At 41.2% G+C, this 141,669-nt stretch overlaps 10 protein-coding genes across 16 annotated transcripts; 3 read left to right on the top strand and 7 right to left on the bottom strand.

Moving 5' to 3' along the window:
* Positions 1-1,163: 1,163 nt before the first annotated feature.
* Positions 1,164-19,702, top strand: LOC113135158 (myosin-binding protein C, fast-type-like). Of its 2 annotated transcripts, XM_026314858.2 has the most exons (28): positions 1,245-1,309; positions 6,720-6,740; positions 11,856-11,924; positions 12,039-12,187; positions 12,286-12,403; positions 12,514-12,562; positions 12,771-12,827; positions 12,951-13,117; positions 13,333-13,465; positions 14,007-14,131; positions 14,277-14,382; positions 14,727-14,896; positions 15,254-15,419; positions 15,506-15,612; positions 15,715-15,744; positions 15,841-15,983; positions 16,169-16,328; positions 16,427-16,531; positions 16,639-16,827; positions 16,943-17,077; positions 17,209-17,376; positions 17,515-17,603; positions 17,720-17,915; positions 18,056-18,195; positions 18,492-18,651; positions 18,798-18,934; positions 19,055-19,241; positions 19,561-19,702. In XM_026314858.2, the coding sequence occupies exons 1-28, from the start codon at positions 1,288-1,290 to the stop codon at positions 19,578-19,580; spliced, it is 3,318 nt and encodes a 1,105-aa protein (XP_026170643.1). In that variant the 5' UTR covers positions 1,245-1,287; the 3' UTR covers positions 19,581-19,702. The 2 variants fall into 2 exon arrangements, with proteins under 2 accessions (XP_026170644.1, XP_026170643.1); XM_026314859.1 differs by lacking the exon at positions 6,720-6,740 and having other exon boundaries at positions 1,164-1,309.
* A 145-nt stretch (positions 19,703-19,847) lies between these two features.
* LOC113135159 (testicular acid phosphatase homolog) lies at positions 19,848-27,177 on the bottom strand. Its single transcript, XM_026314860.1, has 12 exons — positions 27,150-27,177; positions 26,716-26,850; positions 25,037-25,132; positions 24,403-24,489; positions 23,197-23,352; positions 22,828-22,926; positions 21,879-21,974; positions 21,312-21,444; positions 20,945-21,027; positions 20,708-20,814; positions 20,245-20,426; positions 19,848-20,010 (listed from the first exon to the last, which is right to left on the bottom strand). The coding sequence occupies exons 2-12, from the start codon at positions 26,803-26,805 to the stop codon at positions 19,901-19,903; spliced, it is 1,239 nt and encodes a 412-aa protein (XP_026170645.1). The 5' UTR covers positions 26,806-26,850; positions 27,150-27,177; the 3' UTR covers positions 19,848-19,900.
* A 9,589-nt stretch (positions 27,178-36,766) lies between these two features.
* On the bottom strand, positions 36,767-45,500 carry lrrc4bb (leucine rich repeat containing 4Bb). Of its 2 annotated transcripts, none has more exons than XM_026316301.1 (3): positions 45,118-45,500; positions 40,605-41,204; positions 36,767-40,489 (listed from the first exon to the last, which is right to left on the bottom strand). In XM_026316301.1, exons 2-3 carry the CDS (start codon positions 40,845-40,847, stop codon positions 38,492-38,494), a joined length of 2,241 nt encoding a protein of 746 aa, XP_026172086.1. In that variant the 5' UTR covers positions 40,848-41,204; positions 45,118-45,500; the 3' UTR covers positions 36,767-38,491. The 2 variants fall into 2 exon arrangements, with proteins under 2 accessions (XP_026172086.1, XP_026172087.1); XM_026316302.1 differs by lacking the exon at positions 45,118-45,500 and adding an exon at positions 42,659-42,776.
* Positions 45,501-53,950: 8,450 nt separating this feature from the next.
* Positions 53,951-58,064, top strand: LOC113135946 (heparan sulfate glucosamine 3-O-sulfotransferase 2-like). Its single transcript, XM_026316332.1, has 2 exons — positions 53,951-54,555; positions 57,446-58,064. The coding sequence occupies exons 1-2, from the start codon at positions 54,059-54,061 to the stop codon at positions 58,062-58,064; spliced, it is 1,116 nt and encodes a 371-aa protein (XP_026172117.1). The 5' UTR covers positions 53,951-54,058.
* Positions 58,065-70,887: 12,823 nt separating this feature from the next.
* On the bottom strand, positions 70,888-80,017 carry LOC113135930 (ubiquitin carboxyl-terminal hydrolase 31-like). Its single transcript, XM_026316294.1, has 16 exons — positions 79,468-80,017; positions 76,633-76,770; positions 76,339-76,427; positions 76,039-76,131; positions 75,636-75,771; positions 75,206-75,356; positions 74,843-75,023; positions 74,628-74,739; positions 74,439-74,533; positions 74,035-74,112; positions 73,790-73,919; positions 73,335-73,454; positions 72,996-73,221; positions 72,750-72,908; positions 72,483-72,635; positions 70,888-72,392 (listed from the first exon to the last, which is right to left on the bottom strand). The coding sequence occupies exons 1-16, from the start codon at positions 80,002-80,004 to the stop codon at positions 70,888-70,890; spliced, it is 3,903 nt and encodes a 1,300-aa protein (XP_026172079.1). The 5' UTR covers positions 80,005-80,017.
* Positions 80,018-82,192: 2,175 nt separating this feature from the next.
* Positions 82,193-88,291, bottom strand: cog7 (component of oligomeric golgi complex 7). The gene is made up of 17 exons (XM_026316300.2): positions 87,818-88,291; positions 87,417-87,565; positions 86,909-87,025; positions 86,514-86,682; positions 86,309-86,391; positions 86,074-86,196; positions 85,674-85,872; positions 85,441-85,568; positions 85,106-85,260; positions 84,823-84,939; positions 84,663-84,728; positions 84,387-84,573; positions 84,117-84,257; positions 83,861-83,944; positions 83,504-83,618; positions 83,035-83,178; positions 82,193-82,936 (listed from the first exon to the last, which is right to left on the bottom strand). Exons 1-17 carry the CDS (start codon positions 87,981-87,983, stop codon positions 82,770-82,772), a joined length of 2,310 nt encoding a protein of 769 aa, XP_026172085.1. The 5' UTR covers positions 87,984-88,291; the 3' UTR covers positions 82,193-82,769.
* A 1,267-nt stretch (positions 88,292-89,558) lies between these two features.
* LOC113135948 (myeloid-associated differentiation marker-like protein 2) lies at positions 89,559-90,407 on the top strand. Its single transcript, XM_026316334.2, has one exon. It carries the CDS (start codon positions 89,559-89,561, stop codon positions 90,405-90,407), a length of 849 nt encoding a protein of 282 aa, XP_026172119.1.
* LOC113135945 (putative protein MSS51 homolog, mitochondrial) lies at positions 89,800-93,485 on the bottom strand. 2 transcript variants are annotated; one of them, XM_026316331.2, is made up of 7 exons: positions 93,353-93,485; positions 92,695-92,844; positions 92,469-92,593; positions 91,773-92,336; positions 91,533-91,626; positions 91,079-91,285; positions 89,800-89,934 (listed from the first exon to the last, which is right to left on the bottom strand). In XM_026316331.2, exons 1-6 carry the CDS (start codon positions 93,367-93,369, stop codon positions 91,081-91,083), a joined length of 1,155 nt encoding a protein of 384 aa, XP_026172116.1. In that variant the 5' UTR covers positions 93,370-93,485; the 3' UTR covers positions 89,800-89,934; positions 91,079-91,080. The 2 variants fall into 2 exon arrangements, with proteins under 2 accessions (XP_026172116.1, XP_026172115.1); XM_026316330.1 differs by lacking the exon at positions 89,800-89,934 and having other exon boundaries at positions 90,456-91,285.
* A 1,708-nt stretch (positions 93,486-95,193) lies between these two features.
* mss51 (MSS51 mitochondrial translational activator) lies at positions 95,194-104,809 on the bottom strand. 2 transcript variants are annotated; one of them, XM_026316329.1, is made up of 7 exons: positions 104,407-104,809; positions 102,532-102,723; positions 102,289-102,438; positions 99,422-99,546; positions 98,637-99,200; positions 95,951-96,044; positions 95,194-95,440 (listed from the first exon to the last, which is right to left on the bottom strand). In XM_026316329.1, exons 2-7 carry the CDS (start codon positions 102,687-102,689, stop codon positions 95,233-95,235), a joined length of 1,299 nt encoding a protein of 432 aa, XP_026172114.1. In that variant the 5' UTR covers positions 102,690-102,723; positions 104,407-104,809; the 3' UTR covers positions 95,194-95,232. The 2 variants fall into 2 exon arrangements, with proteins under 2 accessions (XP_026172114.1, XP_026172113.1); XM_026316328.2 differs by having other exon boundaries at positions 102,532-102,706; positions 104,407-104,808.
* Positions 104,810-105,701: 892 nt separating this feature from the next.
* Positions 105,702-141,299, bottom strand: capn15 (calpain 15). 3 transcript variants are annotated; one of them, XM_026316295.1, is made up of 12 exons: positions 136,838-137,016; positions 125,423-127,076; positions 119,516-119,724; positions 117,618-117,801; positions 116,955-117,178; positions 116,135-116,260; positions 114,561-114,713; positions 112,301-112,462; positions 111,961-112,196; positions 111,686-111,855; positions 110,165-110,343; positions 105,702-108,839 (listed from the first exon to the last, which is right to left on the bottom strand). In XM_026316295.1, the coding sequence occupies exons 1-12, from the start codon at positions 137,014-137,016 to the stop codon at positions 108,662-108,664; spliced, it is 3,654 nt and encodes a 1,217-aa protein (XP_026172080.1). In that variant the 3' UTR covers positions 105,702-108,661. The 3 variants fall into 3 exon arrangements, with proteins under 3 accessions (XP_026172080.1, XP_026172081.1, XP_026172082.1); XM_026316296.1 differs by lacking the exon at positions 136,838-137,016 and adding an exon at positions 140,967-141,299 and having other exon boundaries at positions 108,662-108,839; XM_026316297.1 differs by lacking the exon at positions 136,838-137,016 and adding an exon at positions 130,149-130,226 and having other exon boundaries at positions 108,662-108,839.
* Between the last annotated feature and the right edge of the window lie 370 nt (positions 141,300-141,669).

Raw genomic sequence — 141,669 nt, 5'->3', positions numbered from 1 at the left:
CATGAGTGGATCCTTGCTTTGCTGTTAACGCTCTGCTCCATACCATACTATTAGTTAGCAAACCTTGGGGAAGTCATCTAACCCTGACCCTAACCTTAAACCAAGTTTCCACCCTAAAACCCAACATTAGGACACAAGAATGGAGTCCCCACAATGCCAGTTTTTAAACTGGTCCCCACAATGTTGACAAGAACACACACACACACACACACAGACACACACACTCGCTCTCTCATTTTCATGCTCTAAAATGATCTAATACATTTTTTTTTTTATTAAAAACTTTGGTGTTGATAATAACATGGACTATTTTTGAGAAATACAGTATTTGCTTCTTTCAGAGAGGGAACTCAGAAGACACCAATTTAGGTCTCTATGCTAAATATTAAGATAAGCCTAGTTACTCCATACTGTGTCTAATATGATGTGGTCTAGTTTAATGTGCATTATATTTGACATTTTTATTGTGTTTTTCTATGTAAATTATTAAGTTATAAAAGGGGAAAGACAGTCCAACACTGTCAACTAGTATTTTATACATTTGAATGATTTGAAAAACAATAAATAAAAAATGTGATTTTTTTAAATAGTTCGGGACATCATATTGTAAAATTAACAATATTTAGAATTTGAAAAAAGCATATTTTGGTCCTTCAGTTTAGTAAAAGAATAGAAACAAATAATCTGCCGAATGTCTGATATGATAATACAGTTTAAGGCCAAGCATCAATAACAGGATGCCATAAATAAACTTTCAAATACTTAGTTGTCTGTGTCCACATTTTTTGGGATATACTTTTACTGCCAAATTGGCACATTCAATATAGTATCAAATGAAACCACAAATAATATTTGCAATTAGTTGTTGATCCTGGTGTTAATGTGGATTTAAGGTGATGAGTGAATGGTTAGTTTGACAACACAAAGTGTTAGAAACAGTATCAAAAATGGATCATGTCCTGCTCATCTTAGCATATTCTGTATTTCTCCAGTAAACATTAGAGCTCAAAAGGTTTAGTCAGTCTATTATCTCATCATAAATGTGTAAGACCCCTTTCAACACCACCTCACCATCTTGTCTCTCCACCTTATCAGGCTCTCACTCTGACTGCTTCTCTAAATCCTTAAGGGTGCCGTCAGTCTCTCCTGCGCTCCCTCGCTCACTGGAGGGTGTGGGTGACTTGAGTGCCAGGAGAGCTTTGAATAACAGAGACGGGGGGAGAAATAAAAGGAATAAGCACCACAAGTCCTCAGTCTTCTAGCAGCAAAGAGAAGACAGGAATAACCATGCCTGAGCCAGTCCCTGCAGGTATGCAGATAGTTTTTTCATGAAAGCATTATTTATTGTAATTAACCTGGAGACTGATTATGCTTGAATTTGAATAGCCTGGTTTGGTTGGAGATATATTTGCTTGCAATATTAATAATACTAAATATGCAAGAAAATTTATTGCATTTTTGTATTTAAGATCCATCATTATATTCTGTAGTGCATGATGGCAAATAATGATGATCATGTTTAATAATTTCAAAATAATTTGGTTTTGAAGACAAAATATGAGTACTACTCATAAAGTAATAACTAGTAAAGTTTTATCTTATCTAGTGTATAGTTGGTGAATGTTATTGTTTAGTATGTTAATGCATAAGATCCAAGCAGATCACAAAATCATAAAGGGGCTTAGTTTAAAGCTCAGTGTACCATTCTTGGGAGCAGTGCTGAGCCTCAGGGGGATCAGACTTACAAGTTAAACCCTATGTGACCTGCAGCAGGTGTTTAGCGCAAAGGCAGCAGAAAACAAAAAATATCTGATGACTTCATTGCTCACTGTAAATGAAATGCACATGTTGAGCACTCACTGGCTGTTTCATCCAGTTCTTCCTCATTTGGTAGTTATATTTGTAGTTACAGCATGGCAGAACAAAAGGTTGTGATGTAGAAGATTAAAATTTTCATGGTTAAGATGAAGTTAAAAAATTACAAGAAATATATATATCAGGTTTTAATTGATACCATTGCTGTTTACGTGTTTCACTTGCTGTCGATGATTGACTCCTCATATTTAAAATAAACTTGCTATACAGAATAGATTTTGGAAGATTAATTGATTAATTCACTTGGCCTGCTGCCATGACTTCATTAGGCTGAGTATGTTAATGACATCAGTCCAGACAGTGCCGTCTTGTTGATGACACTGGAAACTTATAGAAACTGTTGTGAAAAAGTGCAGAGGTAGAGGTAAAAAGTGTGGAGGTGTAGAGGTAAATACTGCTACAGCTAATGTGTAAGGAAGACATAGTTTATAGGCTAGCAGGCTAACTTGTATGTACTTTACAGTAGTTAAAAAAGATCAATGTAGTCAATACTATAGTTACAGCAGAAATCAGTAGAAATCTTTTTAGGAAAAGCTGCCATCAGTAGTCTGATGTGAACAATGACATTAACCCTGAGCCTGAAACCAGTATTCTTATTGTGAAAAGAGTACATAATAATAGTGTATGACTATTCAAATCGCATCTTGATTTTTATATTTGTGCAAAATTAAAGTTGTTTGTAACTTTCCTTTTAGGGTAAATATATACACAGCTAGGTGCTGTTTTAAACCTTCACACTTGGCACCTGTGGATGAATGCTACTTTCCTATAATAGTTGTTTGCCACCTGTTCACCTCTTTGATCCAGTGTGGCCCTAAATCATTGAACTGGAGTCTCAGATAAGAGACATACAGTAGCAGATGAGTGTGTTACAGGAGTTTTACATGTGGCAAATACTGTGGCAAAGCCTTTCAAACTCATCTAATTTCTACTTCGACCGTGCTTGTCAGTATACTGTGCACTCTACCTTGTGCTATTTGATTCTTTTTCTCTACATCTGTCCCTGAGCGAATGCGTTTAAAGTTCTAAGCTTGGCCTTTTTATTTTTATCCCAGGAACACAACCAGGCACTACTTTTATTCACCATATACAGTCACAGTGCTTATCCGTGTAATATGGATACGATTCCACTTTCTGCTTACTGTCTACACCACCCACTGCTCTGTCATTCCAGGCCAAATTCAACTGCAAAGCTTTGGGTATGAGGCTCAGGTAACCAGGCCATATTCAGTTTATAACTCCACTTGATGCTTCTTAGAAATACTCACTGTGAAATTTGAAGGCAATAGCTCACTGTAACTTACTACAATTTTGTGAAGAACTACTGTACAAATATTTATGCCCTTTAATTTATAGTCAAGTGCTTTCCTTAATATGAGTTGTTTCTGTATTTACACACAAGAGGAGGGTCATTTTCTGTTCTACTTCACTTAGCAGGCAGATTCTCACTTCAGCTAACAGCCAAAAATACACCCCAATAACCCCTGACCTTTTCTACTTTGATTTTTTATCCCTCATAGTTCACTGAGTTTCACACACCCAAGAGTATCAGGTTTAGTCCCATCTGAGATAAATCATCATGTAATCTGTCACTTTCATATAGAGCGTTCCCTCATGCTCAGCAGGCTTGACACTCCCTCCTCAATGTGGTGCTGTTCCAGTGTAGTCAATCAAGCACAGACATTTTTTTTACTGAGCGGTTGGGAGCGAACGCATGATTCATGGTTGCAACTCTGTTCATTGCTGTGACCCGATGAAACGTTATGCGGGCAAGTTGAATCAGAAGTGCTCTGTGAAGTTTCAGAAGTCCCCCCAATCCTGTCGAACCCAAAAACCATCTTGTGAAATGATACTTTAATTAGTCGTCTCTGGGATAATAAAGCATGATTTTTATTTCAATAAAAAAAGTAAAAAATGTGATATGAAATCTATACAAGAAAGCACCATCATCAAACACAGGTTAGGATCTGCTTAACTTGAATGCATAAATATGGATAGGTGCGTTAAAATGGTTAAAAATGTATCGACAGAGAAATGTGAAAGTTTCTAAGATATATCGTGTATATTTGCTCACAAAGATATATCGTGTATATTTGCTCACAGCACATTCAAAACAACAGACTTTAAGTTATACGTCAGTGAGATATGTTGATGCATGCTCTGTAGAGATACTTACAGGGTTCATAAGATCAGGCCCCACTCATACCTATAATGTTTTTATGTCTGAGTCTGAATTTTTATGTCTACACACTCAGGAGATTATGCTGTGGTAAGCATGGAGGTAAATAAACAGTGAGGTGCACAGCTGAAGTATCTAAACTGACCACAAAAACAATTTAACTCATTCTTCTAGAATTAATCTGAAGTAACTCAGGAGAAAGATGTAAAATATAAGGTACAATGCGAAGCTTGTTCACCTATATTGTTACTAACTAAAATAAGTAACAAAACAGAAAAAATTAATTTCCCCTAAGGAAACAAAAAAACTTCTAAAGAAGTGTCTTTTTTATTCACACAATTATAAACAACAAGCACATATTGCAAAACCATGCTAATCTAGTAACAAGATGCTGATAATGCAGATGAAACCGCAGACAGTCTCCGTAGGAAACGGCGAGACTGTGAGGAGCAGCTGTTCAGAAGTTCATTACCCCACTTTATCCCAAACTTGTTGAAGGTGACTAAGATTCTCAGCCCAAGTGGGGCTGTGTGTCAATCAGCAGATGCTAATGCAGACTGACACCTGTCACATGGTGTATAAAGTATTAATCCTAAAGACTTTATGAAGTGAGCATCAGTCCGGTTTGTATATAGCAAACTTTCTTCTTTACTAAGAAAGTAGGAAGATACTGCTTGTTACTCTCAGCTTCGGTTGTTTGGGGACCAGAGAACAATTTCACCTGTAATGTAAGAAGCCATATGGAATTGATGGACAACATGTAGCTACACCAACGTAGCATTAAATACAATGCATGTAAGATATAACCTGTAACAGTAACATAAGGGTCCGATCCACTCCAGGTTGTCTGTGCAGAGTTAAAGTATAACGAAGTCAAACACATTTTGAGCACACAGGGCAATTTTAAAAACAGAATTTCGATCATTATATTTTTTGGTAACAACCAAGTGAATGCATTTTAATTATAATTGGCACTTACTGTATTTTAACCAGAAATCTTTAAAGCAAGCAAGGTGGTCTGACTATTCAAGGAAACTAGGTTCAACTTAAGGGAATGTGGCATGACTTCAGGGAGGTCATAAGACACCAACCCTGGCCTTTATGAGCTATTGCAGTGACCCTTTTGGAGACACTCAGGGAGCTGGGTATTTTATATGTCTCTATTTCAGTTCAGAATTTCCTTTTAGCAGTCTTAGGTCTCAGCAAATATACCCACACTACTTGACACTCAGAGCAAATTGACAGCCTTCCTCTGAAGCTCCAGTTTGGACATAGAAAAATGTTTTGTCAATCATTAAACATTGCCTTGTAAATTTACAAAATAAGAATGTGGCTAAATAATTCTGAAGTGACTGCAATATAGGCCAAGATATCAGTTTCAGGGATTTGAGCCAGAGGTTACACAGGCCAACTGAAATTTTATATGTGGCTATTTTAGACTCCATCCTGTTAATATTTAGGATTCATGAGCCAAAATGACCAGTTTCACTGTGAAACCAAATATAATTTAAACATGCCTGACATAATAATTTATATGAATGAATCACTTTCAAATACGCATGTAGTTACATGTCATAAATTAATTGTAATTATTAAGATGAATGCTAATATGTTGTTAACATTGTCTAATTCGACATTAATACCTGCATGTGATGCATGGATCTAACTTGCTGTTCTGCTTATATTGCTTAGCTAAACCGGAGGGGGAGGGGAAGTCAGCTGCTCCACAGCATTTGCCTACTGACCTTTGGTCACACAGTGACTTGATTATAGCTCTCACGTTTTCACTTTTCACTCACATATCCTGTCAACTGCCTATGTCAAGCAGGCTTTGACCTCTGAGTGTTTAATGAGCATGTTTATCATAATGAGCATCAACTGTCTTTACTTAACTAATGTAGCAACATAGATGAATGAAAACGGTTTGGTTTTCACGAGTGTGGTCATATGATACTGCCTGGATTTTATGAATTACACAGTGATCAAATCTATTTGCTCAGCTGTTGGTCTTTTTTTCTGTATTTGGTGTGCCAAAGAAAAATCCATTAATTTTAGTCCTAGACCGGCCAGCTGAAGAGGTTGAAGGACAATTATTATTAATTTTTAAAAATTTCGTGACTTTGAGTGATCTAGTGCACTCACACAGTGTTACAATGTGACATGAAGTGGGTTTGAATTGAACCTCATTGTTGAAAAATGCATTTGAACTAATCAGTCAGGGTAATTATCTGAATAATACAGAACAAGTGGTTTTGCTATAGATAATAAGTTGAGCAATTACCGAGTCAAGAAGATAGGCATACGTGCCAATCACATCATATGCGACAACATCAAGCTGCTGAAGGGGATAATGCAATTATTATGCCACTTTGAGCGTTTGCACTTTCAGCTTGCCTACAGCATGAAATTACATCTACACTGTCTGCTACTGTAAAAGACCGTTTCTTTATTACACCGTAATGGTCCAGTGGCATGTATGCATTGTATGCCACAGCATCATTATGTTTCTGTTTCGCTGTGTGTTAATGTAATAATGTTATTAGAGCTAAAGGAACAAGCAGTTGATTTATTTTAGCACAAAAACGTTATGATGACTGTGACTGAACATAGTGAATAATTACAATATATATTGAGATGCAAGGTAATTTTCATTCATTTTCCTCAGACGCACCCCCTGAAGATGGAGGTAAGGCAGGTTCAGGTCCATTGAATGCTCTGATTTAAAGAACTCATCTATTGCCTGTACTCTTTCTAATGTATTCACATTAGAAATCAGCGTGTATACATTTGCAACATTGTGCGTGTCGGAACAACTCCACCCGCATGACTCATCTGTTTTAGTTTTAAACATCTTTGAGGTTGGGCTCACGATGACCTGCATAATGTTTATGTTCTGTATTTCTATAAACCCCCAAAATAAAAGAAGTATATGCAAAATAAATGCATTTTATTCATAATAAAATGCTGTTACGACGTGGAATTTATTATGAGTGTCTTTTCATCACTGGACTAATGTAAACATATAGGTGTATGTATATATATATATATATATATATAAGTTTGAACTTTTGCTTGGTTTTATAGTATGTGCAACATATAATACAGTAGCTGAAACTTTCATTTTCAAATACTGTAATATGAAAATATACTGTATGCAACCCTGTGGTTTCTGTGTGTTTCCGCTTTAAGTGTTAAGTGTATTTTCATGTAGTCTGCATGCAGCAGCCCTATATGTAAAACATTTCAACTTTTAAATGCAAAGTAGATTGGATTTTGGTCTTTTTTATCAAATGTTATTGTGCATTATGCTTCTGTGTGCTTGTTTATTTGTCTCTGCAACTGTATGTGTTCTTGTGCAAGCCTTTGTGTCCTAGCAGCTTTTTTTCAGTCTTGTTTGCTTCCTTGTCTACAGCAGAGTCAGAAGCTGATGGGGATGGTAAGAGAAAAGCGACATCTATATTTACTTCTTCCCCTCTAAAATATGATTTGAGTGTAAATATGCATTCATTTGTGTATAATAGTGGTATTATGTGCTGGTCAAGATGTCACATAATATGTGAAGTGTTAAGTGGGCTTGGGTATACTTATTATTTAAATACATGTTGACTACATCGATTTTGGACTGATTTTCTACAGTTTTTAAAATTGGATTTCAGCTTTGGTTGCTTAGAGACCAAGTCTTTCTTGGCTAGACACTCTTTTGTGACCTCACTGCCACCAAAGATTAAGTAATACTCATTACATAATATCTCAAAAGTACTCATCAGGCTGATCAAATAGTTTTAAACATCTATCTGTGTTCTATCAAAACCCCACTGAGCTGCTATCAAGCTTTAACAGGATCAAGATTTTACAGGATGTATTCAGGGCTTGGTGCAGCACTAATAGCTTACTGATCCCCCCCAAGGCTTGCAGCCTCTTGTAACTTGGTAATAGCAACCTAAATGATAAGCTTCACCTCAGGCCTAGAACAAAGACCTCACTGGAGTGCTTTTGTTGGTAGGTTAGATCTATCATTATGCTATTCTTGTCTTATTCACTTGTTCTCTTCTCTGTTGCTGATAGATGCTGATGCTGCCAGACATCTTACGTACAGCTCATGCTGTTTATTGTCTTTCAGCAATTCAGAAGTTGTTTCTCTATGTGAATAGTCCCCTATTCTCCATCTGTGACCTGTGGTACCGGCTCTCTTTTGCTTCCATCCCTCTGGCATTTTAAAAAGTGAGAGCGGAAAAACAGCAGTGTTTCATGTGGAACAACGGCAGCTGTTACTAACGTTCGAAGTTCGATCTGATGCGATGACATTTTTATAGTTACATCTGAACATGCACTAGGAAAACCCAGGGAGGGGTCAAGCAGTGAAGCCATCCAAGTAATGTCAGCACATTAAACTTAGTGCCTTCAAATGTCCAAAGGTCTGTAGATGGTCTACTAACTAAACCTGCGTTGTGTATTACAGCCATCAGTATGATATACAAGCCAACACTACAGCTCAGGTTTTAGAAGTTAGTAGTTATTCATGTTACAACACTGCCCCTGTCTGCCATGGTCTTTTAGGGGCAAAGCTCCCAGTGAGAGGAGCTGGATGTCTTCTCTATTTGGGCTGCCTAGCAGTAGATTAGATGGAGAATGTTGTCACACTGTTCAATGGCTATTATCAGTCATTATGATGCCCATAAATATTGAGGAGGCGCCGCCTGCACATCTCAGTATCGACAGATGTGGTAATTAGGTGACCTCAAGTGGCTGCAGTAATTATGACAAAAGCAAAGGAGGAAATGAGGTGGTGTAGTAAATAGAGCGAGAAAGTCCACTTTAGAATGAGGCTGGGGTGGGTAGATGGGTCATAAAACATCTCTCACAGGAAAAAGGTGTTTGACTTCACTGTGCAACACTGTGGTTTTTATTGATGGATGTTTTAACCAAAGACACAATGTTTTTCTGATACTACGTTTTAATTCCTAAGCCTAACCACATAGCTTTTCTGCATCAAATAATAGTCTCTGTGTTTTTTACTATAACCAATACAATAAAGGTTTATAGCATAATAACTGGACGTCCTGGTAAGTGGAGTAGGGACCCGAGTCCTAACTAAGGTCTAATAACAAGCAATAACATTGAAGGGCCACTGAATGTTGTAACCCTTACAGAACTGCCAAGACTTCAAGGAGATGAAGGTTGCTATTTTCTGGAAGTTCCCTTTAAATTAATGAGAACTATGCTGTACCTACTGTTACTGAGTAGGAACACAGTAGTTAAGAAACTTTTCATTATCCCACTTTACACCAGAGTGAGGTTTTCCTCAGCTCTGTACATTAGATTTTTATGGCAACCTCTACGTTTGCTTCCAGTTTAGGCTATTCGGCTGGTGTGCTGAGACACATGGATGATGGACTTTGGGTGTCCAAAGGTGGCATGGCTGTTTTGTGTTCTCATAACAAGATTACTGTGTTGGGGAAGTTGGTTGCTGAGCCAGGAGGAAGGGGGGTAGGGTTCAAGCAGCTGGGGTAAGGTCATTAAATGTTAAATTTGGTAACTGCCCTTTGTGTCACCTCCATAAATTCTTTGACAGATCCTAGAGCAGTTTCCTTCTTTCTGTTTATCTCTCAGCATTTAGTGCACATTGTGTGTCACACACACTCATCCCTGAAATTGGAATTTAACAATCTCCTCCTCCTGTGGCATCAGTTACAGAGGGAGGGAAGGTATAGGCCTACTGTGCTGCACATATAGAATAGAAGACAATCATGGTGGAGGAGCATGACTAGGGGAAAACTGCATGGAGCAAAGACAAAAGGAGGGTACAAGCTCTGTACAACAAAAACAACTTGGTTGTAACTTACAGCAATGTGCCTCCCACAGTGTAGGCAGCATTTCTCTTTAGTATCCACCTGTTCTATCCACAAGCTATTTTTAGTAAAACTACTAAGTGATTTGAGTCAACAGTTTTGCTGGTTGGCAAGTAGTGCTAGCAAGCCAGGCTTAATCCACACACAGCAACTGAAGAAAACACAGAGGAGTACTTTGCTTTTAAATATGCATTTGACACCTGGCAATGCATCAAATAAAACATATTTTGGACCTGATGAAGATTCAGGGTTATCATTTTAATTACAAAATTACATATGGGGGAATTTTGATCTTATACTCAGAAGCCATTGGTTTTGTTTTTTTTTATGTGTACAATTTGTTCAATCTCCAGAGTGTGTATTTCACCCAATTGAGTTTCCCATCAGTGTGTCAATTAGAGTGGGAAGTACTAAGGCTGTTTAAAGTCATGCCTATGGCAGTTTAATGTCTATGGGGATTATGATCATTTGGCCTACTAAAGCTTGGCATTTGCACCAGTATTCCTTATGAATACCTGCAGGGCTGTTACTGCCAATATCTTAAAAAAAAATTGAAACCTATTGAATGTCATTAGAGCAATGTGTACAGATTGCCTGATGAATTAGTCTTTGGGTATATTGAGAAAGAAATGAAACAAACTTCATCCAAATTAACTTCATCCAAACACATCAACACTCCAAACAAAAAGTAATGTCTTCAGTCACACTTCAGTGGTTTGTGGCCTGGGGTGCACATGCTCTGTGTGTGTATGTGTCTAACTTTGCAAGAAGCAGCCTTCCCAAATCAGTCCAAAAGATGTAATCAAGGTAATTTAAAATAATAATATCTCATTTATCCAGAATGTAGTGATTAAAAGTGCTGTAATCAACATATTTGATTACATTCCATTTTGATTGATAACAGTCTGACCTTCATGAGTAAAATTCTGTTTTGATTGCATTTCACTGTGTGGTGTATTAATATAATAATGCTTCAGAATATTCATTCTGTAATTGCTATTCACTTGCCTTGTTTTACCTCATGAGTTTAGACTAACTTATGGTGCAGTATAACAGCAAATTGTTATACTTCCATAAGTTAAATGGGGGTATTTGTTTGTCCCAGCTCGGGCAAAGCCTGCAGAGGAGGGTAATGGAGAGCTGGGACTGTGGCCATCCACTGCATGCAAATGCGAAGCTATGAAATGCAGATGTATGCGTCCTCTGTGCTGATATTCAAATATCACGATCGATGAATATGTCTTGTGGCGTGGTTGGTGTACAGCTGATTAAAAATGGATTTGTCAGGGTCATGTATAAACTATGGGATCTGTAATGCTAAGCAGTACAACATGACTTAATTTAAATGCTAATGCAAAGTGTGCATTGTTGACAGATATTACCTTGAAGGCTAAATCTTTGATACGGTTTAGAAAGTGCTGATGTATGAAGGTCAACAGGTGCTCTTGATAAAAGTTTTATACTTAGAAGAGTCAACGTTCAGTAACACGGTCTGGGCCATCCAGTTGGGAATGATACTCTGCTCTCTGTTTTGAGCTGGTGACATGTACTGTTCAACCTGTCAGTGACAGTGTTCCCTTAAGCATCTTGTGTTTTATGACTGTTGATACCGCAAAGAGCTCAGTTCATATCTTGTAAAAAAAAAAAGACTTATCTGTGCAAGACATGTAGTGCAAGACACTACTGCATGTAACATGTAACTGCTTATGATAACTTAGCATAAGCAGTTACATGCAATAGGCAGACTAGTCAAGCTACCTAGTGTGTCTTTCGGTGATTTTAACCAAATGCTGTTGGTTTATCATTTAATGGGACCACAGTTTCACATGTACTGTATGTGCCCTTCACAGATGTGGTGAATTTCTTGTTTTTTCAGTGCTGCATGTATTCACCCAAAAAAAAAAAAAAAAATTGAAACAATACCTGAGCTGTTTTTGTCTCCTTCTTTCCAGAGCCTCAGACGACTGAGCTCACTGGGCTCTTCGTCGAGAGACCTCCAGATCATGTAGACGCGGTTACAGGTTAGTAGCACGAATGCATGGATGAATAACTGTCGGGACAAGAAACACCACCAATCCATCCAATGTGTAACCTGGTTATGTAATGTAATTTGAGTTTTTATCTGTAAATGGCAGGTAAGGATGTCACTGTTATAGCCAAAGTTGACTCCAGCACTCTGGCTAGAAAACCCACCATGAAATGGCTGAAGGGCAAGTGGCTGGATCTTGGCAGCAAGGCTGGGAAACATGTGCAGTTCAAAGAATCTTATGACAGAGATACCAAGGTGTGTGATATACTGATATACTGTGTGGTCTAATCCCCTTCTTTCTAAAATGATTAAGTAACTTTGAAATAATACTAGACTAACATCTTCTCCACAAGATCTACACCTATGAAATGAAGATCATCAAAGTGGTCCCTGGAGATGCTGGGGGCTACAGGTGTGAGGTGACAGCAAAAGACAAATGTGACAGCTCCACCTTTGAGGTCTCTGTTGAGGGTGAGTGAAATTGGACTCCTGCACCCCACCCCTTTTCAGACAAATTCCTGTTTTGATCTGATCCAGTTCCCAGCTCTAATTTGCGTTCCCTGCAACTTCTCTCGTTACAGCTTCGCAACAAGAGGGGAAGGAGGATATCTTGTCTGCCTTCAAGAGAGCGTAAGTACATTGGGTTTTGTGTTTCAGACATTAGCCTATGCCTGTGTGCAAATACACAACAGGAAAAATGCATACATGGACAATTTATAATATTTTCCGTTGTGTGTGTGCATTTCAGCACATTCTCTATACAGTATGTCAGGAGATATGCCTGCTCTTGGTTACAATGTACAGTTTGCATAATGTTCATCTGTTTCCATACACACAGAGATGCTGGAGAGGATGAGGGAGAGCTGGATTTCAGTGCTCTGCTGAAAGCTGCTAAGTGAGAAGCTGAACATTATTTGGTTTGCAAATCTGTTAAGCACACAGTATAATTGATTCCTTTAAAAATAGTTTTGCTTCTCCAGTCCAATTGGCAAACATACCCCTTTTCTTTGACTGATAGGAAGAAGAAACCTGAAAAAGAGGAACCTGAGGTAGATGTGTGGGAACTGCTTAAGAACGCCCATCCGAGCGAGTACGAGAAAATCGCCTTTAAGTATGGCATCACTGACCTGAGGGGCATGCTGAAACGTCTGAAAAAGATGAAGGTCGAGCCCAAGTATAGCGAGGGTAAATCGGGTCAGATCTGGGGTTTAAGGGAGGGGATGAAGCTGAAAAGCATTTGAAGTGTGGAGGAAATGAACACACCTCAGGGGAGGTGGGGGGTGGAGGTAGAGCAAGAGAAAGGGCACCACAGACATGAACTCAGGAAAAATTGAAGGAAGGTTTGAATAAACTGATGAATTCCTAATTCTTATTTTTTCTCTTTCTGTCTGCAACACCAGCTTTTCTGAAGAGGCTTGACTCTTGCTACTCGGTGGAAAAGGGCAAGAGGATTGTCCTGAAATGTGAGGTGGTTGATCCCGATATCCAGGTCACATGGATGAAGAATGGCCAGGAGATCAAACCCTCAGCCAAGTACATGCTTAATAAATATGCAAACACATAAAGACATTAATAACTGTTCAATCTTTTCAGTGGTACCACTAAAGCTCAGGCAATACATTTGCCTGACCAGTAGTAGTGTTATGCCATATTAGACTAATCAGCAAGTTTAGAAGGACTTGATGGGCAGTGTTTTAAAAATATCAATGTAAAATTATCTGTACCACCAAGTCATATTCTGAAATGATGCTGCAACCAACATGTTTATTTTTAGGTGGTAATAAGAAGCCTCCAATGGGGTTAAGGACGCTGCACTGCCAAGACATCTTATCCCCCATCTAGCCTAATGCAGTTTCACCCTAGGACAAAGACCTTTACGTCTTCATGTAAAGAATTTAATATAAAAATAAAATTTGTCCCAGATCAAAACTTACTTACAAACATTGGGCGTGTCTTTTAAAAATGATTGTCCTATGACCTAAAGTTAAACTTGACTTGTTAGATGTATCGAGAGATTATCTTGAAGACATTAGCCCTTTCACTATTGTTTACATTCAATCTGTCGCTCTCCAAGGTACGTTATGGAGTCAAATGGGAATATCAGAACACTTACCATCAATAAGACAACCCTGGCTGATGATGCTGCATATGAGTGTGTTGTTGGAGAGGACAAGTGTGACACAGAGGTGTATGTCAAAGGTACCCCATTTCCTTTTTTGACAGTTAATGCACAATAAAAAGCTGAGATTACACCCTAGACTATTGCTATATGTAAACATTACAGCACCGGCACTGAGTTTCTGCCAAATTCATTCATTTCAATGTCTCCCACTGCTCTACCCAGAACCCCCTGTGACCATCACCAAGCTGATGGATGACTACCACGTGGTCGTGGGAGAGAGAGTGGAGTTTGAGATCGAGGTGTCAGAGGAGGGTGCCCACGTCATGTGGTCAGTAAATATCCTGACGTTTTGCATCATAGGTTTAACATAGCTTATAATTACAGTATAATACACATTTCACTTCCAACTATGTATTGTTGGGTCTTTGGTTTTGGTCATTTCAAAAATGGCCACATTTGAGGTTTTAAGTGTGCACCTGTTAATAGTGATCAAAGCAAAGCAAAGGAAGTGCAAGGTAGTAGTGCAAAACTGATTCATTTTGTCCAAGGCACTTTTAGCACTTATTACAGTGTGACCGGTAAATCTGCATCAGACATAAGCTTACTGTCATTATTTTACTTTAAGTAGTGACATATTTTAAAGGAATATATTACTTTTCCATTTTATTCCAGGTTCTTTGAAGATATAGAACTTACTAAAGACAAAGATAGCACAAAATATCGCTTCAAAAAGGATGGAAGGAAGCACATACTTATCATCCAGGAGGCTACGCTGGACGACATTGGAATGTACCATGCTTGGACAAATGGGGGCCATACCAAAGGAGAGCTGGAAGTGGAAGGTACCACCAGAAAATATATTACTCTCATTCTTTTTTTTCACTTTTGAGTTAATATTAATTTAACAAAACATTTGAAACTGAAAACCAATAATATTAACGATTAGATTAATTTGAACTACATCTGTGTTTAGACTGTAGTTTATGTAGATTTACTATTTCTAGTTTGGGTTTTTAAAAAATAAATATTTGCTGAGGATGCAGCTGAATTGCCTGGTGGCCCAAAGGCTTAACAGCCCTCTTTATAAACAAACTAACAGCTCATGACAGTGGCTGTCACAGTGTTATCATCGTGAACCTTATCCTTCCTCTTCCTTCACAAACTGTCTGTTCTCTTGTGGTTTTCAATGTCTTATTCAGAAAAACAACTGGAGGTGTTGCAGGACATTGCTGATCTGACAGTCAAGGCAACAGAGCAGGCCGTATTCAAATGTGAGGTATCTGACGAGAAGGTCACAGGAAAGTGGTTCAAAGATGGAGTCGAGGTCAAGCCAAGTGAACGCATCAAAATGACTCACACTGGAAGGTACAAAGATGACAGTAACTACATGCACGCTATAGAAAAGCCAGATGTTCAACATATCAAGATATATTCTTTGCTGCTTGTTTCAGGTTTCACCGTCTGGTTATTGATGATGTGAAGCCAGAGGATGCTGGAGACTACACTTTCATTCCTGATGGATACGCTCTGTCACTTTCAGCCAAACTTAACTTCTTGGGTGAGAATGACAGCAGGATTACAAAGGTGCTGTTGTTGCATTAATCATCATCAGCCTGTATAATATCATCAAGAGCTCTTTTTTTTTTCTTCTTCAAAACAGAAATTAAGATCGACTACGTGCCTAAACAAGGTAGGGCCCTTAAATTACCTCATTTTAAGAATAATAAGAACTTTTTAATCTTGTTTAGTTTGTATCCTAAGACAACCCATGTTGTATGTTAACCAGAGCCTCCAAAGATTCATCTGGACACCACTGGAAACATGGTCTCTCAAAACACTATCATTGTGGTGGCGGGCAACAAGCTCCGACTGGATGTGGAGATCACAGGAGAGCCAGCACCCACTGTTGTTTGGTCAAAAGGCGATACCGTAAGGATGTGACAGCATATCACATAGTACTCAATAAATACATTCGTTTCACATTTGTTTCTGCAGCTCTTCATTACCCATCGATTCAGGAATATTTGAACCAAATACCTGTATTACAACAACTCACATCACCTGTTCAAAGTAACATGTCATAGTAATAAGCCACTATAATTTCATTTTGTTAGCCAATCACTGGAACTGAAGGACGCGTAAGGGTGGAGGCCAAGAAAGACTTGAGCTCCTTCATCATAGAGGGTGCAGAGAGGGAGGATGAGGCCAACTACACCATCTGTGTTACCAACCCTGTTGGCGAGGACAAGGCTATGCTGTTTGTGAAGATTGTGGGTAGGTAAAACATTAGCAGGTTAACTTTGCAGTGACTGACAGGTGATTTACAATCCACCGGTTTTCAACAATTTTTTCTAACTTAAATCTTATTTTAGATGTTCCTGACCCCCCTGAGCATGTCAAATGCACATCAGTGGGAGAGGACACTGCCACCATTATATGGGATGTTCCTAAATTTGATGGTGGTGCACCAATCAAAGGTAAATAATTACCCCCCCATCTCCTTTTTTATCTAAATTTAGGAGGTTTGTTATGAATTATTATTCTGTCAGTCTCTATACTGTGCACTGTGTTTTTACTTCATCAGGTTATCTCATGGAGAGGAAGAAAAAAGGTTCTTCCAGATGGACAAAGCTCAACTTTGACGTATATCCATCAACTACATATGAGGCTAAGAGGATGATTGAAGGTGTTCTTTATGAGATGAGGGTGTTTGCGGTCAACAGCATTGGCTTGTCCCAGCCAAGTCTCACCTCCAAACCCTTCATGCCTATTGGTAGGTTTCATAGCCAACTTTGCTTGCTTATTCTGAGCTACAACCTTTGTGCAACATCCATCTGCAGCCAATCCTGCCAGTGATTTTCTTGAGTCTATCTTTCTGCCAACCTCAGCCCCAACTAGCGAGCCAACACGTCTGTCAGTCAATGATGTAACAGACAGCACGTGCAGCCTGAAGTGGCTCGCTCCAGAGAAGATTGGAGCCGGCGGCCTGGATGGCTACATCATTGAATACTGCAAGGAAGGAGGTAAGAAGACTATGCATTAGGGTTAAAATACAATAATCTGATGAACAATTTAAAAAAACAGATATATTGATATTATAAATAACAGCTTCAAAGCCTACTCACAATGCTTTATTGTAATTCTTTTGTTTCAGATACTGAGTGGGTGCAAGCAAACCAGGAGCCTTGTGAGAGGCAGGGATATGTGGTGCGTGGCCTCCCTGTAGGAGAGAAGATCAACTTCAGGGTGGTGGCAGTAAACATTGCTGGACGCAGTCCCCCTGCTATAATGACACAGCCCGTCACCATCCGTGAGATTGTGGGTGAGTCAGTCAGGTTGAATCAAAGGGTATTTCTGTCCTTGATCATGGCCAGTTACAGCATTTTACTATTTTATGTTGAGTTAATAACTGTTATGGTTTTTTTGGACAGATGCTTTTAATTTTAATGTTCTGCTTTAGAACATCCTAAGATCCGCCTGCCTCGTGAGCTCAGAACAAAGTACCTCAAGAGAGTAGGGGAAAAGATCAACCTGACTATCCCATTCCAGGTAGGAAACACACCTGAGTTGAGCTAATGTAGGTGTGTCCCTTGAAGAATAAATATCACAACAATAAAAAGAGGTAATATGTTTTATCCTGAACACAATTTGTTTCTGTCATACAGGGTAAGCCACGCCCTGTTGTAACCTGGTCCAAGGATGGGAAACCCATTGACCCCAAAGTGGTCAACATCCGCACCTCCAACATAGACACCATCCTCTTCATCCGCTCAGCAGAGAGAGAGCACTCTGGAAAATATGATCTGGTTCTCCAGATTGAGAACATGGAGGACAGAGCCACCATTGAAATCAGGGTTGTTGGTAGGGTTGCCTTATTTCAGTAAATCTTTTCATTTAAAAAAATTATTCTTTGATAGAATTAAACCCCATAGATTGAAATTCCTCACAGTTATGGAAACCAAATGGGATACACTAAAAAACATGACGTTTAATCCAAACAGAAAAACCTGGGCCTCCATTGAATTTACGCGTGACAGACGTATGGGGTTTCAATGCAGCGCTGGAGTGGGAACCCCCGAGGGACGATGGCAACTGTGAAATTACTGGATACACCATCCAGAAGGCAGATATGAAGACCAAGGTGGGAAAGAGAAAGAAGGAGTGGTGTTTCACACTTTAATCCCAGCTAGAATAACCTACTAACGTCTCTAGTTCTCCTTAATCAAAAAGCAGTTTTGTGATTGGGCGTTTCACACATCATTGAAAATGGGTTTTCTTGAGTCCTCTCTCCTTGTAGTTTCTTCTAGCATCTTGTCCTTGCATCTTACGTGGGTGGGACTAAGACACAAGCCAAAGACACAAATAAGAGAAACATGGATGCAATTAGTAGAATTGAAATTTAACGTTTAATGTGAGAATATTTATCCTCTCTCCCAGGAATGGTTCACCGTTTATGAACATAACAGACGGCCAAACTGCACAGTTTCTGATCTGATCATGGGCAATGAATTCATGTTCCGCGTCTACAGTGAAAACATCTGCGGCCTGAGCGAGGAGCCGCGCCAAAGCAAGAACACGGCTGTCATTGCTAAGACAGGTGTGCACATGTATTGCGTGTGTGTGTGTGTGTGTGTGTGTGTGTGTTTATAGTCTCAATAGGAGAGTTCATGTGAAGTGCACCACCTTTTTGCCCTGATTTACTGGGGTGACTAAGTTTCTTTACCCTCCCACACTTCTCTACAGGCCTGGTGCACAAGCCAATTCCCTACAAAGAGAAAGACATGTGCTGTGTGCCTAAGTTTACTCAGCCCCTGGTTGATAGATCTGTAGTGGCAGGATACAGCACTGCCATCAGTTGTTCTGTCAAAGGCTACCCCAAGGTAAATGGATGGATATAAAAATGACACAAAAAGGAAAAAAAGAATTCCCCCTTATTATATATAAGCAGATTTTTATTATCATCATTATTATTATTATAATTTGACTTTTCTGTTTCTCAGCCAAAGATTATCTGGATGAAGAACAAAATGATTATTGGTGAAGATCCCAAGTACTTGATGCAGAACAACCAAGGAGTACTGACCCTTAACATTCGTAAGCCAAGCACCTTTGATGGCGGCAAATACTCCTGCATGGCCGTTAATGAGCTGGGTCAGGATGAAGTGGTGTGCAAGTTGGATGTCCGAGGTATGAACAAAGGAGAGCAGAGGAGTCAGAGGGTGATGGGAAGGAAGGCATAAAAATGGACGAAAAGTCTAAGTCCAAGTCGAGTCCCTGGTTGTTGCTTGTTTTTATTGGCTGATGTTAATTACAGTAGAATAGAAAGACACTCAAAGTTAAAAGTGACTGACTGTATGTACAATGACAAAAATGAACAATTTGAATGTGGATATGAACAACAGGTAGCCCAATCCCTTACATACATAATACATGTATCAACCTGTTATTATGTTTAGGTTTCTTTAAACAAAACCTGACTTTAACTCTTGATTGTGTCTCCCCACAGCGAGAGAACAGCAGAAGTAAGAAAACTCAACAGCAAAGAATGGGAAATGATATGAACCAAAGTAAATGAACAGTGAATGTCAGTATGTTGATTACACACTGTCAAGAATGAATCAAATAAAATTTAGCAGTGCCTGGTACAACTATGTGTTTGTTAACTTACTTTTCATAACTATTCATGTACATGATGTATATTCAAACATACAAACATATTCCACAGCAGTAATAAGCTCACAAATCTTTCCACACAGACACAGAATCTGAAACTAAAGTATTAAAATACTTTAAAATAGCTGAGAAGCACCTTTGTGTATTTTTGGCACTTGAGGCAGTCATCTACACTACACCTCCCTGGAATAGTGTGCTCTCCTCCTGTGGATTGCCACTACTATGCTGAACAGCAGCGCCACTGCCAGGAGACCCACAGCCACTGCAAGAGCTGTTATGATACCTGTGGGAGAAGATGATGATGCTGTTTAGGTACACGTGAATATGAAACATTTGGAAGATTTTCAAAAGCCTTGATAATTTTAAACCAGACCGACTGTGCTGAAAAGTCCCACCCAAATTGAATACAGGAATAAACACATTGCAATGAAGCATTAAACTCTGCCAAATACATACGCTGAAATAGAAGCAAATCAAAGTCAGTGCAAGCATGAGAATATTAAAACTGCTCATTCACCTATGCTTGACCACCTTGTTCTAAACCCACACTCAAACTCCCAGTCCTCTGCAACAACGTCCCGCAGCAGCTCAGTGAACAAGGACAAAGGGCAGCGGTTCAAACCGTTGCATCCTGGCACAGGATTAGGATAAGGGTCACGCCAGGAGTCATTGCGGTAATACAGCTCCACAGAATAGGATCTGGGGAAATATTCAGATGAATATAATAAGATGACACATTATTATGCTAAGTGTTATGTAAATGGGTTTGTATCGTGTTATATTTTGACCCTTGCTGGAGTCTTGGGACTTTGCTAGATTTCCAAAAAGGAAAAGAGAAATGTGCTTAATTGGTTTGGTGTAAGTAAAAAGTAGCATGCGGATATTTAAAATGTGGTATGCTTTGGAAATCTGACCTAGATAGTGTAGTTAAATATGCAAAGAGTCGAGTGCATGTAGTGATGTTGGAAGGCAGTCATTACCCATCATACTCTTGGTAGAACTCAAAGAGTTGACAGGCAGCGTAAGGAGGAAGAAGGCTGTTGTAGACATCCAGAGCTGCCTGCAGGGTGATGAGTGTAGAGTCATGCTGGAATGACAAACAAACATCACAGAAATAAGGAGGTATAGAGATACAATGTGAATCAGCAGCTGGCACAACAGATTATAAATCTGTATATATAAAGTAATATAAATATAGTATATAATACTGAACTTACAGCTGAGTACATAATGAATTTTAGAGGGCTCCCCTGCTCTACAGCTCTGGAGAAATTCCTCAGGATGGCATTCAGAAGAACTCCTGGTGAATTCACAGTGTCAACAGTGAAAATGAAAATTTTCCCAGACACCAACACAGTCCTTTTGACCTTACTGAGCATCTTGTCTTAGCACTGTAATCATCTTTGTCCCATTAGCTCATATGTGCTAATATCCTCTTGGGAAACCTGACCCAGCACTTTACACTTCATAAACACAGCCAGCAGCCAGCAGCCACAGTATTAGACAGAGATTTTTTTTTTACTCTAATAACATTTTTGTCACAACAGTGCCTTAAATTAATTGCCTCTAATGTGAATCCCCTACCTCCCGAGAGTGTGGCCTTCTCTTTTCGTTTATGACTGAGGATGCTGTACATGACCTCAAATGACGCGATTCTTTTCAGGGTGTCCAGTACGTCTTGGGTGGCCCAGCGTGGGAGAGTTAAGTTATGGATCCTCTGCAATAGAAAATAACATTCATTACCCTACATCACTCTGCTAATCACATTACACAACACATGATTCACAACAAAGGGTGTTTAAATGGGTTGTATTCCATCATTTCTATTATCCCAGTTATTTTTAGAGCTGGTCTGAAGATAGCAGATGCTTGTTTTACGGGTCTGAATGAGTGTATTCAACCTAGCCTAGAATCCACCCATCTCTTAAAGCTTTAATTATCATTTCAATATGATGTCCTATTCATGTCTTACTGTATCTATAAAAAATTATGTTCCCACACTTCACTTCCCCTCCACCACCTCCCCGCCTCTCTACAGACCTCTCTGTGGTGAAGGAAGCAGATTCCTCTCTTTTCCCTTGTTCTGTTTGCAGCTAGTGTTGGTATCACGCTTCATTTGTGTAGGGTTTTGGGCCTTTTGTGAAAATTTACCTGACAGGTAAGAGTGTCGTAGACTCTCCATATTTTTTTGCCAACCAGTTTGGACACGGGGTAGCCTGTGTGGTTCGACAGCCCCTCCACAAAGTACTGCAAGGTGCAGAAAAGTGTATGAACAACCCCTTCAGCTGTGATAAGATAAAGCTCCAAGTATGTACACTCATTAAACAAAATCCTCCTTTTTTATGTTTTTAAACTTTAAAATAGCATAAATTAGCTGCCTCATCTTATGAGGATTTACTGCTGCAGGCTAGTGTTGTAAGTTCACTCCTCAGGTGAGTGTGAAAAATGGCACCATTTTGGTTCGTGCATGTAACTTGCAGGTACTGTGCCTCCAGTAGAGGGTGTTAAAATTCACTGCAGGAGGTCCTGTCCTGATCTCAAACACCTTAATAGACAGCACATGGGACTCAGTTTAATTAAAACCTCTTCATTGTAATTCTTAATCTAATTCAATCCAACTGTTAATTAGCGTCTCTGAGAATGTGAGAGAAATTGCACTGTGCAGTTTTTTGTAGGCACTGCACTCACCGTGCCTGAGAAAATCACTGAGAGGACATGATGTCTACGGCATAACTAACACGTCCACTGGAGGTGCTGATAACATTGGCACAGACAACCGTGAAGTATATATTTCACTGTTTTACAGAAATGTGCATTTCACAGTGTTTGCTAATTTACAAATCAAGGCATCAATAGGCAGAAAAGATATAGCTGAGGTGAAGAAAAGTCTCATTCCCAATAACTTTTATTATATAACTGATGATGCAAAAACAAACTTACAAACAAGATTTCTGTGGTTAACAGGCACATGACTCATGGTAAAGTGATGTTTAACAAACTGTGCTGTGAGCAGAATGTTCACGTCACAGAACAGATGCTGAGGGTGAGTTGCAGTACAGTATATTCAGAAGACTATCATCTTTAATGAGGTTTGTCTTACCTGGTGAGCCCTGAGGAACCTCTGGTAGGGCTCACTCTCAAACGTCTCCGTCATCAGCGCTCTGAACCTTGGACAGTCTTTGCCTGGAGACTTCAACAGCTTGAGAAATTGAAAACAACAGCACAACGTCAGCGGAAGAAATGCACACTTACTGCAGGCACTGTCAGTCTTCAGGGCACAATTATGCGTTCATTTCACACTTTAAAACAGTGGGGAATTTCAGGGCATGAAGCTCACAGCTGTAGGTGAACACAGCCAGCAACACGAAGAGACAGAGAGAGGGAGACTCCATTGAACTTGCACAAGTGTCTGTTCAGCTGTGTATGGCTGCGGTGTGAAAGGAAATATTTATGTGGCTCAGCAACCCACCTTGTCATGGGCCCTGGGGACGGTGTGCACTGGAATAGGTCGCCACAGTAACTGGGGCATGATGGGAGGCGGGCGTCTGGTTGGGGAGAACATCCCAGCGAGGCAGGCTTGGGCGCTCATCAGCGTGCGGTCATAGTCAGTGCTCCTCACATATAACTGTTGGATTGTAGGGGGAACATGGCATTAATATGTTGGTAATAGACTTGACATACACTTGATACCACTGCTTACTCAGTTCTTTCAAATGGGACACTCAGACCAAGTTTTTTCTAGAAAAAGGTAATGCACTTTGAAACTCTAAGGACTGCATCTGAATTTGCAAAGTGGAAATCCGAATAATTCACTTTCTATTTTTCTTTAATAAAGCTGCAGTAAAGCAGTAATTCATCAACAGAGTAATTTGACTGAGGTATTCCCTTAACACAGAAAGGAGGGGAGAGACCCAAGCAGATGAAAGAAGTAGAGGGGGGAAAAGATCCGTCTTGCTGTGATCTCTTCTGACATCAGCCTTTGCGCGTCTATATCCCTCTGTCACCCTGTGTCAGGTTTTTGCACACACTAAATCACGCTGATAAGGTTGGATGTTCCTGTGATGCGGAGAGGGCTTATTTTTCCCCTCCTTTTGTCAAATTAAAACAGACATGGCAGCACAGAGAAAGGTACGGTACAAGTTGACTGAGACTTGGGCGACAAATCATCAATGACAGGTACTGAAAAGAATTGTTATTTTTGTGGTAATTGTGAGTTATTTAAGAGAGGGAGAGGGAGAAGAGGACTGAATGCAAGGACAGAAGCGGGTAAGAGAGAGCACTGAAAAAAGGAAGACAGTCATTATAAAAAAAAAGGGCGGGGGGGGGGGGACAGCAGAAATAATATCTCCATAATGACAGTATGCTGAGCATGCAGTCCAGGGGCACACTGAACCAACATTCATGCTGCCAACTGTACATGGAGCCCAGAGGCAAGATTAGCCCACACTTTACAGCAAAATACAAGGCCATGGCAGTGATATCACCAATATGAATCATGCTAATTAGCTTAGTATGTGAATACAGCCATTACAGATGGTTGCTGGCCACACGTGAACTTCATTTAGCATGATGAAACATGAGCATGTGAGGGCATTACAATAGGTGACACAGGCTAACCAGAGCTAAAGAAAAATAGACATACACATATATGGTACGCGTACAGAAAGAGCCCTACCTCTTTGTTGTCATAGTCTTCTCTGAGAAAGTTTCCATAGCGCCTCCTTAGGAACCTGCCCAGCTCAAACTGTTGTTTCATGCCCAGCTGAAAGGAAAATTGCAAAACTGTTAGTTTTGTTTTGTTTTTTCTAGGATCTGACCTTTTTGCTGATGATTTGGCAGATGTAAGGTCAGAATAAACTGATTTACATAAAATAACAAATCTCACCTCTACTACAAGGCCTCAGATAACCAGAAATAATATGTTTATTCACTGTAAAGTGGCTAATTGGCCGAGAGCAGAACAATGTCACAGCAAGGAGGAATTTAATTAAAATTCTATACAAGCTTTTCTTCCATCACGGGTTTTTGAGAAACTGAATTTATAATGGAATAGAGTAGGTGAAATGTTCATCTGTCTAAAGCACACAGAGCCACAAAGGAGCTGAATCGCATGTCTTTATTTTACTTACTCTGTAAGTACCCCTCTATCAGTCTAATTTATATCTAAGTATTATATGGACTAGTTTAGAGTTTAGAGTGCCAACCCGGTTCCTGCAGGGAAACACTGGTTTCTGTACACACCCTAAAATTCTTCATATTTGGTGAATTAGTTTGCCACTCACTCAAACACACAGACTAAAACACAATACCTCAGTCAGCTGTCCGAAGCCCTGAGCCCACACGTCCTCCCCATGAGGATCCCTGGGATAGGACTCAATAGGCGTTCGATCACCATGTCGAAAGACCTTAAAAGTTGTCACAGATTATGTCACGTTTAAATGCCATGTTGCTGTGCCAGCCATTACAATGTGTACTTAAGGGGAAAAAAATCCACCATGAGACAGAAGTCTAGAAATAGAAACCCGTGATCCTGGACGGTTCAGTCTGGATTCGAGACACAAGAGTCATTTGATGACGTCATCAAGACAGAAGCTGGAGCTGCCACGTTTGTATTATTAACGTGAGGACTCACTTTGTGAACAGTGACATGACACATGAGCTGATTACACTGTATTATGGACACATCTGATTCACTACTGTCAGCACTACAGTGATTTAGACATATGATTGTGTCACAACCCACAAAGTCAAGTGAACAAAGTCATGGTTTGCTTCTAGATGTAATTATTAGTTTGATGCCAAACATCTTTCTGACACTAGAACAGAAACGCAACATTAAAATGAACTGAACTTTATTCAAGTGATATAAAATTAAGTAGTTGAATTATAATTAGATTTAAATAGTGAACCATTAATGAATAATTAGATATATCTTAAGGTCTGTGATTGAATTTAATTTAGTTTAATATACAATTCAATTATTTTGCCTAAATTCTACATTAACCATCCTGGTGCTACAGCCTACTATATACATTAAAGCCCAGCTGTTTTAACTAACACTTTGGACTTTCTGGAAAAAAAAAACCAAACAAACAAAAAAAAAAAACTAATAAATAAATATTTGTTTTAAAGGATGGACTTGGGGCTGTAAGCACCAAGCAGGAAGGGAACATGGTACTGTAATACAAATTAAAAAACCACAAAGAACAACAGGAAACTGTACTAACATATTAAAAGTAACTGTAAATACTGTAAAATACAAACTGTTTTTGTAACATTTTTGCATTTGATTATTAATTACTTATTTATATGTATATAGTGATGTACAGAACTAAGTGGGTTAATCAACTATAAAACTCCGCTACTAGATATTAAGTATTAAGTCCAACCCCGTTATATGTATTGTAAATTAAATTACAGTTCGCACTAATATCAGCTAATGTATCATCCATGACAGATTAACATATAATGCAAGTCAGTAGTAAGAGACAAGCACACCAGTCTAATATGTGTGGTACAGATAAGGAGCCTAAACGGATCTTTCTCAGATACTGAAAATACTCTTGTGATTTTCACTTAAATCCTTCATCAATCATCTTTTTCATTCTATCACTGCAGTATGGTGTAAAAGAAAGATATGCAAAGAGGTTTATGAATAAAGCTGTAACGTGCAAGATATGGTTGACACTGTTGGAGTTTAGGCTCAAAGTAATCCTTCGTGGCAGAAACGTGTAAATGCAATAATGCTCGCTGAACAGGAAAATACAGTGTAATCAGCAACAATTTACAGCAGCATCACACGCATGCGATCTAAACTAGCTTTCAAAAACTAAAGTGTCAGTAATTTCATAGTCATCTCGCATGCGATTACAACTGTGTGATTCTTGTGACACAGCTGAATGTGAAAAAGTAATACATTGTTCAAAATGTCATCATTATTAATTTTGTATATAGGAATTTAATTTTTTTAAAAAAAGGGTAGACTTACAGCTACGACAAACCTCAGCACCCGACACTCCGTCAAGCAGATGCAACAGAGGAGCAATAAACAGCCCAAACTTTTCTGGAACTTCCACATCTTTTTGAGTTGTCGAGCTTTTTCTCCTTTTACAGAGCTCCCCAGCTGATATGAGGCAAAATATGTCAAGAAATGTGAAATCTAAAGGACCACAAGGAACAGAATGTAATAAAAACATGTATTTAAATAAATTCAGTGGTTCTGCAAGATGTGCCTTTTAGGTCAATTATGTAACATATAAAATATGTATGTTAGGTCATCATTTTACTGTCCAGAATTTCTCATCTTGGTTTAAACATTCATTAAGAACCTATGAATGTGCCATATGCAGTAGAGTAGACAAACAAAAGAATGCCTTGTCAAAAAGCATTTAGCAGATCATGTAAATGAACATGTGCGCTTACCTCAGCAAACTTGTTCAAACATTTTGCTGTTCTGGTCAAACGATTCAAAGACAGGAGTGCACTGCTGTGCATCCAAAATCTTCAGTCATACCCAGATTGACATTAAGTGCATGTTCCAGTAAAGTGCTTTTATAGCCCTTGTACCTGACCCTATCTCTCTCTCTCCTTCTCTCTCTCTCTCTCTCTTTCTCTCTTTCTCTAACTCTCTCTCTCTCTCTCTCTCCCCCCGGGGATTCCTGGTCCCAGTCTACTTTGTCGTCAACTGGAGTCCAAATCAATGTCTCTGCTGATCCTCGGCCTTGGCTGACATGGCAGCCCACCGTGACAGCTATATTTGAGTCAATTTTTGATCTTAAGGATTCATGTTTGGCCTGTGAGAATATGGATACCCCCACTTTAAAGCCACAGTCACATATTCTTAAGGACACTTTGGCTTTAGAGAAATAAAATGGCAAAGAAATGGGTTATGTGTAGACACACCCATCTGGCATCTCGAACTGCATAAACACACACATACACACTTCCACACTGGCCCAGGGTCACAAACACTCATTATAACATACTATGTCATCAGCCACGGGTTTGGCCCCAAAATTACAGGGCCTGGAGTGTTTTCCCTGACTTGGCGCACATGTAAGTATCTGTTAGTATCAAAGCAGCTTTGTGGTATACAGCGGGATTAGTGAGTGTGAAAATGCACCATTAACATTATATTTGTTAAGTGTAAGACTAGATCTGTTATGTACCTAAAACTCAGTACTGTATATTACAATACAGGTGTGGCTTGTCAGTGTAACTTTTTGTGTACATAATAATGATAACTTATTGACGTAGACAACTATTAGTAGACAGAACCTGTAGTGGAAGTGTTCACTTTAGCATGAGTTACCAGTTAATATCAAAATGCCCAATGATCGTGTAACAAATATCACTCAAAAGGATGAGGCTGGTGTTATGTTTGTGTTTCACCTAAATACATGATATGCTGCTGCACTGATGACATGTTCCTTTATTTTGATAAACATGCACACTGTGGTTTGAGTCCATCCCATATTTATCAGCGTTAATACAGTAAATAGGTTCAAGTAAAGATACATATTTGTTTTGTTTTTTTTGTTTTTTGTTGTTTTTTTTTTTTAGAGCCACATCTGTAGGAACCAATGGGCATGGGCTGGAGCACCGGGCAGGGAAAGTTGGAGACAGATAGACAACAACAACAGGAAATTGCACCGGAGTATCACAAGTACCAAAATCTGTATACCTTTGTGATATTAAATATATATTTCTTTATTAACTATTATTTATATATTATCATGAAGAACAATAATGTAATATATGGTAAATTGGAAAGTAGCAACACTATACAGTCTTCAGTGTAACTATGAAGTAAATTATGGAAATAGAATGGAAATAATGAATAATGCACCTCAAAGCGCAGCACTTTGATAAATGTATTTAGTTACTTTCCACCACACACACTCCGTCCACGCATTTGGCTCATGTGTGGTAGTGTAGCTGGTATAGGTTGGCTTTGATACAACTGTACAAAAGGGCCAGTGAGTCCACCTGCACTGATCTACAGAACAGAAGGAAAAAAAAAGGATATAGTTTTACTATACAGGTCCAAGAGACATGCACACACACCAACACTCACACATTCGCTGCGGAAAATGCTGCCGTTGATACACACCAGTTCACCGAAGGGTCAACACATGCATGCACAGACTCACAACTCTGCATCACTCACGCAAAAATAAAACACAAACACACACACAACATATATTTCATCCTTTTCCCTCCCTCTCCCCCAAGTGGCCATAGTGTTTTTGTCTTTGTTGAAATAATTGCAGTGATTTTCAAGACCGTTGTCATGACAACGCAGAGGTTGATGCATGTTGACAGAATCTGTTGCAGGGCAACCGAGAGACTGAAAATGGGAGATAAGAGGTGGGAGGAGAAGTGATGCGCGTGTACAGGCATATATGTGTATTTGTGAAGGTGATGGTGGAGGCAGGGAGGCTTACATGTGTTTCACCCTATATGATGAATGGAGATGAGCAGTATGGGACATCTCAGCCCAAAAAAACAAGGCCCAAGATCAGGAAGGAACAGTTATGAGTGCATTGTGAGCAGAGGAAAGAGAGAGAGAGAGAGGGAGGAAGACGAGGTGCTATTTTAGTCCAGGCGTTGTCATGGAAACTGCAGCCTCACTACAAATGGAGACATCCAGAACACATGAATCGTCAAACTAATGGCGTGCGTAGGGCCCAGTGTGAAGCTACGCCATGGCTGTGCGACACTGTGCCATCTCAGTCGAACCCACCCCCAGCCACATGGCGCCCACCCCTCCAGCCAGATAACAGTGGCGTCTTCTTCATCACAGCGACTGAATATTAATGGGAGGGTACTTTTTAGGGAGTGGGATGGGGATAGAGCAGAGGGACAAATGCTTATTGTCTGGAGCTAAATGGCAGGCAATGGTGTCCGTTCAGCCAGTGACTCACATCCACCCTTCCCCTGTCTTTTAATCACCAGTCTTTTCCACATTTCCTTTCCTTCCCGCCATTCCTCTCCTCCTGTCTCTTCTTGTGTCTACCCCTTCACTCTCTGTCTGTCTCTCATCCTCTCTCTCTCTCTCACTCCCCCCTCTCTCCCATGCTCTGAAGGACGGAGGTATTCCCACATTTCTCCGTTGCTATAGCAACACCGCAGCGAGCACAGGAAAGAGAGGATGCAGGCGGGGAGGAGGAGGAGGAGGACGATGAGGAGAGGATGGAGACATGGTGGAGGTTGGGGGGGGGGGGGGTTAGTTGGTGTTCAGCGGCCTAAGATGAGGGGATGTGTGAACAATGCTAATGCTAATGGTAGCAGCAGCAGCAGCCAGCTGTGGGTGAATTCCAGTTTACATCATACTGGACACAGACTCACATGTCACATCTATTTTTGCGTAATTGCCAGTGAGAATATATTTGTTATGTATGTTGCTATGGTCATTAATACCTTCAACAAAATTATTCAAGAGAACTGTCTCTGCTCAGACTCTTTGTGTTGACCAGCTCTGCAGAACATCTAGTTTCATCATTTCTTGAGCATTATCTTGGGGAAAAAACAGAATTCTACATGGTGTATTTCTATGTAGTAGGCAGGTTGGGGCTGCTTTTTTCCCAGCACAAATTCCATGCAGGTCAAATAAGATACTAGACAAGAAGATGTATCTATGTGAAGTAAACACACAAGAGACTAGGGACCCTACTGGGACCATCACCCCATTCAGTCAGTGCAGAGCTCAATCTCATTCTCTTATCTTTTACATTGTAAGGCAGTAGAACAAGGCAGTGTTGCATCAATTTGCCAAGATTTAAAAATGTGCCATTATAAAAAAAACAATGTGGTCTGAAGTATAATTTGTCTGACTGACATAACACAACAGCCCAGACTGAAATAAATATTCTGTCATACATGACACAGATAATGATTGCCTGTGCTGTTTGGTACCTGCCCTACTCTTCTGCATGTCCTCTCTTCTCAATCAATAACTCATCTCTTGATGTATTGTTATCACCCATGGGACAAAAATGTCCTTCTTTAGGACAATACAGGGGAATGAGCAACATGGGAGAAACAGGATGGATGGACGAGTTTGCTCTTCCTTTGTATGCCACTAAAGTATTCATGCAAGAAATATCTGTGCCCTTCTTTGTTTTTTTTTTTGGGTCAATATCCATTAAAGTCATGATGTGATGACCTGTCCCTGCACAAAACACAGCCAAAACAATATTTGCTTTTTTTTTTTCAGTAATTGGAGTCATTCGAAACCATGAAGGTCATAAAAATAACAATGAGACGCCACATTTTCTGCTTTTTGTTATGGGCGAGGATATTGCTCTGAATCCATTCCTTGAATACACACCACAATACCTGGAATGTATAATTAAAGTATTTAGCAGATTTTGTTATCCAGTATCCAGACATACTAACATCATTATGTTTGCATGGTAAATATGAAATTACAGCCAGAAGCTGATTACAGAAGCTTGACATAAGATAAAGACCTCAAACACAGCTCTAAATAAAATACACCTACCAGCACATTAAAACTCACTAATTAAAATGCTATATCTTGTTTGTTTATTCAGTACAGACATTTAAATGTAAAAACAGTTTTTTTTTTTTTTTTTTACATTAGTTGTTTGCTGGATTTCTTGCTTCAGTGCACTAACTTGCTTTGTGTTGCTATGAGGCTGCAACAACAAAATGCTGTTTTCACACTTGTTTTTGTGAATATCAAGTAAACGAGAGTTAACTGTAAAGATGCTAATAGGGAGATTTTGTTAGCACTGGATAGAGCCAAGTTAGCAGTTTGCTCTTGTCAATTGGCTCATCTAACCGTCAGTAAAAAAAAAAAAGAAGATGCAAAACAGGAAAACTGTATTTCTGTTCCTTAAACAACTAATGCCAGAGCTGCTCATGCAAACACTACTGAAGCACCAACTGAATAGTCCCATAGTACAAAATTTATGGTACCATTAAAAGCCAAAAGTACCACAACATTAACCAAGCAACTTAAAAACATCTCCAGTCTCTTCAGTTATGGTAAATCAATACTGAAGTAAGTGTAATAATCTAATCACAACATCAGCACTGTTCCTGGAAAGTGTGTCTGAGAGTGGGAGTGCATGCACTGGGGAACAATTGCTACATACCTTCCTCCAGTAATTACATGGGAAGTGTCTGTTTATAATGTATGGTGAAAACCAAATATTCATTGGAAACTAATTACATTTAATCTCCTCTTCCATCAAAGGCCAACAGTGTAGTAGGTACTATGGGTGAGATATTTAAGAGCAAACTCTTTTTTTTCCTGTTATTTCTGTATAATGATTACAAAGCATCATAAAGTAGCCCATTATATATTGGCCTTTCATGAGTTTTAGGTTTTAGTTTCACTTGGATTCACAAAGATACACATTATTATCAATATTGTTCAACAAGAACAAAAAACTGAAGTATGTATTTTCAATTTACGTCTGGAGAATGTTGTTCATTGTGTCATATCAACCTATACTACATGAACACATGAAAAAAAAATGCTGTTAAAAAATAGTAACATCAAAATATTACCCCATAAAAACATATTCCACACTCAGTTCAGCAGCATTTAGTGAAAAGAAAAATAAACATAGTTTTGTTTTCCCTGGTGAGGTGCCATGTTGGTCAGGATAAATGGTTTATCCCCAGAAGAGGTGAAGAACTTTGTGGGGTTACAAGGCCTCCTGTGTGCACTAGATACGTGCCTACCAAAATAGCTGCATGTTTACGTTCTCCTGTCTGGCTGGATTATTAATTGTGATCCTTTAGTGGGGAGTAAAACAATATTGCCAAAGTAAAGGATCTGCTGCATGTCAAAGTATATTTAGTACACTAAGACAAGCTCTCTCGGATCAGAAGTACTAATATTATAATTCGCCAACATAGTTTAATATACAGTAATAACAATCAAAACAGAAGCAAAGAACAAGCTTTAAACTAAAAGGTTTCTGGTTTCTTTTTATCCGTCTTACAAAAATTACATTCAATTGGGTCACCGTCATTTTTTCCTACTTTCCATAACACTTTGGAATCTCAGTTCAAGCTAAGCCTGCTAATGGTTCTCTGCAGTCCATCCTCTAATAAACAACGCCTAAATAGGCCACAGGAGCTATGCTTAGTTGTTTTTTTTTCTATGACTGCAGCCCACAGAGCCATAACGAACAATACTCTTATAATAAACACAACTGCTTTTCGCTGCAGCCTTTAAAGTGTGAAGAAATAAAAGGCTTTCACATTTTCATGGCTCCTCGATCAGCAGAGACGCAGCCCACAGACTCTGACACCTCTGCTTCTCGGTGGAGTTTATGTTGTGTCAGGTTCCCCACAGACTCTGCAGTCTGTCTGTGGGCCAGGGGAGCTGGGGGAATCCCTGGAGAAACACACAGCTGGAAGGTTATTGAATTTGAAGGAAAAAGACAGCGAGGGGAAAAGGAGAGGGTAGCGCAGGCACCGTGGATTTCTAGAAAATGACTGCACCATATAACCATACAAAGAAAGATGTTGATGTACTGTACAGGGAGATTGCTTCCAAACAGCAGATTTTTTTCATTTTTCGATATACAATGCATAGTTTGGAACTACAAATGGGAATTATGTTAATATAGATATATATACCTCCTGTGAATTGCAGTTTATTCTTGCTGCAAGGGCTGAACCTGTCATTGTAAACTCCATCACATTATAATTTTGCCAACACCAGACTTTTTTTTTTTTTTTTTTATGCATATGAGCATTTCACTTTCATCCTTAATTTTAGTGCATATTAATGCATTGTTTTCTGCAGCCTGTACACTCTTTAACACATCTACTCCTCACCTTACACCTCCTTACCCTTTTATAACTAAACAAAATGAGAAAAATTCAGGTTTGTTCGAATCAATTCTCCATTCTTGTGTTGGCTCACACTCACAAGCCCAGAAACAGCAAAAAGATGCAAAAGTCAGATGTGTGTTTGACTGGGTGAAAATAAGTCACCCAGTCAAGATGTTACACAATCTCAGGTTTAATGTATGTGTTTTATATTGCTATTTCAGTGTGCAGGCTATTTAACATATGTGAATATTAACATTATGTTGAAAAAATTCTCCTGGGGACAGAGGTCCCTTAGGAACCAGCGTACAACTGCATTCAAGAACATTACTTTACATAGTGCCCCCTAAGACAATTCAAATACTATCTGCCTGCTGTAAGGAAGCACTTTATCTAAACATATTATTCAAATTCGCTATTCTGGTTCATGGCTGATGCATTCGTTATTACATGAATCCCTTGAGGTTGTTGTTTCGTAATGTGATGTTGGACTTGGACTGCGCACTGGACATCTGTGATACTTCACTTCACCTCGGGTTTAAAATAAGTTTAAAACCATCAAGACTGGGACGTGCAGATGAACAGAAGGACGATATATATCACAGTGACAGCAAAGGAATCGAGCGCTGTCATGTCAACACTTTCAAGATAAGAAGTAGTGGTATTAAAGAAACCCCAGTGTCATGCACGTTCCTAAAAATGTAGACCAACACACTCCAAATTAGCCGATTTCCTGTTGTACTTTGCCTTCACTACAGTGAACTGAGTTGTTTGTTTTCCTTTGCTTTGTCACATTTGCAAATTCACAACATATGCTAATAAAAAATGGCAGTACAAGCTAATGTAAAATTACACTAATGTAACATGACAGCCCATGTGATTTATTAAAGAGATTGCCATGCTGTAGTGATTACAAGATGTAATAGGGCTTGTGCTGAGTTTGTTACGTTAATACAACTGTATGGGTGTTCTAATTTGTTAGTATTTCAGTTAGAAAAGGCTAAAAGATCAGTATAATTTTTATTTCTCCTAGAAAATTGAGGCCATTTCTAGCATTATAATACACTTACGAAAATTTGTTGTTTTTCTGTTTGACTTTGTTCTGCTGCTTTTTGTGGTGCCATAACATTTGAATGGGCCTTTACATCAGTCTACCATCTATGACAGTGTACCATTATCTTATTTTGAAAGTGTGTTTTCTGTTTCCTGAATAAAGTGTGAAAAGGAAAGAAAAAAAGGAAGTAAAGTACAGTGTAAGCACGATTATTGTCCAGATTTGTTTTTCACTTTGTTTTATAAAAATTCACGCAATAACTTATTTGAAACATCAGAAACTTGTTAACTCATTTCTTATTTAGTTAGTTGTGGTGCTCTGTAGAATGAAAACACAACAAAGAATGGAAGTGGTATATGTTTCCAATAGCAGAATAACTCCGTACAGCGGGTGGACAACTGAAGTCACAGAAGTAGCAAACAGTGAAATAATATACCTCTCAGTCATTGCATGACAGTCATTGAAGTGCAAGTACAGCACGTGTTGATTTTGCTATAACTGAAGAAATACACTCTGCTGCCACACTGTGTACCTGAATGAATGCATGGAAAAAATTACATTTAATGACAATACATAAAGACCCAAACTGATAATATCACATACCAAGATACAACCAACAACTGGCAAAAAGGGGAGAAAAACACAAAATGACTTTTTAAAAAATGTTTTTTTTTTTTTTCTATTAAAGAATCTAAATTTCTCTCGAGTTTAACACTGCTCTCTTTCATTTTTAAAAACCTTTCAAACCGCCCAGATTTTTTAATATTGTTTTATCAAACAGAACAGCTTACCTTTAAAGGACCAAAAGGTCAGTCCATTTTCTTGTCTTGCAATTTGGTGTCTCAGATACGATAATCCATTTCATTAAGGAGTTTGCTTGCGACAAACCCAAGAAATGTCATCTAGGCTGAAGCATCCACTGTTAGCGATGGGTGGTGCAGAGAACACACATATGCCAGTACTCCATTTGCAGTCAAACTGAATCAAATCACCACCATAATATACAGTGAGGCACAGTCGCCCAGTCTACAGATATTCATATTCCAAGAATCGAGCTTGTGATTTTCATTAAAAAGGGGTCACATCTTTGATAACATTACTAGAATGAGCCTCCTTTTCAATAGCATCAAGTATATGTACAATAGCAGCCACTATACTAAGATGCAACAAAGCCCTTCTGCATTTCCTCAAAATGTTAATAACAATGATGATAACTATGCATGGTGCATGTCATAGCTGTTCAGAGGTATGAAAAGAACATTTCTGCACTGATTACGTGAGTCACAATCGTGGTCAAATACAGCTGTAGTGGTGTTACGAAGATGTGTGCCGTGGTTAAGATGCAGAAACCTACCCTCACACACGGCACACAAGGAGGTATCTAGTATGCTCTTTGAAATCTGACAACAGAGACACCAAAAGTAGCACATCAAGGGAGCGGCCATATGTTGTGTCTTTAGCCTTCATTTATATTCTATTTGTGTCTCCGTGGGGCTACAGTTGAACCGTGGCCACTAGATCTGTTGGTTGTGTCGCAACACATTTACATTTACTATAGTTATGATTAGGATTCTTGGCCAAAAACACTAACACCATGTTGAGAAACTATCTGAATGCTATTTGTTTATTTGATCGATCTTTTCATATGTGCTATTGTAGGTACATGTATAACATGTACCTACAATAGCACTGAATAGGATGAATGTGATGTAGAAGATGTTCCTTTCATGGATTAACCTCTGTAACAGCATAATCTGGCTGAGTTACCTCTATGCTCACTCATGTTATCGTCATTATTACTACTGTTATTACTGTTCTTTTTCCTTTCAGTAAGTGTGGGCTTGTTGCTGATAAGAAAAACCACCATCACTCATATAAAACAGCTCCTATATATGCTGTATATATATATATGCTGTCTGAGGGAGGGGTGCAAAAAAAAAAACCCAAAAAAACAGCTAAGTCAGATACAGAGCTGCATTACAGGTGAAAACCTTGTTGATATGATTTTGTTGATAATACTGTCTCAGGTACATTTATCTGGATTAACTGGTCGTACGTCCAGTCTGTGCTCAATTGCAACAAACATTTTAGGTTCCTGCTTGACAGGCGATTTATTCAGCATATTTCAGATTCTTCATCATCTTTCATTTCAAAACTAGCATTAAAGAGAGTGGGAGAAGCATACTGAAGGCTAATTTCAGAAAAAAATGCACCTTCATTTAGAATAAGATCATCTAGTCATTTTGCAAAACCAGTAGTGTCTGCAGAACATCTATAAGAGAGCGACTAAAAGCATGTCTGAACACGTTAATAGAACAGATGGCAAACATCATTACCAGAATGACTAATGGCTAAACCACAAACCATACATTCAGTCCAGGTGTAGCACAGAAGACTGCATAACGTCTCACTCTCGACTTATGTGGTTGCCATATTGACCTGCCACAACCCAATATATGATTGATTTATTTCACACGTAATGATACATGGCTAGACAACTGTACACATTATATCAAACTAGCAAAAATAAAGAAATACATAGTTGAAACGCAAGAAGCGTAAATGGCATTTAACATATGAAAGTTACACTGTAAAAATGTGGATCTTACAATTGTCATACAACCAGACATTATTATTATTAATATACTGTACATTTCCATTTATTCCAATCATCCTAAGTTTAATCCCTTCTTGAATGCTCTTGCAGATAGATGTCTAATCATCCTTATCACAGCATTTTATGGCATGATTATGGTAACCGTGAGCATGGAGGTCCTATCAAATTCCTGTCTAAAAGCAATTATCTGGCTACTGATCTGGTTCAAATAACACATTGTCAACACTTTGCTTTACCCATACAGGTCTTTGTGTTGTATTAGCTTTCTGTGTTTGTGGAACATAGTTTTACCAATAATTGATGCTGGCATTTAAGTATCAGAATTGTCAATTCAAATACCAAATAGCTGGCTTTTACAAAATACATAATACACTCTCAGAACACAAAAGTTTGTAATGATTATTACTGAAGCAACAGACAAAAGTTTGTCAAACAGAGATCTGCATTTACTGTTCTACAACCTAAATGGACTTTATGTCACAAAGCCAATTCAAAGATTCACAATGAGTGTTGCAATTGAGCCCTTATGTTTCTGAGAAGTAGCCAAACTTAAAACATGTATTACAACCAACCTCCACTATCGCCTCTCCTGATTATTCACAAAGAAACAAACTGTACCAGCTTATACATCCACCCCAAAATATCTCTGCATCGGAGTCTGCAATGATACATATTTAAATGAAAATATATTTATATAATTTGTGGATTTTTCACAGTAGTTTGTACTGCACTGTACCTTTTTGTCCATCTATTTATGCCTACATAATTTTCACCATGAGGGAGTCTATTGAGTCACTTGAGAGAGAGTGTGACTTGTGTCTAGTGTGGAAGAAAAATGTCTCTTGGATTTTGTTCTGTAATATTTCCGATCTTCAGTGTGGTAAGTGCTGTGCATGTCTTTCATCTCTGCTGGCCAACAATGATTTGGGAACTGATTACTCTGAAAGGCTAGTTTTTCCCTATGAGAACACAGCTTGTAGAAATTGCAAAAAACATTTGCTTTGGCACAGATTTACATTGTATGTCCATTCCTTGATTTCCATGGCCATGATCATTACTACAAGCACAAGTGGCCCATTGTGGTAATCCTTGGCTCAGTACACTGTCACGGATAAGTCTATGTGTCCGTGTATTGCCGTGTCAGTCTATCATCTCTCCTGGTGTAATGTCAATGCACTTTAGTGTCTAATCATTCCGCCCATAAACCCAACATCAATCCTCTCTCTGTCTCCAACTCTTGCTCACTCTCTCTCTATACTCTCATTTTTGTTTTTAGATTTGAGTCTCTTGGACGTTTTCCTTTGAGCTCCCTTTGAAGAGAAGAGGCTCCATTTGGGGATTCTGGTTTTGGCCCATGAAACCCTTGATTGATCCATGTAAGCCCATGGTAGGCATAGGGAGAGACATTGGCAGCGGTGGGGACATAGAGTTGGGGTTGGTGTTGGTGCCATTGCCTGATGTGGTCAGCAAATTAGAAGTAGAGATAGGGACTGAGGTACAGGAGATGGGGATATCCAGGCCTTGCTGGTTCTTGCTACTGAGCATCCCTCCTGTTCCCATCCCATCGTTGCCAATACTAAGACCCATCACATTGTTGTTGAAATGATGTGTCTTGTAATAATGGTTCAGAGTATCTGTACGACCAATGTTGGGAAGGTTGACTATTTCTGGATGATGTATCCTTAGGGTTCCTTCTCCCCCTGTGCCAGAATTCATTGTTGAACCACCTGAGATGCCACTTCCAGGCCCGGCTCCAATCTCATCTTCTACATTGACAATTTCAATGGCTCTAGCTGGGCCATGGTGTTTGTGTAGCTGGTGCTGCTTCCGGAGTTTATAGAAGACCACCAACATTACAGCTGCCATAAACGTAATGGCCACAAAGCAACCAATGATGATCTTAGTTGTTTTCATTACATCATCCAGGCCTGGAATGTTAGTTACATCTATTATGGACACGGTCACTGCATTTTCAGTAGCTCTGTTGGCTCGCGGGGACAGCGAGGACAGAGAAGAGAGAGAAGGCGATATAGTGATGCCAGGTCGGCCCTCTAACACCCCTCTTTGGACAGTAGGATTGGGGAAATCTATGAATGTCTCATTAATATACTGTCTTGCTGAGTTCTCCTCGTCTCCTCTTACTGTTTCCACTGTTTCCACAGTGACAGTAGTGAAATAACTGTAACTGTTACTGGGGTCTGAAGCAGACACATTAAGCACGGCGGTTGCAGTGGTGTTTCCAGCAGAATTGGTTACCATGCAAGTATACTGCCCAGTGTCTTGTACAGTCACATTTGTGAAGTTCAGTGTTCCATCATGAAGCACTGAGATCCTGACTCGGTATGATCCATGGGTCATCAGAGTGCCATTTGGGGTGAACCAATTCACAGAGGTCATCGAGGTTCCAGTGCGACATTTGAGCTCAGCGGCCATGCCTTCAGTGACATTGAGGTCAGTGGGTGGCTCAACAATCACTGGGGCATAGCAGGTAAAGTGGCTCTGGTCTAGTTCCCCAATATACTTGCCCTTTAGACCTGGGGGCGCATGACAGCGAGCACAACATGTGGTGTTGCTGGGAACAGTTTCTTTCAGCCACCAGCTGAGCCACAAAACATCACAGTTGCACACCCAAGGATTGTGATTGAGGTGTACCCTCTCCAACTGGTGCAAAGGGGTGAAGAGGTCATGAGGAAGAGAATGCAGGGAATTGTGGGAAAGATTGAGCTCCTCTAGGTTTTTGAGGTCATCAAAAGCATTGCGTTCAATGACTGACACTCTGGAGTGCATTAACCACAACTTTCGAAGTGACACTAACCCCTGGAAAGATCCTGGGCGGACTATCCCCAGCTGGTTCCCTGACAACTCTAACTCCTCTAGTCGTACTAGTGGAGTGAGGTTAGGGATGTCCTTTAAGCCACACATGCCAAGATTCAAGAAACGCAAGTTTACCAGACCTTCAAAGGCAGCCTCTGAGATGAAATCCAGCTTCCTGAGTTCCCCTAGATCAAGACGACGTAAAGAGGGAACACGGTGAAAGGCAAATGCCGGCAACGTCTCGATGGGGTTGTTTCGTAGCCATAGTTCCCTTAGCTTGCTGAGGTACTCAAAGGCTTGTGATGGTACCACTGTGAGACGGTTGTCAAAAAGCTCCAGCGTGTTGAGGTTGGGAAGGCCATTGAAAGCTCCCACCTCAATCTGTCGGATATGGTTCTTGGAGAGCTGGAGGATTTCCAAATGCCTCAGGTGCTTAAACGTGTCAGACTTGATCACCTGGTGTGGAAACAAAAACAAGGAGGCATGTTGTAGCAACATCAGAATTACTGCTGTCAAAATATATTTGTTTGGTATAAATGTATAAGCTGCTTGAAGACAAAGCCATATTTACCTGAATTGAGTTCTCTTGTAGATTGAGGTATCTTGTGTTCTCTGAAATGCTGTCTGGGATTTGATCTAAACTCTTCCTTGTACAGATGACACGGCTCGCCTGATTGGAGCAGGTACATGGGGTGGGACAGGGGGGTGCTGCCTCTGTCAGCTGAGGTCCATGGTTGTGAAACCACAACAAAAGCTGGACCAACCAGAGGAGGGGGGAAGGGGTACTGGGACTGGTCACCATGACAACACGCATGGCAACTGAGTCATGACCCACCCCTATTGCTATGATATTGATACGTTACCTTCAAACAAGGGAATTTAAGTGCTTATCTTGATGTTCATATTTTATGCTCTTATCTTTCTTTCAAGTTGCTACTTTAAGAATTGAAAAGAAAAGTACAATGTTGTATTAAAGACTGTGCAGTTCATTAATAAATTCTTACTTTGTTTACTTCACTTCTTTGACAGTCAAGCAACTTTTTCTTTTCAACATGTCATCTTAGGGAACCCTATGTTTTTCTGTTCCCATGACAATCACAAGAACAGAGATCGAGTTAGGGGGAGAATCTGCTCCTCAAAGTGTTGTCTCTGTGGAGACTGTTGCTTCTCACTGTAAGGGGAAGAGTGAAAGGGAGAGAGAGAGAGAGAGAGAGAGGAAGGAGGTCAAGTAAGTGCATAGTGCAGTAGCTTAAAGATATTTGCTGAGCACATACATTAAAGCATTCTAGGTAATGAATTTAAATCTTAAAATATTACAATGTCCTGTCGCCAGAGTGCATGACAAGCTGAGCTGGGCTTCCTTTTCTAAGAGGTGGCTCTCAAATTTTGGCCTGTAGTCAAACTGGTGAGTCAGCTGCCATTTTCTTCATAGGTTGAACTTACCATCTGGGTCATGGTCTGAAATGGACACAGAATTCTAAAACCTAAAGCTGGCTCATACCCATTAGGATGACAGTCTCATCATCCATTTTATCATACTGCTGCACAGCTGCTCGCATAAATACAGATGCATGTAGCAGCAAATGTTTAAAGGAATGCAAAGTTGTTGAATGCAAATACAGCTGCTGGTGGTTTCATCTAGACCCAGGGTTAATGCAGAGATTCATGCAATCCATCATGTGGCAGCAGCACAGCATTACAAATGAGATAACAAATGATGCCTGCATGCAATAATTTAGCAATTAAGATATGAAGGAATGATTATTGACTCCTGGAATTTTACTGCAACGCACATTCTGTATACAATAAGCCATGCACAGTGACAAAAGCATCCCGACCACAAAAGCCACTGAACCGAACATGGAAATAACAACTACATTGTGAACAAAGTGAAAAAGAATGGTGCAAAATACTCCAGCATTTGTAATACATAAATGTGTATTTGTGTGCCTTTGGTTAAGCGCATGTCGCACACTTCTTGAAACAAAAATGGCTGCAAGCATCAGCAGACTCACTAAATTTAGAAATGCCTGGGTTTGTTTGTTCCTTTATAACGATAAGACGGAACAGAAAGTGTTCATTGTTTTCCTAAGCACTATTCTCAACATTATGACTCCAGCAGTCACAAGTCTGTTATCTGTGGAAAACAAATATGATCTTTGTTTCCTGTCACTTAAACCATCACCATTTTTACGTTAGCGGCTTTCTGAATAAAATAACTCTAGGATATGTTTTTCCGATATTGTTTATTCTCTAATAAACAGGTTATTTTTTTTAAAGTTTCCATGGCAGTCCTTAGCATCTCCTCTCCTATGCAGCAACGATGCATGTGCTCCTAGAAACACGGTTGCTGTGGCAACCTGCTCACTCACCATCTTGTGTTTTTACTGTCCAGTGCCCTATTCCACATTACTGTGTTTAGCTCAACTTGATGAACATTTGCTGTGCAAAGCCAATCAAGATCACTTTTCCTGCCTAAATCAGCACATATTTGATTTGACTTCAGCTTCAAGTACATTCTCCTATTAGCAGATAAACAAGCAAAGGACTGTAGATCAACTACTGACAACTTCCGAATGTTCAAAACCTACTTTTTGCACAAAATATACACAAAAATATACTCACATAAGCGCAGTGAAATCTGACAGAGCACACAGCTGAACCTTGGCTTGTAATATCACAACAGAAGCAACAAATCTTCCATGAATCTTAATATCTACAAGGTCTGAGGATTAGGTCAACATAAGTCTTTATTAAAAACATAGCTCTGAGAACTCTTAAAGCAGCTATTAAGAATGTCATAAGGGAGTGCGTGCTAAAAATAGACTTTTTCAGATGCTCTGCACATCCCACACTCTCTCACTTCTCTCTGACACACACACACACACACACACACACACATTAATACTTCTACATCCACAACTTTCTTCTCTGTAACTACCACTGAGAAATGAACCCACATTATCCATCTCTGGTTCTGTATGCAACCCCTTTGCAGCACTTCTCATTATGGTGTTCTGCAGACCCCTGTCCTTCCTTCAAGAGTCTCTTTCTAATCCCCATCCAGCAGATAATTATGCATTTTAATAATATGACTTAAATTGAGTTTAAAAAAAAAAAAAGCAACTTTCAGTTTCTCAGATAGGTGTTTTAGCTGCACTGATGAGCTGCTCTGAAAATGATTCATGGAAGCACCAAAAACATTCATCTGGTCAAAGAAGTGATGATACTGATGCACTCCAGCCAGAATTTGATTTTGATGCAGTGTTTCATATACTGGTAGGTAATTTATGATACTTTACATAGGAATGTGCTGAAAATAGTAGCCGAATGTGATTTCAATAATTGTATTCCCTAAATCCTACAGCAATCATTTTTAAAATGAACAAAAGACTTCAAAATTAAATAAATAAATAAAAACAAAGGGGTAATAGTAAAGTTTGCAGATATGAAGCTGTAAGAGATGTGCAGTTGTATTCAGCAAATACACATTCTGATACTGGCCTAAGGATTTAGCAAAAATGCACAACTGTCTTCTATCTTTACTGTAATGCATTTCTACCATGGCATGAGATGCAATCAACAATATGTTGTTTTATGCAAAGGAATTAAGTATTTTCTTTGCATGCATGAAACAGTTAAACAATCTATGTAAACCAGCACACAGGTACATTTGTATGATGAGAGTCTTTGAATCTGATGATGACGCCTGTTGCCTTGACCTCCCTAGTTTCAAAATTGTCACCATATGAGAACATCAGCATGCATCAATGAAAGCCTTTATTTTTAGAATAATACACCTTGACTCATCCTAGGGCCAGTTGTGTCGCCAGTGGCCTTCACCCTCATCCTTGTGCAAAATGTGTTTTCTTTGGGTTTATGATTGCATCATATTTGTTCTAACCAATTTCACCCAGAGGTATTTCTCTTTCTTGATCTTAGCCGTTTATTCATGTCAAGTGGAGATTGCAGCCATGTAGATATTGATTATTCGATCAGGCCTGAGAGAGTGCTCAGTCGTGAAAAGACAAATTAGCTGCAAGCTGCTGACCAATTGCTACAAACTAATCACATCATCGTAAACGCCTGATTGTATCAATGCCCTGCTCTCCGCAACAGAGTTATTAAGGTTTATGAAGAGGCAAAATCACCGTGTTGTTTTCAGTAAACACCAAGATGTGAGATGATTCCTGTATGCCTACACAATTAGACTTCATGTATTTCCAGATGGTCGAGATGAACACAAAGCGACACAGGTGCAGCAGGGCCAACATCATCTACTGTAACTATGACAACACTAGATTGATTCAGGACGTGGGAATCAGGATAGGCTGGGCGCATTTCATCAGTAGGCTCTAACAGCAACCATTGTTTTTAGAGAGAAAACGCAGGATCATGGCAAATATCTCCACTTTCCAATGAGGACATGTATATTTTCTCAATCCTGTGATATCAACCTATTCAAAAATTTAAAAAAAACAACAACAAAAAAAACATCAACAACAAAGACCTAACCTTTCATTTTTTCCTGCAGTCCCAGTCACTAATCTGCAATCTCCCCTCATCATATAGCCTCCAGCATAATATCTCCTACAATTCAACAGAATGGCCTTATTCATCTATGCAGCTGCGCTCACTACGGCGCACCTTCTCGGGAACGCAATTGAAATTCTGAATAGGCCTAATTCTGCACATGCTGCATTACAAAATGGCTTGCATCCATTCTCTCTTCAGGGTAATGACAACATGACTGCACCCAGAAATAATCCAACGGCTCAGTATTTTGTGGGGTTGAAATAATAAGTGTTGACACGTGAAGCACACTGGCTTACATAAGGAGCCGTGTTATTTTAATAGATTTGAAAGAAGTGCCACAGCTTTATTCCACTGGCACTGACGGGCTCATTTGCTGATATTAATCATTTACTTCAATGCATGTGCATCTGTGTAACATTTGCATATTTCGTTAGTGAGTCTTTAGCATCTCATGACTGATTTCAGCACCAATGCAGATTAGGTAACAAATGCAATAATTACACCGACCATTTCATTTCCTTCTACCTGTGCATCCAATAAACACGTACCTTAATGTTTCGGTGGCTGCGGCGTGAGGTCGATGGTTTCTCTCTTCTCGTCCCTTCTTCTCCCGGTCGTCTGTTTTCCAACCTCGCTATCTATCTCTGCTTTTCTCTTCCCTAAATTGATTCGCTTGTTTCCACGGCTGTGAGCTGGCTCTTGTTCTTGTAGGCTAGATCCGCAGCGCCAACGCAACGCGGGGGGCTACAGTGATGGCAGGTTAAAGATGAACACAATCCACATAGAGACGGGGAAAAACAGAAATCAGATTAAAGGTCATCGGAGGAAATGATGTTAGTATTATCACATTTAGGAACGAGGTCGGGGACGAGTGCATCCATGCGCCTTATCCTTGAAGAGGAGCGCAGGCAGCAAACGCGACGGCGCCCGCTGGGCAGAGCATTTTGCGTCCAGCATAAGCGGCAGTTTACGCACATTCCGTATGTTTCAGTCTGAATCCCACTAAGAAAGCAATAGAATAAATAAAGTACCCACGGATCATGAGTGTACTGGCTTCCTTGGATGTTTAAATGAACATCTGGATGTTGCTAATATAAGAGTAGTCCAGTAGGACAAAAGAGATGTTTTCTTTAGTTTTTTGGGTCTGCAGGATTTTGGAAGATTCACCTGTGCAGCATAAGATAAGCATGTAATGAGCATGTATAGTCACATAAATATTAATATGACTCAGCAGCACTCTATGATCAGTAAACTGAGTCAGTGTGTTTCTACTAATAAAGAGAGATGGATGCCAAACCTGCATGGGCACCTGTTTAACCACAAGCCACCAAACATCTGCAATAAGAATCATTTCTGGTCCATTGAGTCCTAAATAGTTTGCAGGCCTATTAATGCCCATATTCATAATGAATGTTCAGTGTTAGTGCTTATTTTTGGTAATGACCAACAGAGATTAAATCTAATGAATGAGGTCTGTTTTCTGCAGACTTTTTAATATGAGTATTTATTTATTTTTGCCACAAAGCAGTCCTCAGTGTTGGATTCATAGCTGTATATAACAAACCCACTATAGAAGCGTCATAACTCGCTGCCAATATCCAGACAGCGAACACAGTTTGAAACCCAAACCTTTGGAATTCTTCTGAACTCTGCGAATATGAATATGAATTATTTCGTGAGCAGTTTTCAGACTTTAGCAGAGCTGTTTTAATTAGAGAAGTGGAAAGAATGTCAGCAATTTATTAGGCAATAAATAAAGCTTTGGTCAGTAAAAAGATGCCAGCCCGTATCAATCTTTGTCACGTGTGTCCACGTGTCGAGCGCGTCTGTATCATCAGTTTCCCCTGTCAGAAGGTGGGTAGCTTTTATTTGAAGTCAAAACATGTGCAGTAGATGAGAAGTACCCCTTGTTGCCCTGTATCCACTATCAAGACTAGTTTGTGGATAAAAATAGACCTCAGTACATCTTTGCTGTGTCTCAGATCACACTAAAGGTCAAAGGACAGAGAAGGCCAGTTATGCTTCGAAAGACCCCCAAGATATATACCCGCTCTCCTCCTCTCCATCTCTCCCCTTCCTTACCTCCCTCACCCTTTCCCTTCCTCCTCCCCTCCCTCCGTGAATGCTGTAGTGAGCATTGTTCACAAGCACTAGCTTTTGCTGAAAGCCGCACAGCAATGAGGTCTCTGTGCCTTTTGCCTCTCTCTCTTCCTCTCCCCTCCCCCTCCCCTGCCTCTTTCTCTCCTCTCTCTCTCCCACCCATCTACCTCTCTCTCCTTCCCCCTCTTTCTCCCTCTATTAAATTTCCAGTCACACAGTGGTGCAGAGGATATTCCTCCTTTCCCTCTTTCTCCCTCTTCCCTCGTTCCCTCTCACTCATGCTGAAATCTTAGCCCACATCCAGCCTCTCGCCCAACCCTGACTGCCTTTCAGTGCCTTTCCACCGCTCTCATCTTCTTTCTCTGTACATCTTTTCCCCTTCCAACCCCCGCGCCATTTAAAATGATTCCACGCCGCCCATGCCAAACCCATCCTGTGCCTCTGCTCTCCTTCCTTCCCCCTCTTTCCACTCTATGTCCTCACTGTCATTGCACATTGAATATGATATTCCCCTTATGCATGTATAGTATGCTTGTGTGTGTGTGTGTGTGCATGTGCGTGTGTGTTTGTGTGGGTTTGCAGGCACCCTTGAGCGTGTATATGTGTGTGTGGGAGCAATGGAGTAGAGGGAGGGAGAGGGGACATGCATTTGAGCACAGTAAATGAACAAACACTCATCGTTGTATTGCTTGTGTCATCAGTACAGGAAGGTACTTGGAGTAGAAAAGCAGCAAAGAGAGCTAATCCCACTATCCAGAGGACGGGTACATGGAATTTCCAATACAATCCAAACCCCATAAACTCTTAATGCTGTGTTAGGAACCACAGGGGAGGGGAAGGGGAGGGTGATGAGGATTTGGCAGCAACATGCTAGTGCCAAGACATATGTGGCATGCTGATAGCACTAGAGAAGTGCAGCTCACACTGTGAAGAAGCATTGGAGGGGTGCTGATACACATCCATCACTTCCATCATTTCGGGATAAAGCTACCCGGCTCACCACTCTGGAAGTGGGTGGTTGAGTAATTGCGAGCAGTTCAAAACCAAAATTAAGAGTGAGGATCTTTTTTGCAGCAGCAGCAGCAGCAGAAGAGCTGATGTTGGGTTTGGGTGAAGAGCATTAGTGATCTCTTTAATAGCCCCTAAATGTCCAGTTGGGATTGTGAACAAAGTGATATTTTTTGTTGGTTATTTTTAGAAATATAGCTGAAAAAGTTGGATTGGTGCTCATTGCCATCTGTGCAAGAGAATAAGAGAGATGCAAGGGAGAGTTTCGAGTTATTCATGGTGACAACCCTGTGTGTGTATGTGTGTGTGCATGTTAGAGGGGGAGAGAAAATACAGAAAAAAAAATCCTGGTGTCACAGTATCTTAGCAACTGCCTCCATCTCCTTGGAGACAAGAACTGACATCATTTCCTGTCTATGAGAACTCACTTTTGGTTTGTACACACTGTATTTGTGCTTATGACTGTGGGGCATATATATGTGTATGTGTGTGTGTGTGTTTTAATTACCTGTTCATATGCAGATGTGGACTTCAGTATGTACTGATGCAGGAATAATGTTTTCTAGTGTTTTAGTTAGAGTGGGCTCAAGAATATCACTCAATGTGAGGTTAACAAAAGCACAAAAAAGTAATTTTCTGTAATAACAATTATACTGACATTGGTTTCTATTTAAAAAGAGTTATTTAATTGTTCAAGAACCATTATGTTACAAAGGAAGGTTTTAAATGAAGCAATGAAATTGTATTATTAAGACCAATACTAATTGACTTTTGAGTTCCAAATGTTTTATTTATCTAAGCGACTTAAAGCCATTCATAGCTTATAAGTCCATAAACACTGCAAACTAGTTTTACTGTAGCCATAATGTCACCATTATGGAATATTTGTATGTTTTTTATTTTCCATCTATTCGTGCTTCCACAGCCAAGATTCTGTGTTTGCACCGTGAAGTTTGTCAGTGTCTGGAGAGTCTGCTGTTACGTAGGCCTACCAGGCAGCATCTGTCTCTTAATTCGGAGAGTATGTCATCCCCCAGCTGCCATCTTGTGAGCAATAGAGAGAAGTGCAATCAGAAATAAAGTCTCTTTCACTTTTAAGTTGCAGCTGTGTCAACGTTATTGTACTTACAACACATGCTTTCAAGGAAAAATAGGAACAAAATGCCTTTTTATTGAAAGTGAATGTTATACAGAAAATATGGCTCCACTGGGAATACAGATTGATTTACAGCACAAATGAAAGCTAATTGGTGAGGCCATATGGTACATGCTTGATGTACTAAAGTATATTCCAATGAACCCAAGAAGTGCACATGGCATCCTAATCTCAATCTGTATACCTGTATGTCAATTTATAAAGATGCTAAAGTGGGAAAAGTGACAAAATAAAATGGCCAGTAAATATCACAATATGTCGTGACAGACAGCACAGGCGGTGGCAAAAATATGGGTCAGTAAATGAAAGAATACAAAGCTTCTTCTTCTACTAGCTGATTATTATTCAAGGCTCATGCAAAGCAACACAGTCAGCAACACAGAGACTCAGATCATCATACAGATCAGCGCAAGATTTACAAAATATCCCTGGGAAATCAGTGTCCAACATTTGTGCCAAGCCGATGCTGGAGGAGAATTTGCACACTTCAGCAAAGCACACGGCTTCATCATTAAAGAGCCCTCAGTCAAACAGAGGAGATGAGTGAAATATAAGGCAGCAAGGTCACTGCTGCAAAAAACAAAGGCACACAGCTGCAGGCGTGGAGCGTACAGTACACAGTGCAGAAGGGGCATCTTGATTGTCTCTGCATATTTCTCAAAGAAGGTAAAATTTTGTAGTTTTGTTGATAAAACAATCATTTAATATGTAATCTCTATGTAACACAATGGTAGACTTGCATTGGCTAAGAGTGTGAGTGACATCCAAACATCCTAGATAAATACATCTTGCGTTTGTTGAGACTTTGCTAAGACACCCTTAATAGTCAAATAACTGAAATCTTTTCTTGTTACTTTTTCACTTGAGCACTATGTTTGGATTGTGCACAAGAAAAGAGAACGTTTCTTCCAGACTGAAATGCCGCTACAACCACAATGGATTGACACAAACTTTTGTACATAAATACATGGTTCTCAGAGGAAGAAGCTTACTGAATTTACTGATCCCCTTAGTATGAAATCCCTTGCAACTTCAGTAAGGAGGTAGGCCTATCGCTGTAACACAAACCTCCATCCAAAGAAATAAGCTGAGATCAAGACCAAAGTGTGTATGCATGAGAACGTGTTGTGCTGAAACAAGCCTACATGGATTGCCATCCTGCACCACATCCTAATGAGCTTTTTTATTAATTGGAAGCTAAACAGTGAAATTACATCCAGTGAAGCAGAAAGTATGTTTCATGAGTGTACTGCCTGTTTGTTTGATGTAACAACAGAGCAACCCATGGCGTCTAAATCATTATGGAAATGAAAAAGGATAAATAATGAGCCATCACATTTATGTACACATTCCTAAAAAGCAGCTCAAACAGAGAGCAGTTAAAGAGTGGGTAAGGCTCATGTGTTAAGCCAGCAGGATTGTTTTCACTCTTGTCACTCCAACAGAAAAACATCTTAGAAATCCCTTTTGATTTTTCACATCTTTTTGTTTGTCTAAAACATTAATACTCTTACATTCCTCTACTGGTTTCCCTTTGACTTTGTGGAGTTGCCTCAAGCAGATTTGGATATGTTTTTCAACTATAAAAAAGAAAAGGGGAAAAAAACATTAGACTCATTTAAGGGATTACAATACAACCCCTACACCAATATAATAATAATAATAATAATAATAATAATACACAATGTAAATAGAATGTGTAACTTGAAAGGATTACCTCTTTATAAACCTTCTTGACCGACTTTTTATTGTGAGCACAAGACAAAAGTCCAGTTTTCTCATAAAACAGACAGTCCACACAAAGCCGGACTCCACGGGCTTCCATCTGTCTGTTGGTCGGTAAAGCGTAATTTGGGTCGTACGTGTGGTGCATTGCCACCAGAATCACATTCCGAGATTCTTTATCTATGGTGACAAAACAAACAACACAGCTCAGAATTTGCAGCTATAATATAAAATGTATCATCATTTGGGATTGGACATGTTTACCTGAGATGCTGGATAAGGCTGAATCGACATCAGTCTCAAAGCGACTGACAATGGGGCAGAAAACAACAGTCGCATCACTGTTCTCAACTGAGTTCACCACCTTCACCCCCCTTTTGGTCAGTTTTTTAATAATTTTTTTATGAAAGTCCAAAGTATTTCCAGTTACCACAGTGTAAATCTTTACCATTTTTCCTGAAAAAGAAAAAAAGAGAGGTTTTTCCTAAATCAAACTTTTGTTTGTTTGTTCTTTGTGCAGATCAACAACTCATAGTCTAAGTCATAAGTCACAGCCATAGAGAAGACCCCAGCTGTAATAGAACTGGTTCTCATATGATCCACCTCTGTGGTTCCCACTGACAGTCCTTTTATAAAACCCTACTCCTCCCATTTTATCCGTTTAGATCTAGTGCAGTTTGGACGAAACAGGTCTATAAACGTTTAGGTCTTTCTGCCGTCAAACATACGTCAGTCATTTCCTCGTCCATTTCTTTCTTTGTGTCTTACATAACAACCTGAAGCGTTTCCTTATTGTATGTAATAACAACGCGTTATGGTGAATTCTATTCTATTCTATTTTCCATAATTAACGCACAATAAATATTTGTTTATTGTCCATATTAATCGTAAATGTTTAGTATAACAATGTTGCTCTAACGAAAAGTTACGATGCAACAAAACCAGTTATTGTCAAATCATATGTCCAAACACCTGTTTTGAAGAGTCTGCAGCACATCTTTAACGCTCTACACGAGCAATGGCTCTTCATTTTTAAACCAACTTACTGTTTGAGTCCTTTTAGTGTAGTTTATTGTTGTCGCTATTTGTCGCCCCGGGTTCTAAATGTTTCAGGAAATACGGGTTTTTAAACTTTTACTTTCGCTTAAGATCGAATTAGGCAGCATTTTCACAACATGGCCTGCAGGTGTCAGTGTTGTGACATTAAATGCACCTTGCTGCTGTTTCTGCACCCAAACAATAACCTCTGTATGTTCAGCAGCTGGTGAGTTAAATCAAAAAACTTTTCAAGGCTTAGATTTTTGGGTGTCTTCTTCATTCAAACTTCTTGGACTTGTTTAGATCCTCAGGTCTGCCTTCATTTATTAACACATTTAAAAAGGAAAGCAGAAAATACACATATAAATGCCATAACCTATAAAGTGTCTGATTGAAATCTGCTCAGGAAAATATGTATTTGGGGTTTTGGAAGAGACGAGATTGTCTGGCAGGACTTTATCGATGATATCAACAAAATCAGTCTTCTCCACCTTCAGATACCAAGTGTCCTGCTGTAGCATATCTGTTCATACTGTTACTGGTCTACTGGACTATCTGAAGCTGCATTTATGTCCAGTCTGATTGACACAGTGGCTAAAACATCACTGGGGCTGCATGTAGGTCACTATATGAAGCAGTTCAGTGTGTGAACTGATTTAAAAGGGGGGTGTGAACTGAAGTAGTGTGGAGTGAATCCTCATCCATCTGTATAGTTGTCTGGATTATCTGTATCTGCACCCAGTGTGTGATGAGAGTGAAGACAGACTGACGGTCCTCCCCCTCAGGCTTTACGTCCCCCTGACAAATGAGCAGCTCTGCTGACGGAGTGGTCAGTGAGCAAACTATGGCCTTAATTCAGTGATCTCCGAATAACAACCAACTATCTTAAGAAAAATGTGTTGCCAGGTACATTTTTTATTTGGTTGTTTACCCCAAATGTTAGACGATAGTAGGTTTATGTTTTTTTGTTTTTGTTTTCTGTTTCACAATTGTCTGGTTCTGTATTTTTTCCTAAAAAGGGTGCTGCACTGTCCCCCTGGTATTTTCTGTCAGCTCAAAAAGATGTCTCAATCAGTCTGATCTGTTCTAAACAAAACCATAGGCTGTGTAAATTAAACTAGAGGTAAGCTGATTTGTAGCAGCATCCTGAAAAAAAAACAAGCTGGACACTCAGGAAAGGTGATAATAAGTTTTAATTGCCAAGTCCTATTGCAGAGCTTTGCAGGCTTCTCTTTCCAAAGTTTGATTTACCCGCTCACTTCCTGAGGAAAAATCTCATTCACTAGACGGATTGCTGAGCGAGCCTCTCCCTCCAGCCCCTATAAATCATTCTTTAATCAGAGGCCTCTGAGATTGGGTGCAGACACCCGCGGGAGCACCACTGTGACACCTCCACTCCTCCCCGTGCATCTCTGTGGTTCTGGGGAGTTTTTTTTTCTTCTTCTTTTTCTGTTTCAACCTCAGGCTTGTCTGCATTTGTATCAGTCATCAGGAAACTAAGAGGGATGACCCACCCTGCAGAGTCTGCTCACACCAACACCCCAGTACTTCCTCTGTTAGGAGGAGAGGGATGCCAAAGAGCTGGGACAAGATTACTGGTTTCCAAGAAAGTCCTGGCAATTCAATGCTATTTCTTTTCTACTTACAAATACAGGAAGAGAAAGAAAGGAGTGAAATTTTTGGTATTTTTGCTTAAAAAAAAGATTTTTCTTTCCAACTAACTGTTAATTTCACCCTGAACAAGGACAAAAAAATAAAATTTAAAGTGAGCATAAAGAAATGGAGCCCCAGGTCACAAATACAGGAAGGGCTTTAACAATAACAAACCAAGGCTTTCTCTTAGTGGAATGCTCGATTGCTACAAGTACTGCATTGTCTCTGAATCATCTTTGTTGATATTCCACTAATAATTCAATCTTTTTGTTGCATCCTCCCACACCTTCATCAGTCTCATCAAAAACCAGTTTGTACGTACTTTTTGTCCATACTGTGTTCCCACAGCAAACCTGCACCTTTGAAAGTGAGTAAAGTCAGATGAATGAGTGAAGAGAAAAAAACAAGCCGAATACTTTCTTTCTGAAATGCAAAAGTGCTCTGACGTCAGCGTGTTGAAATGTTTTTGTGTTGCTCCGCCGGTTTGCAGCTGACAGTCCGCTCAAGTTGCCAGAGAGCGCGCTCACCCTGCGTTTCACTCCAGCGCGATGACCACGGGGCTGTCCAGGAGTTTCAGAAGAGGACGTCGTTTCCACGCTCAGCGCGCAGCCATGGGTGGCTTTTCAATTACTGAACTGAAGACATGGGGCACAGATGGATGGCGTTAATATGCTCCGTGATCAAGTGATGGAAAGTGTTTCTGCTTTGGAGGCAGTGGGCAGTTTAACCATTTAAGCGACTAAAACAACCAGAAAATACGCAACGCAAAATCAATTAGAAAACCATGCACTGTTCATATCCGTGGAGAGATGGCATGCGCGCTCCTCTTCAATCGACTTCTCCCCTTCTCCCACAGGCTCACAAGAACATCCGTTTGCTTTTTGTCCATTTTCCTTTCATATTTGTGCTACTGTGCTCTATTCTCTGCTTATACCGACATGCAAAAGTCAGGTGATCTGACGCCCAGCTGTCAGCGTCTCCTGCCTGATGGAGCCAAAAGGAAATCCCTGTCCTGCGTTTTGCCGATGGATGCGAGACCGAGCAGTGTTGATGTATCTCGGCTGAAAACCAAAGACCAAAGACCCTCTTCGACGCTACACATCCCCAGGAACGATACGCCCAGCGCCCCTGTGGGTTATGTAAAGTTTGGGAATAAAAAGTTACCAAATGCCATTATAGTTGGTGTGAAGAAGGGAGGGACCAGAGCTGTTCTGGAGTTCATAAGAATTCATCCTGATGTGCGAGCAGCTGGAACCGAGACCCACTTCTTCGACAGGAACTATGACAGAGGCCTGGAGTGGTACAGGTAAGGATGGCTCACCTGCACAGGTGAGCGCGGATCTGCTGCACTAATCGCAGCTGAACATATGTAATTACTGTTTATTCTTTCCTTAACAAAATGCTGATTTAAATTCTGCAGCTTTATAAAAACAATTTATATGATAAAATTATTTAAGGAAATGTAAATTGATAGACATCCTGCCAGTTAGTGTGGGAGCTTCTGAAAATCAAAAGGAAAATTTTCATCTAAAATCAGCTGTTTACAGTGCTGGGCCTCCTCCCTCTCCTGGGGTCCTCTGTGCTTACAGAAAACCTGCATTTTGTCTTAAGTCTCTCAGCTCATTTCACATTGTTATTGCAAGAAACTTCAGTTTGCCTGAGCTCTGTTTACAGAGCAGAGTGGTCACACAAGAGTGGCTTGCTTCTTTTTCTTCTTTTTTTCCAAATCATCACATTTCTCATAAAGTCCAGCCTCTGGAGACAAACTGAATAAACTGCAGTGCACAGACCTGCTGGAGCTGCTAGAACCTGTCTTTTTTTTTTTTTTTGTCTATTGAAATATTTCAAAATAAAGTGAATTGAATTTATTGCTTTTAAAATCCTAAATGAAAACACCTTTAACTAGCTACATCACCATTAAATTACTCTGACTTTGCTGTTCTTTTCATTTAAGCCCCTTAATTACAGGTTTCAAGCAGTCATATGTTATGGTATCTTTATGAAGTATTGTGCATATATGCACACAAACAGACTGGTCTAGTCGTACACAAACACATGGAGATCTACAGTGCTTCCTAATACATTTCATGTTGGATGATTGGCTGTCATGTACCCCGCAGGAGGGATCGGTGGTACTATAAAATAATTATATAGTGAAAAGTATCTTCACTAATTGGCACTGTTCAGAACGGTTGGCAACAGATGCCCTTTTATCTCAGGCATGTGAACCTTCGCCCATTACAGTAGTTTGATTGTCAGCTGTCAAGAGAAAAGGTCAAACGCCAACTCACTGACTTTTGTGGACGGTTTAAAAATAAACAGTGGCTTCTCAGAGATTCTCCTGTGAACACTAATCAATAAAAGACTAATTAGAGTTTGGAATAGCCAAACTAGTCTTGTTCTCGATATGCAGGATATTTACAGGTTGCTTTTCAGCAATATTTATAAAGACTAAAGCAAAAAGAGAAATTCTGAATATCAAGTTGCTTTAATTTTGTTTGGCATGGATGCATCAGTTTGTGACCTGACTGAAGAGAGCAACTGAGAAGTAACTCATGAATGGCATAACCAGTCTGATTAGAGTTAAAGTCTACAATGCAGAGCCACTCCTGTGAAAAACAAATAAAACTGTTATTTCACAGGCTATTATGGGCACAGCAAACCTTTCAGGAATACAGGCACAGAAAATTACATGGCTCGTGTCTATTTTGATGCTCCTGCATTCATTTCCCTTCTGTTTCAATCAATTTTGTACAGCATGTAATGTACTAACTAAATTACGACCTAGTTAAAATGCTTTACATGCTTATTTATGTTTGCCAAGTTTCCATCGAGTTTTCTAAATAAGTGCCAGCTATTAGTAACAGCAGTACAGACTTGGAACAATCAAGTTTGTTTTTAAAATAAAATCAGGTGAAAGAAGGGAGTAAATTTCATTACGTAGCCAATCCATTTACCTTTCACAATGTAAAATGTGAAAGATTTAGCAGTATCCAGTGGTTTCAGAATGTATCCTTCTGAGCACCCCTCACATCCCACCCACCATTTCCAGGTTCGAGGAGGGTACGGCATCCGTCATCTTTAAAACAAAATGCAATTCTGTGTTTGGTTTGCCTGTTCTGTACTACTGTAGAAACATAGTGGCACAACATGGCTGCCTCCATGAAAGGAGACCCGCTCCCTAAGTAGAGTTAAAAGCATCATTCTAAGATTAAGAAAAAGCAGTGGTCTATTTTCTGGTAATTACACTCTAATGACTCCATATTTATGTATACTCAACTCCATTTACTCCAGCTAATAGATTGAACCTTTAAATACAAACACCAATTTAAAAAAACACTAATTGACTCATATATGTATTTGACAAAGTATAATATGTTTTTTGCAAAATTGCAAAATTAAAAACATTCAAATTTTTTAAAAAGCATTCTCTTGTTTAAGGTTCATAAATGTGAACATTTGGTCTTTTTGTCTTCGTCTTAGCTTTATACAGTAGCTAACAGACAGTTTTATGGTGTTGGACTGCTGATCAGACAAAACAAGACCCTTCATGACCTCATGTAGGATCTTAATTAATGAATTAGCAAATTGATCAATTATGAAAATGTCCTTTGTTACCTGTGTTTACGTTCTTGATGGTTTCCATTCAGACTTCAAACCTTTACTCGGTGAAGGCTTAGCCTACCTGTTTGCATAATTTCTTTCAAAGACCACTGTGGCCTAGTTTGAAGACCCAGAAGCAACCCAACGTAGTCACTCTGCTATATGTGTTCTGTTTGCAGTCATAGTGATTTATTACTCTTGAACCTTGCTGGGAAAGACGCAAAGGAGAGCTGTCTGCAAGACAGGTCTCCAGTGACAACAGAGTACTATGGCTTTACTTCGGTGCTCCTTTTATCATTTACATCGAGAAACTGGGTTCAAGGCCAAACTGGAGCTTCTCGGTTAAGGTGGATTTATTCCTTTGAAACTCACTCGTGTAATCCTGCCCTGAATAGACATCCAATTCTTACTCTTTTCCTTTTGACAGAGTGAATGCAAGGATATTATGGTATGTCTTCTGTATCTGAATCTGTTATCCTTTAAGGCAATTTAAGTAACGAAAATATGATTAAAAAACTTGAAGTAATGTTAATGCAACTGAGATACCTTTATCTTACTGGAACTTTTACTTTGTGTTTTCATTTTTCATTCAGAGGTTTAATGCCAAGGACTCTTGAAAGCCAAATCACAATGGAGAAGACACCAAGCTACTTTGTCACTAAAGAAACGCCACCTCGGATCGCTGCTATGTCCCGAGATACCAAACTCATTGTGGTGGTACGAGACCCTGTAACTCGTGCAATATCAGATTACACCCAGACTTTATCTAAAACTCCCGACCTGCCGAGCTTCCAGGAGTTGGCCTTCAGAAACCAGAGCCTGGGCATTGTGGACACGTCCTGGAACGCCATTCGCATTGGCCTGTATGCTCTGCACCTTGAAAACTGGCTCCAGTACTTCTCTCTGAATCAGATCCACTTTGTGAGTGGAGAGCGTCTTATCACAGACCCAGCAGGTGAGCTGGCTCGGGTGCAAGACTTCCTTGGGTTGAAGCGCATTGTCACTGACAAACACTTTTACTTCAACCGCACCAAGGGCTTCCCTTGCCTTAAGAAGCCAGAGAGCAGCGGATCGCCCCGCTGCCTCGGCAAGTCTAAGGGCAGAACTCATGTTCAGATAGACAGAGATGCTATTGAACAACTGCGAGACTTCTACAGACCTTACAATGTGAAGTTTTATGAAATGGTGGGCCATGATTTCAAGTGGGAATAAAGGTTTGAGATGTCATTTTACATGGAATAAGAGAAATTTACCATTTTCACGAATGTTCCTTCAAACATGATTTATCAACAGTAATATGTTATTGCAAAGGTGAATTAGTATTATCAGCAGTGTCCAGACAGCTTTTGAGTGAAACAGCAAGAGCAGTATCACTCTTTGAAGTGACACTAATGAACAAAGCAAAATCTAAGATGACATTGCTTTTGCACTTGTAATGATCATTTACATGCCAGTAATAGCATCCTGTTTGTCACTACGGTCAATATAACTATCATTTCAGCTGCAGGAGCATGGTTTCTGTTCAGGTCTTTTATATATTATTGCTGACTAGTTTCCTCCATTTGCTGACTGTTTTTTTTTTTTTTTTTAAATAGATGTGAAAGGGATTAGGTCTTCTAAAAACCTGCTTCACTAATTAAAACATGGTTTGAAAGCAAGACCTTGGAAAATGTCAGTGAAGTCTTCAGGGAGTGCAGAATTAAGCTGCAGCACTGTGGTGGTACATCCAAAATGTGAAGCCATAACGCACGTATGAACCACCTAATGTTACTTACTGTTGGTTCAATCAGTTTCTGTGCAGAGCGAAAGATTTTTTTTTTCTCTCTTTTATTTCCAGCATGAATCTGATCAGGTTATTCTGTTGTCTGCAGCATTTCACACTTCACTCTTTATTTACAAAACCATTTTAACATTTTTATTACAAGAAGTATTGCATCACTACCACAATGCTCGTCGACGGACTTCATTAAATAAAACAGAAGCAGACACTTAAGACATTATTAATTCGGTCTCATCGGAAGCCTTGACCTTGATAAAATGCATTTGACAAAATCCATGTTGAATCACATTGTACCTTTGTACCTGCTGCTTATGCTTGATTCTTCTAAAACCACCTTATAAAACATTATCCTTAAACTTTGACATCACAATTGCATTTTGAAGTTCTTAAACATGCTTGAATCTTTACTCTTTTAACATCTAATTAGTGCAAATGTGGTTTTCCGCAGATTAGACTACTTCAAGTTTTCACTGTTGTCACCCAAGTTACCGGTGAAAATATGTCCTTTGTGGTACGCTGCATTCTCTAAGATCTGTTGTGTGCGGCAGTGGTAGGCGGATGAGTGGGTGTAGGTGTGAGGAATTTCAATCACTTTTCAAAGACAAAGCAGGGAACACCTAGTTGTGGCAGGTTATCAAATAGATTCTGGGACTGCATGTCACATGATTGCAGGGAAAAGTTTGAATTTGGCTGCATGGTATGAATACTAAAGCCAGACTGTCTGAGCCTGAGCCAAACGGATCTACTGCTGCAAAAACAAAGAAAAAACACTGTGCGATACATGAACAGATATATTTAAGTGTAATTTATGATGTGAAGTGGTGTTAGGCACTCAAATTCCACACATCAGGATAGTATGAGTTAACGCACAGATACACTGTAAATATCTAAATGTATGCTTTAAATTAAAGTGTAATTATTTAGTGAATAATATTTCCAATATTTATGTGTAAGTACAGAAAGAGGAAGACAAATGGTTAGGGGATAAGGTAGTAATACCTTTCTGTTTAAAAGATGCAGTATTTAGAGTATTTTTTTAAGTATATTACTGAGGACCTGTATGTATGGCTACAATAGTAATAAGAGGTAAAAGGCAAAATGGGAAAAACTGGGGTAAATGTTTACACTGAAAATCTGAAATTATATTGTCATTTTTTAAAATTATGATATAATTACGAAAACAACTACCGAAGTTAAATTATTTGAAATATGGAGCATTTATTCTAATTATTTATTGTATTATTTATTGTATTATATATATTATAGTTTTAACATGTTTTTTTTACAGTTTTATTGCTGGGGGATGGAACCGGACAGCAGGGTGATGTAACTCCATGCCGTACTTTGAGTTTCATACTTACGTACAAATATACCACACTTGTACTGTTGCATTTTAAAGTTATACTTCTCCTGTCTGTACATCTCAGAGGAAAGGTTGCACCCTTCACTCTACTGCATTTGTCTGATGCTGTAGTTACTTTTCAGATGCTCATTTCTCAAATGCTTCCTGTCCTGTGTAAAACTCACATCTCAAACTTTGGTCATTTTGATTTTTCTGATACACTGAAGAACCAGTACTGATTGAAAACATTATTTTATGTATTTAGCAAAATAAGTTATGCAAAAACTATAATAAATAAAATATAGAACAAAAATATTCATTTCACTTATGGACTTTTACTTGCAGTAGAATATTTTCTGGTCTTGCTACTTTTGCCTAAATAAAGGCTCTTGAAACTTCTTTCACTAATGCTTGAGAATAAAACAGTCTCGTTCTTGTAGCTAAAAGTATGTCTGTCTGTCATGATAATTAGATAAAGATATTAGATTAAATTGTAAGTGGTGTTACAGATTCAATATGTGAAGGGTAATCAAATGTCCTTTGTATGATTTTTTTTTCACAAATGTATTACCCCCCTTATTCCCTGTACTTCTTCCATCCATTCATCCATTATCTACTGTTTATCTCTGTTTGTCAGAGGAAGGGTTCAGTCCATCACAGGCTGACACACATAGAAAAACATTTACACCTACAGGCAATTTAGAGCCACCAATTAACTTAACCCCCAGCCTGCATGTCTTTGGACTGTTGGTACCCTGAGAAAACACACACAGACACAGTGAGAACACATAAACTCCACACAGAGAGGCCTGAGGGTTGACCGGGATTCGAACCTGGAGCCTTCTGGGAGGCTAACCACCGCAGCAGTGTGCTGTCTCCTAGTACTTCTTCCCCATACCTATTATTATCCCCTTAATGAGGCCCCTATGTGGAAAAATATTTACACTGCAACTTGTGGGCTGTAACATAATGTGTCACCAATATTATTTTCACTTCCAAAATAAATCCATGGTGCTCATCACACTCACACAGCAAGCAACTATTGAATCAATTTCAAGAAAAGTAGACCGTGCACAAGAGTATGCAGATATATAGACAGTGTGCACAGACTGGAAAACTCCATTAAGGTCTTTAAAACAGAACAACAGAAACTTGCACAGTGTTTGAATTTGTGGACAATCTTTCAGTATCAAAAATAGTCTAATAGACGTTGAAACCCTGAACTCCGAAAATCTGTTTTCTTAGCTAATAAGACTCATTAATAATGATTTTGCTCCTAGTGAAATGTAGGACACATTTCTCCTCTCTGTTATCTACATACCTTAGAAGTCTTGTACTTTTATCTGTTTGAATGCTACTTCATCTGACGCCCCCTTGAAATTTGCATGTAACAGTGTCCTTTGAAGACATCTTGGTATTTGACATAGAAATAGGTGGTTGAGCTCAGGAAGCCTAAAACCTGTTCCTCTTTTTTTAATTCAGTATATGTTCAGCTTTCCTTACCGGCCTCTTCTGCAAATGGTCACAGTGCATTGTTAAGAGAAAAATCATAAAAGACGCTCCGCTCTGTGTGACCCTCTGTCAGCCCCGACGTCTGCCTTTATTCTCTCTCTCCTCACAGCTTCTCCGTCACTCGCCATCTCTCTCTCTCTCTCTCTCTCTCCCAGTCCGAACATTCATTAAACATGTACAACCTCCAGGTGTGGGCGTTGGCAACGTGGCTCATCAGAGGTGGTGGAGCCACACTGCCGACGCCCCCGCCACCTCTCATGCGCTCCTTGTCATCATGCTCACCAGCAGTTCACATCTGTGGCTTATCGAGCGCACACAGGTGAACGTCCATGTAGTGGTCACCGTGAGCAGCATCTCTCTATATGGTACACATGGGTCCTAATTAGGCCTGAGGGCTGTAGAAGTGCAATCCCCTAGAACAAGCATCAGCTAGAGTCTGATTAGACTCTGCCAGTGAACGGCTCTCCAGAGACCGCTGCAGGTCAAATCTCTCTCTCACATACACACATACTTCTACACACACACTCAGCTTCTTCTCAAATATAAATCCCCCCAGGAACATGCAAATCATGAAATCCTTTGCATTTCGGAGCACTATGACGTGACCTATTTGCACTCAAGCTAATGAGGTGCTTGTTAAGCTTAATGAGTATTTGTTAAGACTGATATGTGAATATGGTGTTAATATTTTTTCCTGTTGTTATGAAACCCCATGACTAAATGAAACACTGCAAACGAATCCCTGCATACTGTTGCGGTTTCCTGTGTCAAATATTTTTAATCAAAAGTTGTTTTGTTTTCCTATATAGCACAACTAGCACAATACATGAACAAGCAGAAAGGATCAGTTAATACTTAAGTGTACTCTTGATAAGCACCAGTTAATGCTGAGACTAATAATAAAACTTCAAGGGCAAGAGCAGACAGATATTGTTCTTTTTATCTGTCTCACTCCATAGAGAGTTTCAGAAAGAGGCTTAGAACATTAATAGTAATTGTCCAACGTGTTGATCTGATACTGATAACTGCTTAAAGCAGCAATATTGCTTTTCACTTGAGGGGTAAAAATCAAAACAAGAAACGTCGTGCCGTTCTCTAAAGCATCAAAAATGACTAAATAAAATCAAGAGCAGTGGCTGAAGACAGACTTCGGGCGTCTAAATGTCACAGTGAGGTTCTTCCTGCGGTTAATGTAGTTCATCTTCTACAGAATCCCTGCTGGTTAATGTGGCTTTAAAAATTCACTCCTTTGGATTTTTAATAAGCACAGATGTAAGATAGAATCACTGGCAAACTATTATTTCAAAGGCAGTTCTCCCCTGAAATGGTAATACTGTAATCATTTTTACATATAAAAGTTAACAATGCTATAACAGCTGTTTCCTACAGGAAAATGCATTTTACATTCATGTTCTATTTAAGCTGCGCTGCATTAAAATAGCACACATTCACGCAGCCTTCCTCGGCCTTTGCTGAGGCTGTTCGCATGAGATGGAATGAGGTTTCCTGGTATCCAAGTGAGACAGAGCTGACACTGCAGAGGCAGAGATTCAGCAGTGTAGCTTGTTCAGTCCTAATGCTTCAGAATAGTTTAACTTCTGCAGCCGACAGGATGTCCCAGTGGTCAAAATCACCAGTGGCTTAGGAGCCAAATTAAAATGAAGTGCCGACAACTGTGGCACAGTCTCAAGTACATAATGATACCTGTTCGGTAACTATTTGCAGACCAATGTTAGAAGTGCAGTCTGTAGGGATGACACTTAATAAGCGTGTGCATGTGATGTGCTCTATTAGGGTTTTGGAAGAAACCGAGGAAGTGAAAGAAGTGAAGTGTAATAACTTTCAAGTGAAATGGAGTCCTAAATGTAGGTTATATTCTCTGTGTGCTTCCTGTGTCAGTTTTGTTTCTACAGAATTACTTTATCACCGCCGGTCAAAAAAAGCAGCAAAAACATCTTTTTTGATTTGTACTCAGATCTCTGCACCTATTTTGCAAATCACCAGCTCGCCCCTTGTTAACTTGTCTCCAGCAGAGAGCGTGAGGAAGATGGCGAAGATGTGAGATTTTGTTGGGCACATGCCCTTTCAAGATTTAGATCTGTAAAACTCTGCAGTGTCCTCCAGATTAGAAGCAGTTGTTCAGTGCCATCTCCTTGTTGTTGCACCCGTTTGTCAGACGAGCAAGAGTCTGTTTTCTGTGGAACAGCTAAAGTGAGGTAGAAAGCTGATTAGACTAGAGGAGTAGTCAAACCTCAGCATCTCTCTCACCGGGAGATGCGTTCTAATTAGAGTGTGTGCCTCATGTCTCACTGAGGAGAATAACAAGCCTCATCCCAAAGCTGCCTCCAGATGAACCTCACATCTACAACAAACCAAAACACATCTGATGGATCAGCGACCCCTGGACTCCGCACTACACCTGAGTTGACATGCAGCACACTAAGATTTTGATGGAGTTTACATCATATGGCAGCTCTGTCTTAGCAGGTGGCCATGCAAATGCTGGTGGAGCAATGAGGATAGCCAGGTGGAGCGGCTCAACATGCAGGTGTTAATGTCTTACATGTAATGAACACATTTCTAAACTCCGGTTATTAGCAAACTGGAAATTAAGTCAGCAGGGTAGCCATTGCTATGCTGCATTTTATTACTGAGAAGGGTGTTTGCTTTCAACATATGGAGCAGTCTAAGAGGAGGGACAAACTGAACCTGGATGATGTTCTGGGAGCTGGGATTATGGGATTCAAGAGGCAAAGATGATCCTGTATAAGCCTACTCCAATGTGTGAAGCTATTTTAAATTACACGTCAGTCTTGGTTTGCTGTGCAAATGCCCTGAAACGTTTTATATAAGGGTAAGACCAACAGACATATGGGGAAGCGTGAGAGTAGGCAGACAAATTAAATGTGAATATTCTGTTTAAAATGCCACCATAAATAGGAATAATTCGATTTTGTAGGAGTTTTTGTCAGTTGTAAAATTTCACATCACTAATTAGTGATTTTGCTTTGATCTATTAAACTATTAACATTATTAGTCCAGACTTTTTCTGCATATTAATATATGAAATAAATATCACACACTAGAGTAACAGTTGATATGAATCTTCCTATTCCAATAATATGTTAATTACACTCATTAATCATTAATTTTAATGAGCACTGTTGAAAATTGCCTATTCATTCAAATAGTGATGAATTACCTATTAGTCAATCTCAGTTTAAAGTATTATTAAGGCAGGATAAGATCACCTTTAGTATTTTCTGCTATGCATTAATTTAATTATAGTTCTTCACTGTGCATATAAACACCAATGCACACGTGCACAGTCTAATGGAGGGAGGATGGTCCAACCTCCCTGGGTGACTTGTCTCAGAGTGGATGTCAGATGCTGGAGACAGCTGCACTCATCACAGATTTTATGAATACATTACCTTTTATGTTCATCCAAACACTAATTTGTCTTCCTCAGAAAAATCAAACAGGACAGATATTCACTCACCAGTCCTCAGGAAAATTGGAACTTTCAGAAACTGCTGCATGTAAGACAAATATCTGCAGCCAAAATAAATCCTTCAGCTGAGTGGTAATTCAAGCCTTATCTTTGACAGTGTGTGTGTGTGTGTGTGTGTGTGTGTGTGCTGTTTGTGCCTGCATGTTATTTTTTTTTTTGGAAAAAAGATGGCTTATGAAATATCAAAGTGTGTTATTTGCCTCCATGAAACTCCACAACATCAAAGACTTCCCCCCTCTCCCACAAGAACCCAAGAACCTCAAGTTTTTTGCCCGTGCAGCCTCGTCTGTCTTCTATCTCAGCATTGCTCAAAAGGCAAAAGCCTCTAATGATACAGGATACAAGATGGAGAGTCTGCTGCCAACAAAACAGGTGGGAAAAAAAGATCAACAACTAAACAGACACATTTTGGGTGATGATTGACATCTCTGCATCTTTTTATTATTCCTGTGATGTTCGTCCAGACACACTAATGCCAGAAACTGTGGCCTCACACTTTGGCTGATGCGGCAATCTGGTGATATGCATCTCTCTGCCTGCCAACCACCTGGCTGGAAGAAGCATAATCAACCCCTCAGTCAATCATTCCTTGCACAGCCAATGGTGTAGGATGAGTGTCAGAGGAAGCGTGGCAGACATGCGCTGGCTGTATGTCCAACTTTGACATTTCACACCTTGCTCTCTAGCATCCTGATGAGTCGTCCGTATTGGAACAGCCTTAGAATTGCAGCTACCCACTGCTGTGCATTATGTAGAATAAATGAATGTGCAGTGTGAGGGAGGAATATGGCTGCTCGCGCTTAGACATTTAACAGGTTATGGCTTTAGTAAGTACACTGTATATCAGGCCATCATAAGTGGAATGATTGAATTTTCCCTAAAATAAAAACATGACAGTCAAAGCTGAAAGTTGATACTATGCTTGGTTATGTTGATTTATGTTGATTATATCCTGTATGGTGGTTCTAGTGTATAAACAAAAGCTTGTGTGGGACTCCTGAAAGGTATGAGGACTAATTCCAACAGTTCATGCGAGTTGCCGCTGTTCCAACAAACAACAGCACGGTCTCCTTGTGTGTTAAAGTTGCTTTCAAGGCACCTCTCCAAGCCTGGGATTATGTAATTCCGTTCCACGGATGTCCCACATGACACGTCATGTATATTGAATTGCCTAAAAAGCAGCTCTCTCCCCGACTGCACTCAAGGCTTACTAGATTTTTGATCTCCAATTAAAAGGGAACCAAAGTACTGCATCACTGGACTCAGGAGAAGAGAAATAATTGACGCTCTCACTCCTGAAACAAGTGAATAATTGAATTTGTTTTCATTCAGCAGGGAAAAAGTCAGCTTCACACTGAGCATGCATTTAGTTGTGTGTGGGCAGTTCCTTAGTGTAATGCTAAAATCTACAACTAATAATCTTGATTGGTAATGGAAAGAGAATTTGTTATTTTATAGTAATTCTGGCTATAATGGAATTACAACTTTGACAAAAACATTAAAGAGATTGTATAGCAATTATTACTGGAAGACATATTTTTCCTGTTTTACTGCAGCTTTTCCCTTGAAAGGTGTTTGGTTGCTGGAAGCATTTATATACCGTGCACGATTTGAGGGTCATACACTACAGGGTAACTAGAAAAACAGCTGGAATACTAACTGGAAGACATGAAAATAATCAGATTTATTTAGATTCCAGTTATATTCTTGAAATTTACATGAAGTTGTCTGAATTATTACTACTATATTGTTAAACCATTTATAACCATAAAACGTTTATATTCAATAATTAGTAGTTATTTAAAGCCAGCCTGTGTACCTTTTGCTAAACAGTGGCTACTTTGGCTGCAGGTACTCACGCTTATATTCATACACAGGCTACGAGCTGAAATGTACTATTAGATACTTATTCCTCTGCTTTGAATATTCAATCATTGCAATGTTCTAATTTTAAGACAACGTTTAAATGAAACTGGCTAAGTGACATAATAGAAGACTGGTTGATTCCTTTGTGCTGGTTCTAAGAAAAGATTATAAAATAATAAATCTCTCAAAAGGCATTTTTTATTTTGCTCTGAAAAGCACTTCAGAATTCTCTCTTGTCTATAAATACCAACATATCTGACTTGAGTGGTATTCAGCTCAGCTGCTACCGTCTGCTTTTGAAAGTTTATTACTGTACTGTCCCATGCCTTTTTCTATTTTCTATCAATATGAATGAATAATATGCTCATTAAATGCTTAAGCCTGCTTTCAACTGTCCCTGACTCCATTTGGTTTTCTGTCAGTGGTGTGTGTCAATACAATGTGGGTCTGTTAACACAAACAATATGCTGAAAAATATCACTAATGCCAAAATATCCCACCGTGGACACAATATCATACTGCTGCTAGTGTAACTAAGCTCCTTGGTCATATAATATAATATAAAGAAATGTTATATAACATCTTTACCAACATGGCTTCAGAAATTAAATTGTATATTTTAATGAAAAATCTGTAGCACAATCTCAACACTGTAGTATAACAAGGTTGACTGTGTTGCAGGGATATTGGATCTGATTATATTGTGAGTGATATAGAGGTGATTATGACATTGTGGCTACCCCTCTGTATATCACCTTTGCCACAGCAGTCAATGCATCGATCCATCCAAACAGCAAGCAGCAAAAAAAGTGAAAGTTAATCATAAAGATCGTGCCCATCATCTCCTCCTACCCAGGGACAGGGTGTCTCAAAATGGAGACTTAGCAGCTGCATCAGGGATTGAATTTGGCCCCAGGAGATCCCAAGATTGGGTTGATCAATAAGATTAGATTTTCTTTTTACGACACATCAAGCACATTAATGTGGCAACTGCAAAACATGTGAACTAATAAAGCATGTTAGATGCATTATGTTCAGAATATAAACAAGGGTATGTGATGGTTTGTGTTTTAAATTCAGATAAAAGTTGTTCAATTTTCCATCGAGGACCTGCTAATGATGTTCTCTTGGAACTGATACAATTGGCAAGCGATTATTGATTTCAGCACTAGAGGATCCTGGCTCCTTTACAGAACTATCTTGTGTCTGGCTGCAGTCTGAGAATTTTCTAGTTACATTCATACATGCATATTAATTGAACAAGAGCCAAATGCTCAGTTCTGATAAGACAACACAGAGCCTCCCCGCTACATGTCAAGAGGAGCATGTTGCAGCCCCATCACACCACAGGCAATTTTTAAAATTTCATCACTTCTCAGACTGCACGAGAGGTGAGAAGTGAGAGGGTGAAAATGTAATTCCCAAAACTGATGACTGTTATACAAAATTACAAGAATAGAAAGACAAAGAGGCAGCATTAACTCTTCGTATGCCCAGCCTAGGGCCAAACTAATAAAACCACAATTGAATCAGCGCTAAATAAATGATGGTGCTGTAGTTTAATAACATATCATCTCCCTCACTGACAGCATTAGATTTGAGGCTACTATACATCTTAATAACCCCACAACTTCAAATCGACAGGCATTTCTCAGGGACAGTCGCATTGTGCGTTGCTTAATTTCCCTCATTATTTGGGGTCGACTGAGATTCTCCAGCAAACCCTGAGCGCCACCCAGTGGAGAAAATGAGAAATACAAACCAAAAAGTATCTTCACAAAAAACTGTACATGTACAACAAATTGCAGCTACATGACAACAAAGCGCTAATTAATGATATCATTTTATTTTGTTGTTTGTCTGTTTGGCATTGCTAAATGAATGCCAACACACACTGCCCCCCCTCAAAAAGATAAACACAGTACATGTCAAGAATTTCATTAAATTACAGACTATAAATAAATAAAAAATCAACTGCTCTAATGAATTTGTGAGTCATAGCATTTCATATTTGTATCCCTGTCATATCATCAACAAGGTTTATATACTGCATGTGCTGGGTGTAATGCCACAGTAATAACACAGGGCAGCCACCAGGCACTGAAGATAACATTTCGATTTATTCTGCACCCTGTGCCAGATGGGAGTATAAAGTTTGTGGGCCATCTGCTGGGCCTGTATGTGCATTCATCCTTCAATGTGATGCTTAGACATTCAGTAGACCTGTAATTCTGTTGTATGTGGGTATGATTGTATGTCATCAATACATTTATAATTGGCGGCACTGCTGTTACAAAATTAATTTGTTATATCTTCCAGTGGAATTTATTTACATTTTAATGCGTCTATCGAATTTTCCAGCACTCAAAGAAATGCTAAAACTTCTCAGATGTTCACTAGAAATCTCAGTAAAGTCATATTAAAAACTCTCCAGTTTAACCTTATTAAGGTTGGAGTTGGAGATGAAACAAAAAAAAAAAACATGAGGCAAATGAATACAGTACAGAAAACATTCATTTCCAAGTGAGTTGATTTACTTTGAGAGGGTGAATGAACAATACTTATCATTCATAGAAAATGTATATTACTTTGAAGAAATGTGCAAACAAAGCTGTAATAAAGAATGCCTTGACATGCTCTCTGATGCTGGCATTAAGAAAAAAAAAATATACAGTTAGAAATATATACACATCCAAGAGTAGCACTTCTACATACTCAGTGTGGGCATTAGCAAGGATCTGCTTGCATAGTTAAGTGCATGCATAAGCAATTTATCATGCAACAACTGTCATATACTTTATGAACGGTGAGGTTTTCTCTCAGTCTAAGTCAGTGTGTTAGTGTTTATCTACTCTGTAATACAAGTCAAGGATGTGCACGAGCTGTGATATCACACGTGGAGACAGGGTGGGCTGACTCAAACACACCATAATGCTCTATGTACATGTATGGTGTTCAGTGAAGGCATCCCACTGGCTTTGAAGCAAACGTATGTCTGTGTGCGTAGAGACTTTTTACAATAACCCTGTGTTCATCTGAGAGGAATGTTTGGAGATGTCTGGCAGTCTGAAGAGGCTGATCCCCACAAGGGACGTGGGCATCACGGTTAAGTGTTGGCATCAGCAGCTGGAGGGCAGAGGATGTGATAGGTGAGGGGGTTATCTGAGGGGTAACAGGTTATTACTGGTAAGTAAAACACAAACATTTAAGAACCATTACAAACCAAGGTCTCCAGACATTTAACACCAACGACACATGCTTCATTCCTGCACTGGCCTCTAGATGACTGTCTGATTTTGGCTGCACAAAAATACTTCTTAAAGGATGTTGCACAATTATACATCAAAATCATAAACAGTTCAGGTTAAATAGGCGTAATTAGGCTTTACTTGAAATTACATTTTCAGTGCTTAATAAATATTAAAATTGAATTATAAATTTACCAACACCCGCAGTTATACAATTTAGATTAAATACTTCTCTAAGATTATCTGAGGCACTGATGTTTCGTTATTGACATATGGCTCTCAACAATGAAGGAGAGCTGTACATAAAGATTTAAAAATTGCCAGTAAACCTCCTTTGGTGACTGAGTAGTCCATGTTTGATGTATCGCAAAAATTTCTTCCCAGCATTATACCCACTTTCCATCTTGTGCAAAGACATTTATTTTCACCTCCTATAGAGATAGACTTCTCCCAACCATGCTACAGACAGAACAAGGCAATAGTTGCAATACATGTGCAGCCCATGCCTATTTACAATACAGTATAATATTCCTCAAATCCAATGCAATCCATACAAAGTGCTTTGTTAAAATCCATTCCTAAATAACTATTTAACAATGTGGACAGTAAGTGTCCAGTATGGCAGCTGGCACAGAAAAGCTACAGGTGCTTCAAAGATGTTGTCAGGCACTCTGTCTAGTTTGATGGTTAAAACACCTCAGAGCTGCACTAGAAAGATGATTTTTATCATGCCCCCCCCCCCCCCCCCCCCCCTTCCCTCCCCCAAAAAAACATCACTTGGACCTGTGGCTAGTTTGTGTAGGGTTGATGGGAATTTTCCTGGACTGTACTGTCTTTTTCACAGGCTCTTTCTTTGAAGGGTCTTTTGAATTGGCAGAGGACTGGGTAGAAGTTTCTGCTCCAGAAAGCCTAGACTTTGTGGAGGGCAGTAATGAATGTTTAGCTGCAGCAGATGCCTTAGAGGAGTCCTTGTCTTTGGCTGTGGTCACATTCGCCTGGGCCTCTGAAACCACATTCTGGGCTTTCCTGCTTGCTCCATGTGGGATTCCTTCTTTAGGTGTCTCCCCACCACCATCCTCTGGAATTTCAACTGACCTACGTGTCTCTTTGGGCCTCAGAGCAGTTTTGAAGAAGGACAAGCCTTTGTCCTCTGTCTTACTGTTCCTATGAGGTCCCCTTGATGGTGGGGTTGCGCTTGAAGAGGAAACACCCACACTTGAAGATCGGAGACTAGTCATGGAGGAGCTACTGCTTGAGCTCCGGCCCACCGCCCTGTTCTCCGCAGCCCGGCCAGGCCTGGCCTCCGCTCTACTAGTGGCACTAGACCTGGAGGGAGCACCTCCCTGGTTAATCTTCTTCTCTGATACTGCAGGGGTCCGTGAGGAGTCACGGCTAGTGCTCCTCTCTGCTATCCTAGTCCTTGCTGAGGCTGAGCTTTTCTCGCCTCCCCCTCTGGGTGATGTCCTCCTCTGAGGATGTGATTTTTGTAATCCTGGAGAAGCGCTCTTTCTCTGTTGGGCAGAGTCAGAGTGCAATACTTCCGGGGTTTGGGATGACCCTTTTTTAGAAGGAGTTGCTGTTCTTGAGGAACCAGCCTTACTAGTTTTAGGAGGTCCGTCACTTTTGTCCTTAGGATTCGATGCTGATGGAGCAGTCTTTGCCTGTGCTCGAGATGGTGACTTGTCAATGGCTGGAGACTTAGGAGAGAGAGAGCTAGACGACGTAGAGGAGTTGGCAGGACGCTTCTTGGGACTCCTTTCACTCTCCATCTTTGCTGAGGTCTTTTTGATGCCAGCGCTATCTGTAGCCCCATTTCTTTGTTTCGGATCCTTAGCAGCCGCCCCATGTCGGGGACTGACCTGTTCAGTAGTAGTGACAACATTGTTGTTGTCCCCAGCCTGGATGGAGTTCCTCTGTTCTGCCTGTGCCACAGCCTTGGAGTGAACCTGATCTATCAGCCTCTTGCTGCTGGGATTACTATCCAAACTTGCAAGGACACACTTGCCCCCCGACAGTTTGTTTGGCTTAGGTGACCCAGTGAAGCAGCAAGTTGACAGCTTGCTATCAACCACCTCTCCTATCCTCTCCAGTGTCGGGGAAGAGGAATGGGACTCCAGGGAGAAGCGCGAGGGAGAGTTGGAACGTAGCTGGAGCTTAGCAGAGTGGGACCAGGATGGTTTAGTGCCATTTTCACTGAGCACCAGTGGACTAGCAATGCAAGATCTTGAGGAGAACGTTTGTCTTTGCATCCCCCTTACTGCTGGTCGGGCCGATAAACCTGCATTATAGAGAGAAAAACATTAATATTAGAATCAGCGAGAAAATATTCATATTTGTGAACGCACCAGAGAAATCGAGTGTCTCTCACCATCATCCTCACTCCGTTCACCAGCAAACTCAGCAGACTCGGACAGAGAGGCCAAGGAGGTGCGTCTGGAAGAACCAGATGAGGCTTGGCTAGGTGGACGGCTACCCATCAGCCGACTAATCCAGTGCTCGCACAGTGAAGAGCTGGTCGATCCTGCAGACACAAACAGCGAGTGGTTGAACAAGTGAAATACATCCCATTCAGCTCACGAAACATGCTACTGTAAGTATCTAAAAGTCTGCACAGTCCAATAGAAGCAAAGATTACCTCCCACTGAACTGTTGGCAGACCAAGATGGAATCGTGGCACGTCTTTGATAAAACAAGATGTAAGCTGTCGGTTTGCAGACGTCGTCTTCAGATATGGGATGAACATCACTATCATCAAAGCAATACCACTGTCCATCAATGGAGTTCTTACAGTGAGCTACAAGACACAGTGAATTAAAATGTTACAATAAGTTGGTAAAGAGAATTCAGTCAATACAGCATCAAAAAGTGGAATTGTGTATACCTGTGTAATGTCCTCCCTGCATGGTCCCGTGATGGTTACACACGGCATACAGGTCATAAAGGTAGTCCTCAGGATCACGGCCCATCCCATAAGGCCGTCTCCATGGTGACCAGTGGGACGGCAGACTCCAGCTACTCTGGCTCCTCTTTACCATGTGGGGCGCCATGTCCATGCCCATCAATGGAAACTTCACCATATTCTGCATTTTCATTCGTCGATCCCCATCCTAAATTATACCACACATTTATGGTATTCAATTTTGCAAATTTATTTTAACAGCAACTTCTTTTAAAAAGCAGTTAAAAAAAAATCATCTCTCTATCACATCTGCATCAGCACCTGTCTAAAGCGTTTCAGGTGAAGTATGAGGATGTCAGGCAGGGTCCAGAGACTGAGCTTGATGCTGCCCTGCTGGAGCTGCTTACAGTGCGGGCATCGCCATGCATCATCAGGAGCAAGCTGGAATCATGTGAAGAGAAATAACAATTTTTTCTAGCTCATGCTTGTATGAAAAAAAAAAGCAGTTATGCAACAATATCAACAAGCAGAACAAATAGAAAGCTTCATTTAACTGCAATCTAGAGTTTGGAACTTACACTAAGCCTCTCACTCAGACATGTGGGCATCACCTCAGACATCAAAAACATAAAAATCTCTTCAATCTGCCTCTTGGTGCTCTTGCTTGAAATAGTTTTCAAAACCTCACAGGGTGAAACTGTGATGCCCACAGCGAAGTAACAGGAACTGTGAAATTCTTAGCACTAGTGCAGACAAGATACCAAGTGTCAGCCGACCTGTTCCTCTTTGGTGTAGAGCTGAAAGCACTGGGCGAGTGAGCAGGTCTGAGGCTGCAGGTGCTGCTCCTTTACTTGACGCACGCTTTCAGCGTCCGGGATGTATTCGTCCTCAGTTCTTTTGAACAAACTGCAGGTTGGACACACGGCACAAGTCACAGAGGGCTCACAGAGAACTTGAAAGGACATTTATTATACTGTATATGTATTATTCTCTGAAAGAAGCTACAACACATCTCACTTACTAGTCTTTCGTCTCCTTGTCCCATTCAACGACAATTTTGACATGAGGTGGCCCTCCAGGACCACAAGACTTGTACGCTCTGTTAGAACAGAAACCCACATTATGTTATTACTTGGCGATACATTATAACAGTAGAGGATGATTAGACGCTACCCTAGTACTGTAAGTTTCACTTCATATGACCACTAGAAGCACAAATCAAAATTTACAATATTCATGAAAATCTATAAAAACCAAGATCTTATTATACATCTCATGAGATATTTTAATATCACTACCACTGAAGAGTCGGCCTACATACTGCAGCATTTCAATCAACTGCAAGTGGTTTGAACACTGTAAGGCTTATGTAATGACCACTCAAGTGAGGTAACACTACCCCCTGGTGGTAAAACATGATATTACCTCTCCACAGAGGGATGGCAGAGGGGCTGCTCCTCCTGAGGCAAGAGATATGTGATTCCAACCACTCCAACCACACGCAAAGTGAACGGTCCTACCTACAGACCAGCAGAGATAAGACTTCATGAGGCATGACACATAATCTAACTAAAAGTCAAAGGGTCTGTGCGGATACAATGTAAGATTACGTACCTGCACAAAGACCCCAGGGCGCAAAAGATGTCGCATCTTCTCCAGGATCTCTTTCTGAAGTACATCCCATGTTACTGTGCGCTCCAAATACAGAATGAAAGGATTCCCAAACCTAAAGAGAAAACAAACAAACACAAAAAAAACCCCACCAAGGTTTTAAAGAATTCCTTACGGTAATGCCTGAAATCTATACACATTGTTGTTTGTTAATGTACCTGCGTCCTTGCTGGCCAGCACAGGCTCTGTTACACACCAACAGGACAATCTTCTCAGCCTGCCCGCTGTTCTTATTAGGACTCTGAGGTGGTGTCGTAGGCTCTTGTATTTGTGTGGATATCCTGTTATTCTCTTTTCCATACTTCAGATTGTTCTGATTGAGGTTTGCATGTGGGCTCCCTGAAATTAATACGCAAATTTACAAAAATAAAAACCAAACAAATATAAATCCTTGCTGGTTAGTGTGTAGCAGCTTCCTGAACAAAGCATCTCCCTAATATTAGTCCACTTCTAATCTAATCTGCTGCAGCAACAGGAGAAAGAGCTAAACTAATTTCTGGGGTATGAACAGGATGTTGTACCGCATCGCTTGGAGCGGATCTGCTCTGGTCTGAATAGCTCAGGTGTCTCGAAGGCAAAGATGGAATCGCTCTCCTGAATGATCTCAAGGTCATCGTCGTCATCACAGAAGGAACGGTGAAAGCCGTCGTAGTACATTTCAGTGAGGACGATCTAAAGAGAGGTGGGATACAAAAGCAGGGAGTGGGTTGGATTTGAATTCATTCATTTGAGGAAAATCAGTGACACATAAAATCTACTATTGGTGAAAAAAAAATCTAAGATAGTCGTTCACTATGATATAAACCAAACTTAATCACCAAGTTCTCTATGGGTTCTGAGGTACTAGTCTTTCACCATCAACTTCCCTCAAAGTAGCACACACTATCTTTAATCCTCTTCATTTTGATACAGTAATAGCTTTAAAATGGGAAGTTTCAAATGAGGCAGCACCTGTTGGGCAGGGATTTTGGTCTCCTGGGCCACAGCTTGTCTCAGCCTGGACACGGTGCCAGAGAGCGGCACAGCCACCCCAACTCTCATACAGTGGGAGCACTTTCCTTGGTACACCACTGTAACATACAGGGGCCTGCAACACAGAACAACTGAAATGAACTGGTTGTTTCATAACCACAGCTGTGCTGATGTCGCAAAGATAGATGGCATCTTCTAATTTTAGCTTTTTACTCTCAAACCTTTGAAGGTGTCCTCTAGGCTGGTTTGACAGGCTTTTTAGTGCTGGGCTCAGACTTTATCTTGTCTTATTGCATTTTTTGGATACTGGGACATTTTGTGTTAGATACTGTCAGATATCAAATATTGTCTGAGTCATAAACTAGACACAGAGTCACCTTACCGTGTGTGAGGTACTGGGATTGGCAGTGAGATGCAGAGGAAAGGATCAAAGGTGTTGCTCTGTTTCTGGCAGTGAGGGCAAGTCAGCGAGGACCTAACACAGACATGATGACATCACGTCAGCATATGATTTTTTCATGCACTTAGTTTTATCGACAATCCAGGATGTTGTGGGCTTTGTTTTATTACCTATGGCTCTTCCTCGTTGGTTCTCAGATAATAAATATGAATGTGAGCAGGTAGTGAACGTGTGTTTATATTTGTTTTAAACAGGTTATACAGCAACAATTGAATTTCTCACCTGTATTGTGCCTGAAACAGCTCCTGTACAAAAGAGCCAGGTGCTGGTAGTGGAGATCCTTCAGGGGCATTTTCTTCTTCTACTAGAGGCTGGAAAAACAAGACGGACACTGAACAACTATTTGGATGTTAAATAAAGACAGCAGTCACCAAAGTATCTTAATGTTTATTTTATTACACAATTGATCATTTGTGCAACACCAAATGAGAAATATGCTGTCAAAACATAAAAGATCAGACCTATAGCTGCATATGTGTGCTCTATGGTGCAACTGTATTGTTCTTTACTGTTTACCTTCCGGGGCGGTCTGCAGTCAGGGTTTATGATATGGTTCAGGTCTTCATGAACTCTATCCAGCAACCAGAGCAGGAACTCTTGTGCATCGTGCTGGGAGTTACCCCTGAACTGAAGGGCGCTCCTCGACACCACATTCTACAACAGAGCAGAATAAACTAATTAGGTTTTAGCAGGGTGCTCCAAAAAACACATAGTGCTGTGATGAAATCTCCTTTTCTGAACACTGTCTGATCATAAAATATTCAGTGGGTTTGACCAGAATCATGATCAACACAACCCCAAAGGTCAGCAGAGGTGATGCTGCGAGGCAAGTGAAGCTTTTTAAAATCAGGACACGGGCTGAAAATCGAAAGCTCTGCCTCACTGACAATCAGCTGCTGGAGATGACAACAGTGTGTACTCTAAAGAGCCACCCAGGCTGACAATTATGAAGTCCCCTCTAATCACTGGCTATCAAATGTCACACAAGGTCAAAGATATGACGGCACTGAGCACTGTGTGCGCTCTCGGCTTCTCCCATGTGACTCTTCCTCATTTTCAAGGGGCAGCCTCAGCATTTTCCACCATATGTGGTGCAAACAAAGAGCTGGCCTTCTTTCTGCGGCTTGACCACAAAGGTTGTCTCCAAGTAAAGTGAGTAAAGAAAAGTGACTAAAAATGGTTCAGACACTTTCTGTAGGAGTTATCATGAACAACAAAACAATCAGATGATGCTATTATTCGAATAAATACAGCGGTACGAACATTTACTTTCTATGAACATAGCTGCAAGTAACATGATCAAATATTTCTTCCCAATTATTCCTTTCAAATCTGTCATGCATTATGTTACAAAAGAGAATCACAATGTAACCCAGCCTACCATTATTATTATTATAGTGCACATAGTCTAGAAACGTGCTGCCAAAACCATCAGCTACATTTTGACTTAAGGCAGGTTAAGCTCATTACCACAAAGCAGTGCATGAATTAAAAATGAACTGCTTATTTTTTAATATCCTTACAAAACAGATGACCGACTGTGCATTATCATTTTATCAACCACTTGTTCAGTCACCTCGTGTTGTTTACAGAGTGTGATCATATGTTGGATTTGTTTTACCACCAATCGCAGTGTGAAAAAATAAGTTATGTTTTTTTTTTTCACAATCAGCAAATGTCTCATAATCATCTGTGAGAGTTTACATAGATCGTGCTCTTATGCAGTTTGGATGCTGCGCACAGCAACATAATCCCCCAAACCAATTGCTTTGGGGAGAAAATGGATCCCGAGACACAGTGGCTAATTCCCTTGTGTTGTTATTATTATGGAAGTCTTCCTAATGATCTTTAAGTACGCTCTGTTTGGGCTCAGATTGTGGTCTGAGGGAAGAGGCACAACACGTCACGTGTGCACGCTGAGCTGTAATGGACGCTAATGAAAATTGCATGTTTTGTTCAAGTTCAATTAGCAGCACTTTGCTGTTTGTGTAAACTGCAGAACAGATTTTTACAAACCTTATAGGAGCAGTTTTAATCAACCTGCCCGAATATCTTATTTATTGAGATATCAGAAGGCAAAGACAGTAGCAGTAGCTAACTGCTGTTAGCTTTAACTACATTACTAGTTAATTCCAAATTAAAAATCAAACCAAATTTCAAAACAGTTTTAGATTTTGGTTGCACTCTCCCAACTGAGTTAAACATATTCAAGGCCTCTCACTCTGAAGAGAATAATCTATATCCAATCAGACACTTTGTGTACTGGCTGGCAACCAAGGTAGAAAAAAATGGACAGAAATAGTAACACTGTCAGGAATAAGCAATGTGTTGTAGGGCTGTGTTCAATTTAGTTCCACTCCAATATGCTTTTAGAACTTCTGAAAGAAGAAAAGAGATAATCAGACAGAAAAAAAAAGAAAGATCACACCTTTTGTGATTGTGACAGGCAAACTATTCTGTGCAGGGAAACTAGAATAAAAAGTTGATGAATGTAGGAGAATCAGGCGGTTAAAAAACAGGCAGGTTTGATTACAGTTCGGCTCCAAGACTCACCGCTCAAAGGGCAAACAGCCTTCAAAGAAAGAAATTTCACTGACTTCAAGTGTTTAATCCAAATTATACAGAAACTGGAATCGCACCATGAGCTGTGCTGGCTCTGAAACCACAGTCAGCTCTTGATCAAATGGGAAAAAATATTGAATTAGAGAATGGACCAAACACCGGTGAAATGAATACTGATCCTCTTGAAGCTTGTTGACAAACTAGTCATTTAATTACTGACCCTGTGTGCAATTACTGACAAATAAAGGAATCCCATCATATTAAATAAACGCACTCACAGCACTTGAATGAAAACATGGATCTGTTGTAGATGTTAGTATTCTCAGAACAAACAAAAGTGAATTATTACCTGCCACAGATAATTTAGTATTGTGCAAGATAATGAACTCATGGCCTTGTTTTGTATTATCATCATGCTACAAATGTGAGACATACAAACTGGCTGAGGTGTAACTGGTTATCCCATCCAGTGTTTAGCCTCACGAGTTTCCTTTTCTGTTCCAAATTATATCCCATGGTCACATTTTTGGATGCTCTGACTGCTAAGATGGCACAAGACCATAAAAATCCATTTCAGTTTGGTACAAAATCCTCTGAACAGATAAGGGACACACAATCTGATATTTGTATTAGTATAACAGCAAATCAATTGAAATGAATTTGGTCTGTGTCCATTGCATGTGTCTCAGGTGCCTTTTAGACATTTAGTGGAGATTAATATGTTGTTTCATTTCATTTGATGCATCTTTTTAAGACCCATATCAAACCCCATTTGAGGAACCAGCCCACCTTGAAGTCTCTGCTGTGCTGAGGTGTGTACTCAAAGGTCCACAGAGCCCGAACCAGGCCGGACAGGTGCTCGGTCACCTCTCCTGTCTCCTGCTGCTGGCTGCACTTTTTCTGCACCGACCCCCCGTTAGACTTGGCCTTTTCGTTGTTGCCACCGGGCGTCTCTCCTCCTTTGAACTGCTCCAAAGCCAGGTACTCAGCAAAGAGCTCCGTGTTGCTCAGGCACTGTAAGATCGCGTTCATGAAGCAGGTGTTACCGTGGTTTTTGAGTCCGGCTACACCCGGCACCCTGTCCCCGAAGGGAAACCCCCCGCAGTCACTGTCATCGGACGGGACCGACCCTCCGGTGGTGGTCGGGATCAGAGTTGCTTCGTCCTTCTCGTCCTCCGCAGCCTGTTCGTCGGTACCGAAATGAGAGAGAGTGGACAGAGTCCGGAGAACTCTGTTCATAAAGCTCCCCACGGAGCGGACCGAGCTCCTCCGGAAGAGCTTTTTGCTGAAGGATTTCTTCTCCTTGTTGCTGACAACTTTCGACATGGTTAGTGTGAAGGCTTTCCCCTTTACGCGTTAAATCCAGACAGGGCCCCCCTTTTCAGAGCGTCGCCTCATCCCCATGCAGCTCCCTCACTTCAGGACGTTTTACACTGGGCCTGGGCATTTTTGACAGGAACACAAAGGCCTGGTAGTTCTGGGCATCATATCATATGGACACAGCAGACGAGCGTCAGATCATCCCACTTGCAACACTGCGTCGGATTGCATAAACAGCCTCCACGGAGAGCCGCTGTCAGGGCGCTTTACGTGAATGCCTGGGGTGGTCCCGCACCAGCCAGCAGCCATCGTCTCTAGCAGCCGGTCCGGCCAAATAACATCACCTGTGCCATTGTTCAGACACGAAAACACGGCGCTGTGGTCGACTACCAGCGAACACAGTGTCTGTCAGATAGAAACATCAGATCAACCTCTCACATTTAGGCTGAGAGTGACGAGCGGAATTCCTCATCATTTATTAAAGACAGCGCTGCTCCACCCTTCTGTTAAAGGTCCTCTCCCGACATCAGATCCACGGTGATGTGGGAAACTGAAGGGCTGGTTATATGTACCCAGTGGATGTGTTCCCTAAATCGCCTCCACAGTGGGCGCGCTGGCAGGAGCTCTGCCAAACTGAGGATCCCCCCGACAGGAGCGGAACAGCCCGCCGCTCCTGCGCGTTTCGCTGCCGTGGAACATCGCTTCGTGTGCCCGGTTTGAAAGGTGTAAGTTTCGGTGTCCCCATCCGAAAGTTTTTAAACTGTTGTCTTAGTCGTCGTGCGTCTTAATTCCCCCCCTGGATGAGCTGCATGGCGAGGCCGCTCCTTCCGTCTCCATCATCATCCGTAGGCACCGATACTGCAGGCAGGGCGGTGACGGCTGACGTCAGGGCCAAACACTGGTCCATGTTGGAGGAGAGCAGGTACAGCGGCATGTGATGCTGGATGATGCTCCGTGCCCGTCTGACTGCGGACAGCCCGGACACCGCTGATCAGCCTCAGCCGGGTAGCAACCACAAAACATTACAGCGGAAAAAACCCCCGCATTTTAAATTCCACATGAGTAAATGTACACAGGGTTTAGTAACCAGTGTACTTAAAGTAGGCTACCTGTTACGCAAAAAGAGTCACAGTGCCATGTAGCCTAAAATTATGTATAATTAGGCTGTCCAATAATTAAATAAAAATAAAAATGTAGGCTATAATTATTGGATTGATGAGGTCCAAGCATCCGAGTGCAATAAGGCTTTGTCCAAGCAATAGTGGTGTCCTATTGTTTTCCATCTTCAGGGATACAATTTTTACAATATTTGAGAAATTCTTGCTCCAGCTGACACCAAGAATCCTGTAGGATGAATCATAGCATAATTTTATATGTTGTATGATGTTTTATAAGGTCAGTAGATAAAGACATTGGTTGCCTTTCCATTTCGGTTTTTCTAATTTAACATCAAATTAAGTCATGATGGTCAGTGCTCTTGGCTTTTCTAGTGTCCTGGGTCAGCGGGACTCCGGGTGAAAACACACCAGGTTGATCGGGCCCTGTTAATACTTGCTTACAAATCTAGTTTTCATTTTGTGTTCATGTTATTTTATTTTGATGATAAAATGATTGTCTATGAATGTAGAGGCCCAAGATATATTATATTTTAACCAAAGATGTTTAATTTGTAGCGAAATCTCTCACGACACAGATATTTACAACCTGAAACTGTATAATAAATGACTTCATGACCTTGGCCACACCCACATTAAATGAAGAGATTTGCCCCTTTTACTAAAAAACAGCACCATTCCTCTATAAAGGTGTGTTGTAACCTGTGTGTTCCAGTATAGTCCTCTATTTCCAGATGTATCCCCCTGACAACTGACTGTGACAGACATGCCAATTTTCATAGCTTGAGGGTGCAAATACATTCAGCATTAGTTAAGAACATAAAACGATAAAGTGAGAGACTGTTAGATATTGGACACAAAGACAGTTCAACCACTGTGGGATTATAAAACCATCTGTGAAAAAAACCATACATTTAATAAACTATAACTACTACTCTGGAAACTTATTCACCCTGTTTCATAGTGAACAAAAATACCTTTGTAAAATAACACGAGCTGCATTATAGTGTTGATGTGTTTTATTTAAAGATTTTCTAATACTGTATGGAATAATATGGAAAATATCCATACAAGAGACAGAGAGCACCTCCACCTTTACTTCTGAAGTAATGAATGTGAATTCATGTCAATTAACAGAAAACAATACAGCTGATATCAGAAATATTACTCTAATCCAATTTATTATTATAATTTTATTAGTATGACAAGTCATTAACAGTATATATAGCAGTTATATTGATTTTAAATGCTGTCACACATGCCCTGATGCATATTTTGTGACTTCTGCAGACATTTCAGTGACCTTCTGTATATACGCAGAAGGTAAAAATGTATAGTCAAGACACTTTCACCTTTTGGCTTCACTAGAAGGCATTATCTCTAGTGAGACATCATTAAAAGTCATACTTAGTTCAACGGTAATAACAGTATAAAAAGTCTGAACCACCCTGATTTTGATCTCTAAACATTCCCATTAATCCCATTCAGACAAAAGTAGAACTCTAAAAACGCTGCAGCCCCAACGTAGTGACATAAGAGACTGTATAATGTAAAGCAACTACTGCTGAGATCAGATTCTTCCTCCGGGAAATAGGACTAATATACACCCCCAGGGCCACTCTGCACCTATGGAGTCCATTTTTCCCTCCCATGCTGTTAGTAATCAACACACCGGAGGGCAGCGATGGTAGAGGCCAGTCGACGAGGCAGCAGTTTGGCTGTCTGTCTGTAGTCTTCTGGTTTGGCCCTCAACAGGGTGACAATGTGCTGCAAGGTGCGCGAAGGCTGCAGACCCAGAGCATCCATCACGTTACTCAGATAATCTGCAGAGCAGGAACACAAGTCATCATCACCAAACGATTAGACACATACAGCTTAACGTTCATCTCCTTCTGTCTCCTGTAACTATATGTCACTGTACCGATATCTGTGGCCAGCTGTTTAGTGGAGTGAGGACTGAGCTGAGGGATGAGCAGAATTGCATCACAATAGGTTTGCATTGTTGCCCGAGCGATGGAGCCCAGCCAGTAGTCTGCTGTGTTGTCCAGCTCAGGAAGGTCGTCCCCTGAGACAGAGGGGACATGATGTCTCAAACTGTCAGATCTCAGGGTGTATATGGCAATTTGACTTCTTAATGCTTTGGCATCACAACAGTCCATTGCTGTTACACATATTTCACAAAGGTTCAATTGCAATGTATATGTTTACACATGTATACAACAGTTCTCCTATTGATGGATGACAGCATAATGAAATCCAAAGGTGTAGGGCTTCAGGAAGGTTAAGAAGAACGAAGACAAGTCAGGAAAAAAAGGGAAAAAGAGAAAGGAAAAACAAATATCATGTGGAGAGAGAGATTGAGAACAGAGTCATGTCTGATGGTCAGTAACCTTGCTCTGGAGGAAAAGGCAGCTTCCCAGCATGTAAGGCCATTTCCAGTGCTGGGTCCTCCTGTGTCACAAATGGCTCCAAGTGGAGTGGAAGAGACATCAGGTACTGTCCTATCTGTGTTTGAGAAAACATCAAGTTATTTAGTTTGGCACATCCAGTACATGGGAGGTACAGTACCATATGCAGTGTACTGATATCAGCTGTATATATACACAAAAATAGCTAGTTTAACTTAATAGTACTTTTATTTTTTGTATTGATCTTCAGTAAACTACACAATTTAATCATATCGATTATGATATAAGAATTACTTTGATTCAATACTACGATGTATATTCAAGTCAAATTTGACTAACATTTGTAATGTATTCTTGTGGTGACAGGCTGAAAGTCGGCAGGTCCTCTGTGTAGCTTTCTCCAAAACCAGGTGCTTCTTGACTCTGAAAACAAACAGGGAGCACAAAACAGTATGAGGGGAGATTAAAATAGATACAGCTCCTCCAATACTCAAATGCACAGACACAGACAATCCAAAAGCTCTCAGCATTCACATGCTCAAATCATATCACATCTGTATTTATCGAATAATGTAGAAACTTGACACCGAATCACCTCCATCTTGGAGACAAGGCAGAGCTGGTGTTTGATCTGCAGGAACACAGAGTCGAAGGCAAGCTGGTTGGCCTGCTGGTTGAGTCTAGTCAGAGCTGCTCTGGGCTCAGCTAACAGACTGGAGTTACCTGTTCCCTTCTCCTGCAAGCCGAGGGAAAGAGATGCCAAAATTTGTTAATACGCCACCTGATCAGATGCAACAGTAAAACAAGAAAGTCTGTTCTCTTCACAAGACATGAACAGACAATACTATTCTATTACAATCCATACCTTTAATGAGTAGAGGACTTCCATCAGGCTGTTGTATGCTACTACATTTCCCTTCTGGAGGTAGTTGTATTCCTGCCAGGGGTTTTTGGTGGCACTCTTCCTTTCCATGGAGGACACCTCCTGGATGCCTGCCAGGCTGCGTGGGCTGTACGACTCTGACAGGTACTTTCCCGCTGTGCCCAGGATCCTATGGCAAAAAATGCATGCGATCCCTTAAAACCTGAGATTGTGCTTTTGACCTCTAGTTTATGATAAAATTATAAACATTCTGCTCACTTGTTTGACAGCTGCTGCTCAAAGGCTCCACACTGTCTAAGTAACTCTCCACATGTAGCAATAATCCTGCAAAAAGAACAATATAAAATAGTGAATGCACATGAGTTTTGATGTAAACAACCTAAGGAGCTTATCTGAAATGTGATATCATGACATTAACCTGACTGAGTTCTGGAAGGCCGTCCAGTCCTCCTGGAAAACAGATGAACTTGGCGTATCCTCTAGTTTACATTTCTTCCTGATTGACTGCAGTGTTGTGGAAAAGTCCGACACATATCTGGATAACACACAATATTAAAAAATAAATAATAAATAAATGTTTATGTAAATCAATAAAATTAACAACCACATACTAAAAACTGCAGATGTTCTAACTATTAAGAAACCAATACATGTAGCCGTGTACATTCATGTGACAGTGACAGTGAGTAAAGAGGCCTTACTTGGTAAAAAGGGCTTTGAGAGCCTTCAGGAGGCCACACACAGCCAATCCATCAGTCAGTTTGACACAGCGGTCCACAGCAGCACTGGCCAGGCCAAACAACTTGCTGACAGAGTGGCTCAATTCTTCCACACAATCAATTACGTCCCCGTGTTCCTGAAGAGAGGAGAGAATATGGAGAGGATGAAACGAGGTGGCACATAGACAGAGATAAGTAAATAAATGAATCAGAAAAAAATTAACCCTTGTGACCCCAACCTTAAAGTTTAATCAGTTTATTATCTCTAGTGTGTGTGTGTGTGTGTGTGTGTGTGTGTGTGTGTGTGTGTGTGTTACCAAAGGTACAGCACTGATCTGGATGAGGAGGTGAGCCTCCTCTAGATCTCCATACTGTAGTTGATAAGATTTATAGGGGTCGTACAGCGCATAGACCAGCTCATTCACCTTCAGCAGGTTATTCTCACCTGGAGTGAGATGTACAGACATAAGGATTTAGCTCACTCCATCTATAATAATTAAACAATACATTTTATTTTTTATGGTTTTTGATTTCTCAGTGTTTTACAGACCCAGGTGTGGCAGCATGGCGGCCTCCAGGCTGTGGGCAAAGGTGGATGCAGTGTGATAGAGTTCCAGGAGGGAGTCGAGACGTTGCTCTTGTGCTGCTCTCTCCATGGCTGTGCTCAGGCAAACTGGAATCGAAGGCACCATGGCCCCCAGAGTCTGGATCAGCAACACCGTCACCACCTCATATGGGTTCTTGAAGACCTGTTGGGTGTTACAGTTTAGGGAATGTTCCAATGAAGAGTATTGTCACCATTGTAGACTGCATTTACAGTCCGCTAAAAACAGCTTCCATAACAAATACATGACGGAATATCATAATAAACTTAAACAACAAATTACTGTCCAGCAATTTCAAATAAGCATAGTCACAGGTTCCAACCAGTTTGGTCTGTAGTGGCTGACCTGGCTGCTCCACTGAAGCTGAGCGTGCCATGTAGAGAGCAAAGTGTCATAGAGTTCCGACAGCTGCTGATTTAGACTGAGCTCGCTCTGGGAGAGATCCTGCCATATGCTCAATAACTGGCCCTGGAGACAGAACAGACATTCAGTTACAGACCGACAGAGCATGGCTGAGACTAGTTTTGTTGTGGCTTATTCAGTAATCAGTTAAGTTCACAAAGAGGCCTGTCACACCTACCTTGTGACATTTATAGTAGTAGGCAAGAAGCTGTGGCATTCTATCTATTTCTGTGAAGACTTTAACAAACAGCTTGGCCTGGTCTGCAGAAGGAAAGAACATGCATACAGACCCTTGTGAAAAATGACAGTGAATTATAATAAACCAAAAAACTGAAGATGGATTGAATTTGAGTGAAAAAAAAGCCCTTCTCACAGGCTTTTACCTATTGACATGGAATTAAAGGTTGCTACTATTTGCGGGCTGGCCAGAGCCTCTAGTCTGTTTTTGAGAGCCTCCAGGTGGACACACTTTTCAGAGTAGTCTGGTGTGTCCACCAGCATGGCCAGGCTGTTCTGCATGCTGGTCAGCTTGGAGGAGATCACTGCAAGGTCCTGGGAGAAGAGGGGAACATATTAAAGGTTAATGTCCACAAAATAATACCTAAATATTTTTTTCAGTAGTTTTATACTGTACTAGTAGAGTAGTAAATCAATATTTTGGTTTAAAAAGAAACTGCTCACACTTTGGTGCAATTGAATTCATTCTCTTACTGTAAAACAACTCTTCCAAAACATAACATACTATACAAGGTCATGTGACATTTTCTTCCAGTTGTACCTGTGTTTTAAACGTCTCCTCGATGTCTGCACTTAGTGTGCTCCATTTGTCCGCTTCCTGCAGAGCCTCAGCTGCCAGCTGCATGCGGCTCTTCACTTGATCTATCTCCACCAGGACCTGGTGGACAGGAGGACAAAAAAATTATTTTAGTAACATGACATCTACTCAACGTTTTAAGAGTTAAGGTAGATAGCTCTTTGTTATGGGCAGCATTTTCACTTGTGTTACACTAGGAGTTATAGTTTAGCAAGAACATAAGCACTTTTACTTTTCTGGCAGTATAATGTTATCTTCAGTTGAGTCAAGAGTGCCATCTAACAATAGTGACTACTCGACAAAATGACTGTAAATATACACATATAAGTCACTTTGCTATATAAGTCACACAACAAGCCAGAGAAGTAGAAAAAAGTGTGACCTAAAATCCAGAAAATACAGTAAATTTAAAGTAGTCAAATACTAGCAATGTTTACGTAATGACCTTATGAATATGGAATTGGCCCCATACCTGCATTGACTGCACAGTGTCCTGCTCAAACTTCCTGATGTCCTCTTTGACCAGGACCATTTGCTCCTTGAGGAAAGAGGCCTCCTGTTTCACAGCCTCCACATCCCGCAGCACTCTGGGCATGTTTTGGAGGGCCTGATTACTGCTCTCTACACACACAAACACAACACACCTTTCATTTCATCAGGGACTTAACATCAGAGTCAAATATAAGAAAATTTAAAAAACCTTAAAACACTGAAGTGTAACTGGCTCTCATTTACTTTTAATTTAGGTAATTTTACTGACAAAACTTGTCTTATTTTACTTAAATACCATTTAACTTCTAGCAGAGAATTTCCAAACTGTGGTTATTGTAACTTCTACTGAAATAAAGGCGTCGGTGTTTCTAAACGACGGACCTTCAATGGCATTGTTGACTTCTTGGATGAAGAGCTGCAGCTTCATGACCAGGGTGGCTGCGTGTGTGTCCGCTTTCCCCGGCGCGTCCTTCTGCGCCACCCTGAAGGCCCCGTTCACCCAGTCTTTCACATCGAAATCATCGTCCAGGAACTTAGAGAAATCCATCTGGCCTTTTCTCCCCTTCGCCAAGACGTCAAACTATCCAGCTGCAGTCTGTGTCATCGACCCATTGCTAACGTTAGCCGAGCTAGTTTTTCCAAAACAATGGCTTCGACACGAACAGAAAATAAACAGCCCAGGAAAATGAAATTATCATTACAACTAAATATAGTTCCAACAAGGCGACGGCTTCCTCCAGAGCTGTTTGTTAAACGTCTACGGCTGTAAATGAAAAAAGTGGCATATTTCTAAACGCTGGCACCTGACAACAACTTCCTCTTCGGGCTTTCTATTTACCTTCCCCAGAAACAAGCGCCAGCTCAACAAACTGACCCCCTGAGTAATATCCTATCGACACAGCGGAGAACATTTCGTCAACATTATGTGACGAGTTGTGTATTTTAGACAAAGGTGTGGAGCATTTGGCCGAGAGAAAGAGAAATAAAGCGCATAAAAGTGTTAGATCGAATCAATGTCACAAATAACAATGTCCGTGTAGAAACGTGTGTTTTCTTTTTCCAAGATTCGGGAGGAGTAGAGGTAACTGGTTACAGTAATGGGTCAGGTAAAGTGTCATTAGACTGGTTAGGGATAAAGTTAAGTTCTCACTAAGGTAGATAAACATTTTCTGAGGACTTCTTCGGCCTGAATTTGTCTTTCAGGCTGCATTAGGCTCAAAACATGTTCTCCCTGTCAGATATTTTAGATTAATATGCATATGTTTGAGTGTTAATGTGTTTACATCATGTAATAGAGGCTGTTGCTTGTGGGTCCCTGATACTGCTGCAATAAAATTTCAGTAAATGTCTTTTCCTTACATGCAATGCAGCCATTGTGGATGTTATCAATTACACCTGTAGCCTATAACTGTATTCTATAATTGTGTCCCTGTCCAAATAGTGACTTTACACACACACACACACACACACACACAAGCCTTTCGGTTATTTCATATCTGCTGCTGCAGATATTTTTATCACTGCACACAGCCTGTTTCATTAATGCTATGCAAACCAGACTGGCAGCTGTTCCTTGAGTAGTCTATACATTTTTCACACTGAAATGAAATGAAATAAAAGCAACATTTGTCAGGTAAAAATTTAATCTGCTGCCTAAAATGCTCAAAAATTGATTGAACTGTTTCATTTGTGTAACATTATTATAAAGCATTTTTAAATTCAAAGCTCTGTCCATCATTTAACGTTTTTTGTTCTCTTGGATGTTTATGAAGTAAATGCATCTACAATCCACTAAGAATTACACAAACAGGATTTTACAGAGCTTTTCTATACACTTAAACACACCAGCTGTGCATTTACAATCATTACACATTCACATACAGTACACACACACAGTAATCTGCTCCTGAACACGTGAAGTAATTTGTGGTTCAGTGTTTGCCCATGGACGCTGCAGACTGGGCAGGACTATGGAGTGTGAACAACATTTCCTGAAATTTGAATACAAGAAAATGTGTAAATGAGTCCAGCAACAAGGACAGTTCATCCTGACTACGGGCAAAAGACACAACTAACCTGTTACGTTTTGACTTTATGATCTGGATTTCCTAAACAAAGCACCATGTTTGGCCCATTCCAGAGCTGTCAGAATATTTTACGCCTCCTGGAAATGATCTTCAGCACTTTATCTCTCATCATTGTCATCTTCAGAGGCAGGATGGTGAGTCCATGGGGTGTGTGGTGCGAGTTTGTCTGGTTTTTCTGCATCATTGTGCCCCTGGTCCTATTGGTGGTAGAAGCAAAAAAGTGGAACATCCTCCTGGTTGCCTTCCTTCCCAACTGGGATGACCTGACCTGCGGACTGACCATCCTGTGCGTCGTGATGATCACCTCTGCCACAGTCACCTTTGTAGCTGTTTTTGTCTGCTCCCACTGCATTGCCAGCATCCTGTGTTTCATCTCATCCCTGATTGCCACCGTGGTCTTCCTGGTTGATGCTGTAAAGCAAAAAATGAAATGTCCAAGTGGCTACATGTCCAGCCTGAGAGGGATTCTCCGCACAGCACAGGCTTTTGTAGCTTGCATTATTATTACTGCTGCATTGGACCACTTTGTGATTGGCATAGGGAACCAAAAACCTCGTCCTATTGGGATGATACTGAGCACCATTGTGTTTTTTGTTTGCCTTCTGGTGACTGTTTTCATCATAGTGCTCAATCTGCTAAAGCTACTGCAGTGCCTACTGTCATTTGGACTTAGTAGGATGGAGTTTGTGTTCGACATTTTGGCAGTGGTGCTGTACCTGCTTGCTGTCATTCTCTGGGGTGTCTTTGGCTACAAACGCTATCAGTACAACCCATACAGCTGTGACAAGTGTTCCTATGAAGATCTCAACACTGTTACCATTGGAGCCATTATTAACCTTGTCCTTTACACTGTAGACCTGGTTCTAGCCTTCAAATCTTGCTAGAAATGTGTCCATGATGTGAAACAGATTAAAGGGGAGACACTGACTTGCTTCATTTTTTTAAGTAAAATCATTTATTGGACAGTATGTAAAATAGTCAGTGCTTTATCTTATTAAAAGATATCTCTTCAGATCCACATTACAAAGTGGCAGTATGCTTTTAAAAGGTTGTTGTGGCCATTTCATACTGTTTGTGCACACTTAATTCTCAAAACCTAAAATCAGATAAATGTAATATGTTCAGTTTGTCAGTTAAAATGAATCTCTGGGGTGTATAGGTGTGTATAATAGATGTGCAAAATATAATGAAAACAGATTTGAAATAATGGGGAAAAAAATTCATGTTTCTAGATTGTAAGTTAAAGATTTTTACTGTGAACTGTCAGTTAGTACACATTTGACTATTCTATTTTATTGCCTCTCTACCAACACATTAATATTTCACAGCATATTCAAATCTGCCCAACTTTGGCAGTTGCATTCACTGAAACCAAGATAGGGAATGCAAATGCTGTACTGTTGTTACAGTAATACATATTTAGTTACACACTCTTTTTTTAAAAAATGTGATTTTATTATAAGAAACTTAAGCCATATAAAAACACAGCTTCATCATCCAAATGAAATCGAAGTTGTGAAAAGCAAGAGTGTGTGTGCACTGCAACACTTAACACCTTCAAGCTTCCTCTGGGTCCTCAAACTCCACCCTCTCTAGTAAACCCTGAAAACAGAAGTAGTGGGAGTTGCAGTAGACAGGAGGCCTGTTGAGACACGGGCCCATCACTTCTGGTTTCAGAGACGTAAAGGGGTTGGCTCCACTTCCCTTCATGTCCATCTCTAACTCTAACAGGATCTGCAGGGAGTAGGTCATCTCGGTCTCACTGTGGATAGAGGATAAAGAAGGAATCAGTCATGACACAAATGCAGTGCTACCAGGGAATAGCTATTCATGAGAAACAGGGTGGTTTAAAAATACAGTCCAGTACTATATACAGTCCACAGATCTTTTCCTTTGTAATCCCATTACTGTTTTGGAATAGATAAATCTTTGCTGTTTTTGTGTTTTATATTTAGCTGTTGTTGTGAGGTATTCAGTCACATGTGTGAGTTCTCATCGGCAACACTCACTTCAGAGCAGTAAAAAGGGAAGGAATCTCATAATCCCTGAGGAGCAGAAGTGTTGGAAGCCAGCCTTGGTCCAAGCCCTGACTGGCATCAAATCCTCAACACCAAACAGGAACAAACCAAAAAGAGTTTAATATGAGCATGATACACCTCAGCAGCTAGTTTAGCAGACAAGCATTTAGATTTTAGAGTGCAAAAGTACATTTGGCTTTATTTTTTGTGTAATGGGAAAGATGTTCTTACCAGGTTGAAATCCAACCACTAAATCTGGCTTGGCCGCCTCCTCTTTCTCCACCACGTCCTCCCAGAACTCGTGGTAAAGGCCCTTATAGGCACTGATGTAGACTTTCTGCCTGGGGCCAAACGATCTAAGAGGAGGCCTCATAATGGGGCCATCCACCACCTCTGGTCCCACCATGACTATCTCGATGCCCTGGTGTCCAGGGAACATGTTGTTCAGCTCATCATAGTCTGTCAGTCTGGCTGCCAGTGTCTCACTGTGGCCTGCTCCCACCAGGTGAATAGTGAGAGGTTTGGAATAAGGGTTAAGGCCAAACAGCCTCATCCCCAAGGCTATGGTCAGCGGCCTGGAGAAGAACTCACTACAGACCCTCCACAAGGACTGTTTCAGGTCTTCATTGTCAGGTTGAGGCCTGCCAGCATTGGTCCACAAGTCTTTCATGTTTGTTCCATGTAAAATGGGACTGAGGCGAGCTGTGAGGTCTCCCTGCATCGTGAGCCAGTCATCCCATCCTTTAACCTCTGACTGGGGCTGTGACCATTTTTCCGTAGGGAATGGAAGGTCCCCTGGTGATAGAAAAATAAACTAAAACCAGGCTAGTAGTTTAAAAGAAACAGACAGTTCATGAGTTTTTCCAACAGTTTTTATTTTTGGCTTTTCTGACTGTTTGTGCTGACTGTTAATCATAAACATTTTACCTTTAAACACAAGCCACTCCACGACTCTGTCGATGGCAGCTAGACGCAGCTGTGAGCAGAACTTTTTGTGTTTGGGCCAGTCCTCCTTCTGACAATCTTTACAGCAGTAATAGACATTAAGACATCTGATCAAAGAGACGAGAAAGAGAAGGATTCTTTAAAATTTCTAATAATGATGAAGGAATGTCTTGGCAGCAAGAGCTTACTGAATAAATGCTGTTTTTACCTAGCACAACGCTTTAGGCTCTGTGGGTTTGAGAATTGATTTGGCCTTTTCTCGCAATGCGCGCAGATTTTAAAAGATTCCTCCATCTTCTCAAACATCTCCTTTTGAGACCTGAAGGCCATGGGTTTCCCCTTGTTCTCTGGAACAGTACTTAAGAGGGGAAAAAAATGCTTTGAATAAATATAATACAATAAAATACAATTACTAAAGTGTAACTTGTTTCTAATTTGAATAACAGCAGCTTATAAACACCAAGCTAATACTTTCAGTGTTAAAGGGAACCTTGCCTACTGCTCAGCAGTGCTGAGACCTGTACTCTTCTATTCTTAGACTGGGACATTTGCTGCAGGAGTGGAGGGACTGCATGGGCCGATTCATAATAAGTTCACACATTCAAATGTTGGATAAAAGTGGACTAAAGCCTAATGATGACATGTCAGACAGAAAGTGAACAGGACATCATTGAACCAAAGTATGAACTAAGCTGTGGTGGCATGATCTCCAAACGGGATTCAAATGTCATGTTGTCACGACCACTATAATTTCTGTTCCTCCACGTGTGGCTGCAGACCCTATTATTTCTACGGTGTCTGACGGTGAAAATGTACATCTAGAAACGTTCTCTGACATGAGCACACAGAGTTAAAAGACGACTTACCTCCCGGCTTCTGTCATTTGTAAATGAGTCACACACAATGAGTCTGTTGCTGTTCACTGTTTCTCCCTGTGCTGCTTCTCTGGCTTGTTATCTGAGCGGCCTGTTGGGGGCTGCTGCCAGATATAGCAGCTGTGCTTTGGCTTCCAGAAGGGTCTGACAACTCCAGACCATTCCTGACTTCATAAGAGTTAGACTCATGTGGACCATTACAAACATTACTTTGATATCAGTACAAAGATAGAGGTTTTTATGGCTGGCAAGAGAACACCTTAAATCCATGCACAGCTGTAGGATACAGTTCACCTCACATAGAAAAACCCAAAATAATTATTATATAAACAATTTAATACGGACGATCCAGGATGTAGCCTATGACCACAAGTGCTCCTGAACACCACTATTACAACACTGCTATGTGCGTTCTTACCACTTCTTTCACTAGAGGTCAGCATCACACAGTTAAGGCACTTTCAGTAGAACTATCGAGGCAGTTTCCCTTCTGAAGCAAATTAATATTAAGAACAATTCACTTCTTTCATTGCTACAGACCATTTGTCTACATGGATCCTGTTCCTACAGAAATGCTTTTTGAAGTGGGGAAATTATTGTGAAAGTGACATGAGTAAATCACTTGAACATATTTCCTGTGATTATGTGATTCATCATTTGACTACTGGTAAATTACAAGATAATTAAGCCAGTCGTCTTTTCAAATAGAAGCTGTATCAACATGGATGAAAGGGCACCCTAACCACTGTGTGAAATTTTTTGCAGTCAGTCTAAATGAAGCTTTTTTAGTCTTGAAGTGTCATTTTAGCTGCTACAGAGGCAAAAAAAAAAAAAAAAAAAACCACGTCTAGAGCCAGTGCTTGGTTTGTCTGTTCTGAGCTAATGTAGAAATATAGTGGCACAACATTGCTGCCACTATAAAGGGAGACCTGCTACCTATGTTGATTCAAAAGGCTCATTTTAAGTTTAAGAAAATGCAACAGTTGGTATTTTCCAGTAATAACACACTAATGACAACATATTTATGAACACTGTATTCCAATTCTACTAATAGATTGCGTTGAAAATTGCACACTGATCCTTTAAGAAAATGAAAAGGCATGATTGACTGTGGAGAGTCTGTTATCTATTTAAAAAGATGGTTCTGTGATGATCAGATGATTGCACAGAGACGTTAATGTAGGCATGTCAGGGTAACATTTACCCACAGAACATCCAGTGCAGACTCACAATTCAAAGTCCAGATGAGAAACAGAATCATAAAAATGAAGAACAATTAAACATTTTGTGACTGTCAGGCTCTGTGACACTGTATAATTTATTTCAATCATGTCTTACATTAGTATGCATGTGATCTGATTTCATGCACCTAGTGTGAGATTTGGGAATAGGTCTCGCTGCAGAACAAATGACAGACAACAGTCAAATGACGACTGAACTAATTTTGGTCTCATCATTTATGTACACCCAGGACCCTTTATATCCAACGCCCATGTCACCCCAGGGTGCCAACAGAACAAATCATTGTCTGCTGCTGTGGCCCTCAGGAGCCGTTATCCTACAAAATGGTTTAAATGACTTTTATAATATGTCTCATTAATTAATGATATCAGAATTCATAGGACAGCTTAGTATGTGATCGCAGAAGTGAATGTGTGTTTTTCACAATGAAAAATGCTCCCAAAAGAGAATGTAAGCTTCAGTGTCCATATTTGCCGAGTGGCAGCAAAGCTTAAAAAACATCCATAAAGGTTCCAGGAAGCCGTGCAACGACCGCAGGAATTCCCAAACGCCTATTTTAAAAAGCATATCTTTAAAAAAGAGGACCTGTGAGACACCAAACAGGATTTTATTTTTCTTTTGAAAGACTCTTAATTGTCCGGACCAGGCTCTACAAAGGCTTCTCGTGGCAGCAGTCCCTGGAAGGAGACGTAGTGAGAGTTACAGAAGACTGGGGTTTTGTTGGGGCAGGCTTGGACCTGCTCTGGTTTCTGTGAGGAGAATGGGTTGGGTCCACTGTCTCTGATGTGCATCTCCAACTCCAGCAAGATCTGCAGCGAATACTTGAGCTCCAGCTCACTGTGGGAACAAAGAGATGGTGACGTAATCAATCAATCAAGTAATTTTTTTTTTTTTTTTTTTGCTAGTGGGAGGTTAAACATCTTATTTTAATATCCACCTACAAGAAAAGAGTTGGAGAGAACTTCTAAAGGAACAATTTCAACAGAGCAAAGAAAATAACTTTGCTGCAGTACATCGTCTTTGCCCAGTGTGCACAGGGTCTCTGAGGGGGAAGGAAGTAGTGGTGTGTTCTGGACCATGTGGTAATGATAACTGTTTACTGTGCTGATGAGGTCATGTATGTGAGCCCAGGCATGGCTGCTTATTTGACCAGATATTATAGTCATCAGTCAAGACATTTCTTTCTACAGGCGCTATGGATAGAGAATGGTATGCAGTGTGAGTTTGAGGGCCACCGGCACAACGAACTTCAAATATTCAGTATTGCTTGAAGGGCAAGGAATTTTATTATCTCTGTTATAAATTGTGAAGCAGGTGGGGTTTTTTTTTTTCAGTAGTATAACCCACCTGTACATGGTGAAGAATGAGGGGATGTTATAGTCTCTGAGCAGCAGGAGTGTGGGCAACCAACCTTCAACCAGACCCTGGTTAGCATGAAATCCTGTAGAAAACACATTGAAAATGCATAGTAATATGCTAGGATTCCTAACAGATTAGGTTAGGATATATAACAAATTCAGTTGAGATACAAAACAAAGACTCTAAAATCAAGATGGTAAGAATAATAATTAGGAATAATAAATCAGTGTCAGTTTTATTTAGGATCTGTTCAACATTTTGCCATAAAATTAACTGAGAAGAGTTGCAGCATCCCGAACTCGCTGAGTAAGTCATCTGAAGGACACTGACAGCAAAAAAGCACGTAGTGAGCTGTCTGTCTGTCATCACACTTGTCTCATGCAGACTGACAGAGAAAAAAGTCTGGTCTTTTTCCCCCAGTGAGGTGCAGATCGAATGGATTCCACTCGATTAGCCTGCAGCTGGCTGTGGCTTTCTCTTGTTAGCTGGAAAATATTTGCTTCTGAATGTGCCACTGGGAGTGTTTTTGCATTCATCCTAATTACCAGTCAATATGACAAAGTTAATCTTGCTTCAAACAAGTTGACCTCATTTAGGAACTTCACTTGGACTGGAGTGAGCTTGTTCTAACTTAATTGGCACCACAGCAGCTGAAATTTTATGACACGACATACAGGACAATCCCACATTTGAGGTGGGTTTGGGCACATAATCCTGCAGCATATTAACAAACAGATGTCGCTTTGCCCTGATGCTGGTTTATATCAGTAGTATGTTTGTTTGTTTTGTTTGTTTTTTTTTTATCCTGAGCAGCAGGGTAATGTGGTGAATAGCTCGCTTGTCAACCAGATGACTGAGCTTCAAACCACCACTGCAGCAAACACTGTAAATCCATCCAGCTTAAGTGTCCTTGAGTGAGACAAAACCAGAGTAGCAGCAAACAGAGAATTTCCGTGTGCTGATTTAAAAAGCCTCACAGTGTTAGAATGTAATCACACGTTAATAATCAATCATGGTACACTACAAAGCATGCATGTGAGAAATATGAATGCAAGATGATTTATTAAAGCTTCAGCTGTTCTGAAGCGACGTATGTCATGGTTATATGTACACTGGGTGACGCCACAAAGGCGAAGTACTGATGGTATCATGGATCAGCGTGTTTCCAGAGAACTAAAACTGCAGAAAGAGAAGATTTTGATGTGAATAATACATACCATGGTACAAACATCCCCGAGGTTAAGCTTCTCATCACAATAAAACATTTAACAGGGAGTACGTGTTGAGGTGTTTAGACTTTCAGGAGATAAGGTGACAAAGAGACACTTACAGTCTGACTGTTAATGACTGAAATAATTAGCCGGAACCAGTGCAAATTTGGGGCACATGGTGGATAAAACTGTTAGTAATAAACTTTGTTCCTTAGTCTATAAATGGGTGTTAAAGCAAATTATTATCCACCTACTATCTAATTTTATAGATAATAAAAAGCTATGGGTGTTGTGTTTGTGTTTTTGAGCTTTCAGTGGTGTAGCTTTGAATGGATGACTTTACTTAGCACCCATCCATCTCCCTTGAGAGCTGACATCACCCTCCTTCACTCACTCTCTAAGGTCAACGTCTCCCTGTTTGCTCTGTTTATTAGATTATCGCTACGTTCTCATAGCTTTCCGCTCTCTCATCCTTTCTCTTGACTTGACTTTCACGCACATATACACACACCTTGCTTTTTATTTTGTCATGCTGCCTGCTCCCCTATCATTTAAACAGTGTCATAATGCAGTGCTATGCCAGCTTTGCGCTATGAAATGCAGCCAGGCACTCAGGCTGTTTACTCACTGGATGACTGATTCCTGTATATTTAGCTTCAGTGAAGCCTGCAGTGATAACTGAGCCAGGGGTAATGGCTGCGGTTGGGTCGGGGCTTTGCTGGTGTTTTGCAGCTTATAGGGTCAGAAAACAAATTTAGTGCGAGAGCTTAGAAGATGTAGGGGTACGGTTCCCCTTTAATGAAGTGACGATCTGTGAGGTTGGGCAATCGGACAGACAGTTCAAGTAATAAGGCTCAGTTTAACATGCTAATTTTGGTGACATGGGGGGAGAAACTGTAGTTGCCTTTTGGATTGTTTTCAAAAGCATTAACATTTTTTGACTGAAAAGAGGGCAGGGATAGGAAGGAGGGTTTTAAATCAATGATTTTGCACATGACTGTGGCATGCAATGTGCACCAGAGTGAAACTGAGGGGGTGGACTGAGACTCCCCTTTTAAAAGGCCAGCTTACCGACATTATGCTGAGTCCAGCAATCAGAAGCCAAACTCTTTCCCAGCTGCTCCCATTAATCACCCAAATCCCCAATAAAAGCCTGGCACTAATGAATAGGCCAGATCTAGTGAGTTACATGTCTCATGCTTGCTCTGTTCTCTGAAAGAGGTAATTGTCAGACAAGCATAAAAGGAGGCAAGTCTCTAAGACGGCTGACCACTTAAGCTAAGCTGTTTCTATTTATAGCTGCACTGATGATTATGTTCATTAGTGGATGATTTTAAAACAATCTGAGGTGAAACACTATTTTCAAAAAGTCTGATCTCAACATTTTAATATTTCAGAATTAGATCATTTTATCTTTTCACTTCATATTTATTCATGTTTGGCAGGATGTAGTGTGTACATACCAGGATGAAATCCAACCACCAGATCAGGCTTTGCTGCTTCTTCGTTTTCCATCACATCCTCCCAGAACTGATGGTAAAGACCTTTGTAGGCGCTGATGAAGACCCTCTGCCGGGGTCCAAAAGCCCTGAGGGGAGGCCTCATGATGGGGCCATCCACCACTTCTGGTCCCACCATGACCACCTGTATGCCCATGTGTGCAGGGAACATGTAGTTCAGCTCATCATAGTCAGTCAATCTGGCTCCCATGGTCTCATTGTGGGATGCTCCTACTAGGTGAATAGTGAGAGGTTTAGCATATGGATTCAGGTCAAAGTGTTGTATGGCCATCCCAACACTGAGAACCCGAGAAAGGAACTCGCTCTGAATTCGCCATAAAGACTGTCGCAGGTCATTGTCCTCTGGTCGTGGTCTGCTGGCATTCTTCCAAAGGATTGATGTGTTTGCACCGGATAAAATGGCATCCAGATGTGGCGTGAGGTCTCCCTGCATGGACAACCAGTCATCCCACTTCTTCACCTCAGCGGCTGACTTGGACCACTTCTCTGTGGGGAATGGCAGGTCTCCTGTGTGGGCGGTAGAACATTTGAGTCAAGCACACTGAGATTATCAAAGTTGAATTTAAATTTCAAATGTCAAAACGCACCAGTATTGCACTGTCTGGCTCTTATTATAATTTCATAAGCTCAGCTTTGAAATATACAATCTCAATATTGGGATTTTTGTTTTATGAGGTTATAGAGCTAATAAGCCTTAATTCAAATGGAACCACCTTTTCATTCCTTACCAGTGAACATCAGCCACTCCACCAGTCTGTCAATGGCCACCAGACGAAGAGTCTTACAGACCTTTTTATGCTGAGGCCAGTCTTTTCTCTGACAATCCTTGGTGCAGTAATATACATTCATACACCTGTGAAAAGCAACATAATTGAAAAGATGCTATGAAAGGAATGGAAGCCAAACATGTTACAGAAAGCGACACTTTTTTACCCAGTGCAGTGGCATCTCTAGAGATATGTCAGCGTGTCTGTTAGTCCACCAACAAATATCTTGGCAACTAAGGCTTTTGCAACTACTGCAGGTTACAGTGGGTACGGAAAGTATTCAGACCCCTTTAAATTTTTCACTCTTTGTGTCATTGCAGCCATTTGCCAAAATCAAAAAAGTTCATTTTATTTCTCATTAATGTACACTCAGCACCCCATCTTGACAGAAAAAAACAGAAATGTAGACATTTTTGCAAATTTATTAAAAAAGAAAAACTGAAATATCACATGGTCATAAGTATTCAGACCCTTTGCAGTGACACTCATATTTAACTCACATGCTGTCCATTTCTTCTGATCCTCCTTGAGATGGTTCTGCTCCTTCATTGGAGTCCAGCTGTGTTTAATTAAACTGACTGGACTTGATTAGGAAAGGCACACACCTGTCTATATAAGACCTTACAGCTCACAGTGCATGTCAGAGCAAATGAGAATCATGAGGTCGAAGGAACTGCCCAAGGAGCTCAGAGACAGAATTGTGGTAAGGCACAGATCTGATCAAGGTTACAAAAGAATTTCTGCAGCACTTAAGGTTCCTAAGAGCACAGTGGCCTCCATAATCCTCAAATGGAAAAGGTTTGGGACGACCAGAACTCTTCCTAGACCTGGCCGTCAAGCCAAACTGAGCAATCGTGGGAGAAGAGTCTTGGTGAGAGAGGTAAAGAAGAACCCAAAGATCACTGTGGCTGAGCGCCGACAATGACCCTAAGCACACAGCTAAAATAACAAAGGAGTGGCTTCGGAACAACTCTGTGACCGTTCTTGACTGGCCCAGCCAGAGCCCTGACCTAAACCCAATTGAGCATCTCTGGAGAGACCTGAAAATGGCTGTCCACCAACGTTCATCATCCACCCTGACAGAACTAGAGAGGATCTGCAAGGAAGAATGGCAGAGGATCCCCAAATCCAGGTGTGAAAAACTTGTTGCATCATTCCCAAGAAGACTCATGGCTGTACTAGCTCAAAGGGTGCTTCTACTCAATACTGAGCACAGGGTCTGAATACTTATGACCATGTGATATTTCAGTTTTTCTTTTTTAATAAATTTGCAAAAATTTCTACATTTCTGTTTTTTTCTGTCAAGATGGGGTGCTGAGTGTACATTAATGAGAAATAAAATGAACTTTTTTGATTTTGGCAAATGGCTGCAATGACACAAAGAATGAAAAATTTAAAGGGGTCTGAATACTTTCCGTACCCACTGTACATTGCAAGGGACTGTCATGTGATTTGTCATGTGATTTGCTACAGTTATTCAAGCTCCCAAGAGGAAAAATTGTGATTACTTGACAGCACTTGGGATATTTATTAGTAGTCTACAAAAAGTCTACAACAACATAATAAAATTATTTATAGGTGCATCATGTATGTATTTACTGTGTACTGCTTTGTGTCTTGTTTTTTGCCAGGGCATAAATAGGATCTCGTATTCTTCTGTAACCCATTTTTACATTTGACCTTCTCAAACTGTGGCAAACCTGTAGCACTGAAGATGAATTTGGTCTTGTTTTATTTAGTGTATGTGGACTTTTATGTTCAGATGATGAGGTAATGTGTTGTATTAGAGGTCTGACAGCCAGTGCCGGTTGGTGCTTTGGGAAACTATATTACTTTACCTTGCACTCACTTGCAGCCTTAGAGGCACTCGCATCTACATAAAATCATTTATCAGCCACTGTGTTTCATCACGGTGCACTTGCAGCATACTAATCCTCCAAAAGAGGCTTGCAAGTGGACAAAGTGAGTCAAAACACGGTGAGAAAACTGAGGTGCCAGTGCATGATAAAGTTTAAAACAGTTAAGAGTCACAGATAAAGCAAAGTGAGTCAGAAATGAAAGTTGGGAACGTGGTTGAAAGGGTTGAAAGCAGACACTGTTGGACTGTTGGTGGGTTCAGATGACGAAGGTCTTGAGGGTTTCACTTGTCAGCAATCCTGTTTTATTGTGTAACAAGGTAACTCTTACTGAGAGAAGTAGCAGCAGCTGAGAATTTCAAGGGTTACTGCACATGTGAGTCAGTGTGTGTGAGTTTGTGTGAATCACAGAGAAAGAGATAAAGAGAACGATTAGGAGATGTCCAGAATATAAATGAAGCAGAAAAACAATGAGCCACTTGTGAATATGCAGCGTGCCATATTCAACTTCTTCTCCTCAATACACTAAACTCGAAATACACTGCAGTGCTGTGTCATTATAAACTACATTAAGCTGCTCTTAATAGGCTGAGAAATGAATCACAGTCAGGGGGCTCAGCTATATTTGCAACTGGCCAGTGTCTGCCTTTGTAGAGCTGTCCACACATTGGTGGCCTATCACTCTGCTGCTGATATAATGGCAACTGGTAATGCTTTACACATGACAGCTATTGTGCAGCAATGTCAAAACAATGTCCTGACCGGGCAATGACAGCGCCGACCAGAGATTGGTGTAGGTTTCAGATGTCTAAGATATTCCTATGGTCACCAAAAAAAAGTAATGTTCCTCTGTGTTAATGCTGAACTATTTTATATCATGCATCACTAATGTGAAACACATCAGTGATCTCTGCAGCCATTCTCAAGCGTCACACCTTTTTTCATCACCCTCAGTCGTGGCTTTGCACTCACTTCACACAGCGTTTCAGGATCTGTCCCTGGGTAAGATGCTGCGGCAGTTTGCTGCAGCCGGCGCAGAACATAAATGTCTCCTCCATCTTCTGGAACATCTCCTTGTAGTTACGGAATGAGATTCCTTTAGCCTTTCCCTCAATGGCAGCCCTTATTAGAATCAGACAATACATCTGACAGGGTAACAAGTACAGAGACCAGTTCCAACCAAAGCTGTTTTGAGTTAATATCAGTAGTTTTTACCTGTAATCTCCATAATCCTTCATGTTAAGCTTGTTGAGAATCACCTTGGAGAGTCCAGGCACACTGGAGTCCAGAGAGTAAAAGCCAGACTGATCAGAAAAGACGCTATCAGTCCTTGGAGCGTAGGACTCGGGGAGCTCTGGGATGTGGGATGCCATGCTGTGGCCTTTGCTTTCTACAGGAGATGAAAGACTGAACATTTCACTTAGTTTTACACTGTATTAAACATCTGTTACATGTGATATGGTTGGTTACGCCCCATTACACCCATCAGTGATGCTAAATGTGCTCAGATGTGTTTGTAACACAACAAAGCTTTTGTCAGAATATAACTTGATGTCCTCCGACACCGTGCAGTGTTGACCAGTCATGAGGGTTACTTTATTACACAGACATCACATTTTTACAGTTCACCTTGTGATCATCACAGTACAGGATGAAATATTTGCTGCTTGGTGTCTTTAAACTCCTGGACCTGTCATTTGCACTGGACCAGGATTATATTTCATTATATCACCATCACTTTAAACAACACACTCCCCCCACCTTCTAAAACCTCTACTGGGTTCCATGTCTTTGTTTGCTGACTGACACAAAGCAGAGTCAGTGGGATGTGAGGAACAGAAACCTCCACCCCCATCAGATCAGCCTGACAAATGAGAAGAAGCAGGGCAGGGCATGTGGGCTTCAGATGGAGGTAGATATATCTTCAAGCTACACTCAGGTATTTTCAGTGCTTTTTAAGTACGGCAGACATGATTTCCAATGGTACTCTTGGATAATGCCCCACTGCTGGCAAGGCCCACGAAAACTACTTCAGAAGTGATGATAACATTTAGAGAGAGTTAGACACAAACACACACTTTACATTTCTCCAGGTTTAAACATGACCTTTATGAAACATCCACCATGTTATCCACAAACCAAGACAGTATGGATTCCTTTCTAATGAATACTGCCTTACTCTCAAGGCAGACACGGGTATCTTTTCCTGAAATAGATACAGTGGTGTAAAGTAAACTAGGGTTGCCTCTGTGCTTCAGAATACACCCACTCAAGCACAAACACATATTCTAGTCTGATGCCTTGATGACACAAGCTGTCGTGACAAAGGGATCGTCTGAATCTCAGACACGCGGAGGCTGCATTAGGAATGTTCTTTAAGCTGGGTCCCTCGTGCCTCCATCCCCACAACCACTGGCCCAATACTTGCATGTCACATGATTTATTTACTTGGCATGACATGAGGAAAATAAGAAGAGGGAGAAATGTGATCATGTGATGGTGTTAGTGGGGGCACACACCTCTATAAATCACGTACTGCACCTCCTTTAGTCTTTCTTTCCATTTTTTTGGAAGTTAACATCCAAAAGTTAGTTGTTCAACACAATGTACTTGGCAATACATTTGTATCGAATTTCTTCAGGTGCTTGTATCTAAGGTATTACCTAACCAGGACTTGAAAACTTCATTTAACTCTATGCAACCTGCAGCCATAAAACTCTATTCTTAACTTGACAGCAGCGCAATAAATGCTTTTCTTTTTATACCCTACACTCTCCCTGCGCTAATTTTACATGAAAACAACTTTTCCTCTAAGTTGAGGAATTCTGTGTCTTTTCAGTTTAATTCAAAATGTTGCTAGGGAGTGATTTAGCCTTATCGTGTCTGCAGACAAAATTGAAAGGCCTATATCTAATTAGAGCCTTCATATCTACAGAGCACCAGGGAGGCATGAGTTTGGAAATGAAAAGATTTCCCATGAGAAGGCAGGTTTTTGCTATTCTCTCCTCACATCTCTGACCACGACACTGTTAAAAGTTTTAGCATGCAGAGTCCACTCACTAACTATGGATAGAAATTTAGAGGTCGTACCTTCGGTTCCAGACGAGCACAGTGATTTCTAGATGATTCTGAGTTTTCTTGGATAGAAGACAGTGACCAGGCTTATACTAGATATCACCACCTTGTGGAGTCTTCAACATGCCTCTGCCTCTGCTGGGATTTCCAATATGTACCCCCTCAGAGATAAACAAGGAGGATGGTGGGAGTAAGTTGAGGACGGAACAGGGAACTGGAACAGGGAGCTGGAACAGGGAGCTGGAACAGGGAGCTGGGTAGACTGGGGAGGCAGCTGTGGCTTGGAGGAAGGTGGGGGCACAGTGATTTCTAGATGATTCTGAGTTTTCTTGGATAGAAGACAGTGACCAGGCTTATACTAGATATCACCACCTTGTGGAGTCTTCAACATGCCTCTGCCTCTGCTGGGATCTCTAATATGTACCCCCTCAGAGATAAACAAGGAGGATGGTGGGAGTAAGTTGGGGACGGAACAGGGAACTGGAACAGGGAGCTGGAACAGGGAGCTGGGTAGACTGGGGAGGCAACTGTGGCTTGGAGGAAGGTGGGGGCTGAAGAAGAGAGGAGTGGGAAGCAGGACGGGAGGTGGGGACGTGAGTGAGGTTTGAGAGAAGAAGTGAAAGCTCAAACAGGGAGCAGAGGCACTAAGACACCAGAGAGAGATATATTCTGCAAAAAACTCTCCAAGGAAGAGGGAGCACAGAGATGAGAGGGGGCACATCACACACCAGGAAATGAAAAGTAAAGAAGAGTCAGTGATAACAAAGACATCAGAAGGTGGATCTATAAAATCATCCACACAGGAGTAAACAGGTGTATGTCTAAGTGAACAACATTTCTGATATATGAATAAATCCTTTCAGGATCTTTCAACTTTTTCTCAAAAATCTGCAGCTTGAAAGCTTTGACTTCATCTTATTATACATCTTGAACAGAAAAGAAGCAAAACTAATTTCTGCTCTGACAGGTCATATTTCGCATGATTGTCAGGTTGTCTCAGAGTCACAGACTAAAAAGTCCTTTTTGTTACCGTATAATAAATGTAAATCTGTATGCGGAACTCATTTTTGTTCAAAATGACAAGTGCACTTTAATTTAAAAAAATTTATTTGGTCCTTCGGAACCTGAGATTTAAAATTAAACATATTATGCTTGTACACATATACTCATATATTCCCAGAAAAAAAAAAATCAATAAAATATATATCACATTCATCAGAGTTCCATTTTTCAGCATTAGGGTTTTTTTTTTTTTGTATTATCATACTTTTCATGTTTTTTTACAAGTTTAAAAGGGTCAGTTGTTCTTCTTTTTTTTTTTCTTTTCTTTTCTTTTTTAATCTTCAGTGTGGCTTATGTTTGCAGTCTGTACAATTTACAAGGAGGAAACCAGACAAAGGAGAAGAGAGAAAAGGCATTGTTGAGTAACAGCTTTTTCTCTGGCTGCGGCCACTTCAGCAGCAGGGGGTGCTCCTGAAACAAAGCAGAGGTCACCACCGCAGCTTAACAGAAGAGGAGTGGACACCAGCAAGACCCAAAATGACAAACTTGACAAAAAAAAAAAAAAAAAAAAAGACAAGACAGAAAAAGAAAGAAAAATCAACCTCATGTAAAGTGATGTAACCGTGACGCTGAATTTTGAGGTGCCTTCTTGTATTTGCGGATGTTTCAGTGCAGGTTCAAGTCTCGTCAAGCTAATCCCTCCGGGCTCAAACTAAAACCATAAATGACCACGTTCCTTTATTTGTCATTCATCAGTTCAGTAATCAATGTTAGACAACAGGCCTGCAAAAATCACCTGCACCAATAAATTAGCCACTATGTTCACAGCTTCTTGGCTGTGACGACGCGCACACACACACACACGCGTGCTCACACTCTCAGGGCGAACAGACATCTGAAAGTGAAAGTGGTCACTACACATTATGTTTCTTTTGGAAAAGAACACCTATTTCAGCTTCAGGTGTCTTTTAAAGAAACATTACACCACTGTAGTAGTTTTCTTGCAAACTGTGCTGAAGATGTCATGAAGTATGGGCTGTCAGCGTCAGAGTTAAGACTGTGAGCATCGGGACACAGTGTTGCTGTTCACCGTCAACGCTGACACCACCAACAAAAGAGACAATGCATTATTCAGCGCTTGTTTAACTCAAGGTTGCTGAGCTTAAAGTCCTGAGCTGAATCATCTCATGCAGGAGCTTCAATATTTAGACTAAAAATGAGCATTTCTTCCACCGAACAATCATTCACTGAATGAGTACACCAGGGATTTTGCTTATTAGATTTCAAGTTTCCCCCCCCCAATTTAAACTACATAACAGTTAAGACATCGACTTCGACTTGGAAAAAACATCTCCCTGTTGCTATAGTACCAAATTAGTCGTCCCTCTCTCTGATAAAACATCTATGTAGCCATTGTGAGGACTGAGGGATTCTGAGTGAAACAGGAGTATATATGGCTCTGACACAGGACGAACTGGAAACAACAAAGCGGATGGGACCCTAAAAGAGACCTACGTGGAACAGCTGTGGACAACCTTTCCAGAGAAACCCTGAAGAAGAAACTCAGACAGAAATGAGCTATTTTCTGTGTCGCAACATGTCTCAGGAGTCTCTCGTCCTGTCTTGTTATGCGTGAACACAGTCTGACAAAATGGTAATTTGTTATTACACAAGAACTGTGTCTTGTCACTAACGTGCTGTCTGCGTGTTCCAGTGGGAGCACGTCTACTGGACCCAAGCAAACAAAAGTGGTCCCTGACCTCCCAAAGAAAACTTAGCAGCTTTTCTTAAGAGCTCCCCTATGGCCAACCGACTGTTCAAACAGCCACTAGCTCCTCCAGTACTCCCTAAGTACACTAAATTGTAAAACAACATACTGGCAAACTGCTGAAGTGTGTGAGAAACAGACAAGTACTCACTGGCTTTCTGTACCAAAAAAGATAAGACACAAATTTAGAGGTGTCATAATTCAGGAGTGCAAGATGCAGAATTAATTCACTCTATATAACATCTAGAGAGAGGTGCTGCTTCCCAGGTGTGGATTTATGTGTTGAGATATAAACTGACTGCTGACTGGATGAGAAAAGCCACCAGGCCTGAGGGGTAAACTACAAAGCTGGTCATGTAATGACTTGCCTCTAGCATTTAAATCCAAAAATAAGGGCGAGTGTATAGAAAAAAAAAAAAGGAGGTACAGCGGTTGTTAATATGTAAGAAAAAAAAGCTCAACTTATATGTTGATCTATCAAAGACTGGGATGGGATTTCTATTATGTGTCATTTTTTGCCAGACAACCACATCACAGCATGATCATTATGTGTTTATGACCAACAGAGATAGAGAAAGGTTCTATTCCAGCTACCTCACACCTGCCACCACATCAGCTTGAGGATTTGCTTGAATCCAATTTGCTGCAGAAATCATGGGTCTGGTCCTGAGCTAGAGAGAGCGCTAGACAGCACTGCGGTGAGTGATGGAGAGTGGAGACACACAGTTCAATATGAATGATGGCTTTTTCTATAACCTCACAAACACAGATGAGGACATACAGTAACAGCAACAAGTGTATTGTCTCAAATAGAAAAACATGTATGAGTATGACATAAACCAAAAGTTGGGTTTGGCTCATTAAGTACCATAGTGAGGTCTGGGTGAGAGAAACCTCCCACGCTGTCCAGCTGTGTCTGTGGACGACGTGGAGGGTAGGGGGATTTGTCTGATCATTGCGAGTGATTGGCTCATAGGTTGTGTAGCTGTCAAATGGCTCAGTAGTTACAACACTACACCCTGGCTTTTGTGAAACTCACTGAAAGCAGGGTTGTGTCCAAGCACACGAAACTGAGGGTTGACATCTGTTCCACATACAGTACAGCGCTTGCACTAAAAAGCTCCCCATTTTAAAACAGTCTGAAATGGATTCTGTTTGGTGCCTGGGTGAATTATCCTTTTGTGATTGTGTCCTGGTCACCCTGTGTGACCCACTTCCCTCATTTCATCCTGACATGGCACATCCACTTGGCGAGGGATAGAGCGCATGAGGGCCAGATGAAAACTTCAGCATTTATGGAGCATTAGCAGGAAAGCACATAAATGCTGCCCACTCATGCTATACATTCAGGTGTGTGTGTTCATCTAAAAAGACACCAATACACATCTTGCTCTATACTTTAGGGCTGCACACACCGCCCACCTCCCTGGCCTGTTTTTTCCAGTGGTCTGACACTTCATGGGACTACAGTCTGTGTGTATGGGATAAAGTGGGCGGTGGTCATAGTGGCCGGGGCCGGTGCAGGCCGTCAATGTCCGGGGTGAGGTGGGGGCTGTGGGTGGCCTTGGTGGGGGTCCAGTCTCCCAGGGAGGCCTGGGCTGCCTTGCGGTGAGCCAAGCGGTGGGTGATGGAGAAGCCAGTGTTTCCCTCCAGCTGTGAAAGCACCACCAGCACTTGCCTGCAGAGGGCAACAGAGAGCATTGCGAGCTGAAAAAATATGGGCCTGATGAGAGACCCCTCCAGGCCTTTCTAGCTGAAGTCAAGGCAGATTAAGGACATGCTGAGCATTCTGAATACAGATATGATATTTTCCAGATCTGTATTGTGTATCATACAGTGAAGTTATGGGTGTGGAAAAGGGGACCGAATCTTGCATTTTATTTTATTTTATTTTATACAAAGCAAATCCTTCCCCAGTATTTCCAATAATTACTTTTGGACTCTCGGCTCCTTCTGGATTTAAAAGTCTGGTATAAAAAAAAAAAAAAAAAAAAAGTTAAAAGACTTTCCATCCTCTTTAATACAACAAGATTTTTTTCTGGCCCCTCATCCGTCCTTATAATTTTCAAGCACCTAAATATGCCTCTGATCTGAGAACTGTTTATTAGTTAGTTACTAAAAGCTAGGATTTTGAAAATGTGTTAAAATGAGATCAGCACTCGACAGTAGCCTGTTCCACATCCTACTGGTTTGAAGACAAAATTAGATGATATGGAAACATATGGTGAGAAATAAAATTTGTTCTCAGCCTGATTTCTAAGTACACCGTAGTGATAATTACATATTGGCCTCAACAGAATTACACAGCTACTAAATGCTTTCACTAGTTGTATAGCTTATAATAGCGAGTAAGAACATCAGAAGGTAAGACTGTGAAATTGCAGCACTACTGAGTGTTTTTATAAAGCGAACTGACATAATGTTCTTGTTAGATGAGAGGAAATGACATTAAAAAACACTGTTCTCATGCATGATGACTTTTTACAGTTTTCCATTATGTGGAACATAACTTTGAGGAAATAAGGTTGTAAATTTGCTTTTATGTGTGCTGTAATGTGTCTGTAGGAATGAAACATTCATACAGCTGCTGTCCAAAGAACCTAATTTAGAGAAACATAATGATGTATGAACAGCTACACCGTTCTCGATTCTGTAGGTGTGTAGCTGCATAGGATATTTTCAGGTCTTTAAAGGGTATTGTAAGTTTAGAGATCAATAGAAAGCAGTTCTAACTGTGCTGAGACCAGCCTAGGGCAGATTATTAATAAATATAGAGCCCTAATCCTCTGGGATCACTGTGCTTATATCAGTGTGCATGTGTGTGTTCAGATGTAATTGTTTTAAAGGGTGGATGTTTGCTAAACCTGTAGTGAATGCTCCTCACAGCATTTAATCTCTTGACTTGTTATCTATTCAGATTACTCGTACCAAGGTAGAGCACAGTGAGATAAAAAACAGACCTATGGTGCTCAGGAATAGAGATAGTGGGGTCTAAATGTGTACCTGTGCAAAGGTGGTACACTGTCGATGGTCTTGAGGCTGCCGCGTGTAGACACCACGTTGAAGCTGTCAGTGCAGTCACAGGAGACGTGGAGGTAGTATTTAGGGTGGCGGTTCTCCACCACTACGATGAGGCCCGCCCAGCCATGGGTCAAGTAGTAGCATGTCATACCTTCTCGGCCCTTAGAGCAAACACGGAGACACACACAGACCACCATATGTGAGTGGATCATTTATTTACCTCGGATACCTGTGACTGTTATATGAAAGAATGAACATAAATGCTAACACAGGCAGAGGGGGAGGAGGGGTGCAGAAGCAAGGATGCAGTGCTCAGCAAAGTGCATCCAGATGAAATGAGCACTAATTTACGATATTGACCACTTTGTGTTAGATATACGGAGGCTTTCAATAGCTTAATAAGTGCAAAATACACTTTTTCCTCTAATACATTTATGTTGTGACTGCTCTGTATTCTGGTGCATTGAGGCTACAATCTGCAGAGTGATACATTTCTGCCTGTGCAACACTAATGTTTCAAATAGCTATATAAATATTGTATTTTCTAAGTACAATGGAGCTGCACTGAAAAGGTACCTCACCAACAGCAGTATTTTTTATAGTGTTATAATGCTTTGAAGACTGTATTTTGCATTCGCAATAACAACTCTTTCTGAAGGTGAGATGACTTTCATCTCTCACGCAATGATGGCTGATCTCTCTTTTGGGGACTGTAATTGTATTAAAGTGAATACAAGTGCAACAAAACTGATTTAGCTGCTGTCATTTCACCTTTAAAGGTGCAGTAACACCATCCAGTAACCTTACAGTAAATAAAATATACCTGTTAGCACGCCATGTATGTGGGTCATTGTAAAAAAAAAACAAAAACAAAAAACAGAAAACTTGTTTTCATGACTCAGGATCATTCAAATGATTTATTAATGCTTGAAAAAACATCCTTTTTCAAACTTTATTGTTAAACACCACCACTTATGTAGTGGCTGCCATAAGCTCCGGAGAGCTCGGCCCACCTACTGTGAACGGCGAATTCCTGGAGAGTTAAATGATTTAACAAAGATGGTCTCAAGTGTTTAAAAAGCTTTGTTATCCTCTAAAATATCAGCCAATGTGACAACGCTTTCAGGAAAGTGCTGTTCAAGAGAGAATCATTTGTTTCCTTAGTGTGTGTGTGTGTGTGTGTGTGTGTGTGTGTGTGTGTGTGTGTGCGTGCATAGGGGGGAGATAAGGTGCACACACTTGCATGTGTAAAAACAGAATAGGATTCAGGACTCTGCTAGAGAAATCTGAAGTGTTATCTCAAATTGGCTTACAGAGCTCCGAGCGTTCTCCAGCTTCACAAGTGTATATATTATAATGAAAGCTGAAGAGTGTTTGTGCGAGCGTAGGCGTGAGACAGTGAGATGGGAGGACAGGGAAAGTGAACGCTGGGGACGGGGGATACAATGACAGCTGTTTAACAGATCTTCGGGTTGTTTTATCCTGATGCTGAACGTGTCTCACCTCATGTCTTTCCCCTTTGTTTTCCGTGAGGAGGATGATGGCGTCGGCCAGAGTAGTTGCGGTCGCTTCTACCTGCTCCACCATCACCTGTCTGGAGCTGTAGATGGCGAGGATGTAGCCGGGGAAGTCCTGGCTGGGCCGCTGTGCTGCTCCACTTGTAGGGCTTGAGACTAAGAAGAAATTTGTACGCTTCAGAATAACTCCCTTTAGACTAATAACAAAGACTCTGTCTGAAGTCAACTGAATGGCTCATTTGAGGTTGCTTGTGCACCTACTGGGTGTGGGTGGCCCCCCCGACCCGCTGATATTCATCTGCCAGTGGTTGAAGGCGCAGCAAACAACGGCGTACTCCCCCGGCTCCAGCATCACATCACAGCCAACAAACTTCTTCACCGCTCGCTTGCTGTGGGCCAACAGGCGGCCCAGGGTCAGCTTGTTGCCGCTGCCGAAGGAGGCACGAAACACCATAATGCACAGGTCCAGTAGGTGGCTGTCGGCCGTGTCTGAACGCCTGACGAGCGACAGAGAGTGCAGGGATGGATTAGACAAGTCGAGGTTGGGGTGCCCAGTAAAAAAAAAAAAAAAAAAAAAAAGAAGAAGTTCTGATGACTGTACCTGCTGCCTTCCTGGAAAAGAGCAAACTCCAATGCGGTCCTCTCTAACACAGTGAGGGCAGTGACGGTGACCGGCCCGCTGGCCTTGCTGGGGAAGCAGCCCTGCAGCCTCACCTCCTGCCAGTCTGAATGGATCTTACAGATGTCCACCGAGTCAAAGTACCTGTGAGGTGAGAGTAGAAAGATAATCTATATAACATAGGGGGAGCATAGGAGAAACCACCACTTTCACTGGCAGCTCTCCTCCTGTCATGAGTTACGTCTATTTGTATGCATCACAAGACGCTCTTTAACATTAGCATAGCCTCTGCAGGTGCTGCTGTACAAACACCATTTACCTTACTAAAACATCAGACCTCCTCCTTCAAAGCAGGAGCCCCTGGGAGACACTTTCTTCCTCGTATCTAGTCTGTTTTTCACTGTTTCATCACTTCCTAACCTCACTCCGACAACTGTCTTACATCTTACTTTTGTCTTTTTGACAATCACGAAGAGAAAGAGGGAAGGGAGAAGTTTTACAGTAGGTTTTGATCAGCAAAGGCAAAAAAGTCTGCTGCTGAAAGCGTTTGTTTTTTATTGTACCTGGGTTTATTGCAGTGCAACAATCTTCCTGAATTTTTTACTAATGATTAACATCCATCCTGTTTGTCTGCTACATGCATATGAGTCAGCAGAAGGGCCTTGTACTGTACATTTCTCAACAAGCTGACCTCTTTGTCTCTTTCCACAGTGAAGCAACCTGGGCCAGTCACTGGTGGGTTTGTCATACAGGCTAGTACAAAGCTGCCTGATTATATGTCTGTCAGAGAAAACAATAAACAGCCAGAAGACAGATGAGATTCTTGTCCGGGCTCAACACATTTTTCAGGTTGGAGCCGAAGTGTGGAGTCGTTGGACTTACTGCAACTCCGATTTTCTCAGACAGTAGGGACATGAATAATAGATTGATCCACAGACATAATTTATCTGTAGCTGAACCTGGTGACCTCAGGGACTTTGTGACAACATCAATTGAGCTGACAGATTGCTGACAGTAAGAAAAAAAAAAAAAAATTTTCTGGCAGTGTTAAATGGTGTAGTGTCTATAAGTTCACTTTTTGCTGGTGTAAAAAATGTATTTCCAAAAATCTTAAACAGTAAAATGTTTTTGGAGACAGTCACACAGTCTTTTTTTTGTCATTTTGTTATGTTAAGGTTGCATCAGTTGTGGACAGAAACTCCCTGTTGCAGCTCATACAGGCAACAGTGTTTAGTGAGCTGCACAAGGTCAAATGAAATGTCCATTTTATGAAAGAGGGAAATAACAAAATAGAGAAGAACAGCTGGGGACACACTTAATGTGTGTGACTGAAGGACAAGATTGATCTGACAAAGGCGAGTCTAGATGCCTGGGCTGCCAAATCCTTGACAAGCAAAGCAACCACAACACACCATGGTGTGGGAACCAGTGTATGACGCACTTGTCAACAAACACAATGTACTAAAAAAAAACAAAAAAACAACAACAACCAAAATGCTGTCATTCAGTTTGGTGTCAATACCAGATGGTCAATAAAATCCACAGAGGCAGGAGATTACTAAGCCATCCATCACACATTATGTGCGTCCATCACGGCACAGCTAAAGGGCATTATGAGCCTTATTTCAACATTTAACATGTTGATAAACTGAACTGCGGGTGCTGGGTAGATGTCTCCTTGGATAAACCCAGACAGAAAGTCATGCATTTTACATTTCTAGCAGCGCTGTGTCTGGAATAAACATAAGAAGTGGGTAAGTTTAGTTAGCAGCCACAGCCACCATGGTTCAAATTCAATAATAAGAAGCTTTCATACCAGTGTGCACAGACTGTAAAGTTGTCTCTCTCTCATCTCAAAAATAGACTCAGTTCTAGATGCTGCCATGATCCCTGAGGGCCACTAGGGGCAGACAAACTAACTGAGAACAAGTGAGTAAATAAACAGGTGTAAACACTGAATCGCTTGTGAGATGTCATTTCCATCCTCAGGTGAGTAAAAGAGAAACAAATGAGGGAGGATTAGCTTACCAGGATACCTAAAATACTGTAATGACATTGCAGTTTGACTGGTTTTAGTAAAACCATTCCTGAGCTCTTTTATGTATTACTGTGCACAGTGTGTATAATGAAACATATTTAGACTAACTACTTTCTGAGGCAGACTAAGAGAAAAAAAAAAAAAAAAAAAAAAAGGACTTTTGCTGATCCACGCTTTTTTGAGTAAAATGAAGAAGGTTCTTACTTTATAAAGTCACTGTACTCCATCCAGAAGACCCCCTCACTGCTGCCATGAGCCATCAGCTCATGACGCAGATGCTGCGGCCATTCTGTCCACTCGTCCGACCAGCTGCCGTTCCACGAGAAGCGACCCCACGGGTTACGCAGTCGCAACAACCTGAAGCATGAGTGAAGAGTAACAGGTAAGGAGGAAGAGAACAGACAAAGAGGGAGAGCCAAATGCAGTAAAAGCTTCAGCAGCTTCCAGCGAATGCAGCACGCCCATCTCTGCAGACTCATACTGCTCCTCTTATGGATGATTGCCTACTTTTTAACAATCCATTTCATTTTATCGCTTTTTCCCCACAGTGAAAAACTTAGGAGGTATGATGGAAAACCACACTGGAGAGTGCCCCATTTCCAAAAAAGTGCAGGTGAATCACTGTTTCTAAGCTGCTTTTCATCTCCTCTGGCTCCTAGCAGGAGGACTCCAGCTCATTTTAGATCAATCGCTGTGGCGCAATCTTCCACTCCGATTGCTTTATGGCAGTAAATTAAAGTGGCTGTGTGTGGCTCTTGAACAAATTACATCAGGGATTTATGACTACTCTCAACTTCCTCTCACAGGTAGGACAGAAGAGCCCTCCACTGGGTGAATTTACAACACCACCCTGGTCAACTGTGCAACTGAACTGGTGTACTGACATCAAGCTGTTAGCTCATTTATACCAAGTTAAAAAAATGCAGTTTCAGTCTTGAGATAACTTCGATATGTATTTATCAGGTGGAATGGTTGGAGGGGAAGACCAGCAGCTGGTTCCAGAAGTGGTTTTCTCCATCCTATATTCCCATTTCAATTTTACCTTTTAATGAGCTAGTCAGTGTTACAGCTAATGTCATGGCCACCTGTTTTAAAAATTTAAACGCTGTTCTGAGAAATCACGTTTGCTCAATTAGCTTCGCATGGCGAGAAGTTCTCAATACTGCAGTCATGAAGATCGCCCGCCAGCGTTACAGAGAAGAAGCCAGACACATGCAGGAATCTGAGTTGTCACCAATTCCCTGTGCTTTGTTGTTGGATTTGTGAACTCTTTTGTGTCTGCTTGTGCTAAATGAAGCTTTGTGATTAGATGTTTGTTTGCCACAACACACCTGAGCAATCTCTCCATCACGTAAACAGGTTTGTACCTTCAATATTTTCATCAAAGAACCAGATGTTTTTCTACATTGTTGTTAATCTTTTCATTCACCAGCCAATTGTATTAATTATGATAATAAATAATAAAGCCGCAGAAGTGCTCCAGCAGTCTTCCACCTTACATTGTCTAAGAAAAAAAATAAATGAATGGGAATTTTACTTCTAGAACTGGAGGAGTGTCTCTCATTTTGCATTTCAAATGTAGGTTTCCCCTCACGTCTACCACCCTATATTGTCAATAGCTGTGTAGATGTAATAAGGAAGATAAAGCCCACAGATGTATAAAGAGAAATAATACATCAAAATGTGTGGAAACAAAGAGCAAGATAAGCATCAGAGAAAGATGAAAAGACATGCGGGGAGTCCTTCCAGCTCAGGCGCCTTCAACTATCTATCCATACCTGTAACCCTGTACGTCTCGTACGTCCAAGATAGAATACGCATGTCGAGGCCGCAGACCCAGAGACTCATAGACGGCATCGTCTACTTTCATGTTGCCTCCTCCACAAGACGCACCCATCAGAAACCTGACAGAGGACAATATAATGGAAGACAGAGAATTCACTGTGGTGTATGATGTGACAGTCGTGCAGAATATGCTCGAGAGACTCGGTGGAAAGAGGTAACTAAAGGTCTGGGCAAACTATTTCAACTTTTCTGTTTAACATTAATTATGTTACAGCATAAATCACACCAGTTATTTGTCTATATGTCCAATAAATACAGGTTTATTTATATCTGTTTCCTGTTTGTGGATGAAACTTGTGTCTGTTCAGTAGAGTACAAGGTGTCATCATTTCCCAGGCTGTTTCCCTTAGATATATTAAATAATAGTGCAGGTTCCTGACAGATGGACCTGCAGTTTGGCCACAGATGATTTGGTCCCTCTGGATCTCTGCTAGCTGTCTCATGTTGCTTTGAAAGCTCACATATCAAAGTGTTGATTACCAGGCCCCTTTTATTACTGATATATTTTATACAAATTGCCATGAATCACCTTTGTATCACCTTACTGTTTGTAGTGATTAAAGAGTATTGATTCAGAGTATTTTTCAAATTAGTTATTTACTTTTTAATTGATCTATTAGCAATATATTACAAGAATAAATTAATTTAATGATATACTTCTAACAACAATGGAGAGTTATAGTAACAGGTAGAAGGTGAATAAGTAAAAGGCAATTCCAGCAAAAATAATGTTCCTTGCACCCACACTCTTACCCAGCCTCCTTGGAGCTGAGCATCTTGGCCCAGATGAGGTCTGTATCGATGGGTTCTTCCCGGGGGTTGGTGGAGCTGACCTGGAGCATGAGAGAGTCACATGGAGCCCCCGTTAGCGTGGCAAGGCCCTCAATAGCACGTCCTGCTTGCAGAGCAAAGTAGGAGCCATGGAGTTTGGCCAGAGCCTTCTCGATCAGCGCCACCCATAGCTGCTTCCTCTGGGCCTGGACCGATGGGAAACAGAAGAAATATTTAGTCATGAGTCAGGCTGAGTGTGGCTCACTAAAACTGGTTCATCCATTGTGTTTGCTGCAGCTGCAGTGTTTACTTTTAACCAGTTGTTTTGGGCTAAAGGTCTGTGCTCATAACATTAACACACAACTATGAATGACAAGAATCTGACTTCATGATGCAGATACAGCTGGGAGTCTAATAATAATAATAATAAGGGTCACATGAGTGTGAATAAAAACACCACACCTGTGTGCATCAGTAGTCTATGCTCATTAGTGTGTATTCATAATCTATCTTCTCTAACCTCCATGAATTTGAACAGGGCAAATATTAGATGTCATATTTTTGTATCCAGTTTCCCTGTATGCATTAATGAGTGTCCAAGCAAACTCTCTCATGTTGATAGTGTTTTTCCCCTCTGTCTCTGACCTGGGAGAAGAGGAGGTAGCCATATTCATCACAGGGTAGCATGTCATCCACCAGCACCGTCGTCCACGTTCCGTCTTTGCATAACCGAACCTGGTAGGCCCCCTCTGGGCAAATGGTCCTAGTGATCATCACCCTTTCCACCAGCTCTGGACGCTCTGCCAACACCGCTAGCGCACTCAGGAACCTGGGGAGAGATAAAACTCAATGAACTGGAAAATGAAATCTCAGATCAGGGTGGACAGATGGGTGAATGAGAGGATGCGACTGAAACAATGCAGAAAGACAATGTGAATTAAGCATGAAATGAATGGGGGGCGGGCAGGGGGGACATGAATGATCAGCTGATTGTGGCAGACAGGCGGAGGGCTGAACGGCCGCCCATTTGACTTGAAAAGACAGGCAGGGATAAGGAATGTCAATTGACAGAATCAGTCAGAGAAAGGAACAAATGAAACAGACTGACAAGCAGCCGTCAGACTGTAGATGGAGAATTAAAACATTCTTCCCACAAAGTACCTTGAAAGATTTTTTTTTTTTTTTTTTTTTTTACATAATTTGCCCTCATTGAAAATCAGTCGCATTTGATGAGTCAAGCTGCTGTGCCTTCTGGTTACCTCCCTATTAGTGTTAATTCACCCTGCAGCTAAGACAAACTGGCTTGCCTCCCCTGATTAGCATGCAAGAGAAATTAGTTAATCAAAATTCCAGATACATCATAAAATACAAATTCTTGCAGCTGAGGACACAGATCCTCAGGAAAGATCTCACAGTACTGCCACAAAGAGACAACAGTCTTCGCATGCACCTTTATCTACACTGGTTTTGTACATGCAGTTTTTTGAACGAATATGTTCTAAACAGGTTAGCTACCTTTGAAAGAAGTATCCCTTGCAATTCACTCATCTGTTAGCACAGAAGCCGACTGAAGACTAGACGTCTTTTGTTTTGGAGGGAGGGTTGTGTATTATTAAAGCTATATTCCATCTGTTCTAGTGGCAGCTGAGTAAAGCTGATCAGCCCATTCAGCCGTTGATAAAATACCAATCGGTGACAGAGAATCAAATGAAAATCCAATTAGCTGCGTTATAATGTGACTCTAATGTCAGCTCGTTCAGCAGCCGCACTCAAGGACAAGGTTGCGTGGCACTGATTCCTTCGGCTGTCATTGGTTGGATGGCAAGAGCTGGGATATTTGCTGGTTTATTAGGACGACTGTGTTTGAGTGTGTGGGAGAGAGTGATAGTGGGAGAGAGATGCAGCCAAAGAGGAAGAATTTGGGTTACATCCTGTCGCGAGTGAGAGGATTCAGCTCTGGGGAGGGTTATTTTTGATAAGCTGTGTGTGCTGGTGATGAAGCGAAAACTTGTATTGGGACACATTTGTGACTGACTGCTCTTTGTTGTGTGTGTGAAGAGGGGGTTGGTGAATGGCAACACATACAAACACACACACCCAAAGGACACACAGAACAAGGGCAGGGAGATAAAGCATGTATCCCATGTATCCAAACTCACATTTCAGTGAATAATCTCCCTGTCAGGTGTATCTGAACATCTGTCCAACACCACGCTACTCTCTTTTTGATTTAATGCAGGCCTTTTTTTCCTACAATGCTCCCCCTCTCCCTTCCACCTTCCCCCAAATTTTCAGTTTCTCACCTCCTCTTTCTTTACTTACTGTTTGACTGCCTCTCTATTTACATCTCTCTAGCTCCTCTGCTTAGCTTCAGGCTGGAGTGTGCATGTAAAGCTGACCCAGACAAAAACCCATGAGATTTATGAATTATCAGTTTTTTTTAAAAGTAATTTTTCTTTTGGTATTGTGGTTTGTTCATTAAGCAGTCACATTTCCTTGTTCGTGTAACTGTCTGCTCCTTGCGTTTGGGTCTGATGGCTCACCAGCAGTTTCCAAGCAGGCCTTGCAGGATGTCAGAGGGCCGTGGCGTGCGGAAGACAGACCACTTGACGCCTCGGTCTTTGAAGTTGCTGCAGTTGATCTCGTGGGGGCGCAGCCACTTTTTGATTCTCTGCTGGACACTGTCGCTCTCAGGGAAGCCCACGGAGCGAGGTCCTGGGGGGAAACTGTCATCCACAAAGTTCACCGTATTCTGAACATGGATGAGAGGGACACATTGGAGGGTGGAGAGAGAAAATGACAGTGAGACGGCTGAATCTTCTTAAATACATTGACCTGACTTCCATTTCAAATATATTCAAAAACACTAAGAGACATATGATGTAACATCCTATCTAAAAGCCCCACAATCCATTTTTATATCATACCCAAAGGAGCTGGTAAGAACACTTAAAAATAAAGCCTTTTAAATAGCTAATACAAGCCTGAAGTAGACTTTGACCTTTGAGGACTAACTGTTAATCTCTACACCTTATTTTCAATGTGAAATGTTTTGCAGGTGGATTATGATTACACAGTACAGTACAGTACAGTCTACCACATGAGCCCTGGACTCTGGGAGGAACAAGGACAAATGACTGCCTCCCAAGTTTATTCATGTGTCAGGATGAATTACTTCCACTGTTACTGTGGCATCACACGTGCACAGCAGGAAACCAAATGTGGCGCAATGCACTCTACGATCCAGGACACAGGACACATATGCAAATCACTTTCAAATATTCAAAGCGCTCGCTTCACTTCATTTCACTGACATATTCCCTCCAGAGCACCAAGTATTTAAACTAACACACTGGATTTTAACACTCTGTAATGTATCTGCCATTCTACTGTACACAGGACCTGGATGACTTGGATACATTAACAGATCTAGACACCCAATCTGACATACTATCTGCCCATCCACAACTCTCCTATACAAACCTGAGAGGGCAAACAGCCACACACGCAACCCTATCCGGTTCCCTATTTGTGGTGTCAGGAGTGGGCCGGTCCAGTTGTGTTGCGAGGCAGGCAGGGGATGTAATGTGGGCACCCCACTGGTGGATCACAGCGAGGCGAATTGATCGCCATCCTCCACAATCCAATTCTGTAGCCTGGATACAGCAACAGCCACCAGACAGAATCATTTCAATGCTGCCTGACCACTCCGACCATCTGAGGTCTCCATGTAGCTTACTCACTGTGCAGCCTACTGGCTTATGTTTGACCCTTGTACTGGCTTTATTGTATGGGATTAGGCACCGATGTGGATTTACCACAGAGGTGAAGCTTTGACCCTAAACACAATCAGAGACTGAGCTTGAAACTAATGTAACTCAGAACAAGACTACAGATATCAGGGTTATTGAGACAGTAGCTGAAGACTGTTAGTTCTAATGGATACATACAGGTCAGCTACAATAAACAAATTATATGCCAAGATACACACCACGAATTATTTTATTGGTTTAGCCTGATCTGACAGATGTGGACACAATTTAATACAAAAACATATTTGGCTTTGTACGATTGGTGTCCATTTTAGTCCTCACACACAATTAATATTACACCACCTACTTGCTGAGTTGTACATTCTGTGATTTAAGATTTGATTAATTATTTTGAGAATTGTGTTCCTATTTGGCAAGCAGAAGCTAAAATTCACACTCTCTGATTTGCAGGTTAAAAGGGAACTTCAGCTGATGAATAAATCAAGAGGGCCTGATGATGTTGGTACACGGTATACCCAGTATTTGCTGGGAAAGTCTGCCATATGCTTCATCATATTCTAATCCATCCTCTCACATCTAGAACATACTGTTGCTGCTATCACCTCTCATATCATGAACACATTTGAGTGGGTTATTTTTAGCCATTTGAAAAGAGTTGATAATCGGCAGAATGATCTGCTGCTGTGCGTTCATTTTCTGAGCAATCCCTCAGACGCAGCTCTCAACTAGAAACGATATATTATGTTCTAAAAATATAAAGCAGTTTCTTGAATTAAACAAGCCTTGAAGAAACCTACATTGCCTGTAAAAAAAAAAAAAAAAAAAAAAAAGTTATTCTAACATTTGGAAGCTATGAAATTTCTGGATTGTATAACAATTAAGAATAACAAACAAATATGTAAGAATATTTTCCAATACCCAGGTAGTGATGTCTACCCGTGTAAGTCTAGCTGACTGTCATTATCAAACGAACTGCCAGCTGCTGTCTGATTGTATCTCTGGGTGTGTTCCCACATGTAAACCCAAGGCAGCAATCAGCCAATACAGCACTGAGATAAGACGACCTGCTGCTTTCCCGCCTCCTTTTAGACTACACACAACTGGCAGCCATATACGCCCTTTTGTCAGGACAGTCAACACATTAGTGTGCCAAACATTGGGTGAGCATTCCTATGGAATTAATGTTCCATCACTGAGCCCTGCAGTGGGTGTCAGGCCATGCTGTCATACATTTCCTAGGCAGCATGACAGGTGACAGTAGTCTCTAGCCCTAACCTGCATTTGATCCGGTGGAACTACTTAACAAACAACAGGGTCTTCTGGCGTACACACTCTTAATAATTGGTATTTTATTTAGTTGGGTCCACAACAAAGAAAAGGCTCAACTTTGTTTTCCAGTGTCTCAGAAGCACCTGCTTTTTTTTTACCAGCATGCTGCTCAACCCACTGAGTAGTCATCCTCACCTACCTCGTCTTAGCAAGCAGAAAATTCATTCACTCATTATCTACATCCACTATTTATCTAATCAGCCCAGTAATTAGTATTCAAACTGTGTGCCTGGTTCACCAATCAGGCAACAAGGTTGTGTACTAGGCCAGCTACATGCCATGCCAACTGCCTGAGACACCACAGAAACCAACTAGTGTGCAACCAGGCCTCTTCTGCTAACTCATGTTAGAAAGCAACTAGGCCAAACAACAAGCAGGCCAAGAAAGCTGAGCTAAGAGAACCTGCTTCCCACCTCCTCCTAGACTACACAGAACTGGCAGCGTTACAGAGCCTTTTTAGAGGACAGTAAGCTTGTAGCTTGATATCTACATGTGAGAAAAAAAACCTACTGATCTATGAAAAATGTGGTGACAAAGAACTATAGAGCTGGATTTCACAGTGCCACACTTATTAAACTCAAAACAAAAGCATCCCAGAACAGCCTGGCACGTACAGCGCTGTCACAGACAGTGAAAACCTGTCACTGCAGGCAGTCGCAACTTGCAATCCAACATGCAAACCGAAATCCCAGATAAAATCCTGAGTGGCAAAAATTCAAGCAACAAGTAGTGGAAAGAGTGATATGAAAAAGGAAAATAAAACCCATTAGATTCAATCTGTTTCCATGTAGCATCTTTTTGTGGCTCCCTCAGAGGGTGACATGGAGAGGGAACAGACGATCCAGTTCCAGCCATGCTGAGTTTTACAGATCACAAGCGGTGCTGATGGCTGTTGGTAACATTTATTTGTTTGGCACAGTGAATAAGTGGACACACTCTGGGGCATTGGCATGAAGCACACATCTCTTGCTCACAAAACCAATCAAGGAGAGTAGAGAAGCAAAGACACCAGGATAAACAAATTGCACTCAGGTGAAGAGGGAATATAATTTCTTATATCGGGACTCCAGCTCCTGCTTCGTCTTTCTGAAATGCTGCAATCTGAACAAACTTTGAGGCAACTTTTACACTATATTTCATCAGCAACACCATCTGCTATAGTCCAACAGGTCTGGAAAGAAAATCTGAACTGAACAAATAAGAAGCTGCAGTCTGAAACTCGCTGTGTTCTGTGTGGTTACGGTGCAAACAAAAAGCTTTATTCATTATTAAATTTGTACCACAGGTGTCCATGTGCTTGCCAAGTGTTAATGCCTTGACAGAGATAGATTAGAAACACTAGTACTTTTTTTTTTTTACCCTTTCAACCCTCTGACCCCAAAAACAGTTGCAGCAGTTGATGCTGTTACTGATTACATTCACTATGGGGAAGCAGATCATTCCTGCTCCTCTCCTCTCTAGCTCTGCTGCTAAAAATAGGCCAGCCTTGTGTTCACCTTAGCACGCACATACACACGCATCCAGTCACACACTGACTGCTACACCGGAGAACTGGGTGCAGTCGTGTGGAGAGGGCGGGATGAGGATAGTGTCAAGGGGAAAGCATATTTTGAGATATTAACAGAGAGGGAGAAAAAAGAAAAAACAGGATGAGCATGCAGGGGTAGATGTAATGGGAGGAGAAGAGATAAAAAGGAGATGATGAGGGGAAAGAACTTTGAAAAAAAGAACTTGAGACAGAGACCTATAATATTTGCAGGGGAAAAAAAAGAAAAATGTCAATCTTAAATAATGAAAAAAGGGAGGAAAAAGGTGGGGATGAGGGATCTCCAACATCCTTCCTTCCTATCGAGCCAGCTTCCCTCCCACGCTCGCAGCAGCCAACCCTGTGACTTTCAAAGAAGCCATTAATAATGCATCCTAAAGCTCACTTTATGCTATTGTAAACATGGCATGATAGGTGCCATGGTGGTGTAGTAAGTGGGCACGCAGCAGACACCAAAATAAATATTTAAAATATAAGCCTGCTCCTCAATCTAAACAGTTCTGGCAATGCCTACGTTTATTCTGAGGTTTAATGAGTTCAGTCAGGTTTGCCTGATTAGCACAGGTGTCAGCAGTCTTAACAAATGCTTTCAAATGAACCTCATGAAAATCCCGGGTAGCATTTCCATGACAACATAATATAGGCTTATCAAAGGTTCAGTATTGCAGAAATAAAATGAGTATGTGGTGTGGCATGATACAAAGAAGCAACATAAGGTCATAGCAGTTGCCAGGGGAGGACATCTCCGTGTCTCCAAACAGCTGTGAGGCCGTGAATCAGAACAATTAGGGCTCATGAAAAACACAATTGACCTCAAAGTCTTCTTGATCTCTGAAAATTAAACGCGGAGGAGCTGGAGTGGGTAAAAAAAAAAAAACATCATTATTTAGGTTGTTATGACAACAGACAAACCTGTAATTACAAAAGCATAATTGGGTTTTTCTCTATTAAGAAAAATAAAACACTTAACAATGAACTTTTTCCCAGTTATACTGTCACAGTTACACAGCTTAATGAAAATGCTCTGTTTCAGGGTGTATATTTATAAAAAAAAAAAAGGAGTGTTTGTTGTCTGTCTAAGTTATTTTGTTATAATAACTTGGCAAATTGAAACAGTGAAGATCACTATAAAGGGAAATTATAGTTTGAATGATCAAAATTGTTCTTGATCGCTTTGTCTCTCAAAGACACATCTGCTGTTATACAATAAAATGTATTTCATTAAGTAGACTAGCATCTTCTTAAATAAGAAATCTAAGCTGCAGCAGAGACTTAGATTAAGCTGTCAGTCATCATTTAAAAAAAAAAAAAATCAAATGCACAACTTCCTGGTCGAGTCTATTCAAAACCAACAACAAACTCAGACTGGACATAAAAATGAGACACTTGTATCTGCAGCGAGATTCACCCGCTAGCCTTTTAAAAACACAGCTAATGAAACAAGTGCAAACAGAGGCAATGACAAAGCTTATTAGCATTTCTCTGAAATTAGAGTGATTGAGGAAGTGGGAACAATGCCAGAGCCACAACAAAAAGAGGAATCACAATGAGGAATGGCTCTTTGCATGGCAGTGTGCACTCTGTGATGCTTAGCACATTGCTGTAAGCAGACTTCTCAAAGAAGTCGAGGAAAACTTGACAAAACGAAAAGATAAGAAGAAAGAAAATGGTGACACATGACATTGTTGCTGGACAGCTAATGACCCAATATCTGCTGCCTCTGGTTGTAAACTTGTTCTTATAATAAACCTGTTCACCTTTAAAGATATTGCATTTCTAAGCTACATCTAGTGTTCTCTTACCTCTCTGCAGAAGCTGACTATGTTCTCCCACAGCTCCTTGGCCTCTCCCTCATCATTTCGTCGACGGGCCTCTACATGCATGCTCTCCCTCCTCTTTAGAGGCTTCACCACCTTGCGAAGAGTGAGGTACTGCTGAGGTGTGTGGCATGCTGCACAGTTCTTGGCCTTGATGTCATTGAGCAGCGTGCATGCTGGGCAGCCCCACTGCCCTGCCTTCTCCTGAAGGGTCGATGAGGTCGAGGAACTGGAAGGAGTAACAGCAGAGGAGGGGGAAGGGAAGACCCGGGCCTGTTTTCGTGCTTTATGGCCCGAGGATGACGAAGAGGAAGGCGTACAGGAACATGATGCAGTACCAGGTCCCAGTGGAAGGCCACACTGCGTGCAGCAGCGAGGCAGAGGTGCCTGTTGCTCCTGAAAACCATGTAGCTTTGAAGAACCACAGGCTGAGCACTTGGGTGCACCTGTAGGGTTTCGCAGCGTGCATTTGGAACAGGCCCAGGTGCTAAAGTCCGGGCTCGAGGGGCTGGCTGGGGTAAATCGTACCGTCTCACATCCTACAAGGTCAATGAGGTCAGCACCTGCTCGCGACGATCGGCAGGACTCGCATTTAGCAGAGCTACATGGATTGGAGATTGAGCAGCTAGGGCACTTCCAAGTGGGGGCTGCTGAGGAAACAACAGAGAGGTGAGGGTTCAGTGGGTGGTGCTGAGGGTCTTCCTCCTCCAAGATACTGAGGCGCTTGCTGGGGTATGAAGGTTCCTGGGGCTGGGCATGTTTGGGCTTGGCTGGCCGCTGTGGGCATGGTTGGGGGGGCACACTGGCTGCTGAAGGGGAAGTGGGACTGGGAGTATTGGTGCCTGTGTTTGGTGGCCTGCCTGGAGGGGGAACCTCTCTCCTGCTACGGGGCACAGGATTGTTCTGCAGGGAGAAAGAAGTAAAAGGGGATGAGAGGGACTGAGAGGGGCCATGTGGGGTTTCTTGTGGATCACAAGGAGGGGCTGGAGAAGCGTCATCTGTTAGGTCTATGAGTGGTGGTGCAGCCCCTGCTGTGTGACCAGGGAATCCCAGGACTGGTGTGCGCACCTCAGGTACCACTAGTGCCTCAGGTGGGATTTTAGGCAAAGACAGTTTCCTGGGCCCACCACAGGCTGAGCACGACAGAGCCACCGGTGTATTATGAAGTGTGCAGCGAGCACAAGCCCACCCCGAGTGCTGCCCCTCCACACCACCCACTTCTCCGTTGCTCTCAGACCTTCGCAGCCCTTCCTCCTTTGCTGGATGCTGGCCATGGGGCTCTAGTAGCACTGTGGCGGTGACAGTAGGAGTTGGGGAATCGCTTGGAGCAGATGGAAGGCCGTTGGTAGTGGCAGCTATGGTGGTAGTAGGAGGGGTGTGAGTAGCAGGTGATGGGCCAAAACCACAGACAGAGCAAGCTCCAGATCCCTGGGGATTGTTGAGCGTACAGCGAGGGCACGCCCAGCGATGCTCCTCAGCGCTGCTCAGCCGCAGGATCTGGTTAAGATCGGGTTTCTGGCGGGGTGCCTCACAGATGGAACAACGAGGTGCTGCGCCAGTATTTAAGAAGGTGCAGCGTCCACATGACCACTCACTGCCCCGCACTGCTGCTGCCATGGAGCCAGGAGAGTGAGAGTGGCTGGAAAACAAACAAATCAGTCAGTAATACATTCTGCCATATTACTGCAATTGATTAGCAGTAATATCTGCATATCACACAGGCCACTGTTTCATCATTTCAGTGAGCTCAGGAATAAACTGAGTGAGGCCTGAGCAAAGGAGGAAGGAAAATGGGGTCAAAAAAAAAGTGAGAAATAAGAAATTATAAGAAGTCAGAAGAGAAGTCAAAGAATTAATACATGCTCCCAGCCAACTGTGGGTGATTATCTAAAAAAAGAGAGGACAGCAAAAGCATCTGAGACTGCAAGGGGAGGAGAGACAGACAGAAGTAGAAAAGAAAATACAGTGTGAGAGGGAAAGATTAGCCTTTGCAGGGGAAAAATCAAATCTCCCTCCTGGGGGCACTGAGGGCAGTAAATCCATACACAATGGCTACATGATTAGAGCCAGGAAGACTGCACATAGAAAGCAGGATGCAGAGGAGATGAGAAGAGAGGGAAGAGAAGGGAAGGAGAAGAGAGACAGAGAGGAGGCTGTTCTTTACTTTGAATTCTAAGGAATACTTTCTTTGAGTTCTCCTGACTGACACTTATTAGAATGGGGGGGGGGGGACACACACGGGATCTCTTCCACTTCATATTAGCACATCTCTCCCCTCAGACTCTGAATGTTAATGAGGGGTAGATGGGGGCAACTTAAGGTCATGTCTGTACCCTGCCCAAACGAATTCTCAAATGAATTTTGAATGGATGGGTCTATTAATTCTGGGAGCACTTGGCATATTTTAATGGCAAACCAGCCATAATACTGGATGTAAAGCAATTTAAAACAACTACTTACAGTACCTTTCAACGGCACTTCAACAGTGTAAACTGTGTAGAGGGGGAAGTGAAGAGAGCAAATCTATTTTAGATATTTTGATTCAAAAGCATAGGGCACAATTCATCTTTCGAGGCAGGCTACTCAGTTGATTTCCACCTCCCACACATAATAACCTAAGGCAGTGCGTTATTGCAGATTGACCTGTATGTACAATTCTTTCTGTGCGTCTGCAGTTCAGTCAATCTGACTTATTGATAGGTGTATTAGGGCCTTTCAGAATGGAAGCAGCACAGTTGGATGCCTCAAAACTGCAGCGAGGAGGGTGGGGGTGTTGGAGAGGAACAGCCGCAAGGGATGGACGTGGTTGCTGTCTGGACAAACCCATAAATGTCACTGTCACTTAAGCTGCTCATGCGTGACCACCAACACAGAGAAGGTAATGTGGAAACTCTAGGGTAGCGGAGGGTGGCAGCAGCCGAGGTGCTGCCCACAGAAATGACCGCTGATCTGCTCATTTATCACTTTTTATTATATTCTACTTGGAGAACTATGCTTACATCTGAGTCTGCTTTGCCAAAGGGTTTTTTTTTTATAGGAAAGTAACAGTGTGTGGCTATTTGATAAATGTCTATACTCTCTGTGGTAACAGCCTATTTTTCTTTGGAAACCAAACTCTGATAACCAATTGTTGTTTTCGCATTAGCCCATGGAGAAAAACAACCTCCCAGTCAACATGACATTTTTATGCCACTGATGACGTATAGAAGAGGCTTGTGAGGGCGACTGCTGGTTGGCCAGCCTAGATGTTGCTCTGTTCCACTGCACCGCCATGTGTCCTGACCAGCTAATTGCCCTTAGTTCAACTCCATTAAACCTTTTCAAACCATGCGAATCTTTAGAACCCTGGGGAACCTCTTACTGACAACCTCCCCCTCCCAGCACAGTGTCCTCTCCTCTTGTCAACTGTCCTACCTAAGGTGAGCTGGAAAATGACAACAGGGAGGGATACTAATGTCTCTCTTTGGGTGTATTTGTGTGTGTGTGTGTATGCTGGCCGGGAGCTATAATTGTCTGTAGATATAGCATAGTTGCTTGCTTTAGTGTCTAACTAGATCTGTCTCTCAGTTTGTGCGTGTCCTCAGCCCAGGGCAGCAAAAGTAAAGGAAGGAGGAAGGAGAGGAGAAGTCCCAGCGTTTTATGTCAGGAGCCATTACCAGTGCATTTATTCTCATGGGCTGAAGTCAGCGTGCCAACATAAACCAGGACCCCCAGAGTGAGGAGGAAACTCAGGCTTCCAATGACAACAATAAGCAAATCTAGGAAAACACTTCTTTTTTTTTTTTTTTTTCAGAAAACACACTTGCATTAGCTTTTTGTTTTGCTTAGTCTTTCATCCCATGGTGCTATCTCCAATATCCTCCTGGTAACTATTCAAGCCACCGTGTCAGTCCCTGAGTAAGAATCTTTAAAAAAAAGCATCACAATTGATGGCAGAGAATAACACTTTACGATGCTTTACAAATATTTCATTCATCCCAGAGGAACCTGTGCCGTGTCCACAGACTACAACACATTCCCCACTCCCTGAGCAGTTTAGTGTAACATGGATGAGTTAAGTGACAGTCCAAGTCTGGCATCGGGGGGCACATGTTCATACCGTGCTTAGCTCTCCAAAGGCCTGCCTGTCTGAGCGCTGGAAACAGCAACGACAAACCCAACAACATGTGTCAGCACCTCGTGTTTGATGACAGGTTCTTCCCTGTGGCCATTTTCAGAACTGTCAGACATCTTTCATCTCCAGCAAGAAAACAATGTCAGGGTTCCAGCCACATGGAGACTTTGCCAGAGCAATTGATTTGGTTCTTGCTGGAGCACAGGGAGTTCAAATTCATTATGTTTCTGTCTGCAGCAGCCGTTGTAAGAGCTTTTCATCAAAGTGATCAGGCTCGCGAGGATTTTTGTAATATGTAACTTAATTATCTCTTTATCTGTTGCGAGCATTACACCTATCAAATGAAAGTAACACATGATGAACAACTACAACAACAATCCTGACCTTCAACCACTGTGAATTCACCATGGCTGCATACGTGCCCACATGCTATTGTATGTACAGTGCAGCCTGCAGCAGAGGATGAGCCACTATAGCCTGTGATCTATGAGACCCTACTTAAAAGGATGGTTTCCATGTACATGCTCCACTTGTTCACAGGAGCGCGTACAAACACACACATATATATATATATATACACAACATGCACGTACACACCTTTTGTCCTTGGCCCTGTGTTCAATTGAACTGTTGTAAAAGTGCCCACTTCAGCTGCTTGGTTCCTTAGTGTCGCAGACCTGGGCAGGAGGCCAACAGTTTACAGTGGTGTGTGAGAGAGAGAGAGAGAGAGAGAGAGAGAGAGAGAAAGAGAGAGAGAGAGAGAGAGAGAGAGAGAGAGAGAGAGAGAGAGAGAGAGAGAGAGAGAGAGAGAGAGAGAGAGAGAGAGATCTCACCCCTGGAAAGCCCATCAGTGAGATCCTCACTGCAGCCTGCTGCCGATAAAGTACCTGCTCCTAGTCTAAATTCTCCTAAGTAAGAGCGTCAGTGACCTCTGGCCAATTTTTTGACGCTTCACTGGCTGTAAGACAATCATATAGCACTTCGGAAGACTATTACAAGGAGTGTGAGCTCAAAAGCCCTCGGTGAAAACGAGCACACCGGTAACATTATGCTGAAGGGATAAAGTTAAATGAACTGCCATGACTGAAATGTCTTCAGGTCTTCAAGAAAAACATGCTCACAAGCAGCAGACAGAGCACAGAGGCTCAGAATGTAGATGATCCTGTACCTAAAATGGGTCAGGAAGGCTGCAGGCAATGCTAAGCCTGGGGTAAGTCTACAAACACACTGGTGACAGTGTGTAGGACACCTATGGCTGGCCACTTGGATAAACTCCACATAACTCTCTTGCGAGATCAAGTGAGCCGAGTCTCGCCAGCTTCTCCCTGCTTCACTGTGAGACATTTGGCCTTAGTGTGGCAGTCATTAGCAGTGTCTTTCCAAGGCTGGCCTTCAGCCCAGCGCCTGAGGGGAAGGTGTGATCCCTTCCTTAGCCAGCGGGGGCAGAGAGTGGTGCTTTTGCACATTGCAGCTAGTGTGTATAGCTTGCACCAAAAGCCATAAACAGTATATGCCTAGGCAAATTAGCTGCAAACTAAGCCACCAGCCAGAAGTGTAAATCTGTAAGATTAGAAGTATTTTCCTAGTAAATTAAACGTAAAGCTAAATGCCTCAACAGTGGCTACACATGGTGAAGTGCACTTGCCTCTGTTGGCATGCCTAATTCATAATCTATTCAATCCATACTGTGCTGGGTCAAGTCTGTCAGTAGACTTTACAGTTGTAGCTACTGTTTGTACCTTTAGCAGCACTGTAGAAAATATATGAGAACTATGACAGGAAGACAGATGTCTAAAAAAAAAAAAAAAAAAAAAAAAAAAAAAAAAAGACCTGAAAATTAAAATATTTTCAAAGTTGGGTAATTACTGTAACACTTTTAAACTTAGACTATCTCAAATGGCACAAATGAAACTAAAGCAACAGGCTAATTAATTTGGGAAAACATCACCTATTGCTACAGCTTCACAGACTTGTTTCACAGCTCATTAGTAGTGGAATATCTGGGTTTCTACAGCTTTAAGAAATTTTAAGATGCTCCTGTGGGGTCAGCTGGGCCTAATAAATGATCAATAATCAATATCATAAACAATCACAGTCATACTATCTTGCCATCACACTAAGGCTACATAACATAAACCTACACTCAGTAATCCCTGCACAGTGTTACGTATATAATAATTTACAATGCACTTACAGATATTAGTAGATTGATGTTTACATAAGGCATTGAAATCTATATTACAGTATTACTGCTGTGATCATTTGGAATCATTTTATTAGTCTGCTGCCTCCTCTTGTGTTATACTGTATCTCTTAATCAGCTGTTATTACTTTTTAGAACCACAAAACTAATTTCCCCACAGAAATGAACAGTTTGATCTCATGTCATATTAAATATGCTCCACTGTGATCTGTTGATAATGCACTTGATTTGTTATTGCTCTTACATCACCCCTTCTAATGTAAGCATTTTCCTGGTTTGTTCGGATATCCTGCCAAACGGCTTTGCAAAAATCAGTTGTCAGGTATTACAAATACACTCTGTGTGATAACTCGAGGTAGCCTGACTGTGCTGAACTCACTTTGAGAGACAGGCTCCAGATGCAACTCCCCACGCAAACATACCCTTAATAAAATGAGTCACTCTTGAGCTAAATATTTACAGGCACAACCGTGAGAGGACTGGAGCCGTAGGTACTGCGGTTTATAAAATGTTTGTGCTTCAAAATGTTAAAAAAACAATGGCTTGGTTATTATGTGGTAAATGACGAACCTGTGTAATAGCTGCAACCCTAGAAGTCACGGAGATGCAGTTAGTGTTTTTCATACCTAATCTACCAGCTATAAGGATATTACCTAGGGTTTTCAGAGTGCCAGTATTACTACTTGTACTTTGTGTTTTTTTTTACTTCTTCAAGGCAAACATCACTCTCAGACAGAAAGACGGTGCCAACTGAGTTGTGATTCTTGTTTAACGGAGCAGAGCTAGTTATTAAAAAATGAGACTTATCAGTTGCCAATATGCCCCTTGGATTCAACAAGGCATGAAAAAAAGATAATAAATGCTGAAACATTCTACTGCGCCTGAACACAACCAAAAAACTCCAGTGACTGGGATTAGATCAGCAATTCACACACTCTTTACCACACTTGAGGAAACCGAAAAAAGAATTTATTCATACAGTAACAAACGTGGCCTGTCTGCAGCAGTTTCAATGGCAAAAAAAAAAGTTTTCTTTATCACTTCGGTGCAGTGGGATTTTTCTTGCTTGTGAAATGAGAACAACTTAATCACTTAAAGGTAATTTTCCTCTGTCTGCCTTTCTGAGGAACCGATGAGTCAGGGTTAGATTAAATGTTAAGGCCTCCCTTCTACCTGTTTGCGTAACATGTTGTGACATGATTATAACCCAGTAATAAAACCTGGCAGGTCTGCAGAATTGACTGCTATTTATCTGAGAGGAGTATCTACAGTACAGCCACACATTCAGTGACAGATCAAGAGCTTCTACTCTGACAAGCCAGTGACGTGATACAAGGGATTGTGACAGGGAAGCCTTAGTCACAGGGGAGAAAGCAACACGATAATTGGGGAAGTTTTGATAAAAGTGACACTAAGCAGCACAAATTTTAAGGGGACTCTTTTTTTTTTTTTTTGACAGAATAGCTTCATAAAAGGTTATTGTGTTGTTGGTGGCACAAAGGCACCAGACTACCAGAGCAAATTAAACAAAAGGTCTTCTGAAAAAGCACCCTTAGGCTGAGACATTCCTCCAATGAGCTATGTTCAGGCTATGCACTAAAAGCAAACGTATCCGTCTCATGAAAAGGGAACATTACAAGAAGGGTCTGATGCTGTAGAAACAAGGATGGTGCTGTGCAAATGTTATGTGTCAGGGTAATGCCAAACATAAGAACATCAGACCATTACCATAATAAGGTGTGAATCTTTTTTTTCTGAATAACACACTGATGATACTCATCAGGAAGGGTGAAAAGAGGCAAAATAACAGCTGCATCTGACCTCCATTCATGCCCTCAGTGAATATTTTATGAACAGTGCTCATTTTTGAAGCCTAAATCTGTCAGTGATGGAGACATTTGAAATTTTAAACAGGGGAAACTGTCTTACTGGGTTCGAGTGGACATCAGTAGCAATGAGCACAGCAAGAGAAAGCAGGAAGCTGGCAGGAAGCTCCAGAATCAGGGAGGAAGGAGGGGAAGAGATAGCAGGGGCGCAGTGCTGTGGGCACCCAAACCTGGAGGGCAGGAGTACTGCTGACACAGCACTGCCTTTTAGCTAGAAGAACTTCTCATACAGCACAATGTAGAGTTTTACTTCCTGCCAGTAAGATCCAGATTTAACCCTTGATGGCAGGCCAGTAAACACCAATCCCAAGGCGATGACATGAGTAATCAGCAGGCTATATAGTATTCTTCTATAGTAGTAGTAAAATCCCAAACTCTGGTTTCTTTCTATGTGAAGACTGCCAGGTTCCCATGTGTGGTCTTATCTAGGGCCCAATGGAATTAGGTTACTGAACATATGCTACAGATTTCCATGGCAACAAGAGTAGGGGAATCTGCAATCATGTCAGTTGCCGTGCCAATAGGCTATTTTTTTCTGCATCGGTACTCCGTTTTTCATAGACAGCAACACTATCAGACAAAGACTGTACGCCAAATCTATTCTAGAGGCCTGCAGGCTGTCCCGACATGACCCTGTCTTCGTCAGACAGGCAATAGCAGGGGAGGATGCGCTGAAATAATTCAGACATAAACACCGTCAGTGACCATGCTGGTTGAATCCAAGTGGACCCGTTTTAATCCAATTAAAAGAGAGCGAGGGGAATGGAGCCACGGTGAACGCCATCATCCATTATGCTGGGACAGTGGAAGCTCTGGTATCGATTCTGGAGAGGACAGACAATAAGGACTCAGGACTCCTAGGACCATGTGCAACGTAACGCAAAAGCAGGATGAGGCCAACATAAAATAAACTCTATTGACTTAAACAATAATAGCACTGTGAAAAAAAAAAACTGCATTGTGCTGCTATTAATTAAACAAAAAGGTTGCAAGGTTATGACACACTGCAACTCACACAGGTTCACCCCTCTCAGCTGTGCAGGTTTTTAATCAGGAGAGAACCTAGAGAGTTGAAGTACTGATACAGTGCACACAAACACTTTCCAAAGTCAGTGGGTTGCTGCTGGATGAAAACAAACTGATATAAATCAAGGACAAGACCATTCATGCAGAGACCAAAGCTAAGAAAAAGAATGGAAAGAAAAAGGTTTTATAGGACAACATATTAGAGAAGAAACTGTATGAATGTAGCTGAAGTTAAGCAGGGCCCATAGTGTTCGGCTGTTTCTATATTTCATGCTCTGTCACAGCTCAGCACAGCTTGCCTACATTGTTAGGCTTACACAAAAGTGTGTATATGTACATAAGTCTATGAGTGAGTGTATGTAAGAGTGAGATCGAGTGCGGGTAGAGAAGCAAGCAAGTTCCAAGTGCTGTTGCACAGTGTATGTGTGTGTCTGTCTGTCTTCCTTGCAGCAGCAGACAGAAATGTGTGTATTTGTGGATTTGTGCATGTCTGCCTGTGTTTATATGCTCAGCTGACTGAGGGGGAAACCTGACTGGTGATGTAGAGATGAACAAACACGTGAAGAGCCTGTTCAATTAAAAAACAAGCTGATTGTATGATGCAAAAGTACACTGACAGTAAGAACTACACTGTACACTTGAGTTCAGTCATGCATGGAGCTCTGGCTGATGAAGCCATGCTTAAGCGTGGGCTAAAATTGTCCCTGTCTATATATTTCAAAATCCTAGAGAAGTGAAGCCAGGACAGCTTTAATTCTTAAATGTGGAGCAACTGCAAGGAAAGCATTGACAGCAGTGGGCAGGAATCAAAAAAGATGAAAGCCCAACCGGAGAGTGATGCTGAATAAATAATGACATCCATTGTGAGGAAATGTGATCGGGCTCTCTGAAAATCAATAACTAACAGCCGAACCACGAAGCCTCGAGTGACTCAGCAACAACTTCGGTACGCTACAGGCGGTCAATATCCACTGACTGTTCTCGTTTCAGGAGATGCGACCCAAAAAAGCTGAAGAGAAACTGGAAAAACTTCTAAGCCAGTTTCTGTGAGGGCGGCTGAGAAGATCATCTTTTGGAAGAAACTCAGTCAAAACTGTTGGATGTGCTGCACATCATACAAACTGCTGATAGGCCTTTAAAAACGTGGAAGGAAATGCCTGCAACAATGGATTATTGCAACACTGTGTCTCTTGTAAATACAGTAACTAATCCTATCTTATACATACAGTCAAAACTAAGAAACAAAGTCTATATGAACAGTATGTCTCTTGTTGCAATTCACATTTAATGTGCTCTGCTAGACATAAACCTCACTCAGTTACCTGGCTGCTGCTAATTCAATAAGAAATCTGTTCTTGGAGAAGCTCCAAATTAGATATCATGTTCTGAAAACTCCCAATAATTTCTGATAATCACATACCACTACTCACACTGAGGCTCCTCTGTGGGTGGACAACAGATGTGAGTGTTGCCTGAATTAGGGGGGGAAAAAAAAAAAAACACTATTCATTGCAGCCCCACTTACCAAGATCCGCTCTAAAACATTTAATCATTTTGAAAATGAATAACATTGAATATAAGCATGTCTTGATGCCTGATTAAAAAAAAAAAAAAGCATGCTAGCAAATCTCATCTTCTAATTACCCTTTGGCTGCTTTTCATCGCTCACAGGCAGGTCAGGTCAATCTATCTGCCCAGGCAATCCACTCAGCACGGCCTAAAGTGTGCCACATACTGTACAGCTGTGCTACAGGGAACCAGTAGGGTGGGATTTTGGTTTACAAATCTGGCTTAGTGAGATTTTGGGGGAATCAGAAAAAAACATCAAAATGTAGGCTTTGATTAGATCAACTCTGATGAAACTGTAGATTTGATTACTAACTGTGAGGGTCATGAATCCTCAGTAACTGTGAAATCAAAAATATGATTTCTCTCAAAAGAACAATTGTGAGAAAAGGTGTCATTTTACAAAACACAAAACGCACATCAGGCAAAATACTGAAGACAACATCAGCATGCCAGCCACAAAATAAAGTCAGTTTGTATATGTTTGTACAACATTTCTCCCACAACTTGCCCAGTAACCGGCTGAGCCAGGCCAGTCAAGCGCCAAGTGCACTCAGCTGAGAAATGTGTTGGCACCCGGCTGGTTAGGCAGCACTACCTCTTACCTGCGCTCTCTGTGAGGCAGCGGGGGCTGCTGCTGATGTGTGATGAAGGTGGTGCCCCACACCGGGCTGCTGTGGCTGTTCCTGAGCCAGCCCACAGTGGGTGACGATGGGTAAGGGGTGCTGCGGAAACCATGGTCCGACTCTGTCTCTGCAGTGAGAGACGAGGCTGAGCTCCCCATCGCCACGGTGGGAAGAAATGAGTCTCTGAATGCACTCTGACAACGGGGTGAGCTTGTTTTGCCTTTCCCCAGAGCACGAAACTTGACAAGGGATCTGTAGCTTTGTTCAGAGGGACACAGTCTTGGAAGAGATTGGGGGGGTTGAACACATTTAAAACTTATGTGTTTCTATTCTCTGTAAACATCATGTTCATAAGTGTCCTCCCAAAAAAGAACTATGAGCAAAAACAATAATAAAACACGGCATCAGGGGAACAAAGATAAGGGTACTCCAAACATGAGAGTAATTTGCAGGAGGCCGAATGTGCAGGGTGGATTTCTCTCAGTGCACAGGGGAAGATGTTCTCAAATCAACTAGTAATTTATCTGTGGAGGACTGCTTCAAATTTAGGACTTGGTCTCAGAGAGAAGAAAATACAATTTTCCTCACAACAGAGGCTCGTAAATCTCTCTCTCTTATAGATTTTAAGCTTGTAACACCCTGCACCAAGTCTTCCTCAGCGCCACTTGTAATTCCTCCAGCTTTCCCTCTGACACATCTCCCCGGTCCGTGCAGTCGCATCCCCGGATCCCCTCTCCTGCGATCAGAATGCCAGCAAAAGCACGAAAAGGCGTGCACAGTCATAGACGCGTTTAGTGTGTTTCAGCATTTCAGCTGCCGGTGGCTCCAGTATGACTCTGGAAAATATAAGCTTCAAGAAGTGGGGAAAAAATCATCCAGGGCATCATAACAACATGATGGTTCATATTGAAGTGCTGAGTAGAGGCATCGATCTTAGAATAAAAATCATACAAAATATGTCCTCATAGTTGTTGAATCTGTGGGTACTGAAGGAAAAATGCACTACACCCTACAAAGGGTATCAGCAAAATCTCAAGCACACTAATTTCCAAGTCTCGTCTTTCAGACATCCAGTCTGACCAACAGCTGCTGTGGAGGTTGACCAGCTGAACACTCCAACTGCATCTCTCCAACTGGATAAAATCCCCACAGGAAGGGCTTTTTGGAGATTAGACCCCGTATTGGTATTTGCAGAATTTGGGATTTTCTCATAAAAGAAAAAAAGAACAACTCACATGAAGTTACCAGAAGAAAGCCCGGAAACAGTGAAGCGTTTACTGAAAAGAGTTTTAAACACGCTCCTCTTTAAACTTCAACTGTTGCCACGGGATGAAAATATTTACAGCTCAGCTCAAGAGTTCCGCGTAATATCCGACAGAAACACCCGGGAGGAATGTTCCGTTTTCAGGCTGCGGCTCTGTGCCAAGGCGAGGACGGGAGGAGATCCTCGTTTCCCTTTTGAGAGTCACACAACTTCATTTCCCTCGAATCCCACAGCCCGAGACCGGCCAGTCTAGTTCATCGACTTGCGCTTGGATTTATGAGAACTTGCCAACCTGTCACACCAAGCCTCTACAGGCGAAGCAGCTGACAGGAACAATCACCACATTGATGCGTTTGGAGAGCAGCCTATCAATAGGTTGTAACCCCTGAGGATGAAGTCCGAGAGCAGCTGAATTCTGGGATTTGTTTTGCCTTTAATTTACACGCATCAGCTGATTATTAGGGGACCAGTGCACCATCTCGTGGGCTTAAACCTATAGTTGCCCTTGTTCCATTATTATTAATCACTGATAACGCACGCGCCCGTGGGCTTTCGATCTGGCTCATGAACAGCAACGTAAAGCGGTACTTGTATAAAAAAAAAAGGGGGGTCTACAGAGGCCAGGTAGAGTATCGTGCAGGAGGCGACATACACGCTTCAGAAAGGTCTCATCCAGGAAGAAGCACTCAACACAGTTCACCATCTACCGCCTGCGATCATCTCACATTTTCTCCAGCCTTTGAGCTGCAGATGCTGAGCCTTGCTGTCTTATATTAGTACACATCCTCGCTACAGTCCCGCTGTCGCTTTTGGATGCAAGACCCGCTCACACGGTGTAAAGCTGCTCCGTCCCAGATCGCATGTGTTCAATGCTTCCGATCGGCTACGTTTTGGGTCCCATCGTATGTCCCGTTACGTAGCTATGCTTTCCTACGCGCTTTAAATCTTCCTCACTGACAGCCTGGGAGCTGAGTGAACTGGGATGCAATCTCCTCCTAACAGCGGATTACTGGAGTGTCAGCAGAGCGCAGGCGCACTGGCCTGGCGAGAGAAGAGACATAGAGAAGAGCTGGAAGGCTGCGTTCAAGAGATTTAAATAAGCCTCAATAGAGTCCGAGCCTGCAGTGGTCTCACTCATTAATGTGAATAGTATCTCAGAATAATGACTAGACCAGCGATGCATGTGAGAAACAGAATCTGGGCAGGCCGAGGCGTGATCATTCCGTGGAAACACTTGGCAGGGAAAACAGTTTTACACACCACAAACCAGTTTTACAAACCACCTGAATGTTTTCGTGTTGGTTCAGTGAGAAAGAGGGCTTTCATGGCTGTTGTCTGAAGAGGTAGTAAAGGGTTAAGAAGAAGACAGCGGTGACTGCAACACTCATCACTGCTCAGCTGTCCCTGCACATTACTGAGATAAGCCTTCAAACTTTTCCCCTCTCCTCTCTCTTCTACTTCATATCCCTTTGCTGCCCTAATTCCTCCTATCTGATTCTGGCTCCAAATTCAGAAAAAAGAAAGAAAAAGAGCACCTAAGAATAAGAAGTAGCAGGGTCTGACGCATGCTGCATAGTTTTCTGTGCATACTTTGCTGCATAGAAAGCAGTGGGTTAGCCATTAATCAGGAAATACCAATAAATCCCAAGCACACAGAGAGTTTGGCCAGTTATTGGACTGGTAAACTTTGCTTACCAAGGTGTGTTCACAGAGCGTGACTTGTGTTCCTGCACATCAGCTGAACGTGTTGAAACTGAAACTGGTTTGTCAGGTTAAATATGACTTCCCCCGAAATTACAAATAAACCAATCTGTTACATAGTGTTGATGTAGACCAGATACCAGAGTGCATAGCTTGGAGCTGTCCAATGTGTCTGTGCCATACTGAAACAGCTTACTTGGATTAGTCATAAAGCTCAAATCAGTGATCAAAAGTAACCATCAGGTTGTACTATGACATGGGACTGTTTTTAGTTTAGCCAAATATCTAAGATGTACTACAACACAGGACATACTGTAAATACAGATATAACTTAAGGGTGCACCTGTCCAAGGGCCACCTGTCCCCCTGCGACTCAGCACCCACAGATAGAGCAGCTGACACGGTCGGTGCCAGAGAGAAAGAGACAGGAGGGAGATTGGATTTCTATTCTCTGGGGACGCAGAGGGGGGAAGAAGGGAAAGACGGGATGTGAGCTGATTTCACGGTACATTGTAAGTTGTCATTTCTACACCAACCAAAATGTCCTGATGTTTCACTAGCTTTTCTTTTTTTTCTTTCCTCTCCAGTGGACATGCTCAAAGCAGAACACAATAAGACTACCCTCTACAAGTTCACTCCCAAATAAGCCATGTAAACACTTTTTTTGTTTATTGTTGATTCTGAAGTTCAAGCCTCAGGTCACATATCATCCAGCTCGCTCAAGTGTCCAGAACAACACTGTGTGTCTCTATAGTATTTCTAGATGGAAATGAATCTGCCTGACCTTTGCCTCTGACCTGTCCAACTCCTCTTTACAGACAGGCAGAGGAAAAATGTTATTGTGTTATAAAGTGTGACTGATTAAAACGAAAGCCACAGCAGCAGTTCTGTGTAATCACAGTTTAATACAGGAAGTACTGTGTATTTGTGGATGTAAGGCTGTGAGCCCTATCATTAGCATTACCATCAGATATACAGTGTAGATAGATCAAACCTGAACAACCCCACATAGACAGCGCGAACCGAGGACACCGGGGTCTTTGGAAACAAAGACGATCTTCTTCGGGGTTTCGGTCGACATTACGGTCGCTGTCTGAAAGCTGTGCACTTTAAGAAGTCTACCCACAAATTGGCAATTCTTACCTCAAGTCGGATGAAGGGGAATTATTCCTGTTTTTCAGCCGTCTGTGCGTTAACTTTTCACAGTCATCGCGACGATAAGTTCTACCCGGGTTGTACTTAAACCACCGAAACCTTCCCAGGCTTTAGTTTCCTGCTCACCGCTGCCGCCGCATGTTTCCCACATCGATGACAAAACACATATATGTGCTGTTTTATTTTCACTCCGCCAGGTATTAACGACACTGTGGTTTACCGCCTCTATAACAGCCCAGGAAAGAAGGGGAATCTCCAAGGAGCAAACAGAGAGCCGACGTACAACAAATGCGTAACGCGGGTTATCGAATGCGCACTTACGCAAGTAAAAGTACGTAAAAGCCATTCAAGGATGCAAGGTAGAAAACTCCATTTCCCACCTTCAACATAGACGCATCAACTAGGATATCCGGGTGGCTATATCGTAACCGCTGACAAATATAAACATAGCCATATATGTGTTCTGTCCAAAATAAAACCAGTTAATAATGTATGATTCGCAATTTCTTTTCATTATGTTTGATTTTAATCTTGCGTTTCAAATCTAAGTTGTTTCCCCACACAGACAGTATTCTGACAATGTAACTCTAGTGCCATCTAGTGGCTCTAAATTAGAAAAATCTGCTGTCTGGTTTGAACCAGCTTTACTACAATAAAACAGATCATTTTATATTTTGCAAATGTTCGTGTC

The sequence above is a fragment of the Mastacembelus armatus genome, chromosome 19 (assembly GCF_900324485.2).
Source record: "Mastacembelus armatus chromosome 19, fMasArm1.2, whole genome shotgun sequence".
NCBI lineage: Eukaryota > Metazoa > Chordata > Actinopteri > Synbranchiformes > Mastacembelidae > Mastacembelus > Mastacembelus armatus.
The sequence above is the reverse complement of the archived record's forward strand: the minus strand, read 5'-3'. Positions and strand labels throughout refer to the sequence as shown.

Excerpts from the sequence above, each read along its gene's own strand:
- LOC113135945 (XM_026316331.2), bottom strand. Across the intron at positions 92,594-92,694 it reads AGCCTAAAGCGTTGTGCTAG|ATGTCTTAATGTCTATTACT; the intron begins GTAAAAACAGCA and ends CTCTTTGATCAG. Across the intron at positions 91,286-91,532 it reads TCCCTTTTTACTGCTCTGAA|TGAGACCGAGATGACCTACT; the intron begins GTGAGTGTTGCC and ends CTCTATCCACAG.
- mss51 (XM_026316329.1), bottom strand. The coding sequence starts at position 102,689 with ATGGCATCCCACATCCCAGAGCTCCCCGAGTCCTACGCTCCAAGGACT. Across the intron at positions 99,201-99,421 it reads GGAGTGGCTGATGTTCACTG|GAGACCTGCCATTCCCCACA; the intron begins GTAAGGAATGAA and ends CCGCCCACACAG. Across the intron at positions 96,045-98,636 it reads GGTGGTTGGATTTCATCCTG|GATTTCATGCTAACCAGGGT; the intron begins GTATGTACACAC and ends TGTTTTCTACAG.
- LOC113135930 (XM_026316294.1), bottom strand. The coding sequence starts at position 80,004 with ATGTCGAAAGTTGTCAGCAACAAGGAGAAGAAATCCTTCAGCAAAAAG. Across the intron at positions 76,132-76,338 it reads CTGTTTCAGGCACAATACAG|GTCCTCGCTGACTTGCCCTC; the intron begins GTGAGAAATTCA and ends TGTCTGTGTTAG. Across the intron at positions 75,024-75,205 it reads GATCCGCTCCAAGCGATGCG|GGAGCCCACATGCAAACCTC; the intron begins GTACAACATCCT and ends TATTAATTTCAG.
- cog7 (XM_026316300.2), bottom strand. The coding sequence starts at position 87,983 with ATGGATTTCTCTAAGTTCCTGGACGATGATTTCGATGTGAAAGACTGG. Across the intron at positions 87,566-87,817 it reads AGTCAACAATGCCATTGAAG|AGAGCAGTAATCAGGCCCTC; the intron begins GTCCGTCGTTTA and ends TTGTGTGTGTAG. Across the intron at positions 83,179-83,503 it reads GCCTTTTCCTCCAGAGCAAG|GGGACGACCTTCCTGAGCTG; the intron begins GTTACTGACCAT and ends CCTCTGTCTCAG.
- LOC113135159 (XM_026314860.1), bottom strand. The coding sequence starts at position 26,805 with ATGTGGAAGTTCCAGAAAAGTTTGGGCTGTTTATTGCTCCTCTGTTGC. Across the intron at positions 20,815-20,944 it reads AATTCATTATGTACTCAGCT|CATGACTCTACACTCATCAC; the intron begins GTAAGTTCAGTA and ends TTGTCATTCCAG. Across the intron at positions 20,427-20,707 it reads TTCTACCAAGAGTATGATGG|ATCCTATTCTGTGGAGCTGT; the intron begins GTAATGACTGCC and ends ATATTTCCCCAG.
- capn15 (XM_026316295.1), bottom strand. The coding sequence starts at position 137,016 with ATGGGGAGCTCAGCCTCGTCTCTCACTGCAGAGACAGAGTCGGACCAT. Across the intron at positions 112,463-114,560 it reads GAGTACAGTGACTTTATAAA|GTACTTTGACTCGGTGGACA; the intron begins GTAAGAACCTTC and ends CTCACCTCACAG. Across the intron at positions 110,344-111,685 it reads ACAAAGGGGAAAGACATGAG|GGCCGAGAAGGTATGACATG; the intron begins GTGAGACACGTT and ends GTTTGCTCTAAG.
- LOC113135946 (XM_026316332.1), top strand. The coding sequence starts at position 54,059 with ATGGCATGCGCGCTCCTCTTCAATCGACTTCTCCCCTTCTCCCACAGG. Across the intron at positions 54,556-57,445 it reads AGAGGCCTGGAGTGGTACAG|AGGTTTAATGCCAAGGACTC; the intron begins GTAAGGATGGCT and ends TTTTTCATTCAG.
- lrrc4bb (XM_026316301.1), bottom strand. The coding sequence starts at position 40,847 with ATGCGTGTTGTCATGGTGACCAGTCCCAGTACCCCTTCCCCCCTCCTC. Across the intron at positions 40,490-40,604 it reads TACAAGAGAACTCAATTCAG|GTGATCAAGTCTGACACGTT; the intron begins GTAAATATGGCT and ends TTTCCACACCAG.
- LOC113135948 (XM_026316334.2), top strand. The coding sequence starts at position 89,559 with ATGTTTGGCCCATTCCAGAGCTGTCAGAATATTTTACGCCTCCTGGAA.
- LOC113135158 (XM_026314858.2), top strand. The coding sequence starts at position 1,288 with ATGCCTGAGCCAGTCCCTGCAG. Across the intron at positions 16,828-16,942 it reads CAAACCCTTCATGCCTATTG|CCCCAACTAGCGAGCCAACA; the intron begins GTAGGTTTCATA and ends TGCCAACCTCAG. Across the intron at positions 18,652-18,797 it reads GGCTGTCATTGCTAAGACAG|GCCTGGTGCACAAGCCAATT; the intron begins GTGTGCACATGT and ends ACTTCTCTACAG.